The following is a 121896-nucleotide window of genomic DNA, read 5'->3' as shown; positions in this document are numbered from 1 at the left end:
TATGTATTTTCTATCATTACATCACAAAAACAAAGAAATCATAACATGTCTAAGACACTGGAGGTTTAATTTCTTTCAGTCATAGGGTAAGCAAATGTAAGTAAGTAGGTAGAAAATTTGTACTTGTTTGTGCCACAAGAAATTCTGAAAATTAATTTCAGAAATTCTATTACACTATATTTTACAGTAATAGAAAATGTAAGACAAAAGTCCATTTGCAGGATTCTTTCCTTGGTACTACTCTTCTGAACTTTACCTTTAGAGGACTGCAACAACCATGGATTTTTATAAGGAGAAAGATAAACCCTTAATGTTTGAACTGGCACCCAAAGAGAGAGGTTGGTTGTATTGAATCAAGATATCAGTGAGGGAAAAAAAAAAAAAAAAATTATAAAGAACTGTTCCAGCCAGAGAATTACAGGTATATACAGAAAAGAACAAAAATGGACATAAATGTGGGCCAAGCACTGTACTGCCTTGTGTTATTAGGAGAGATCAGGATGTTCTACTCAGAACTTTCCAGCTTATTTATCCATTATTGAAGGATCCATTTTTTCTAGTCTTCAATGTGTTAAGTCTTGTGTGATGACTTCAGAGAATCACTCATATGAGAGATGCTTTTGTCCTGTAATCATCTTAGTGGCCCTTTGCTGTACTTTCTCAAGTAGCTCTGTATATCTGTTGTACAGGGGAGTCCAGAACTGGACCTAGCACTCCAAGTGTGGCCCCACCAGTGCTCAGTAGAGAGGAAGGATCACCTCCCTTGATCTCTTGGCCACATTCCACTTAATGCAGCCCAGGATACCATTAGCCTTCTTGTAGCAAGGGTGCATTGCTGGCTCATATTCAACTTGGTGTCACCTAGGAACCCCAGGTTCTTTTCTGCAGAGCTGCTTTCCAGGTCTCAGCATGTATTTGGGCATGGGGCTGATCCCAGGTGCCAGACTTTGCATTTCTCCTTACTGAACTGCAAGAGGTCCCTTTTAGTCCATTCCTCCAGCCTGTCAAGGTCCCACTGGATGGCAGCACAGCCCTCTGGTGTACCAGCCACTGCTCCCAGAGTTGTCCTTTACTGCTTGCTGAGCATATGCCCTGCCCCATCATCCAGACCATTAATGAAGATGAACAGGAGAGGACCCAGTTTTGATCCCTGGGGCACACCACTAGTTACTAGCCTCCAGGTAGACTTTTTGCCACTTATCAAAATCCTCTGAGATTTGCTGCTCAGTTTTAAATACACCTCACTGCCAATTATTACTGCCTGTCTTAGGACTTTCTGCTAAATAAAGGGTATCTCTAAGCAGAGCTTGTTGTCTTCCTCAATATCTAGCCCAGAGCAATCCAGAGCATACCTTGTGTCCTTTCTATCAGCATCTGCTTGGGTGCAGGGTTGAACACCAGCATAATGCTTTTGATGTCCTACCTTCATCTTTTCCATCTGCTGGGGAATCCCCTTGTACCTGGAGTTCCCAAGAGGGCCTGTGAATCCCAGTTATGAGGTAGTCAGGATTGACAAGGGTGAAAGATGCTGAAAACACTTCCACAAAAGCAACTCTACACACCCTCAAGACAGTTACATATCCCATGGTAGCTACAATAGCTACTCTTCCTCCCAGAGGTTCATGTTATCAGCACTTTACTTCTCTGTAAAAAAGACAAGATAAACCTAAACTTTGATCTTCAGCATCCTTTTCCCTCTCAATATCAGTAACTGTGGTAATGGTGTCATTGACGTACGGTAAATACTTCAGATGTGTACATTAGTGTACTGGTAAGTGCTTAATTTACATCTCAGCTTCTGTTGGCAGGTACAGCACAGCTATGAAAGAATCCATTGCGCTTCATGTCAGCTCCTTCCTGTGCAGCTATTGCTTGGGAATGCTCTTCTAAATTGCATGTGCTGGTTTGGTTTGGGTTCTTCTGGTGGTGGGGAAGGGGCTCCAGGAAGCTGAAAAAGCTCCCACAGCTCCAAACCAGTCAGCCAAGGAGCCATTAGAGAGACACAATGGATGCACCTCTGTGATTAACATATGAAGGAACTGATGTAAGACCTGAGCAGAGCGAGCAGAAAGAGCTGTGCTGCAGAGGTGAAAGCAGTGCCAGGGTGAAGATCCTGAGGGTGCCCAAGCAGAAGTTTCCCTGCAGCCCATGCAGGGACGAAAGGCTGTCCCACTGCACTCATGAAGGAGCACAGTGGAACATTCCCTGAAGGTGCCAGGAGGGGTGCCTTTTAAAATTGAATTAAAGTTTAATTCCACCTAGCAAAGTCTAGTGAAATGACTGCAAAATATCAAAAACAACTCAGATTTTATTGCAAACATTTTAATACTATTGTAGATAAGAAAGACAAACTTGCCAAGCAGAATCAGTTTAACCAGAAAATTGCTTACAAGGACCTGCTCTTGCTCCCACAGATACCAACAGCATTTTACAGGCAAACTTTAAGAAAAAACAAATTTGAACCTTCAAATTGTTAATGTATTTTTACAAAAGTAGGTATCTCAAAAAAAGTAATAAAAGACAAAAATGTAGCTCCAACCTTTGTTTTTTAAAAGTTTTCCTATGGAAGATGTCTCTCTTCAATATGTACATTTATAAAACTAATTGTCCTCTGAAATTAATAATGCCAATATAAAGTAAAACAATGTAGCTGAAGAAACAGTTTATTATTTAGGTCTTGAAGAAAGAGAGAGCTACACAGTCAGAAATACCATACAAAATTGTCACTCCTACTACGTTTAGGAAAATGCAGCCACCCTTAGTCATCAGTTATTGCTGTAAATGTATACAAGGGGCCAGCATTACACCGGATTTTCTATTCTCTTTTGTTGTCTTTTTCAGAATAAAACCATGGCAACATTCTATTAACAATTATTTAAGCAACTCTTGTATATAATTAGTGCCTATATTATGTTTACATCACAATATATTTTGGAATATTTACTTAAGGATATTGCCATATCAGATATCCTGGTTAAATAATTTAAAATTAAAATTATTACTGGAATTTCAAACTATGTCAACTATGTTCAAGTAATTTTGAATGACATCTTTTTATGTTAGTATTTTCTAAGATCAAAAGATAGAAGCAATTTTGACTTAACAGGTGAATCAGTCGCTCTCTTTGTTGAGATAGGAATAAATTAATAAGAGTACAGAGACAAAGAAAAAAACCTGCAGTTAGCATCCCAGTCCTGGCATAGATGAGAAAAATGTATAAAATTACTGATAATATTTGAGCATGGAAACCTACACATCTACATGTAGTAAAACATGAGCTTATGACCTAAAAACCTACCTTTTAGAAGATTTTTTTGGTAATTATATAAAGGGGGAAATTCACTAAACCTTATGCCTAGTGCCACCAGTAATAGAGCCAGTTGCCTTTGGACGAAGTAACAAGAAATACTGTAATTACAGACAATGCATTTCTGTCACAACCATGTCTATGTGATGATGGTGAACTTCAATTATTATATCCCTTTAAATGTGCATATATTAAAAAACTATGGCAAAAGTTATTTAGTGTAATCAGTGTATTTATATTTGTAATTTTTAATTCTACACATATACTCTCAAAGAGATTATTTTACACAGCTGGTAAGAAAACTAAATATTAGTAGCAGATTTACTGATGTTTTTCAGATTAAGGGAAGTTTCTGGTCCTGATCACTTTATAGCCTGTAAGAGACTGACCATGCTGGCCCTGCTCCAGTAAAGAAGCATAAGCACAAGCTTTCTAAACCCTTTGAATTAATTCAATTCCATCACATTTGGCAGATGGCACCTTCCTCACACATTTCTCCTTGTTCTCTGCTAGAACAGGGGAGTACACCACCTACTCGAAAACCACAGGTCTCCCACACAAATCATGATACCAGAGGGACTACATAGATCTACTCACATGCTTTTCTAGATCAAACCACAGTGTACCTCACTGGGTCACGCCCTTAGAAATAAAAACTTCCTTCTACCTTCCTGAAGAGTAAGCCCCTGAACTACCTTGCACCACACTTCAACACCTGATTCCTCCAATAGTTTCTAATATCCTTTTACCAATTTAACAGACACACTTTCATTTGAAAAGACTGTAAAGCAGTAAGTACGGAATGATTGCTGAACTGGCTGCAGTTGGGTACTGTAACTCAGCAATCTATGTATAGACTAACTATAAAGTCCTTTAGAATTGTTCACATGAAAGGTGCAAATAAATTCTGTGTCCTTTTATGTAATCCCCTTGGAGACCCGCAGACCTGGTGAGCCCACACTTGAGAGTATCCTCGTTACAGCAGTTGCGTAATGATACTGATTTCTTACACTGGTGGTTGCTTCTTTCTCCAGTATTTACTGGGGTTAGTGTCTCACAGCATCACAGCCAGCAGGCCTCCTGCTTACCCTCAATTAGCTGTCTTGCTGGATCCAAACGGAGTCATCTGGATGCTTCAAAAAGGGTATAGTGCTACTCTGGGAATAATCACAAAAATGGTCCCTTTAATGTGCAGAACCTAGAGTTGTTTGTTGATTCCTTCTGATTTCCATTTTCTGAAAAGATGAACTGTCAGTGCACTGTGCAGTCTTATTTCTCTTTTTGGTTAATAAGCTCAAAATTTTAGGCACTGAGTACAGCACATCTTCATAGTAGAATGCTGACAGGCTTATCAATTGTCAAAATTTTCCAGGATTTGGATTATACAATTGAAATAGCTCTGATATATGTCTGCATAAGGCATGGTGCAGAACTGTGATGCTTACAATCTGTTCCCAAAAGATGTATGTATAAATAGGAAACATCTTTATTGCTTTTATGTATGAGAAATTGAAGCACCAGTGAGTAAGAACAGTGTGTTAAACCCCAGAATGACTCCATGGATCACACTCTGTTATACTACACAGAACTCCCCTAAGAATAAGCAGTATTCTATATTTCTGAAGAGCATTATGTTATACATTAGGGGCAAATCCTGTTCCCACCAAACTCAAGTATTTTGTCACAAATAGAAGAAGCACCAAACAGCCTCACAGTGTGCTTGATGCAATCCATTACAATTCTGAATTATAAAAATGCGGTATCAAATATTTTGCCTTCTTCATGCTTTTTCTAGTTACGTTACTGTGGTTCACATCACTGCTGTTTTCCTTAACTGTGATTACTACAGTCTAAAAAGGGAAAAAGAAATAACAAAGAAAACAGAACACAATAAATCCTATTACCCAGTTGACTGAATAAATGTAGATTATCACCATGTCCATATCAAACCGCCATCCACGGCTATCATCTTCAAAGTCCATGTAGTCCATCCTGTGAGCAGCATGTGGGAAATGCCTCCTTGTTACAGTAGCTGTGCGTCTTTGAAAACCTGCTGGAATACAGACTTTGAGATAAAAATCTTTATAAAAGCAACTAGATTGAGTTAAAAAAAAAAATAAATAAAGGGGAGAGGGGCAGGGAATAAAACCAAAAAAGTTAAACCTTCTTCCCCCAGGATAAATGGAAACAAGAAATCTCACACCTCATTGCTAGGTTTCCTCACCTTGTTGGACAAGAAGCATTCCATGGACCTGATTTTGAAAGGTTTAATTCTACTTATGTGAATTCTTCAGTAATCAAGACATCTGAATGTGTACACACACAGTTCAACTGCACAAACACATTTGAATTCCTGTTCCTAGTATCTGAATTTTTTTTTTCAAACCACTCTTCTGAATAAATCCTGCTTGTTTTAATATTATGTTTCTAGATGATAAATATCAGGTTGAAATTTAATTTAAAAATATTTGTTTCTATGTTGATAATACACTGAAAATATAAAGGCAAATGCAAACACTTCCTAATGGATGTAAAAATCCTGTGACTCTAAGAGTGGCCTGAGTGTGGGGTTCTGTGAAAACATCCTTCCTCTCCATTCCTCCTCTGATTTTTTTGTGTAGTAAGAGAAGTACTGCATACATAGTGCTTGTATATGTCAAGACACAAAGTTGGAGAAGTGTCTGTGAAGCCGTGTTAGAGAGCAGGTCGTAAGACAGGAAAGAGGCTGGGGGCTGTTCTTGCAAAGGCAGAAGACCTGTCCCATTCTGATGAAGGACAAGAGTGGCATGCAGTCATACTGGTCTGGATTTTCAAGCCTCTCCATCTTTATGACACATTCTTTAATTTTGGAATACAGATTTTTTTGCTGAGCTGTCCAGACTCTTGTCCTCAGCTCTGACATCCTGGCTTTTGGAGTCTCAAGGTGGGTATGAAGTGTCCCCTTCAGCATGGACCCCGGCACACCAGTGTGCCTCAGACTGCACCCCTCAGTACTAATCTGCTACTGTGTTGCCTTCTAGTCCAGTTTCCTTCAGCCTCCTTGAAGTTCCTTAGTCCTCTGGTTTTGCCAACATAAATAGGTGCACGTAATTGGTGCTCACATGCCAGTAATTTTAATTTCTCTGACCTTATTCAAGATAATTGAGAAATATAGTTTTTAAAAGTGTCCTGATACAGGACTTTTCTGGGACTCCAATATTGTTCCTTTTCAGTGGTGGACATTGACTGTTTCTTTGTTGTTGCTGTTTTTCTGAATTAATATTGTTTCCCAGAACCTCCATAGCACAAATGTTTCCATGTCTTCAAAAAAAAAAAAAAAAAAAAGTATTTTCTCTCTTTGCAATCCCTTTTAAGATAGTTCAAGAGCAGTTGACTCCAAATTACAGAGGTAAACCAGTCCTCCTGTATCAGTTTAGTGACTATTTCATTTAGAAATTTGACTAGACTACAGCAATTCTTCCTTTTTTAGAATCACTCATGGTTAGACATCCCAATTTTATTGCTTTTTTTTTTTTTTTTTTTTTAAATAACAATTTGGATCAGTTTGGCATGTACAGGTACTAAGTTTCTAGTTCTGTATACATCAGAATCTCTACATGTATCTTCATGCTAGTCAAGAGAGCAATACTGTTTTATGATGGTTTTCAGTGACTCAAAGTGGGAGAAGATTTGCCCCACAGCTAAATATGCTGTACTGACAGGACAGGGGGGAAAATAAATAAATAAATAGATAGATAGATAGATAGATAGATAGATAGATAGATAGATAGATAGATAGATAAACCCAGGGATTTACTTTTAAAGACTTTAGATTATAATACTGCAATTTTTTATGCAAGTGCATGAGCTAAACATCTGTTTAAGGATGCTGAAGATATGAATCTCCTTGTTCTTTATGTTATGCTTTAGATTATGCTATTTTAAAATTATGTTAAACAGGATATTTGATTACTGAATAATAACCTCAGTAATTCAGTAACAAAATTCTTAAAAATATTAGTTTTCTTTAAATACCTTTCTGCCAAGATGTAATTTGCTTGAAAAACGCTAGTTTAAAAACTTACCTCAATTCCAGACCTGTATTTTTCTTAATTTCTTTTATAATACTTTTTAAACTTTACTGTTAAGTAGAAACCTAGATTTATGTTGCTATGTTCTAGCTTTTAAATTTAGGTTGCAAATGGCATTAAATTTTATCATTAATGTTATATCATTAACTTTGCCTTTTACACATGAATTTTAGCGTATATTAACCTCTCTGGAGGGTTTTAGTCAAGAATGCTGTTAGCACTTTCTTCTTACTTATTTCAATACTTAAAGTAAATATAACAAAAAATGCTACAGGCTGTTTTTGGATTAACAGGGATAATCAGAAAATTATGGAAACATGTAGCTACATTAATTTTGACTTGCTAGTCCTCGTCTTCCAGATGACTTAGACAATATCCTTGATCTGTATGTATGTGCAAATTACCTTAAGCAAACCTGCACTGAGTTCATAAAAGATTAGACTTTGTAATGTAAACATTCCACATTCAAGAACAGCATTTTCAGTGTGGGAAATTGGCTGTTCTCTAATTGCTCTTCTTATAGTAAGCTACAAAAAAATTGCTGGTGCTCTGTGTGTATACAATCAGAAGCTGCTTACTACACGTGTAATCCCTATGGCTTCCCTGAGTGTGAGTAAAGTTACTGAAAGCTGACAGTCATTTATACGGAATAGACGTAAATTCTGTTGCTGAAATAGTCTCTTTTTTACCATCTGTAAAATGATTAAGCTTTCATTGAAAATGTCAATAGTACAACTACTATGTAAACTGAATTATAAGACTTAACAGAGGCTAACAAAGAATAATGACCAAATAAACTTGTGTACAGTACTGAAACCAGGATAAGATTTAAATACCCTGTATGGTCATGCACAAAGGTTACTGCAGACTTCATGATCCATACTGTCACTACTGTCTTTAATAAATTTTGACATGAAAAATACCTTCAGACGCCTGTCTCGCCAGCTAGAGTGGAAACAAACCATTTGCATTTGATTCTAGCCATCTGCAGATAAAAACAGAGCTGCAGTTTGTCAAAAACTGTATAGCAACATGGAGTAGAGGTTTGATTTATGAAACAGAGGAGCTGAGGGAGCTTCAAATAACTTTTCAAGTATTTACTCCTTTTTAAAAAAGAAAACAAATATTATTTGATGAATACAGTCCCTAAATTATTTCTACATAGGCATGTATTTGTTAAAACATGTATTTTACATAATTTTTTGTGAATGCTTGTGATGCTATACTCTAAACAAGAACTTCCACTCAAACCACATGAATATGCATGCACAGTGCCATCTAAGTCTGGCAGACTATCAGTGGAATCTTGTTACTAGACAACAAAAACCTTGTTGTGTGCAAATTACATTTATATAACCACTGAAGTGTGCAAATCAAAAAGGATTTTCACCAGAGCATCAGTGGGCACATCTGTCGCCTGTGTCCTTGCCCAAGTTTTTGCAACCTCCTGTTGAGGTATTAGCAATGCTCAAAATAAGTCTACAAACAATTCAAAATATTATCCTGATTTTATAAATTGACTGACCTCATTTTGCTTTAACTAAAGAATATGAAATGGAAAATTTTACCCTAGAAATGTGCCCAAATGAATAATATGCAAGCTAGAATAACCATTTACGTTATAAGTGCTCATGTAAAATTAAATTACCTAAGAACAAGTGTTCTTAGGTAATCAGATGTACCAAGGTAATTTTGACAGTCCCTTTTTCCTGATTATGAGCTGCAGCAGGCAGAGCTACTGAAAGACTATAAGAGAAAAATAAGTACAGACCGACACGTTCCCATATATGCTCTTGCAGCACCAGCATCTTAGGACCCCAGTGCTTTGGAAGCTGTGCTCAGAACAATGAGTTAAAACGGCACTCAGGATTTCCTTTACTTACATATCTATATGCATATTTTGAACCAGATCTCATATTGCCTCTGCTTTGTATCCCATGGCGGAGTAGTCTCAGAGCAAATAAACCAATTTCCTTTCAGGTGAAACTGAACCAGAAGATGAGCTCCAAGAACTCTGATGTGTTCCAGTAATATGCTTCAACCACTAATGGGCATTCAGCCCTTGGGATTGGGAGGAAGGTGCCCCTGTTTGCTAAAATGCAAATGTGGGCATCAAGCATTCAGAGTTAATTGTTTTGTCCTATCTGATATGGTTGATGTAATTGCTAATGCAAAAATGCTTCTGACAGACAGCCAACAATCTTTTTTGAAATATCTTTTTACATCATAATTTTACAGACTTCTTGTATCTGTCTTCTGTAATGTCCTTTCCAAACAAAAATCTTCTAAATTTGCTTTGTATGGAAAAGCTTCCATATTTCAGATAATCTTTTCTGCATTAGCTTCACTCTGCTTTATCCTTCTTTGAGATGATGTAATCTAAAATTATATGCAAAATCAGAGATGTGGGATCACCACAAACCTAGACAATGACATAATGCTTTCCATTTTGCTAAGATCCTAATAATTCCTGTTTACCTTTTGACTACAGCTGTGCATTGAATATTTTCAGAAAAATAATCTCACTATTACCCAGATCCCTTTTCTTAAGCTGCAATAGGTAATTTACAGTTCATCATAGTGACTATGAACTTATTTTGGAGACTGGGGGCAAAACTGCAGTATTTTAGATGTGCTCTGCCAAGCAGCAGGAGATAAATGCTTCTCTCATCTATTGCTGTTTGTGTATCATGCTCCTGTTCATAAAGCTCAGGATGCTGCTGGCCATCTTTGCTGTCAGAGCACACTGCCATCCCATGCACAGCTTGCTCTCCATCAGGATGCCCAGGTCTTTTCCAGGGAGCAGCTCTTCAGGCTGTCAGTGCCCAAACTGTCTCATTGCCAGGGACTCTTCCTTCCCAGGTGTGGGACTCAGCATTTGCCCTTGTTGAAGTTCACAAGGTTCCGTTCAGAACATTTCTCCAGCCTGACTTGGTCTCTCTGTATGGCAGCCCTGCTGCTGAGTCTATCAAACTGTCCTCCAATTTGTTGTCCTCTGCATACCTGAGTAGAGTGCTTTCTGTTGCCCCCTCGAGATCACTGATCAACAGAACTGTGAGATGTCAAGTTCTTATTTGCTGTTGTCAATGAACTGAATACCTTAGTATCACTCATAAACTTCATCAGCTGTATTAGTATCGCTTTTCCAAATCATGTATGAATATTCTGAACTATACAGACTGCTTTGGGATTCCAGCGATAATCCAATGTAGATTGCTAGATGCTATTTTACATGGTATTTTACATTTTTTTTACCTTGGCCTGTTTTTTTTTTTTTTACATGCCCTGCTGAAAGGGTCTCTATCTGCTGAAGCATCTGCTTTATGGTTCTAGACCATTTCTGCAGCCTTTCTTTGTGTCTCTGAATAGCAGCCCTACCACTGAGTCTAACAACCAGTCTTTCAATTTGTTGTCACCTGCAGACCTGATGACAACTTCGAGAAATGGGCCAAAATTCTCCTTTGAAGAGAATTGTCTGGAGACATTCAAACCCCGCCTGGACACATTCCTCTCTGATGTGCTCTAGGTGACCCTCGTCTGGCAGGGGGGTTGGACTGGATCATCTTTCGAGGTCCTTTCCAACCCCTAAGATTCTGTGCTTCTGTAAAATTTCCCAGCATTCTGTACTTTTTTTTTTTTTTTAAGAAGAATACGGTATTTTTATACTGCTTTCACAAATGAGGTATCACCCTGACCTTCTTGCATAAACACCAGCCTTCCTCCACATGTATATCATGTGCTATCATATTTTGGTTATGCTAATATAATAGCTAAATAGCAAGATTTTGTAGTTACAATGAGCTGAGATCTGCATTTCCAACAGAGAAAGAAGCAGATATTGCTGGAGAAGTTTATGAGAGAATGGCAGTTATCCTATGTGAAAGCCAGCAAGCATGTTCCATTGACTCCCAAAACAAAAAAGATAAAGCTTTAGAAATTAATGACAAAATCCACAAAGTCACATTAAAAGCATGTATAAACATTTTACATTGAGTAATTTGCAAAAATAACATTTTCACTGATTTATTAAATATTAAAACTATTTACCAATTTTATGAGAAAAATTCAATGACTGCTGTGCCCAGTCCTTCTCATAAATTCACAATGAAACTAGAATAAATTGTGTTTTCTATCTTGGGCTATTTATTCCCCTGGAAGTAAATGAATCAAGAAGCAAGAGGACTGTGGGAGGGCAGAATGAGCTTACAAAACATACTCTGTCCAAACATCTGTGATTATTCTGTAATTACCAATATTCTCAAATACAATGGCTAGTTTAATTGCTGGGATGCAGCATTACCAGGAGTAATTAATCTCACATTTCACAATGTAGAAGTCAATTGCCTGTGGAAGCCATGAAGGAATTTTGATAGCCAGTTTGAAAGCAGATTTTTTAAAGTAATCGAGTGAATTATTTGATTGTTTTTTCTTCCTTCCTCTAAACCATAACCATAAGGGTGATGAAATAAAAAGAGTATGCAGATTAAATAAAAACAATCTACAGTTTTTGAAATGCATGTCCTTATTTTTTAGGGTGCAAACTAGCTCAGGGAATAAATAAAACACTGGCTTATTTAACTGCCCTCTCCTTCACCATACCTGTGTTGACTGCAATCCATGTAGCATTGATGAGTGATCCCAAGAAATGAAGCTGCATGGTCTCCCTGTGAGATCATGTCATGGATCTAAATGCACAGTTTGCATATACTCTAGACCATAAAATGACTTCCTTTAAGGGTAAGTTTTCTACATGTAAATTGATTACATGCATATTATAGTTACGGTAATTTTCATATTTTTGTCTTTAAGATGGGGATTTGTAATCACTTTTGTTCACATTTGCATGTAGATATCTTAACAGTGATTTTAACTTGCAGACAACTTCTCTCCTTGTCACGACAGCACAGACAATGAAAACCAGAGAAATCAGTAGCCTTTTGTATAATATTGCTGTAATGGCATCACCTTCCTCTAGTTTTGTTGTTCCCTACAACTCCTCCCTAACTACTCACATTCCTTCAGTCTCTGTTTGTCCAGATGGCTACTGTACAAGTGTTTGAAGCCAGTTTTAGTGGAACAATGTAAGATAACACTAATGCAAATACTTTCTTAATAAAGATTTTATTAATTGCCTCTACTTGTCTTAAGTCAGGGTCAGTCTGACAGCAAAGGTTAGCGGAAATACACAAGATAGGCACCCCAGGACCTCAACATACCCCTCTGTAAGACAAGGCTGCCTTGATCTACACAAAGCATTTAGTTTATTTGCAAATCTAGCTGTCTGGCAACAGGCTTCCCTTAATTACTGCAGAGAAACTAGTGAATGACCAGCCCTGGGGCCATGACATGGTCTTTGAACAAATTCCTATGCAGCTCTAGCTAATTTCTGCTTCAAAAATTCCTACTTCCCATCTGAACAAACAAAAGAAATATTTATTCCTCCAGTAAATCTATACTGAAAATCTGATGCATTCTGGTTAAAAAAGGAAAGCCTTCTGGTGAAGAACTGCATGGTCCCACAACAGCAGTCTTCACTAGTATGACAAAGGAACAAACAACTTAAAAGAAAGAAATAAGGAAGTAAGGAAATTAATGGAAAGCAAAAACTACAATAAGGAAGAACAGAATAGTAGGACTTGAGTAAAATTGCTCAATATGTGGATTATTTTGAGAGACTTCTTATACTCCAGCAATACTCTTTATAGCTAAAATCAATACTGCCCCTTCTATTTTCAATTTCTTGTTTCTCTTCCTAGTAGGTCACAGCATCAGAAGCTTGAAACCCAGTATCATTTAAAAAATTATTTTTAAACAGAGAACAGTGAACTTAAAACTTAGTCGAGCTAATTTTATAGCTGTAAATTTTCATAGCTGATAACATCCTTCTTTTATTGCCTAACTGAAATTACAATAGCAAGAATCTTGAATCAAGAAAGTATATTTTTAATTTTTGTACCCCAATTTTAAAGACAAAGAAATAATAAAAAAAATATCAACAGGTATGATTAAAAGCTTTCATAATATTTCTTTTTTTAAAAAAAAAAAAAAGTAGGAAATTGCACACCCTTTTCTCTAGAGAATGATTATATAAAAGGACGTAGCAGATATAACCTACTGAGGTGGTGGGAATTTCCACTAGTATTAATAGGCATTGAAAAGACTGTATCTTGCAATCCTTGATTGATGTAGAATCATAGAATCACAGAATTGTCCAAGTTGGAAGGGACCTCTAGGGATCATCTAGTCCAACCCCTGTGTTCAGGAAGGATTACCTGAAGCACATATAATCAATAGCTTTTTATTAAGTCACTAAACAGAGGAGATCAGTAAAGAACTAGCACAGATTTCACTGTATGCATTATTGGGGGAATGCTTTCTAGATTAAGCATTAACAAAAAACCCCAACAAACAAAAAGAATTACTCCATTTCTAAATAGTCTTTTTGACTTTCAATTTAATAATCACATCTTAAATAAAAACGTTAGCATAAAAACAGTTGGAGGGAATTTCGTCTTAGCCTAGGAATAACTGTATCTTGGAATAGTCACCAAGGGCTGTAACTCAGAGGTTTCATATATGCCTCTCTCATCGTGATGTACTTATCATCAGGTGCATCTGAAGTCTTTCTCTATATGCAGACAGCCAACAACCTTTTACCCCAGTACCATCACTATCTTGACTACTCTACCCTGTATTGCTAGTCTCAATATATTTCTATCTCAGATTTATGCAAAAACTTTTGAAATCACCCTTTTACACCCAGTGCATTAAATTGTCTCTGTCTGTTTTTTTTTAATTCCTGCTCTTGACTACACCAAAGTCACTGTCAAATTAAGTACACAATTTTCAATTTAAATTATCTTTACTATCTTTATTATTTCTTTTAATCCACACTTCTGATATCAAATTACTTTTGGAGACATGCCTTTTGTTTGTAAACTTTCTGTGACTGTACAGTGTTTATAGAATGCAACTCCAATTTAATGGCATGCAATGGCTACAATTATTACGCTGTTACATTATAAACCTAAGATAACAGGATCCAGTTGAGCATATTTGCTATTTAACTATCCTATTCAAACAGCACAATTTATTTATTTTTAAATCTACTTAAGGAAATAACTATTTGAGATGTTATTTATATTGTGCAACTGCATTTTTTAGAAGTTACCACTACTCAAAACAATGAGTAAATATCTGTGTTTATCTCATGTAAAACAGAAGACATTTTAGAGGAATATTTAAACTAGCTTGTTAACTTTCAAATGCATTAAAGATCTGAATGGTAAAAGACTGGCTTTCATTCCTGAATAGCATTTCCATTTTATTAACCTATCATTGATCAAACAGAGCATACCACATACAGGGCAATGCTTTATGTAATGTTTATGAAGCAAATGGGAATTCCATTAATGTTTTTAATTGGAAAAAAAGTACAGTGCAATATAAGGACAAACTACTCGGGAGCAATTTTCATAGGCTTGAAAGCACAAAAATGCCACAATACTGAGGTTTCTTGTTTTTCATATAAAAACTCAAAACCTACAAATATTTTTGGAGTTTTTTTCTTTAGAAGGTAATTTTACTTTCCTCATGGAATTCTTATATAAAGACTCACATATTGATTACAAAATCTGTTTGGCTCAGGGAATCAGTTCAGGCAAAAAGTAAGGAGAAAGAAAAGATGCTCAATTTTATTCAGTACTTGTGCAGTTTTCAGAAAGTCTGAATTAGTTCAAACTGATAAATATTTTCATAAACTAGGCTTCTCAACAGCTATCTTCCTCTCCTTGCATCCCAATCTATTTTGGAGGCCCCTTTTTAAAAGGTCTAGCATCCCTAATGAGTGGTCTACTGTTCAAAGTTTATAATTTTTATGTCTGGAGTATAAATTGTGGAAGAGGTTTTGTTATATGAAAAACTAGAATAATCAAGTTTGAAAAGAGCTGCTAGATTCTCCGTGACCACTGAACCTATTGGATATGAGCTGGACAAAACAGCCTATGCATTTCTAACAGGGCCGCAAAATTTCTCAACTACACCATACTGTCTTATATAGAAGCAGTTATTCTCACATTTAAAACTGAATCTTTTCAGGACTTTCTAAGCACTGTAGTCATATTCCCTTTTGCTCCAGTCACTCTACTAATGTACCTACATGAATCTTCTTCCCATTCTTAGTATTTTGCCTTCAGCAAATCTAGTAACTTATTAGGCTGTTATCTTTATAATTAAACAAAAATTAATATAAGTAAATAGCCTTTTCCCCCATAATGCTCTTAGTGATAGCAGGGTTTGCACTTGCAAGGGAATGTATCACAGTTTCAGAAGCTTTTTGCTGCCAGTATGCTCAGTCTTCTATGCCTGTGAAGTCCCTGGGAGCCTCTTGAGGCAGAGAACATAAGCAAAGTTAAGAAAACCAAATATGAAACTTCAGATGCTGCCACGCACAATTGAGATGTAAGCCCAAAAAAGCCGTCTATGGAGAAAATATTATACATATGTTTTTTGAACTGACACAAACCCTGCAGTAGCTGTTATTAAAATATAAAGTCAGGAGAGTGAGACATGATAGCAGCATTCGTACTTAAAAAGGCAAGGCAAAGTTTCAGACAGCTCTGTGGTTTGGCTTTCCGATTAAATACATCTAATCATGTTCCCATTTGGTGTGGGAGTTTCAGGCTGCCTTTGGAGACATGTAACAGCAGCATTTTGAAGTACCTTTGTGAAAGAACATGCCCATTTTTCCGGTAGCACAATACTGAAGCTGTATGATCTTCCTTTTATGTTAATTATTTTTGTTTTCTATAAATGTGCTTGGCAGCTTTTCATATTTATGAAAGACATAGTTCATATGACACTATGGAACATATATGAACCAAGTCACTATTGTCACATACAAAAAGTAATGTATTATAAGAAACTAATATCCTCAGCATCAACATCCACACTACATTAGCTGCTGTTAGAGAAAAGAAATACACATCTTTGCTTTTCCTGCCAACAGCTTTCGCTCTGAGTAATACCAAAGTCCTCAAACTTCTCAGGTCTGCTCATTTTTGATAGCTAGGAGCATCTCCTGTTATTTTCAGTATCAAATCATGACCTTGTGTGACACAGTTTTATAAGTGGAAGATCAAATTCGACCCATATAAAGATCTGGGTAGACTCAAGAAAGAAATGTAAAATGTATTTTTTCCACATGCTTCTACAATAAATCTATATTGTTCTTATGAACAGGAACAATATCTGCCAGCAAGACTCTGTATCAGTAAACACAGATGAGTCCTGGTGAAGAATGTCCATTTGACTGGAAAAATGGGTAAACAGTAAATTCCACATTTCAGTGGTCTAACTTGAAATGTTTTAAAGTTAACAATCAGTTAATAACCATGAAAATGTTTAAGCATTAAAGTAGCAACAAGAGAACTCATTTTTATTGATACAATAAGCAGAAAACAAAGATAAACCATCCATTCCCTTTACCCTATTTTGCATATATAGAAGAAGCAGTACAGAATAATATATATTACATTATTCCAACTTCTTAATATTACTTCTTTCATAATAGACTGATACTGATTTTTTTTACTGATTCTTTTTTGGAGAGGTCTTTACCAACCACAGTCAGTATTAGTCAGCTTTCTTCCTAGAGTAATTTTCTTTTTTCCACTATACAGACTTTTTTTTTTTTCAAACAGGAAACTACATACAATTATCCCAATTATGTGCACAAAATTAAAGATCTAAGAATAAACAAAAAGGTAAACACACAAATTGTGTTTTTACAATTTGCAGTTTATCTTTAGATTCAGAGCAATTTGTATGAGTCACCAAGGATAATTTAACTCTGCTCTACTTGATAATAATAAATTTCTGAATTCCAATGGTATGTATCAGCTAGAGAATTATTTTCAAATAGTATATTCAATACTGAGTGAAGCTTAGGAAAAAAATTAAAAACTTACCTTCAAATACTCTGAAGGCTTTCTTGCAGCTTGGCAGAGGCCATTTTGCAGAATTTGATTTTTGAAAATTTTCTTTCAACTTCAAATATTCCATAGGGAAAAAAGATTTGGTAGAGTTGTTCAGTTCTACAGTAATAAATGAGAAGGAATTTAAACATCAGTGCTGTAAAAGTAACCATAATTTGCATAGCTTTTTACTACAAGATAAAAATGCCTTATCTAACCTCGTAATCCTTTTTCTGATGATAACATCTCTTAAATTGCACTGAAGTCACATAAACCCAAGCATTTCCAGAAATATCAAGAACAAGCCTTAAATATGCTGTTTTGATTTTGTTCCTCTGAAAAAAACCCAAAACATTTAGGAAAGTGATGTCAAATTCTAGCAAAATGAAAGACATAACAAGTCAGCCTATTTAAGTTTCAAAACTGTGATGACCTCTGAGAAAAGAAAAATGACATCTATCAAACTGACTGTGGTACTAATTTTCAGTTCATACTGTTGTTTAACACCATCACTCAGTAAAAGTAACTAGAGGAGAAGAGTAAAAACTACTTTTTAGAGATTTTTTAAAAATATAGTGGATTAACAGGAATTAAGAACATATTTGTAGAATTATTAATGACACATTGCAAGAATTGCTTTAATTTATTAATCACAAATCATCACCTTTTCAGGATATGATCTGGAGAAATATCCATGTGTAATGAAAGTAAAAACTGTCTAAATTAACCTATCCATAGCAATACAACAAGAGAAAGCAAATTAAAAGAAACAGTTTCCCACCATAGAAAATAAGTGATCTTCTGATAACAGAGTTGCCAAGGTGGTAGTTAACATGGAAAACTTCAAATCCCCTAATTTTTGCCCTTCAAACTACTATGGTTCCAGACAAATACTAATAATAGCAGCTGCTACCCTAATTCTGTACCCTAAATGAAAGAATTAGCCCTTTACAGATCTTCGCAAACGATTATGTATCATTACTTTGTAATTCACTGTTATTGTACGTAATTTTTTAATAATAAACATTTTATTAAAGAATCAAATATTTTTCTCCAGCAATTTTGAGAAACCTAAGCTTTTTGTGAATAGGGTTCAGAAAGTAGCGGAAAAAAATTACAAATGCCCTTTGGTTGCAGTAGCTTTTTCTATCTAAGAGGAAGGCATTAGCAGATTTGAAGCAAAAAAACCAATGCAGGTCTTTTTCTAAAAATTACCCTGTATTTCACCATGCAAGTGGAATGAGGCTACACAACAAAAGCAGAGTAGAGAAATCTCCAAATCCTTCTGTCTCTTTATGTGGTAAGAGCTTTACTGCATCCATAAAACTCTGTCAGTGGAGAGAAAGAGACCATTTTGTTCTAAACATAAAAGAACAGGCTGTGCACTTTTCACTACCATTTAAAAAATTATTTTAATGTAAAACTTTATACCGTCCTAAAAGTATTTGGATTAGGTGCTATCTGGATTCAGAGAAATAGCCTCTGATGAGACTCTGCTTGCCTCTCACAGCATAAACCGGTAGAGGTTAGATCTAGGCTAGATATTAGTTTTGCCTGGGATAGGGTTAATTTTCTTCATAGTAGCTTGCATATGACTGTGTTTTGGCTTTGTGCTGGAAACAGTGTTGATAATGCAGAGGTGTTTTAGCTATGGCTGAGCAGGCTTACACAGCCCTGAGGCCTTTTCTGCTTCTCACCCCATCAGCCAGCAAGCTGGGGGTGCAGAAGGAGCTGGGAGGGCACACACCCAGGACAGCTGACCCTAACTGACCACAGGGATATTTCCGACCACATGATGTCATGCTCAGCACACAAAGCTGGGGAAGAAGAAGGAAGTGGGGAAAATTGATGTGATGGTGTTTGTCATTCCAAGAAATGGTTACGTGTGGAGCCCTGCTTTCCAGGAGATGGCTGAACACCTGCCTGCCCATGGGAAGTAGTGAATGAATTCCTTGTTTTGCTTTGCTTGTGTGCACAGCTTTTGCTTTACCTATTAAACTGTCTTTACCTCAACACACAAGTTTCCTCACTTTGCCCTTCCGATTCTCTCCCTCATCCTACCAGGGAAAATGAGCAAGTGGCTATGGGGGGGTTAGTTGCTGGCTGCCTTTAACAAAGATGGGAATGCATGGCAGACACCATTAGAACAACCTATCTGGACTGGAACTCACTCTCAAGGCAAGAAGTGGAAAAGGCTCACTTGACCAAGGCAACAGGCCACAGGAAGTACTCTCAAGGGTCACACCCAGCTTCGCAGCTCTGGCTTAAATACTCTTTCTTCACAATTGGTTCCTAAGTGACCTGTTATCCTTCATCTTTTTTGACATGTTACAATTGTTGGAAAATAACTCAGAAATTTAAAACTATGTGATTATTCTGTGTAAGAGGTACTCTGTCTATATATATATATGTACAAGCTAAAAATGTAGTCAGAGAGGCACACGATTAGTCTCACAGCCAGCACTGAGCACTGACACCCTCAAATAACTATGTCTTGAGGAAGGCAATTAATCAAGAGTTTGAACGGGTGTCTCATGTAAATCACCAACTTGGCAGAGAAGACTTCAGGTCTACATGGATAATTGGACCTAAGGAATGGAGGACGTGATAAAGAAGAAGCAAAATGAAGAAGATTGACAGCTAGATCAGTCTTGGGCAGTTGAAGCTGCTGAAGTTGTGATATTGTGTCCTCTAGGTGAACTTAGCTCACTATAATGTCATTATAATAATAAAAATGACATCCCCAGGTCAAAAAGACCCCTGCCTAGGTGAAGACCCCCTGAGCATGCATGATAGGAGAAACAGTGATTTAACCGTATTATAACTAGATGTAAATCACTAACCAATCACTATCAGGAGGATGGACTTGGAAGCTTAATAATTTTATAGTTTTGTGTATAAAAATGTTGTGAAAAATCTCCTTTGGTGTTCTTGATCTGTGGCAAGGCATCAAGCACCCACCTTTGTATAAAGATGCAACAAATAACAATGTCTCCTTCCTAAATGTAGTCTCTGTGTTTCGGGAGCTATCTTAGAACAGGAACATACGCATCCTTCTATTAGAGTTAAGTTCAGTTTGCAACACTGTAGAAGCTAAAAAGTGAACTTCTGAAATACATGTTTAGATGTTTTCTTTTTGAGATATTCTTGTAAACTAAATACAAAAGGAAAGCAGCAGAAAGTATCCAGAAAAAAAATCAGTGGGGGAAATAAGGCATCCCAGCTGCTGCATTAGAGAAATACACAGAGTGGTAGCAACTTTGCTTTGCTTGCTGCAGTGACTATAGCAGCAGTGACTTTAGCATAACTTTTAAAAGGCTTAATAAATCATGCAAGGAAAAAAAAAATTACTCCTCTTTACATTGTTCTGCCACAATCCATCTTCCTTAATGTGTTGATTTTATGAATTTCTCTAAGGATATGATTTATCATAATCAATATTTCTTGGCTGATTTAAAATCTGCTCAATATGCAATGCAGTGGGAAATTTGAAAATATTTTTCATAATATATGTATAATAAACCAAAACAAATTTAGTATACCTCTTTTAAAATATATTGCTAAGTCAAGCATATGTTACTATATACTGAAGAGCAATATCCAAATAGCTGCTGTGAGGCCTGTAAATCCAAAGGAATTTCTCTCACTTCAGCCACACGCATCCTCCTCCTCAAAAAAAAGGCATAGCTTGTTAATTTCACAGAATGGGTTATGTGGGAACGGATGTCTTGAGATTAACTAGTCCAACCCACTCTCCTCAAGCAGGGTGACTACAGCAGGCTGCCCAGAAGCATGTCTGGTTCATTTTTGAGTGTATCTCCACAGATGGAGACACCGTAGCCTCTCTGGGCAACCTGTTTGACCACCCTAAGAGGTAAAGATTGTTCTCCTATGTTCAGATGGAATTTAATGTGTTTCAATTTCTGCCTGCTGCCTCTTGTCCTGTCACTGAGCACCACTGAGAAGAGTCTGTCTACCTCTTTTTTATTCCCATCAAGTATTTTTACACATTGTATATTAATTACTCAAAGACTTCAAATAATCCCAGTAATATTTTACTTAAATAACAGTATTTTAAATGTGTTTAAAAAGTTTTACAAATACATTCTAGCAAGGATCTGTATTCTCTCTTTGTGCTGTCCCAGTAGTATTTTACTGCAGCAAACCTGTTAATACCTTTTTAAAAATTTAAGTAGTCCCAAAACAACTAAATGTAATTCTTTCTTGGTGAAACATATTCCATCTGTACATCAAACCCAAAGAAGCATCAAACACTAAGCAAGTTACATGAGAACAGCTTGAAACCTCCATACACCAGCCAGGCAGGGTGCCAAGAGTGCTCAGGTTGCAGCTTTCCAATCATTTTCTCTGCAACAGTCCTGACATTGTCAGTTCCTATCCCTGGCCACCAGCAGCGCTCCAGTGAACCATCCTGGGAAAATTAGTTTGCCTGAAAAATGCCTCCTTACCATCCAAATGAGTTCTTATTTTCCCCAGTTTCTTGAACTGGTCTGCCATCAAATTATATGAAATTGTGCCTATTCAGAGTCTGTGCACATCCAGAAACAGAAGCTGGGCAGCTCTCCTTCTCTCTCTATATATACATACTCTGATCTTCATTCCCAACCTGTCACCATCACTGCACTCTTCCAGTTTAAAGAGTATTGCTGAAAGATCTCTGGAGCATGCAAAAAAATAAACAAAACACTCCTGAATGGCTGAGTCATTTCCATTACTTTGTGACCTGTCTATGCACCATTGTAAGTGCTGCAAAGAGCCTAGCTCCAGATACTACAGAGAAATTTTATCCATGGGGCTTGAATTTACCTTTTTGAGCTCCAGGCATAAAAGGCTGACTCATGCTGTTACAGGTATTCCATCTACAATGCTATTTATCCTCTTCTCTCCCTGTACACTTTCTGACATCAAACACCACTTACCAACCATGTTTTCCTACTGCTAAAAGTCAGGAACAGTAAACATGAGGGTGAAAGAGGTCAGAAAGGGAGAATTTAAAAACAAGATTAGTTAAGAGGATTCTATAGTTTCACCAAGATTAGTTAAGAGGATTCTATAGTTTCACCAGCCTTTATTTTCAATTGTAGCTAAATTAAAGCTACAAAACAGAGAAAAGGGGTGTGTGTGTGGTGTGTCATTAACTTAGGATTTTAAAAAATGCTTTTCTGGTAAGACATTTTGAGAAAATGTTTAGTTAGAGCTTTTGAAACCAAAGAAATGCAAAATATCATAACCTCACTTTTAAAAAAGAGAACGTTTTAAAGTATGCATCCAGAATAGATTCTTATCACTGAAGAAAGCCTGCATGGAATAGTGGAAGAGTTAAATGCAAAGAAAAACTCACGGTGGATTAACAACATGAAATTTTGCTCTGTGTGCATTTTGGCCCATTGCATATTACTGTTTCTTTTTTTCTTCCTTTTATGAATGCATTTGGTTAGCAGGGTTTTATTACACTTTTAGCTACATATTTATTCAGGGCAGAATTACAAGAAGGAAAGTTAAAGATATTTTTCTGCATTGTAAGAACTTTAATTTTTATACCCGTTTGGAAGAAGACTCTGGCAATTGTAGTGCGACACAGTGGACATGGAGTGCTGGCTGGGTTGTCTTTGGCAAGCATCCTTAAGCAAGGTTCACAAAAGATGTGGTGGCATGGATAGCACATGTAAGGATTAAAATAAACATCCAGGCACACTGCACAAATATAGCTTTCTTTATCTCCTCTGAGCTCACGCTGATCATCTGTGTGCAGGTTATCATTCACAGTCTGCAAGAAGAAAAAGAAAAATAAAGTCTTTTTCATAGCTCAGCTTGTAACTATTTTAGATAAACCAATCAGCACGAAAGCGACTTTAACTAACGCTTAGAGAAGTTGGTACACACTGGTGATATTATCAATTTTTAATATAGATCGCTTTTAATGAGATGATGAAACATACTGATAAGGCAGGAATGTCACAACAATCACTCTGTGGGAAGAGAATAGGAATAATATGAGAAAGTAAAAGAAGGAAATAACAGAACCCAAAAGGCTGAGTAAAACTGTACTATGACCAGATTTCTTCTTTTAAAGCAAATTTTAGCAATTTATTTGTAACTCTGTTACCAAAATACCCGGTACTTTGCCAAGAAAGGCAAAACAAAAGAAAAATCTCTAAAAATAACCTGTGGATTGTCCCACCTTTGAAACGTAATTTGTGAAGGACATGCTTCAGCAAGAATGGTGACTTTGAAACAAGCCACAACTTTATCACTACTGTGCAGAATCTAACTTTAGAGTGGAAGTTCTAGGAACCCTTAACATCTTTGTTAGCTGCTTGCTTGTGCTTGCACTTATGCTCCAAAACTCCCTGCACTTATGTATTTGTAGCGGGACATAGCCAGACTTCCCCCAATGGTATACATGACATATGAGTGTAACAACTTGTATATATTCCCAGGCTCCTGCTTTGCTCTTGTAAAATGACTAAACCTTTCCATGTAATCTGCAGATTTTATACTAATGGCATCAAGGTTTTCTGGCTTAAGGAAATTTTTCTTTGTCATCTCTGTGGGAACCTCACATGGGATATTGACTTTGTTCTTGCTGCTCTCCCTATCCTCTCTGTTTCACAGCTAACAGAACCTAAGACAGGCTTATATCCAAGGGACCCACCAGGAAATAACCAAGACAAAAGAGGGTGTCAGATCCTGCTGAGTGTCAAAACTCTTGCCTCATGCCTCTTGTTCTAAACACCCAATCCTTGCTTAATGATCTCAGTTTGTCTTAATTCTAAGCTTTCTTGTAGTATCAGTGACTTCTTGCAAGCTCTGGTATCTATATTTTATCCCTTCATCCTCTCTGCTCAGCTACTGCTCTGTACCAACCTCTTTGCTAGTCCTGCAATGCTAGTACTGCAAGTTCTTCCAGGCAGCTATTATTGACATTAAGCACATCAGTTGATGCATTTCTACTCAATAAGTACTACTCTGTACTAGAGCAGCTGCTTGATTTGGATCTAATTTGCATATCAACTAGTTGTATGATATACAGGCCACTTTTGACACTCACAGGCCATGGCAGATAACCACAGACTGATACCAGTATACCAAATATTAATGACAATTGTTATTTTGTACCTACTGCAGAGATGGGAGTGTCTAGATCTGTTTCAGAGATTATTCCATGTACAGCTTACTGGTTTGGATTTCTGTTGTCTCATTATAGTCAGTCCTCTTCTACCTGGGGTACTGAATATTGCAAATAATGAATAAGCCTTAAAGTATGAGTCCTGTATGGGTACTGTGCAACATACTTAAAAACACAGAGCAGAAATATTTACTCAGAATTTATCAGTTCTGGATAAGCACTTGTCCTGCCAGTCTGTCTCAGCCTTTGCACTACACTTTGCAGAATACCAGGTGCCAAGAAGGCTTATAAATTCTGGCATGCTGTGACACAAATGCATGGAGACAGTTTGGGTTTAATGCTATGTCCAAATGCAAGCTCTTGTGCAACCCTAAGCATCAATCACTGTGTGGCTATTGTAGCACTTACTTCAGCACTTACTACTTCAGCTTGCTTTTCTTCATGCTAGACTCGAGATGTGCCCAGAAAACTTTACTATGGAGGCACCTAAGCTGTACTAACAGGCAGCCAGGGTAGGTCTGTCTGCGACTATGTTCTAGCTTCTCTAGCATCTACAGAAGTCAGTCCAAGACTGTAACAACTGGGACTACTGGTGCTGGCTCCATGCTGTAGGAGTGAGTGTTAGAACAGCATTTCATTGCAATTAATCAGTAACACTGTTATAACCCAGACTGTCTCAACACTGTTCTGGTGCATAGACAATGTGCACCAGAACAGAAAGGCAAAAAAAAGGTAATTGAGAGCCGAGTACAGCTAGGTAGTTTTAGAATTACGGAAGCCTCATAATACCATTCTCTTAACAAAAAGTGGAAAAGAATTTGGCACAGAAAGTGAGGAAAGTAGTCAGAGCTTAATATATGACAGAGATTACTTCAGCAGAAATTAGGAAGTGTTAATACACTATTGTGACAAAAACAACCATCTCTGACCCAGCCACGTGGACTTGGCAGTGTCAGGATGATGACTGGACTTGATGCTTTTAAACTTCTTTTCCAAATGAAATTATTTTAAGGACAAAAGCATAACTAAAAGCTATGAGAAATACAAAAGATGGTGTGGTAGGGAAGCAAACTTTTGTTGATTGGTTTTGATGAGCACTGATTGGAAAGGAGATACAAAATATGTATTAAAAAGCTGTTTTGTCTCGTTGGCTGAAAGTTAAGCATCTTGCATGGTTGGACTTGATGATCTTAGAGGAGTTTTCCAACCATAATGATTCTATGATTCTATAATTAAGTAAATGAAGGAAATAAGAGGCAAAACTGCACAGGACTCAAAGGCAATGGTTAGTTCTGAGACAGGTTTGTAATCACAGTAGGATGCACAGAAAGGAGTAGCTAAAAGCTGGTTGCAGTTAGAAAGAAGATAAAAATTATTCTAATATGCAAACTAGACTCTAGTTAGAGTAATTTGCTTATTCAGTGAGAGGAAGAGCTGTCTTTTCCTAGAGCTGTATGCTCCTTCTCAAAAGACATATGAAGGCACATGGCATCATTTAGTACTGCAAAACTAAAACCAGAGCAACTTTCTTATGCAAGAAGCTAACACACAATAATTTAAAAAGGCATTATATTTCATTTGTGATTAAGTGGGGCCCATATGTTCTAACTAGAGCCAGAACTTCAGTGTTTGAGAGCTTTGCAAGCATACATCAGACTGTTGTTCTTGTGGAATTATAGTAGAGACAATACTTAGAAAGGCCACATAGACATCAAGGACAGTGATGAATAAAAGGGAGTTAAGGGAGAAAAAGATTGTCAAATACTGACAGAAAAACCCTGAAAGTAAAATTATTACTCCTAAGAAATGAAAGGTAGGAGTCTTCAAATGTATCCATCTTTCCAAGTCACTTGGGAACTGGTAATACTGACTGTATCACCTGATGGTCATCCCTGATATTCTACTGGTTGGATAGCAGAAGGATGTTAACAAAAAAATAAATAAATAGATGAAGAGATCATCAAATTTGGCTTGAAAAGCCTACAAAAAATGTTACCTAACAAGGATATTAAAATAGTTTGGCTGGACTACATGAAAGTATTGTTTCAAACCCACATTCAAAGAGAACATATGCACCAATGAATAACATATTTAATGTAAGATTTACCTGTAATCATGTAAAAGACCTAGAACTAGTAGACACTGACACTAATAAGAAAAGATTCTTGTATGCTACCAGTAAAGGGCGGTTTAGAGTAAAATCTAGGAGTATGATCAGATCAGAGATAAAACTAAGTAAAACACATATACCATTTGCCCCAAGATGCCAAACTATGAAAAAAACTTCACAAAACCCTTCATTTTAAAAATGCAGGAAAAAAACCTAGCAAAAACCTTTACTAGCTAAACCAGCAGAAATTCTTACAAATCAGGGCATAAGTTACACTGGGATCTCTAAGACTTTGAGCAGTCTTTTGGTCAAGTGGTATGATGAAAGCAAAAAGGCATCTTTTCAGGCATCTGGCAAACCTAAGCTTGAAACACACAAATCATAACAGGGCAGAGGTGTCAATGCTTTAAAAAGTTTTACAAATCAGTAATTCAGTCTGAATTCCCTTGACTCTAAATTTCTCCCCATACAACATTTCAGAAAAATTCAAAGGCAAGACAAAGCAGAGCAAAACAGCCTACCCAGCTCTCTGGAGCTACCTACTGCCAGGTCCTCCATTCAGATCCTCACTGTTACATTTGTTTGGGTAAGTTACTCAAGGACAAATTACTGAAGGACATATTCATTCTTCTTCTGCAGAACTTTTGTTTAAAGTAACACTGTGCATTTGGGCTTTTAAAATATTTTCAAATTATTTTATTATTATTTTTATTTTATTTTTTTCTTCATTTAGAAGTAGCTTTAGGCAGTGGAGTTGTTTATTTTGTGTTATTAAGTGTTTTGCATACCACGGCTTGTAAGGCATCTACTGATAGGACACCTTTGCTTTTTGTATATGGAGCTGAAAAGAGACAATAATAAATTAACAAATAAACAATGAAAGTGAAAATCATAATATTCTCAACAGATATTTTCACTCTTACTCAGTTCTCACTTAGTTAGCCTGTTCTATGTTTCAGAGAAAATAAATTACCTATCTTCCTGCTTCTCAGAGAAGCTCCTTAACACTAATTCCCTTTTCTTCCCTATTTGAGTTATCAAAGGTGTTCTGAGGACATATTTATTCATGAAGGCTACTGCTTTTCAAACCTGTAAAGACTTTTTGACCCTCCAAATTTTGTTTCTTCCACACTCAAGCCATTTGCCTAACCAAATATACTTTATTTGATTTGTTTAATCAAATATATGTACACATACCAACTTCCCTCTATCAATCTGCAATTATTTCTATCTTTAGGTAATGATGGCTACAATAGTGTTACTATAATCTTTTCTTAATCCTGAATGATGTCATAGTGAACAATTCAGGCAAGTTAAATTTCTCATCTAGTTAAAGTCTACTGAGTTATTATGCATAGGCCATAGTTGAGAAAATTAAGTATCAAGTTTTTAATGTATACTGTATCCAAACATTACATATACTACAAAGAGAGCCAGGTCAGTAAGTCCTGAGTTTATCATACTCCTGCCTGAGATAATTATCCAGTAAACTACTTTTGTATCTGAGCAACTCATCACAACTTGTTTGGTTAGCTGAATTTATTTTCTCTAATATGCATTAAAATTTCTTGTACTTGCCAACTGACTTTGTACTATTGGCAACCCACTCAGCTGTGAAAAAGTCATGAAGTTCTGCACACTGCTCTTTGGACTTGGTGTTGACTCGGTGACTGCCTTTACACAAATCACTGGTGAGTCTTTGGAGGGTCTGGCTCTGTTATTCACAAGTTAAATGCATGCAGAAAACTGGAGAGTGTACAGAAAGGCTACTAGAGACTAAAACAGTGAGCCAATAGACTGAAGATGAGATGGGAGAGACCAGATGATGGTTATTAGTTAGGAACCCCAGCGTGTGACCTGACACTAGTACGGGTTTCTTTTGTTCAGGTTCAATAAGAAACAGTTTGGAGGAAAGAACAAAGGTGCTGACAAAGCTGTGCATAGTCAACAAATCTCTGAGAAGTGCTCTGAGTTGACTCCACTTCTCAAGACTTAAAAGACATTGTGCTGTGTACCCTGAAATGTAAATAAGTCTTCTCATAAGCTGGCCTGGAAAAGCTAGCTTGAAGACACTGTTGAAGCATAAAGAAAGAGATAGGAAAGGAGACAAATTTTTTTGGGCCCAAAGGGAAACACTTGGGATAACTGGAAGTTAGGAGCTGAGCAGCTGATACGCATGGACCGAGGGCCTTGCTTCAGTGCTTTACAAACACCATCTGGAACAGCTGTACTGGAACTATTCTTTAAGACCAGCAGGCAAGAAATCAAGTGTTCAAGGAATTATGCCTTTCATAGAACCCATATAATGTTGCCCCTTCGATGAGGCCATTCATATCATCAGCAGAGGACAGGCCTCACCAAATATGTAAAATTAAAAATCTGCCAATTCTATGGAGCCTTGTAAGGCCAAAAAATTCTTCAAGCATTGGATGCCAGGACATCTTCATAACCACAGGGTAAATGTGGATATAGAAAATAATTGGAAGAATATAGCTTTTGCTTGCTCAAAAATAATTTCTTCTCTTGCTGCCTACACAGACTGCTTTTAGAGGCTCTCTTGAAGTGCTGAACAGGTTGTTACTGAGACTCTTCTACAGTAACATGCCCTACAATTTAAACATCTCAAACATCTACAGTTTAAAATATATCTTGAAAATACAAGAAGGCACAACAAAAACATGTAAAAGCCTAAAAGGCAAAGGAATTCAATCAACTTGATTTTCAAAAATCTACAATAAAATGTACAGTAAAATGCCACATCTTACAGATGCATTTAACATGTTAAACTGAAAATAAGTCGCAAATCTGAAGTGAGAACAATAACTATTTAAATGAATTCTCAATCTATTAAATTCCTCACCACTTATAGGCTACATATGTGGACTATTTTTTCCAAAATAGCTAATCTCATGACCTGTAAATTAATTGAGTAGGTATAAGACACTGAGTGCAAAGCCTATAGGAGGCTGTTTATCAGTGTATACCTATTACAGCCCAGTCGCAAACAAAAGTTAACTAAGAAACCACACTAGAAATGAAATGGCTGGAGTAATCCAGGACTCTAGAGAACATAAAGCTCATGCTTGTACATCATCCCTTCACAGGAGTCTAAGTAGGTTCAGCCTCAATTTTTCTTCCTTGGAGAAGCAGTTATGCTCAAAAAATATCAAGGCAATCTGAAAATATGTGACTTTCACAGACCTAAAACTGTTACAAAGAAACAGTAAAAAATATTACTTACTCAGAATGACTTTAAAGTTTTACAGGGTATTTTTATTTGATCTAATTCAAGGAACTATGTTCATTTTACACACCTCATTAAATACCAAATTAATTAATGAACACTATTTAGAGCATTTTTTAAACTTCTGGGTGAGATTCACTGAGAGGTCCAGAACTCAAATAACTTCAGTAGCCTGCTAACGACAAACATTATTTATATTAAATTTATGCACAGTTAAATGCATTGTTAGTAAGATTTCTTTTAAGCAAAAGGACAATTTGAGGATATAACTAGAGTACCTTAAGAAAAATAAATTTATAAAATGCCTTGATACATGGCAAGTTAATAAATTTGTCCCACTGAGATACTTTTACTTTAGCAGATCTTCTTTATGCCAGGAGAAAAAGACTTATTTTGTGGAAGGGAAGAAGAAAACTCAGAAAAACAGATAAAGGAGAACAAAAATGATCTAATGTATTTTCTTTTTACTCCAGTACACCCTTCACAAAACTAGAATAATAACTATTTTATTGTATTACTGATTCATACTGTTTTACTCAGGCTGAAACAGGCCATACAGAATTGAATATCCAACGTGCTAGACATTGTACATGGCTGTTACATATCCCCTTTCTTGAAAAGTGTCTTATATATTTCATTTTCTTGCTATGATGGATTTTAAATTATTTAAGCATTTTTTGTTATGCAGTTATGTTAATCTCTGTGTACTTCTATAGAGTAGTTGAGCCCTTAAGCGTCTGGAATATAAACTGGCAGCTCTGTACATTATTACTCTATTGGAAGTTTCTCTTAGAAGAATCCCACTTATTGTTTAAGGAACACCTGTAAACACAGCTTTTAGGAAAATCTTTTTAAGATAATGGCAACCACTTCATTGACTTACCATAAAATATTATTCCTATTAAAATAATTAAGTTAACAGGACAAATTCAGAGAAATGCCACTGGAATAAATAGTACCTAAAATACTGAAAACCCAAGCATCTTAGCGCTTTAATATTTATACCCACTCCTAAAATAGTATATAGGAAATAAGTGTCATGTTACAAGCCTATCTTAATTTTAATTTTGATTTAGCATTGTATACAGCACACACATTATTTATTCAGGTGTTTAAGAGAGTGAAATGAGCATAATAGCTAAGCTTGAAAATGAAGCTTCACACCAAAAATAAATATGCAAAGTAGAGCACCCACACACAAAAATTAGTGTCACCACACCTACAATAAAGCAAATATTAAGAATCATTCAACTTTATTGTAACCTGTATTTCAAACAAAGAGAAGGAAAATTCATTCACAGAGGCCTGCAGAAACTTCCATGAATGTCCTAGAGCCTTCACACAATGCCTAAAAAACAGTGTATCTCCACTTCTGGAACACAGCTTTATAGATTTTAACTTTCCTACCAAAGCCACACTGTTCCTGGGATTTCCCAACTCCAAGTTACAGTTCAGTCTGCTCATATAGCCTATAGCAACTTCACAGATTTATCTGCTAACAGTTACCAAAAGATCAACACAATGAGAGTTACACAGTTTCTGGCTGCTAGATATGGTTATAGAACACCTACTACAGTTTTAGACAAAAAGATAGGTTTGCTGAACTTAAGTCTCACCACAGGCTTTTAAAAAGCTGACTTTAAATACATTTTACACAAATGCCTTAGTAGTATTACACGAGCATGACCCCCCCTTTCAGTTACTAACTGTGGTGACTACAAAATTCAATTTTATTAATACAATAATATCACAGATTTCCAACACAGGCTGAGGGAGAAGTGAGAAAGTTCTTGGTTTTTATCCATCAGGCAAAAAGAGAATTTTGGTAAGAACTACAACTATGACTCCAAAGAGGTATTTAACCAAGATAGGCTATCACCCCAAAATCAAGATACAAACAGAACACCTTAGATTTACAAATCTGCGAGTACCTTCTGTTTTGCCAATTGAGGCATAGTTTGTGACATACTACAGTAAGAGGATTCACCCAGTGAGATTAATTGCTATAAAATAAATTGCTCTAAAATTAGGAACCTAAAACTATATTTAGACAATTAAATTCTTGTCCCAGTTTTCAAAAGTTTCCTTATATGGAGAGAGCAAAAGGGTGATCATCTTTTCCAGAACAATCAGGCCACCTAATTAAAGTGTCTTGGCCGAGTTTCTTGAGCTCAGTTTAATTATTGACTGTATAAATAGACTCCCATCTCCAAACAGTGTTTAAAGTGCAACTTACACTGAAGGAAAAGAAAGATAAGTAAAGGGTTTCAAAGAAAAATATATCTGAGAAACTTAGGGGAAAGGTAATCAGATTTCATCACTGCTGCTTAATTTTTTATACCTATCACTACTGAATAATCCTAACTTAATCAGAATTGAATCTTTGAATTCACTTTTTATGCAGTTATGTGATGACTTGAAAAAACAACATCAATTTTTCCTAAAAATGCTAACAAATCACTGAAATACATAAATACATGCTTTTAGTTGAAAAAATCAGGAAAATTATGGTAGATTTTCCACTCCTACAAACTTATGAGAAAAACAAATCTGTTTGATTTCTTACAAAACTTGTATTGCCTTACTGGAGATTTTGTTTAAGTTGACACGGAAAAGAAAAAGTGATTTAAGGTTAAGAGTCTAGGAGTCAATAACAAGAAGTAAGTTCTTTTTTCTCCATCTCAATAATCGTTACTCTGACTCAGTAAAACTTGCAATTTGTAATCCATCTACAGTAGACATTTTAATGCAAAATTAAAATTAAAACCAACCAAAATACAAAAGCATTTCAGATGTCTTAATGTTGCAGTAGGGGAAAAAAGAGTCCCTTTTACTTCTTTTCACACAACTTTTGGAGATTGACATTAAATTTAAATCAGTACTGCTTAAAAAAAATCCAGGTGGATCTGCAGCAAAATGCATTCAAACTGTTCCATATAGTGCTTATCTGACAAATAATCACAGAATCATAGAATGGTTTGGGTTGGAAGGCACCTTAAAGATGATCTAGTCCCAACCCCCCTGTGTGGGCAGTGACACCTCCCTCTAGACCATATTGCTCCAAGTCCCATCCAGCCTGGCCTTGAACACTTCCAGGGAGGGGGCATCCACAACCTCCCTGGGCAACCTGTTCCAGTGTCTCACCACCCTCACATGAAACAGTTTTTTTTTCCTAATGTGTAGCCTAAATCTATCCTCTTCCAGTTTAAAACCATTACCCTTGTCCTATCACTACACACTCTTGTAAAAAGCCCCTCCCCCCCTTTCCTGCAGACCCCCTTCAGGCACTGGAAGGCAGCTATAATGTCTCCCCAGAGCCTTCTTGAGGCGAGGCTGCACAATCCCAGCTCTCTCAGCCTGTCTTCATAGGAGAGGTGCTGCAGCCCTTTGAGCATGTCTGTGGCCCTTCTCTGGACACAGTTCTCCAGGTGGGGTCTCACAAGAGCAAAGGCTCACCCTTGACCTGCTGGCCACAGATCTTTGATGCAGCCCAGGACACAGTTGGCTTTCTGGGCTGCAAGTGCACATTGGCAGCCCATGTTGAGATTCTTGTCAACCAACACCCCCAAGTCCCTCTCCTCAGTGCTGTTCTCAATCCATTCTCCACCCAGCCTGTATTTGTGCTTGGGATTGCCACTGCCCATGGCCTTGCACTTGGCCTTGTTGAACTTCAGGAGGTTGGCTTGGATCCGCATCTCCAGCCTGTCAAGGTCCCTCTGGATGGCCTCCCTTCCCTCCAGCGTGTCAACCCCACCACACATCCTGGTGTTGTCAGCAAACTTGCTGAGGGTGCACTCAATCCCACTGTTCATGTTGGCGACAAAGATGTTGAAAAGCACCGGTCCACTTGTCACTGGTCTCCATTTGGACTTGGAGCCACTGACCACTACTCTTTGAGTGCGACCAGCCAGCCAATTCCTTATCCACTGAATAGTCCGTACAGGAAATCCATATCCTTTTAATTTAGAAACCGGGATGTCACGTGGGACACTCTCAAATGCTTTGCACAAGGCCAGGTAGATGATGTCAGTTGCTCTTCTCTTGTCCACTGATGCTGTGACCCAATCATAAAATGCCACTAAATTTGTCAGGCATGACAAATCACGACATGCCATCTAATATCTAGATCCTTAACTTGATTAACCAATCTTCCCTCATTTCTTGCTCTTTATGATATTTTATCAGAAAATTTATCAGAAATGTTGTCATAAGCTATGGTTCTGTGATGGCAATCTGTCAGCAATAAGCACCACATTCTTTCCTTGGTATTTAGCTGAGCCATATCCAAAGTAATCCAGACTGTGCAAAAACTTGTTTCCCTCAAGTTTAACCATTGGATACCTCAGTTTGAAAGTGGTGAACATGGATGGCTTCAAAGAGGTCAGCTGTCAGTATACTGATACTTAAAACCTCTTTCCAGATATTTCATTTAAGCTTCTGATATCCAGATTTTCTTTTTTTTCCCCAGATAAACAGAGCAGAAATGATTGCTTATTTTTTATTTCTCAGTGTAAGTGAAAAATCTTTTATGTCCACATGCACATTTCTATAATAAGCAGTAATTTCATATCCATTCTATAAATATTTCCTCTCTTGTTAAGCAAACTACATTCCCTGAACAGGTATTACAGCTTTCAGACTTTATTTCATTCTAGACATGAAGCTTCTGTGTTGTTTAAATATCATATTGCATCCTACTTCATTTTTTTATGAAGATTGTAAGGCCATTTTCAAAATTGGGGTGGCAACATTTATTGTGAGACTTCCTACAAAAGCCCTGAGGGGTCCAAATAATGATCTCTGATGATTTCTAACTTTTCTCTGCTACAGTTTAATAATGAAGATTTTCTTCTAGTGAAGTCTCTCACAAAGCTTCTAAGAAACTGAATATTAAAATCCAATCCCCTAAAAAAAATATATCAGAGAGTTTAAAGCTATTCTTCAGAATGACAGGATGCTAAAATAGAAAAATTGAGCTGGACATCTGCTATTTCACATTTGTCAACCGGGGTTAAAAAACTAGGATGCAACTATTAAAGTTGGTGCAATCTACTAACCGACAGAAAGATTTAAGAATTACTGTGTTGAAGTCTATAACTGATGATAAATAGGATTAGTAGCAAAAAGAAAGCAATCTCATAGTAATCCATAACTGTGTAAGAGAAAGCATAGAGGTAAAAAAAAACCCCCACACCATCTACCTGTGGTCATTGCTTCTCAAACACCATCTTCTTTGTAATAACTTGTTTAAAACATAAACCTTACAAAGTGTCTAGATGATCTTTTGACAAGCCCTGCCAGCTGTCTCTTTCTTTTGTACAGAAACCTTTTCACCTGCTAGAAGTGGGCTAGGCACGATTTGTGGCACCTCTTTAACTGCCATAAAGTTGTTTTATGTATGGTACACACACACTACACTGTGAATTATTATGCTATGAGTTTCTGTTTAAACAACATGTTGCTATGAAACTAGACTTCTGGATTAAAAAAATAAAAAGTACTGGATGCTGGAGGATTTCCTATTACTAAATCTTATTAGCAAAGGAAACAAGCGCTTAACTACATTTTCACAGTAATTTAATTCAAAATTTATCTTATTTTTGTGTAAAGGGAATATAGCCCTGTAGACAACTCAAAAGTGGCAGAAAAGGCTTCACAAAGAATGAGCTGAATGAGATGAAACCTGTCTCCTTCTCAGCATTTTAGGGTCCTCTGATATTGGTGATAAGACAAGGTGACCCTTTCAGTGGATGAGAGAAAGGTGGCAGATCTCATTTACTTGGTTCCTAGTAATGCCTTCAATATTGTTTCTTACAGCATTCTCCTGGAGAAACCGGCTACATAGGGCATAGACCAGTGTATTCTTCATTGTGTAAAAAGCTGCCTGGCTGGCCGGACCCAAAGAGCTATGGTGAATGGATTTAAATCCAGCTTGCAGCCAGTCACTGGTCGTGTTCCCCAGGACTCAGTGTTGTGGCCAGTTCTCTTTAAATATCTGTTTCAGTGATAGGTAAGTTTGCAGATGACACCAAGTTGGTGGGAGTGTTCACCTTCCTGAGGGTAGGAAGGCTGTACAGAGAGACCTGGACAGGCTGCATTAATAGAGAGAAGCCAATTGTATGAGATTTAACAAGGTCAAGTGCTGGGTCCTGCATTTGGGCCACAACAACCCCATGCAATGCTACAGGCTTGGGGAAGAGTGGCTGGAAAGCTGCCCAGAGGAAAAGGACCTGGGGGGTACTGGTTGACACCTGGCTTAAACATGAGCCAGCCATGTCCAGGTGGCCAAGAAGGCCAAAAGCATCCGGGCTTTGATCAGAAACAGTACAGCCAGCAGGACTAGGGAAGTGATGATCCCCCTGTATTTGGCACTGGTGAGGCTGCACCTCAAGTACTGTGTTCAGTTCTGGGCCCTTCACTACAGGAAGGACACTGAGGTGCTGGGGCAAGTCTAGTGAAGGACAACAAAGCTGATGAAGGGTCTAGTGCACAAGTCATATGAGGACTGTCTGAGGGAACCGGGGTTGTTTAGTCTGGAGAGACGAAGGCTGAGGGGAGACATTACTGCTCTCTACAACTACCTGAAAGGAGGTTGTATTGAGGTGGGGGTTGGTCTCTTCTCCCAAGTAACAAGCACCAAGGCAAGAGGAATGCTCTCAAGTTGTGCCATGGAAGTCTAGATTAGATCTTAGAAGAAACTTCTTCCCTCAAAGGGTTATTAAACACTGGAACAGGCTGCCCAGGGTGGTGGTTGAATCATCATCCCTGGAGGTGTTTAAAAGATGAGCAGACGTGGTTCTTAGGGACATGGTTTAGCACTGGCCTTGGCAGAGTTAGGTTAATGGTTGGATTCAATGATCTTCAAGGTCTTTCACAACTAGAAATATTCTGTGATGTTTAGGAGGTAGAATTAGACTTCTCCATGCTCAAAATATCTTGGACAACAACCTTCCAGAGGAAGTCTCACTGCCAGTTACTAAGATGAGATCCATTGCTTTTAACATTGCAGTTTTACTCCTGACAAGATCCACTGCTACAAGCTGATGTGACTGAACATATTTCATCTTCTGTGACTCAAGGAGTACAGGACAAGGGATCTGACTCAAGACAGGCTCCCTTGTATCTGTCTTCAGAAGGTATGGGAGATGCAGAGAAAAGTCAGGGGAAGAGCCATGATGAAGTACTGTTGTTGGCAATACTCAAGAAAAAAAAGATTATTATTTTTGGTGGAAGGATGGAGCTGCATTGGTCTTCTTTTCTAATAAAATTAATCCCCATTCTGATTAACTGTGTAGGACAGTAGAAATACATGTTTCTACATTTTTGAGAAAATGTGCTTAGCAGTAAGTTGTAATTCTGCCACCATGATTCTTTCATTCAGGTGTATTTCGTGTCTTTCTTCTAATATTTACTTTCATTCTGCATACTAACCTGGAATTTATCTTTCCATTATTGGGAAAATATAAAAACAGCAATATATTTGCTTAATGAAGGGATCTGTAGAGAAATTCTGTACATAATGTGCTCTCATTTTTACCCACAAATTATATATTTTGAGAAAATAATGTCTTTGTCAGACGAAAATGTGCTTCAAATTCTGTGAATTGATTACACTGTAACAGAAACTTTATTACAATATTTTAGTGACATAATCTCCAGAAACAGAAGCTATCTCAACACATTCTGTTAAAATTGAAAAATTTCCATTTCTTGGTAACTTTATGTAGTGAATATATTTAATCTATGTTCATCTCCAAAGAGAGTTCCAGCTAACCTTCTTTCTTCCCATCTTGCTTACGTGCATCAATAATTAAATTGGTAAAGCTTCCTTACAAAAAGAACAAAAATACTTTGGTAAGTGGCAGTGATAAAAGATCATCAATGAAAAGGTTTGAAAAACTTCACTGACAAACTCAGTCCTAAAATAGTGAGAAGCTCTATGGCTAATTAAAAGGGCAGAGAAATCTTCATCAGCTTTTGCTGAAGCTATCATTCAGATTGGTTAGGTGAGTGAGTCTTCTTGAAGGTTCTTCACAAGGGTGTTCAGGGGATCCCATTTCATTTACTGACCTTTTCAAGAGTCACAGAAAATTATGGTGAACTAGAACACACAGGAAACCCAGTTTCCTAATTAGGAATAAAGAAAGCAACAAATTGCCAAGCACAGATTTTGTTTCTGGATATCTCAAACTGCTAAAAAAAGGATAAGAAGGAAATGCTCAAACATAATTTTAGCACTTCAAGAAAATACAGCTCATACAAAATAATAATAACTAGAATTTGAAAACAATGTTCATACTTATGGCTGTAAAACTGAGCACACAGAGACAGCTTCACACTGTGGGGTTTTTTTTTGTTACTGAGTTTACTGGAAACATATTGCCTCAGTCAAACAAATTCTAGAGTCAATAAAAAAACTGAACTTGGATGTTAGGATAACCTCTTATAGGAAAAATCCATTTCAAAGCCATGTTACCTATGAACATTTTCATAGTTAAGAAGCAGAAAGAATATCTATTTGGATTCTTCACTAATTCCAAAAGCTTGCTGAGTCCTATCTTTCAAGAGCCAAGAGGATATTAAAGAAATAAGTTAACAGGACAAAATTAATTTATTTTCTTGAAAATCTAAAATACTAATTGCATGAGACTACAGAGAAAAAAATTTAACTCCACCAAACAGCAAGTATAAATTTATAAAATTAAAAAAATATTCTGTAATTATAACAATACATTGTAAAGCCCCAGTACTTTTGGGACTTTGGTAAATAATGGGGTGAAACCACTGTCCCATTAAAGTCACTTGAACAGGTCCAGGATTTTTTTTCTGCAGTATTAGATATAAACACCAAGCAGGCTATAAGATGTTAATTACATCAGCACAGCATGCATTCATTTAGAACTTGTACACAAGAAAATTATGTTTATAAGGGTACAGGCTATAGCTACTAATTTTAAGATATAAACAGATGCACAGAGTTAGCAGTTATTATCTTTCAACAAATGCAATGCTATAATAAAATATTATCTGTGATATTTAGATGCAGGTGAGATTCTTGTTTAAGGGTTAAAATTTAAAAATAGTATTAAGGGAAAAAACCTTAAACATTATAATCTTCTTGTATCTAAAATGGATCTCAAAATTTTGAATTTATCTTAGCACTGGTACACCTTATCTGAAAAGCTTAACTGCACATAAAGCAAAAGTGCTGTATACAGTGATTAAAAGTTTCAAGATACCTGGATCTACGGAAGTGAATACTGCCCTGTACTTCACACATTTGACCCAACTTAGATATATGATAAAATGAACACTTAGATCTGACTACGGTAGCCAACATACAAAACAATTCATCATAATTAGACAAGGCATCCCAAAAATTTCACTGCCATCAGCCTGAAAAAACCTTGCAAGACTGACACTAAAAAGGTATAAAAGACTTTTGAAAATTTATAGATAGATAAACAGAACCGGAATACACAACTCACAATGTTTTCATGTGAAGAACAGTTCAAAATACACATACGGGAAAAACTGAGGATCAAAGAAGGGTTGTTTCAGACTCATTGCTCTAAATGATGCACAATGAACTGCAAACATAAGAAAAGACACTACTTCCCACTTTGCATCTAGTAAATCAGTGAGGGGAAAAGGAGAAACTATCAAAATAATCTTAGACTTCAGCAGAGGACAGATCTCACAGAAGAGCAACCTGCGTAATTCAGGACTCTCAAGTGAAGTCTTGGAAACTTTCTAATATTAGCTACTAATTTTGATTTCCTTAATAGGAAAGCATCCTATGATGTAGTCTAGCAGAATGAAAAAAATCTTTTCAATGAGAAAACACAGCAGGCAAAGACAAAAGACCCAAGCACACAAAGGAAACCAGTGCCATTTAGTTTGATTATGCTGGATTGGTTGTCTCCTGAATGTAGTTTTGTAGCTGATAAACTGTGATAATTTTTAGATGTATTATTTATGTCAGTTCTTCAGGCAAACACAGGGCACATTTGGAGCAACTAAGCTCACTTTTATATTATTCAAAGACCTGCCTATCTTAAAAAGAATAAAACTTGTTAAACTACATACTTTTAATTTTATGGCTTTCACAATGCATTCAATGGGAGGCTAGGGCTTTATTTTGGGTCTTAAAGGACACAAACTAAAGACATCAAGCAGAAGATCAGACAAAGCTTTAGTGAAAGGTGCACAGCAGAAATAATTGAAGAGTGCACATTAGAAATTAAAATCCTCTAGCACTCAGTATTTTGTTACTAAAAAGAAGTTCTCAGCCCTCATTCTGCAGACAAACCTTCAAAAGTAATAAAATTTAACTGGTGGAGACAACCTGAAAGGAAAACTCAGTGATGCGAACTCTGCCCTTCTTAAGCCTGAGTGCAGTCTTAGCTCTGAAGTCCATCACTGTCAACTTCAGTCACTTAACCACAGATCATTTAGTGGATACATGGGGTATGAAACAGCAATGAAACAGACTCAGCTGGGAACTAGAGGTGCTGCTGGGAAGAAAACACAGAGAAAAGCATGGAAGTGTGTAAAAAAAAGCTACAAATGAGATAAGCAAGAAAATAACTTCATAGCAGTCAGTACGTGCCTGTGCTTTGTATTTGTGGTGAGAACAGTGCTGATAACACATTGGTGTTTTGGCTGTTGCTGACCTGGGCTTGCACAGTGTCAATGTGTTCTTTCTCCCTGCCACTGCAAGTAGGGCAGAGGTGGGCTTGAGGGTGGGAGTAGATACAGCCAAGACAGCTGAGCCACACCACAGGATGTCACACTCGGCAATAAATCCTCAGGGCAATCAGGAGGAAGGTAAGATGTTTGTGGTTATGACATTTCTCTGTGTAAGCAACTATGAGTGCTGAGCCCCTGCTTCCCAGGAAGCAAACGGACATCTGCCTGCTGACATGAAGAAGTGAATGAACTCTTCTTTTTGCTTTACTTAAACACACAGTTTTCACTTTCCCTATTAAACTGTCACTGTCTTGATCCACAAGCCTTCTCACTTTTCTTTAACTTCCCCCACACCCTGTGGGACAGAGGAGTGAGGTTGGGTGGGTTTGGCTGCTGATTGGTCAGCCCACCACAGCCCTGAAGGTACTGAGCAGATATTACTAAGTAACTCTTTAATTTTTTTCCAAAGCTATAAACAGCTATTTTTAAATGCCACAAGGGACCACTTAATATTAAAAGCTTAAAAGTCTTATTTAAGATGTTGTAAGAAGTCCAAACTGATATTAAAATGTAACACAATTCAGTTAGATCTTACTCCTACAATTTTTATACAAAAAGTCAGCATAAGCCCACTAAATGATATATCAGATGCATTCAGTATCTCATAAGCCTAATCATCCACCTTTAAAAACAATAAAAAATTGAGAAAACTATTTTTTGCACAGTATTTGCACAGCTGCAGTAGAAAACTACAGAGTTAAACGTTATTTCCATGTTTAGGGAAAGGCAGACTGAAATGATCTACTTTACACTACAAATGTAGATTTCCTAAGTGGTAGAAAGCAGGATGAGTTAACTACTGAGTATGCAGAATGCTTTATTATTTCCAAGTATTTATAAAATAATACGCAGAGTACTTGAAAGTATACATCAACTGACTACTAGTTTGCTAAACAAAAAGGAAGTACATCTAACATCTCAGTTTATATGTGTGCTCCCATTTCAAAATATACAAGCTAAGACTTTATATAATCAATGTAAAATGCCAACACAAAGATGCCAATAGACAACATTCATACAAGCTTTTGAAAATGTCAGACACCATCTAAGAAAGTTAATTGAAAAAAATGTGGTTTAATTTGCAAAATCAAAATATTTCTTCTAAGTTATTATGCGATCTAAGGTCAAAGCATTTGATAATATCCCCCACAACATCCTTGTCTGTATAACTGAGGGACATGGATTTGACAGATGGACCACTCAGTGGATGTAATACGAATATGGATCTATACATGAACTATATAGATTTGTATTAAACTGTATAATGTGGGAAGTGCTTAGAACCACTTCTGAATCCATATATTATTAATTAGGTCAGAATCAGCTTACAGGTAGGGAACAGATTGGGAAATTGCTCTGGGTCGGCAGGTGGGGGGGTAGGGGGAAATTTTCAGCAGAGTGACAGGACCAGGGCCACCAGGCTTCAGGCTTCAGATCAGAGGATGACTCCTTGGACCCTCTTTCAGCAATTACAAAAGTACTCAGTATGTCTAAGAACCTGACCTAGATCTATTCAAACTAGCGGAGGGTGAAAACATGATCTGCAGCAGCTAAAAGATCTTAGAATTATACAAAATAGGACTGAAATCCTCTCTGGATCACTGAGCCTAGTAATCTAAAATTGTGAGCAATATGACAGGAGGTCCACAGACTGCCTTCTTCACAGCCAGAGATCCAAACCCCCTTCCAACATCCTGAAACAAGTTTTAGATTTATACCAAAAGGAAAAAGCAAAAACAACCTACCAAATTAAGAGAAAGGAAATAAATGACACATACAACTGGGAAGGAAACAATGAGGTCTGTATTACTACACACCTGCTTTCACCAGTTCAATCTGTGTGAAAAATTTATTCCTGGTGCCAAACCTAGTCATTAGATTAATCCTGAGAGTGCAAAGATGAATCATCAACACAGAATCTGAGAAATGAATGCCAAAACATTCTGACTACCTCATCTCTAGGTGAGGCAGATCTCCACTGGTTGGTGACTTTCTATGTGCCTAAGCACAGTAAAAAGAAAAAAAACTCAAAACCAACAGTGTAATAAATCTTTCCTACCTCTGCCATGGTAGGAATGAAAGGACCTCAGACATTGCCTTTGCCTTGCTCTTACTTTTCAAGAAAAGAACATTTAAATTTTTGTGTTTACAAGAAAAACATGCAATCTGACAATGTGAATGCCACACTCTTCTAGCTTTGTATTTCAAAAGGAGGATTCTCTGGAAATCTAAAAGGTACACACACTAACCTGAATCAGATGCAGGTGTCTTGTTTATCTCCTTACACTCATTTCAAAACAGGTATCACCATTTAGCTCTTCACTTCTATCAAATGAGATTACAGGTCAAGATCATGAATGTTATTATGGAAAAAAAAACACTTAAGTATTGATCTCACAAAATTATAATGTACACATTATAAGTGCCATAAGGAAATCTAATAGAGTTCATTGTAAGAGAGCCAGAGTCCTCTTTAGAATCCAAAGACTGACATGATTCTTAAAACAGCTATGATCTAACATATTTCAGTTAAAAATTGGAAAAAAATTTACATTACATCAAGATATTCCAGACAAAAATCCAGGGAAAATCTTTAAAGAACGAAATAATCACTACCTCTACTCTCTCAGCTTTCAGCATACCCATTTTAACCTCAGTTTTCAGTATGGTGACACAAATGTATTTTACCAACAGAAACTGCATTTCTAGACAGGTACTGTAAAATGCGAATCCATTTTACCCATCTTGAGAGAGGCTATTTGCCAATTAGTTAAAGCTTCAAACAAAACTACTTATTCCAAAGCAATTTTAACAGCCACCAAACAACTCATTCCTTAAAACTTGGAGCATATTACCTCACCTAGAGCCTCTTAAGTAATTCCAATTTTTATAAAATATTGTTTTCACACAACTGCTCTTCTGTTAAGTATGTATTTTTAGTTGCAGATTATGTTTGTTGTGGTTTTTTTCAAGCATACAAATCCATGGGCCCTGATGGGATGCACCCAAAAGTGCTAAGGGAGGTAGATGGCAGATGTTATTGATAAGCCACTCTTACCCATCTTTGAAAAGTCACGGACAACAGGAGAGGTGCGTGATAACTGAGCCAATGTCATTCCAGTCTACAAAAAGGGCAAGAAAGAGGACCTGGGAAACTACAGACTTGTCAGCCTCCTCCCTGTCCCTGGAAAGGTGACGGAACAGCTCATTCAGGATGTCATGTGGAGGTTATCAGGATTAGCTGACATACATTCACCAAGTGAAAATCATGCTTCACCAATCTGATAGTCCTCTATGATGGCATGAATGGCTGGGTAGATGAGGGAAAAACAGTGGATGTTGTCTACCTTGACTTCAGCAAAGATTCGGACACTGTTTCCTGTAACTTTCCCCTAGGTAAGCTTAGAAAGTGTGGGTTAGATGAGCAGTGAGAGAGGTGGATTGAGAACTGGCTGAATGACATCGCTCAGAGTGTTGTGACCACCAGCACAGAGTCTAGTTGGAGGCCTGTAGCCAGTGGTGTCCCCCAGGGGTCAGCCTGTGTCCAGTCTTGTTCAACATATTCATCAGTAACCTGGATGAAGGGACACAGTGTATCCTCAGAAAGTTTGCTGATGATACCAAACTGGGAGGAGTGACTGACAAACCAAAGGGCTGTGCTGCCATCCAGTGTGACCTGGACAGGCTGGAGAGTTGGGCAGAGAAACCTAATGAGGTTCAGCAAGGGGAAATGTAAGATCCTGCACCTGGACTGGAACAACCCTGTTCATCAGTACAGATTAGGGGATGACCTGATGGTTGCTCTGCGGAGAATCATCTGGGAGTCCTGGCAGACAATGGGATGACTATGAGCCAGCAATGTGTCCTTGTGGCCAAGCAGGTCAATGGAATCCTGGGGTGCATAAAAGAGTGTGGCCAGCAGGTTGAGGGAAGTCATCTTCTCCCTCTACTCTGCCCTGGTGAGGCCTCATCCAGTGCTGCATCCAGTTCTGAGCTCCACAGTATAAGAAAGACAAGGAACTACTGGAGAGAGTCCAGTGGTTGCTGTGAGGATGATTAGGGGACTGGAGCTTCTCTCTTATGATGAAAGGTCAAGAGATCTGGATCTGTTTAGCCTGGAGAATAAACTACTGTGAGGGGACCTCATCAATACTTACAAATATCTAAAGGGCAGGTGTCAGGAGGACACTGACAGGAAAAGGGGTAAAAGGCACAAACTGGAACACAGGAAGTTCCAGCTGAACATGAGGGAAAACTTCTTTACTATGAGGGTGACAGAACACTGAAACAGGCTGCCCAGAGAGGTTTTGGAGTCTCCGTCTCTGGAGAAATTCAAGATTCACCTGGATGCAATTCTGTGACACTTGCTTTAGTAGGGGATTTGGACTAGTGTGACTACATGCTGTACACTAGTACAATTCTACACTGAAATTCACTTGTGTCCCTCCAGAATGTGATGTCCTTTCATCCAATCTGTGGCTAGCAAAAGCAAGCTTATGTACACTAAGTAACATAATTGTGGGCTACAAATAATCTGTGATGGCTACTTTTTATTTATAGAACAGTCTTCCCAAAACAGCACTACTAGAAAAAAAAGTATATGAGATCAATTTTATATCCTTTGAATGGAATGGCTAATACAGCATAATGAAGCTAAGCTAAACACATTCTCCTTATGAAGAGAATCATAGAATGTCAGGTTGGAAGGGATCTCAAGGATCATCTGGTCCAACCTTTCTAGGTACTACTATAGTTTATATGAGATGGCTCAGCACCCTGTCAAGCCGAGACTTAAAACTCCAATGTGGGGGAATCTACCACTTCCCTTGGGAGACTATTCCAATCTTGGATTGTCCCCATGGTGAAAAATTTACCTCTTGTGTCCAATAGGAATCTCCCCAGGAGCAACTTGTGCCCATTACCCCTTGTCTTCTCCATATGACTCCTTGTAAATAGGGAGTCTCCATCTTCTTGGTAGCCACCCTTTAAGCACTGGAACACAGTAATGACATCTCCCTAAAGCCTTCTCTTCTCAAGGCTGAACAAACCCAGTTTTCTCAGCTTCTCCTCATATGGCAGGTCCTCCAGTCCTCTGATCATCCTCCTGGCCCTTCTCTGGACCCTCTCCAGCCTGTCTGCATCCTTTCTGTAGAGCAGGGACCAAAATTGAATGCAATACTCCAGGTGTGGTCTGACCAGCATTGAGTAGAGCAGGACAACAGCTTCTCTATCTCTGCTGGTGATGCCTTGTTGATGCAGCCCAGCATCCTGTTGGCTTTCTTTGCTGCTGCAGCACACTGCTCACTCATGTTGAACTTGTTATTCACCAAGACCCCCAGGTCGCTTTCCACAGGGCTGCTCTCCAGCCAGGTGGATCCCAGTGTGAACTGTGCTCCTGGGTTAGGTGTTCCCGGGTGCAAGACTTTGGACTTCTCTCTGTTGAAATTCCTATGGTCCCTACTAGTCCACTCCTCTGGTCTGTCTAGGCCATCCTGGAGGGTGGCCCTCCCTTCTGGAGTGTCAGCCTCTCCACTCATCTTGGTGTTGTCAGCAAACTTCATCAGGGTGCTCTTGATCCCAACATCCAGGTCACTTGTGAAGATGTTAAACAGCATTGGGCCCAATATTGATCCCTGGGGGACCCCACTTGTGATGAGTTGCCAGTTTGAGGAGGAACTATTTACGGTCACCCTCTGGGTATAGTCTGTCAGCCAGGTCCCCACCCCATGCACAGACCACTCATCAGGGCTACAACGAGTCAGTTTCTGCAGGAGGAGGCGGTGGGGGACCAAGTCAAAAGTCTTGGAATTAGCCTTAATAAATTGACCATTCTTTTACTTTCAATTGTGTAATTGTTGGTGTCCACACAGTTGGCATCATTATAATCTGGCATTACTGCCAGTGCAATATTCTGTGGTAATGTTGCAGCATAGAAGTAAGTTTGCTGTATGCCTTTTGCCAGTTCATCAATGTACTAACTGCATTGAACCATGTTCTCGGAATCTTTTATTCCTAAGAAAAAAAACAGCATGAAAGATACTCTTGTTGCTTGACAAGTGTACAACATGCTACTATGTAATATAATTATTAAGGAGGCAGTGCAATAGCTAGAGCTGTGCTAGTATTCCCAGAACACGATTATCATTTTCAGAGAGAATATTTTTCATTCCCAGAAACTCTGACAAGGCATTAAAATGTTTCTGCGGAGATAAAATTAAAATGTCTCTGACTGAAGTTCTCCAAACCATGGCTGGACATTTTTTCTGTTATCAAATTATAAAAATAGAATAACCTATGTAATTTCAGATTAACTTTAAACATACGGAGAGCAGTTAATTGTAACTATGTTTAAAATGTACTGTCATGCTCACTCAGGGTACATTTAGCACAAAAGTAGCCAAACAAGAGAGTGAAAATAGGTCTTTCCTAGAATCATCTGAGTCAACAAAGTTTGACCTCAAGTCACATCTTCATACTTCAGTTATCCAAGGTTATCAGCACGCAAGTCACCTAGGCACAACCACCAGGCAGGATGCACCTTTTCATTGTTCTTCCATTACTCTTTAAAAAATGTACCCCACAAAATTAGGTATGTTAGTTTCTTAGGAAATACCGGAATCCTTAGACACATTTGTATTATACTATTGCTATTTGTTAGCATGACCTTTTTTTAAACCAAGAATATGCTCAGTGCCTTGTGGAAAGAGGGTTGTACAGAACTAGATGGGCAGGCTGCTCTTAATACCTAAAAAGTGCTTTGTGAAGTACATGTTGTAAATTACTTTTAATTAAAGGAGACAGACTTTAAGGTTAGGAAAAAAAAAACAACTTAAAATAGGTTTAATGAAATATTATTATTAATAATAAACAAATATACACAAATATGTAAATATGGAACCTGTGCTCCTCAAATGCTAATTGCATCCCAACTGGAAAAGTCCCAAACTGGACACAGCAGCAGACAGGGGAGCCCAAGCCCAGGGTTCCAGCCACAATCTGGAAAAACCCTTGAAGGAACCATGCTGGTCCTATTCAGGGAGACAGGGGAAGGCGACCTGTCCCAGTGCACGATGTTCTTCTCCAGCAAGAAAAGTGGGTTCAGGAACACCAGAAGAAGCACAGGGAAAGATGACAAACCCCAACCCAGTCCCCATTTCAGCCAGAGAAGGACTCTTTGAGGAGCCATTTTATACTGGGCACCATGTGCATGAGCACTGTGGCTGGTCCATGTGGATAACCTGATCCAGCTTCTCCTCCCCACAGGCACAGCTGCTCCCCCTGCTGCAACTGCCCCAGCCCCGCAGCAGCCGGGGCACCCTGGGCGGTTTCAGGTCAGCACAGCCACAGGCAACTGTCGTCCTGGTACTCTCAGGCCAGGACAGTTGCAGAAATGGAACACACAACTAGAACTGGGGCCTCAGAATTGCCTGATCATGATTAAACAAATCAGTATTTGTACTAGTATCTCTTACAATTCCCCCCACATAAATGGTGCTGCATGGTTAGTGAAGCTGATAATAAGCAAATAAGAACCAACACAATTTTTTCCACAGTGCTGGTCCCACCTATCCCAACCCCTTTTCCCCGTATTTTCAGATTTAATATATATGAGAATATTTACTTTAAGAGTTCTTAATTTTTTGAATAATGTTCCAGATTCTGCTGCTGAAAAAAGAGTCCTCAAAAGAACCCCTAAACCCAGTAAATTCTATAGCAGTATAAAAATGCTGTAGAGCTAGAATACAAACTCCTTGACTCCACCGCAAAGCAATTTATCAGTGGACATGCTAAGTTAGAATAATTAATGATTTAAGTATAGATTATTCAAAATATTAAATATAGAAGGCTAAAAAAGCTCCAAAACTGATACATAAGTCCATCTTAAAATTTTATAAAGATAAAAAATGGATCAGTTTTTATATTCAAATTAGGAAGTCAGGCTATCAATACACTGTGATTATGCAATAGCCCTCAATTCACAGCAGATCAGTTTAGTATAATGTCTCACACATTTCCACTGGGAATAATTATACTGTTTCAGCCATCATAAGCAACATCTATCAAGTGAAGATGATTTGCTGATAGGAAGCAGTATGGTTTTTTTGCCTTCTTTTCTGCTCTGAATCGGGCTCTGTGGAGACAAGAGAAGTAAACAACTGTGGCTAGAATAGTATGGCAATTCCTTATCACACTGTAACATGAAACCACTGTCTACCTTGCCTACTCACACTATCATTTAAACTAAAAAGATAGTTAGGTACCAGTATATTTTCGCACTGCCCTGTGGTTCTTGGTATTTTGAACAAAGATCTGTGCAAATTCACCAGAAAGTAATTCACAAAACCGTGTTACAATAGCAAATCACTGACATGGTGAGTCATACACCTTCCTTGCTGCTCATGCTTGATAAAAGCAAAACATAATTTCTGAAAAGCTCTGGTTCAGTCACAAATCCAGTGTGCCAGTCCACCACTCTGACAGGCTTAACAGGCCTGTTCTTCAGACAGCCTAAATGAAGTTGCTAGTAGGAACACTGCAGAAGGGCACAAGACTCAGGATATTACAAGTATCGTACTTTTTGCGCTGTCTTGTGCCAAAAACCTAGTTTGTTTATTAAGTTCATAAAAAGGATCATCCTCCAAAGTAGCAGTACCATGAAGTCCTACTAAGCTTCCAGAACAATGTCCCATAGAAGATGTATTTTGCACCAACAGGCTCTAAATCAGGAAAGTAAGCTATTGTCATTGATAAGAAGTTAGCACTTCAGCACAAATGTTTGTTGAAACATTTCAACAAAGCATTGGGTTTTTCTGAATAAATTTGACTCTAAACACAAAATTTCCATAAACACAAGAAAGGTTGACATTATCGTGCTATACTAAACTAAACTTAGAGAACCTATGATAATAGGAAAATGCAGAGATTGATCTTGGATAAACCAGAAGTGGCCACAATTTTCTTTTTACTAACATGTCTGACCTCCTTCTTAGAAGCAGAAACAGACACAGAAGTTAATAAAAGACTTGCTCCATTCTGTGTGTTCCGTATCCTCTTCAACAACCAAATACAAGCGTGAGTTGACAGACTCCACTCTTTGTCTCTGTTTTCTACTACTGAGATATCACTTGTGTGTATGCAAGAAGTAAGAGCCTCTGGAGAGCCTCAGCTACTTCACCCCACTTCCCTTACATGTTTATAGTACAGTTTCAAAACCAAGCACAGTAGAACCACGGGAGAAAATGAAGATCAGATTATTAAAAAACTCATACAAGACTTCAGAAAAGCAACTGCAGTGGTCCAAAGCCTTCGTCCAAAGACAAAACTGCAGCCAAGAGCACAGGAGGAAGATTTGGTTGAAAAACTTTGGACAGATAAGCAGATGCTCTGAATCTCATCTAACCAGACAACTGGTTTTGGTGAGATTCAAAATGCTGAACAAAATCTGTGTTAGAAGCAAGGCAAAAATGTCTCTAAAATTCAGTACTGTTCACACACTTGTATAAAAATAGTCTGAGTGCACTAGTCAATGCTACATTTATACTTAAGCTAAAGAGAACTGGGATACTTACAGGAGAAAAGAAATCCAAATGACAGACATCCACACAAAAGTTAATACCATTCTAAATATGGGTACATTCCATAGATTAACAGATTCAAATCCAGAAAGATTTACATATCTTCTCATACAACCTTGCTATTTTATAGCAAGTGAGACAGAACATTTAACACCCGGAAATATGCAAATAATAAAAAACATATAAATTTGTTCATATTCAAAGCTACATTTTTCTCTTGGCTTTTCCAGAATCCTACTTTTCCAGTGTTGTCATTAAAACAAACCACAGAATATCCTACAAATTTTTATCTGAAAATGGGAGCAGAGATATTCTAAATTAGATCTATTTGGATCTTCTAATTTTACTTTTTAAAAAAGTCCACATAACTGTTTTTTCTTACCCTTTTTTGTTTTGTTTTGTTAGATATTTCTTCATTTTCTGCACAGTTTTGCCAAACCATGAATTTTTTTTTTTTTTTTTTTCATTTATGGAAGAATTAGGGAATCATCTCTCTTCATCAGTTGCTTCTTCTCAGTCTCCCTTAGCTGAGGTAACATTTTAGCTCTCAAGCTGCTAGCTAATTACTTGTAATTTGCTTCAGAATCTGAATTAGCAGTTCACTTTAGCAAAAATTCTAAATCACAATCAAAACTCAAATGGCTTTTAAAAGCTATTAAACAAAATATAAATGAGATAATGCCATTAAAAGTTGGGACAAGCATCAGATTATTTATTTCTTTGAGTAAGTGTTCATAATGTCAAGTATTTATTTGATTCTACATACTTTTACTAATCATATGGGATTTATTAGTAAAGTAATGCAAGTCCTCCTCACTCTACATAGAAGAGAATGAGATATACAAAATATGAAAGTAAGATAATTTTTTTCAGCTTCAAGCTACAAAAGAATGAGATTTCATTAACCTTCTGTCATGCTGCTGTCTTTCTTTTATAAAGGCTATGGGGAGGAAGCCTTACTTAATGCAGATGAACATTTCTTTCTGACTGATGGCATTTTAAAAAATGTGAGATCATTACTGAATCAGAATGTTCCTCTTCTTTATGTTCACTATGTCCAGATGTGTTATTGTTCATACTTCAGTGTTCAGTCAAACCTCCTAATGCTCAAATTAATTGTAATTACAAACTTGATTGCAAATCAGTAATAATGGGAACTGACTGGTTCCTAGCATCTTCACAGAAAACAGGTAAAAATTAAAAAGTCCCACCCATTATGTCCCCCACAGTTCTAAATTGTATTAAAAGTGAAATATGTTTTTGACTAAGTCATCTATAGAGGAAACCTTAGCCTTCTGATACGTAAAAATTCCAATTTAGGTGTTGATATAAAACATTAGGGAAACACACCATATCAGAAAAAGCACTGTAACAAATAAAATATTGGCATAGCTAGCTTTAAAAAACATATGTTGTCACAGCTTTAGAGCCATAATGATGTTAGATAATAATACAGGAAAGTTTTCTTAACTTACTGGTATAAGCCTGTACTTTAAATGTGAAAAAGATGTTCATATGCCAAATAGATGGCAAACTTTTTCAGGTGTATCAGTGGATGCTATCTTTCCTGAAATACAATTATGAAACACACACATCTCTTCAGTATTTTGTGTTACTACATGTAATAATTGATTTAATTAATTTGTGACTTTAATTTTTCCATTTCCGACTAGAATCACTGAGTGCCTGTCAAGTTCAGAAACAGCAAATTTGTATGAAATCTACTCTGTTCTATGCTATTGTGTGATATCTTTTTTATGCATACAGTAACCACTTCTTCTCAATGACTGCTTGTAGTTTTACTAAAAATAGATTAAGAAATTAAGGAAAAAAAAAAATCAGATAGGATTACTTTCTCCCAAATGCAGACATGAAAAAAAAATGCTTAGAAGCTAGTAACCAGGATATTTAAAGAAGGAACATGGATGAGAAACAGAAATACATTGATCACTACAAAGAATAATGGAATAGCCCTTAAAAAAACAAACCAAACCAAAAAACAGGTGGGGAGCTTTAATTCTTCCAGATGTTACAAATTTCTTTTTTTCCTGAAAAAAAAAATCAAAAAAAAATCTGAAGAACCAAGCCCTGCACTCTATTTAAGTCTCTATGCAAGTCGCATTTAATTTCCCTCAGTTTATATATATTGAGAGGGTATAGTACTAAGAAAACCAACTAGAAATATAAAGCCTACTCAAATTCTTAGTCACTAAGTCAGTAACAATTTGCAAAAGTGAAGGACTACAGGCCTGGACCACAAAATTCTTTAAAATTTAATATAAGGAAAGAATGCATTATTATAAGTTTCATCTTGAACTCTCTCCTTGTTAGGTATTCAGTGTGGTCCTTCTGGTAATACACAGTAAATCTCAGAAATATGGAAGTACTCTTAGATTCTTGTTCACACCATTATTGAACTTTGTTTTTTATATGCTATGAGTCACTTTAAATAACTGTAATTTAGTCTGCTCTTCACTCTATTGGTGTAATAACAATCCACGCTGGAATTATGGGATGCACTGAACTGCACACCATTGCAACCTACCTCTCTGAATGGGTCATTGTCTTTCTTAGCTGAGGGACAGCAAGTCTCATAAATTGCTAAGATCTGAGTTTTCTGTGGACTTCTAGAAAAAAAAAGAGTAATATTTTCTGATACTTAAGAGTTTATGCAAGATAAAAGCACACAGTATTTCTATAGCTCTAGGCTGCTCAACATTTTCTTCGAATAGCAATCAGTATAACCTTGGAACAGCAGCAATGATCCCTATATTATTTATTAAAAAAAAACAACAAACCTCAAGTTTTTTTGGCAGACAGCCAATGATACAATATGTAACTTCACTGGGCTTGATTTCTTCCCTATATTGTTCTTCTCCAGCAACATACAATGTCTGCAAGGATGGATCAGGATCTTATCTCTGCATGGCACACTATCCCAGCTGTTGATCCTTAGGGTTGTAGCACTACCAGTACAACACTACTATTTCAGGTAGAGGTGGCTGCATTTGGAGACTTCGAGTGTCTCTCTTCAGAAAAACTACACATTACCAAGAATGCTGGAAAAGCACAAACATGTCAGTGAAAGCCATTACCAGTGGTTTTGGCACTATGCCCTAATCACCAAAGGTGGACCGACACGCACGCAGAGCAGAGAGCGGCAGCGGCACCGGCAGCGGTGGCAGCTGTTCCTTTAAATTGCTGAGGATTTGAGAGGGAGCCGGGCTTCCTGGAGACGGTAAAGCCGGGGCAGAGCCAGGAGACCCGAGTCTGAGCGGGAATCCTGAGAGAAAAGGGAGGCTGACGTGGCAGAAGGCGTGGCTGTGAACGGCGGCAGGTTTAAAAAGCGGCCATTTGGCAGCCTCCTCTGAGCACGCGGCAGCGCAGAGCAGAGAGCGGCAGCAGCTTCCAGAGGGGAAGGGGTCCCTTCCAACCCCTAAGATTCTATGATAAGGAGATCCCCTCTTTTTTTTTTTTTTTTTTTAAATTTTTAGAATCACAGGATCTTAGGGGTTGGAAGGGACCTCAAAAGATCCTCTAGTCCAATCCCCCTGCCAGAGCAGCATCACCTAGAGCACATCACACAGGAACGTGTCCAGGTGGGCTTTGAAAGTCTCCAGCAAAGGAGACTTCACAACCTCTCTGGGCAGCCTGTTCCACTGCTCTGTCACTCTCACAGTAAAGAAGTTTTTCCTGATGTTTACGTGGAACCTCCTGCATTCCAGTTTGCACCCACTGCCCCTTGTCCTATCACTGGACATCACTGAAACATCTTTACAAGATGAGCACTGAACACACAACAGCTCATAAACTTTTGCTATGCTGAGACTATTCTACAGTATCTGTATATTCTGGAAGTACCTTACAGACAAGCAGCTTACTCATATATATTCCATTTAAATGAAGGAATATATAAACAACACAGCCAGCTGTTCTGGCCTCCAATAAAGCTATCTGATGACAGTGTAGCTAACTATATTCTAGTCTATATATAGTAGCTTCATGATAATTTAAAATAATAATTAAAATATATATAAATAGACTGAGACTATCCTGGTAATGTTGTATTTATCCAGTAGATTCCTGATTAATTTTCCCTCCTTTCCAGTGTATGAGTGAAGTGTTAAGTAGTTTACAATACAATTCAGGACAGGAGACAAGTAAGAGTTTCTTCCTGACAAATCCCTGGCATATGTACAAAGCTGTTTATCCCATTGTTTATTGCTAACAATAAATTGTGTAAAAGACATATCTAACAGTAGAAGAGGTGTGGCAGCCTGCAGCTCTGATATGAGCCAGAGCTCAAGTCAGAGCACAACCGCCTTCCGAGTGGCAAGCTTTTGTTGAGTTGGGTTCATCCCTGGATTGGGACCAGCTTCCTTCCACCAGGTATTTAATCAATTGGAAGCTCTCACGGATGTGCATGCGTTGATACACACACAGAGATACCGATAATTTTAAAACACTTAAATGTTCACTAAGATTATGGGGGTAAAACAGAGGAGAGTGGGGATACTGGATGCACTAGGATAAAACAAGGAGGATTGTGTGTATGTACGTAAATATTTTTACACAGTATGTAATGATACACGGCTATGTTATAATGCAAAACAGCGGAACACGAAATGGCAGGAGGAAGAGGAACTATGACAGCCAGTGACACCGAGCCCGACACTTATCCCGTTTGGGTAGAGTGTGTGTGAGTGTGTGTGAGTGTGTGTGATTATTTTGGCTCGAAGAAAGGGACGGGACAGCTGCAGGTGCGGTGTGACTGCAAGCACAGTGCTTTGGGCAGCTTACTAGTCCCTCAGACTAGCGTCTGGGTCACCGTCCGCCTGGGCTCACAGGGAGCAGCGACATTCCACTCTTTTATATTCAGCTCTTTTATCTTCTCTGAGCAGGGCACTGGTGACCGAAACCACCGTCCACTATTGCCCTAGCAAATCAGTGGTTTCAACCTCTCCCTTGCTCTAGCAGTGAAGACAGCTGACCTTCCCTCCAACAGAAAACAGGCAGACGAACAGCTCTCGCTCTTTGGCTGTTCTGGCAGTCCCTGCTTTATGGTTCAGAGAGGAGCAAACTGCAACCTTGTTATTGGTCCCTTTTGGATGGTTGCTATCATTGGCTCATTTCAGCCCATCATCAGTATCCTTTAAGTGTTTATTATCCAATCACTTCTCTTTATCCCACCACCATTATAACAATGTTGCAAAAGAGTCCATTGCTGTCAGGGTTCTGTACAGCAGGCTCTCCAACATCGTCCTTGTATGTGTCCTTGAGCTCTGCTTGGAGCCATTCTGTCTCCATATATTAGTCAGTTTTGGTTGAGAGACATATCTCTATCATAAGGGGTAGGACTCTCACAAGAGGTCAGTTCAGACAGTGTAAACACAAATAACAGCATGAAAAGATGGAAGCTAAAAGTAATTAAAAGTGTTGGGGTTTAAAGGCTTGCAATAGGATCTTCAGATGCACCTCAGAAACCAATAGCTTTCATGTGCTATTTCCCTCAGATACAAAACTTACATGTTTTAAAAAAGACTAAAAAAGCACTGATTATGTGTAAGTTATAAAATGAAGCAAAAAGACCAACAATATTTTTTCTGATGGATCAGGATAATTTCCAAGAAGATGTTTTGAAGCTCACTACAAATTCTATGTAAAGTGATTGTGAAGAGAAATGAAATAAAACTGGAGGAGCCACAAGTGGTAATCCTGTCCAAGATATTTTAGAAAATTATTAGAAGCTTCAGACTTCAGCAAACAATGCAAACACATAAGAAGATATACACAAACGGGATCCTGTAACAGAAGTACATCATCTTATCTATAAAAAACAAGAATAATTACTAATACTGGCAATTGCTAGACTTAAGTAGTTTTTATCATACCCTAACAATATAACAGAAACTTAAAAATCCCCCATGAACACAAACATGCAGGCACACACACAGAGAAAACGCGAGTAGGCCCCTCACAAGCACTAAGAGCTTTCCCTGGCAGAGCAGCCAGAGGAAGTTGGGTCCCTCTGCTGCCAGCAGGCCGGCTCAGCCCCGAACTGGCACCGCAGGGCCTGCATCAGGGTAGGCGTCAGGGCAAGTGCAGCTCAAGAGCTCAGGAACTGCTCCTATTTACAATCCACAGTTTATATACTTCAACTTAAAAGGAGGGTGCGTTCCACCACAACACAATATTCGTAGACACATTTTGACTTACTGCAAGACAGAAAAAATGTTTGACAGATAAAGTTATCACATTAAAAAATAAACCTAGAGAAGCAGTCAATGCATTTACAAAGAAATTCCAAAGTCTCAACAGGTCTGTGCTCTCCAGAAAACCTTTAATTAGAGTAAAAATGAAATGCACAGTACCTTTAACAGAGAGAGCTCAGAAGAGATTCACCTCACATCAGGGTTCTGCTGCATTGAAGTACTTCTTGAAAGAGCACTTAAATGAAAAACTTACCATTGTCATTTGTCAAATCTCTTTCACTCCATCATTCAGAGGTTTATACTTTTTTCTCTTTGTTAAGTTTTACTATCTGATTCCAGAATGATACATTATGCTGGAAACCATAGTTACAGAGTACCACAGATCAGCTTCCTACTGTAAGTACCACTGTAACAAAATGCACATTTTTAAAAGGAGGAGTGTCAGGATACTGAAAAAAAAAGAAATAGCAAATACTACTTGCAAGAAATGTGAGGATACCTCAGCAAAGGCAGAGATATGTAGAACTGGCACACGAGAGAGGAGCAGACACAAAAAGGAATGCATGGCAGAGGAGCATTGCCTTTTACAACATCAGATTGCACATGATTTTCTACATCCACATTTTCTTGGGAAGACACTGCAGCAATGGGAAATACCCCTGCACTAGTCAATGAACTATTGGTCCTGTATATCCTATTGCATTAAATGCAAACCAATGAAAACAATTTAATATCTCACCTAAGCATAGTGTGTTCAAATAAACTTAGTATTTCCCTGTAAGGCATAAATATTCAATTAGACTTCACTACTACAAAATGTAAAGCAATCACATGACAAAATTAAATCTGTTAAGTAAGGTTTCATGAGCTTTTAGGGTCACTACTCTCCATTTATGGAATATTCTAAGATTATCACAGTGAGATACCTATCCTAAAGCAGTAATGATTTCTTACTATAGATAGTACTCTGATGAGAATTACTATGTTTTCTTGTGGCTGGACACACAGTATTTTGCAGCACATAAATTTTCTTAGTCTTTCTACTGAATTTCAGAGCAAACAAAAACTGTGTTATTCATTTTAAGACATATTCCTGGTCTTTCTCCCCTTCTCCTCAATAAAAATTGCATTAGCATCTTTAAGTCTGTTCTGCTTCAGATGGTTTGAAGAAGGAAACCCTGGTTGTATAATTGATAAGAACACATAACACTTACGCTAGATTTGTAGACAAAGTATTTACCTACTAATGATCAACATTGTAAATAGAAACAATCTTTACTCAAATAAAAAAATATTTGCTTTATAATAAATGCAAACACCTTTTCAATTGTTGGTTTTTTTTTTTTTTGTTTGTTTGTTTTTTTGTTAAGCTATAAAGTTAACTTAAAATGCCATTAGCTAGAAGTTAGGAAGTCCTGAAATGACAGGGTTTCTCATTTAGAAGATTGGAATGTTTAGTTTTTCTTTAGTCATACTGATTACATTTTACTGTATCTTTCCACTCAAATGTAGTATTGTATCACAAATCAACAAGAAGACAAACAGAAACTAGTAATATATACCAACCAATGTTTGATTTTACATAGAAAAAATGACTGGTTTGTATTAGAAAAACTACAGGTAGGAAGAGGTCATAAACCTTTGTTTGCAGGACACCTAACTCCAGTTAAACCAGTATTATGAGACAGCATCAAAAAGAGTTCAGAAAGTCAAACTTCACAAGAAAGTAAACAAAATTAATTTTAAACACCTACTTGCTTCTGCAACCACTGTTCTCGCCTTCTTTGTTTTCTCCTCAAGCTTTTCAACTTGTTTCTTTCTCTCTTACTCAGCTTTTTGTTGAAAGAAATATTCAAAGGCTGCACAAGCTCAACAGGTGTGATGTGTTGTTCCTCTTCTACAGCAGGTGAAGAAAGGTTAATTACAAAAGGTGACCCATCAGCAATGGCACTCCCAGAAGATTGTCCAGTAGCTTCAAAATCACACTCACTTTCTGTTTCTCTATGTAGTAACGTGGTAAAAGAAGTAACTTGAAACTTTTTTTGTAGTTTGTCAGCACTGGAACTGTATAGGTCCTGAAAAGAACTACCATCTTTCCTCTTGGGCTTTAATTGCAAGCCACTTTGAGTGTCAACAGGACTTTGATTTTGGCAATGGTAGATTTCCATACTGCAAGTTTCATATGATGCAGGTGACAAACCAGATTTCTCCTTGATACTTAAATCCAAACTACATGATCTTCTGTGAAAAGCTTTTAAAAGGTATGCATCATTCATGAGAGAGGAAGTAGAAAGATTTCTGTTTTGATTTAATGACCTTAAGGGAAGTCTTTTAGTTTTCATTTCAAATCTGTGAGCTCTTGCTTCCAGACATAGTGCTTCTGCTAACCTTCCAGGACCATCATTATACCTGGCCATGTATGAAAGCCCTTGATTTTTCATTTCCAAAGCTGCATTTACCACTTTTTGGCAGGTATCCTTGCTAAAACTGGGTTGTATTTTGAGGAGAGAGAATTGTTTTCCTGATGATTTTGCCAATTTAAGAGAGAAAGCTGGCTGATAGTCAGTCCGACTTTTGCAGAAATGTATATTTACAAACTGTCCACAGGAACATTTTGTGTTGCAAACAAAGTTAAAGCCCCCTAAACGGACCTCACAGAATGGACAATGCAGTTTTCCAATTGTCCACTGTGCCTATTGACAAGAAAAGAAAAAAATATTACCCAACACATTCATTGTAAATAAATTATAAGGACATAATTATTAGATTTAATCTACTTAAATAACAGGGGACTTTTTGTTTTGCAAATACAATAAAAGAGACTTCATAGCATAAAGAAAATGCTCCATAAATAAAATTCTGGTCAAAACTCTACTCACTGCAGAGATAACTCATTCTAAGAAATCTAGAAAACACATTTCAAAATATAGGGGCTTTGCAATATGTTTAAAATTTGTCCATAGATAGAAAAATGCTGCAATAGTAATGAAAACATTAGATCCTTTAAAGTAGCTAAATCAATTTACAAGGTTCATCTGGGATTGGCAGGCACAGTTTCTCAGCTGAGTCTTCTAAGTGCTGATACGTTTCTTGCATACTAAGTACAGTGGAAGGAGATTTCTTACAAAGAGAATACATCTTTTTACTTTGCTTACTCCCAAAAAGCTTGAAGTAGTACTTGTATTTTGGTGTATATTGTATTACAACATAATCTGTGTGCAGATACCATGACAAATCCTTAATACTCTAAGGAGACAGTTATTTTCATAATTTGTAATTCTATGAATTTCATTTCAATCCTAAGGGAACTTTTTCAGAAGAAAATAAGTATCAAAGATCTATAATCCCCTACATATTTGCACAATTATTGTTTTCAGTAAATATATTCATCTGTCAGCAGAAATATTTTTAAGGATTAAAGCTATGCAAGTATCTTTAGGAAAAAAGTCCAGATGAAGAACATTATCAACTCCAGTCACATATTACTCACCAGTGTGCCTGAAGTGGGGTTGAGGCATGAATATAGAAGCTGCCCAACATTTCTAGTTAAAGCATTGCTTTCAGTTGCAAATGTCTTTCAAGGTAGTTTGGGAAGATGATTCCATGACTGATGCATGTCTGATTGAAAGCTTCAGCAGTTTCAGTTAAAACCAATTTTGCAGTTTCAGAAAAAAACCTCATGCAAAAAAAAAGGTTATTTATCATATGCAATGCTAGAAAAACTGCTGGCAACACTTTGAGAAACTTTGTGGTTTTTTCCTGCTTTGTGGGTTGAAACCTCAAAATTTTACAAAGTATCAGAGATGTGCCTTTCATTGCACCTACAGAATTTGTTTAAATCTGGACATGTTTTTAACTTAGAGAAAAAAAATTCCAGTTTACATATGCTCAAAAGCTTCCAGATCTCTGAAAATTCTTTGAATGTGCTCAGTATCTCTCAGTTTTATGAGGCTGACAAATGTGTGCATATGCCATTCCCAAAGAATTAAGCTGGTTCAGAGATTTACTGTAAGACTCCCACGCTCCATTTCCCAGATACCATGGGCTAGGCACTAAAATTCAGGGAAAAGTACTTTTGAGTGCCTTTAGTGAGTCTTTCTGGCACTCAGGCACTTTGGAATAGTAACCTGAATCTCCAAATGGAGAGGAGGAATGATTCATGAAGGCTAGGGAAGAAGGCTAGGAGCTGGCAAAAATGGGAATGCAAGAGACAGCATGGAAGAAAAAAGACATCTCTATGTCCTGTGTGCACAGAGACAGGGAGATGAGGTGCAGCACAAGAGAGTCCAGTACTTACTTAGCATTAGTTTGGCAATGGACTGTAGAAGAAGCATTGACTCAGTAAAAGAAGTAACAGTCTATTAGTGGAGGAGGTGGTAGGGGGAAAATCAGCAAGATCTGAGAAGTTGCTGAGGGTACGCAGATTTAATGACGGACTGCATGAAGAGGAAAAACTGGGAAGGCATAGCCAAAGAAGCTAAAACAAGTGATAAGTGATGGGGAAAAGAAAATGCAGGTCCGTAAAGGTCACTAGCAGCACTAGCTAGATATTTATAATTATTGAAACTTATCTCTGCACTAATGTGTGCAAGAAATTCCATGAGATTGGTTAAGAACAGGGACAGATGGCAAAAAAGAACTGGCTGGGAAGCAGTGGGTTTTTACAGCCTGCAAATAGACTTTCTGCTTATATAAAATGATTTAGCCTTTGATTAAGGAGTCGTACAAGAGAAACTAACACATGATCACAAAATTATTCAGAGTCCAGGAGGATGTGCGGATAAGTCGAAATTGTTTACAAAGCCCACTCATTTACCCATAAACTCGAAGTATTGAAGCATTATGGAACTATAAGAAAGAATTAATTTTAAAAAGACTTTAATTAAATGTTGAAAAAAATATAGAGCCAAAACAATTAAGGAAGATTAATTTAATGTTCTTAATTTTTAAATGCTTAGTTTTACAGTCATAATATCTTTTTTTGTTATGTATCATTTTCATCATGGATTTGCTTGGATCAGAAGTTACTTGCAATATAGTGACACTTTGACACTGAATTCTAAGCAGAAAGAAACGCAGATAGAATTCACTTCTCAAAATCAAGGGCTCATCAGAGAAAAACTGTAGGGCAAAATAAAAGCACTGTTTCTGCTTACTCTATCTGTGCAGCAATATTAACTCCTAGACCTAACCTAACTTAAAGAAGATACTCAACTGAAGCAATCAGTACAAAAGGAAAGTTATGAGATGGTTTGTAATTTCAAATGGGCAGTTCAAAGTCAGAAGCAGTGGCTCTGGTTTGTTATCAGACCTTTCAATTTGCAGGAAGGTACCTACTTCCTATTCATATGACAAATAAGCCTATGAAACACAAAAGACAACACATTGTATATTAACAGATCTCTTAACAAACCCGTAATCAGTTTTATGGATAAATATCCTTCTTATTCTGTCAACCTAAATGTTAGCACTGTAAGATATGATGATCAAGACAAATCAAAGTGTAAATAATTAATATAATTTTAAGCATTGACAAAATACACAGAGGTGCCTATGACAGTTATTTGGACAAACATAAATAAATTCAACTACAAATAGGCAGGAACAGAATTTATTACTTGCAGGTTTTGTGCATATGTTAAAAAAACCCCACATGTAAGAGAGAAAAAAACCTCTGTAAATGGTAATGTCATCATTTAGAAGGTCTGCAGTATATATGGACCTTAGCAGAAAAGTGCTATTGAAATTGGTTATTTCACATTTTGAATTATAAAGATGAAAACAACAAAAAAAAAACAACAAAAAAAGATCTACCTTTTCAATCACACATTTCACCCACTCTGGAATGGCTTCTAAGTTCACATGCCATATGTTGCAAGACACTTGTGCAACAGCTGAAGGTTGCGATGTCTGGTAAGAAAAATGAATTATTGTATTGATATCCAACATTCATGTCAGGTTATTTTTGTTTGAATATAGCCAGAAGTCAGCTTCCCAAATTCAGTAAGTATTTTAATAAAAAAATATAAAACTCAAAGCTGTTGATGCATTCTCTAATCTAAAAACTAGGTAGATGCTGTCAATAATTCCCTATTTCTGAATCTAAGGACACTGGACAGACTTCACTGTGGAGATGGGAGGTGTTAAGAGGTGGTTTTGTTTTGTTTGCAAGAACAGGAAGTATGCAATTGCTGAACTTCCAAGCATATTTGGAACTTGATTTGAGAAGCATTATCAGCTGGCACAACGTTCCAGTAAAGACAGGAAAACTTAAGCTGTAGTCTATATGAAGACTGTGGTCAATATTACAGAGCTATGCCACAAATAGTTTCAAATTAATTTTCTAATGCTTGTTAGAAGAACTATCAGAGAAACCAGGGACTCACAGCAACTTTGAACTTTTACTGCAGTGATGTGACCAGGTGAAGAGCGAACAAATGCTGTAGCACTTCACTGATACAAAAGCAGAAAAAATTACCTAACTACCTTTAGTAGACAAGTGATACAAGTGTAATTTTAATATGGTTTAGAATGTCAGTAGTCATTAAGGTGCCTAAAAAATATAAGAAAAACTCTGATAGGTGTTGAAGTCTTAAAATCAGTTGTTAAAATTTATGAATATGGAAAATCACTGACTCATGTTACGAAACTCATGAGAATAAAAGTTTCATTATGTTGAGAATCAAAAGTGCAGCCACATCCAGAAAACAGAAGCTTTTAGAAATTCTCCAAGTAATGACAGCAGACATACAGATTAGATCTGTTTCCCATGTCTATGCTATTGTCTTCCTCCTACCTGTGGAGGGTACTTCAACTTGGATATAATTCTGATTTAACATTAATTAACTAATTAATGAATTAATTTTGATATTACAATCTTTGCCTCCCAATGTCTTGGGAAGTAGCATTAAATGAGGCTTTTTTAATCTGCTACCTACATAATTAGAGCTGCTCAGTCCTCTGCACAGTGATGGTGCACCTCCACTAGCAATTAAATGCTCTACCATAGGCCATCGGCAAAGATACCTCCCTTCTTTTCACTACATTTTTTCTATGAAAGCAGTTGAAATTTCCCATCACACCCCCAAATAATGCGTGAAGTCATGCATAAAATAAAAACTCTGCAAGCATAAAGCATGAATAATAGTCTAGAATGTCAAGCTCTGTAAGAGGAGTGATTAAAATGGGGTTTATTAATAATACTAATGACATCATAATCTTAAGAAATAGTAACTTTGTTTCTGCCTCTATTGGTTACACCCATCTTCAATGCCAAAACCCCATGTTGTTGCACTTCTATTGCATTAATTAAAAAGGAACAACACCTTGCCTCCTATTTACTTTTTCACTTTGATTCAAGATCATAGAATGTACTCACAGGCTTCTTGTCTTATTATTATTAAATTATTACTGTAAAAAAAAAAAAAAAAAAAGTGGTATTTTAGCCTGGTAGGGCATGCTCCCTCTCAGGGCAGTTTAATCTTCTGAACTATTTTTGGGCACAGACTGTCTCTCGCTTTTTCAAAATGAAGAGCAGAAGTTTAGGATGTAGGAATATCTGACACACAGTTAACTACCACACTGGAAATAGGTATCACTATTTAAAACATGCCTGAGAAACAAACAGGTCTCTGTTAAGAGATATTAAAACAAAAAATGACTGCATTACAACTGCCAAAAACCCCAATATACCCTATATAAGGTCACAGTCAAATGTATCATGAATACCATCCTTCATGTCTCAGAACATAAAGGTGATAACTGCCTACTTGGCTCCACTAGCATCAGTGCTCACGTTGATGACTACATAATTGTCCATATCTTAGTATTCATTTCCACAGGAGATTAATTAATAAATGAGGGCAAGTCTAATACTTCTCCTTTTTTAAAAACCAATAGCACTAGAAAAAGTTACAAACTCCCTTCAGATGCTATACTTACTTCAGACAGTTCTTTTTCATGACATTTTGAAAGGCAAACAGAATTTGCTATATATTTTCTACATCTCCAGCAACGTAGAACATCAGCCTCTTGGTTACTCATTTCAACTGGTGATTCTTCAGCTCTTTATATCTATCAGTAAAGACCATAAAACATAAAATTAAATAATCTATTGAAACAACACATGCTTTCCTCTTGTGACCCAGAAGTCCATCAGTAATCTCTTGACTATAGAGGAGATAATTGCATTAATTACATTCTCTGATCTTGTAGAATGTGCCATCTAAACATCCTAAATTGCGAAGTGCTACAGTTTTTTTTATTTCCAGGTTTCATACAGTACTAGAAAGCAACAACAAAACAAATTTTTAAAACAAATCAACTTTCTTAATGTTTAGAAAAAAGACAGAACTCCCATATTTTCCCAAAATATGGCCACAGAAATGGAATAATAGAATTATAGAATGGTTTGGGTTGGAAAGGACCTTAAAGATCATCTAGTTCCAAACTTCTTGCATGGGCAGGGACACCTCCCACTAGACCAAGATTTTCAAAGCCCCATCCAACCTGGCCTTGAACACTTCCAGGGAGGAGGCATCCACAACTTCCCTGGGAAAACTGTGCCAGTGTCTTACCACCCTCACAGCAAAGAATTTCTTCCTCATGTCTAACCTAAATCTCCCTCCTTCCAGTTTTAAGCCATTACCCTTGTCCTGTCACTACACACACTCATAAAAATTTCCTTCCCACCTTTCCTGTAGGCCCCCTTCAGGTACTGGAAGGCTGCCACAAGGTCTCTCCAGAGCCTTCACCTCTCCAGACTCAACAACCCCAACTTTCTCAGCCTGTCTCCATAAGACAGGTGCTCCAGCCTGCTCAGCATCTTCATGGCTGTCCTCTGGACTTCCTCCAACAGCTCCATGTTCTTCTTGTGTTGAGGGCTCCAGAACTGGACACAGTAGTCCAGGTAGGGTATCATGAGAGTGGAGTAGACACAGCCCCAGATACTGTTGGCTTTCTGGGCTGCAAGCTCACATTGCCAGCTCATGTTGAGCTGCTGAGGGTGCACTCAATTCCACTGTCCATGTTGCCGTCAAAGATGTTAAACAGTACCAGTCCCAGTAATGACCCTTGCGGAATGCCACTTGTCATTGGTCTCCATTTGAACATGGAGCTCTTGACCACTACTCTTTGAGTATGACCAGCCAGCCAATTCCTTATGCATTCTTCAAATCCACATCTTTCCGATTTAGAGACCAAGATGTTGTGTGGGACATTGCCAAACACTTCGCACAAGTCAAGTAAGTCATTATTATCTTACACATTAAATATGCACACATAAATGTGATGACACATAATAAAAATGAATGCTGACAAAACCACAGAGGAAAAGGACTGTTTTCTCAGTGTGCCTCTGGAGGCTTAGTCCCTTGAATTATTTTGTGCAGGACAATCAGAACTACTGATATAAGAGAGCTTTTCACAGACCTGAATTGACCTTGTAAAATAAAGACCTAAATTAAGACAACTGGAAGGATAAGCAAATATTTTTCTCTCTGCACTACTGTGTTCTGATGTCTATCTGGTCTCCTCAAATCTATTCCCAAAGCCTCTCCTGTTTGCCATGTTTTTTCCAAAGGTCCTGCTTCTGTTTTTACCCCCTTGTGGTAGCTACATGAAAAAAAAAACACCACCACAATATTTTACATCTACTCACTCAAGCACTATGCTTCCTCATGGTGCCAAAGTGTGCAGTGCTTGCTGACAGGGAAGGTGAGGCATAAAACTTAGAGGCAGTATTAAAAAAACTCTATTCTTTCACAGTCCAAACATCTGATTTTGCAGTTATTTCCACAATTCAATTTTTGTTTGGTTTTCTCTTACTAAAGAAACTCTGACACCCTCAATGCATCCTCAATACATGCTGTCTGAATAGCAGTATGGCCTATCAAGCCATACAGACTTTTGCCTTGCCCCCATATCTACCCTCCCCTTTTCTTCCTTGTTTTCTGAATTAATCAAAGCCTATGAAACAAAGGTACAGAAATTACTCATTATTTTTCATTTCTGAGGTCTTTTTTTTCAGCAGATTTCCTTTTTCTACATATGTAGAGTCTGAAATACAGTTTGACAAGGAAGAATGGAAATACAGTGTGCATACCTTAGACTCCTAGCTTAACTGTACATGCAGCTTTTAATAACCAGAGCCATGATAAGCTTAGAAAGTTAAATTAAGGCAAAATTTAAATATTCTATTGCAATGTCACAAAAAATTATGTTTTTAAGATTCCATGAACATATCTTAATGTACATTTAGATGGCCAAGCAAAAGTGGAGGAGACACTTAGAGAATGCAAAATTTACATGGAAACCTGTCCTGTTCATGACAAAAAATGTGATTGTTCAAACGCCTTGATTTAAGCAGGTTCTCTGTTCGCTTTTTATTAACCTCACTATGTCTGTGCTGCTACTTTCTGTACTAGATATATTTCTAAAGAGGAACGCATAAAAACGCTGAACTGTGCTATGAATAACTTTAGAAAAAAAAACCCAAACAAAAAGAACTAGATAAAAAGTAAATGCAGGCTCTGAAAGATTTTTACAAGCAGTGTGTATCACGTCACTGGGATAAATGCATCGTTAAGACTTCACAGGGTACTGAAAGAATGATGACTAGTATGAATTTGTTCGTATCACTCAAACAACTTAGAGCTGTTTTAATGAATGTATTCTTCACAACTTCATGACGTGCTTCTGGAATGAGTTTAATTTCACAACAGCTCAGTGAGAACCTCAGATCTAAGACCAACCAGGAAGGACTGAAAGACAATTTAAATAAGACTTTATCAGATCTGCTTTTCCGTTACAGCCATATCCTCATCTCCTAAAATGCTTTCTTGAAACCTATACCAGCACACCTTACATGCTGTATCAGTGTATTCAGATAGTATATATTTAAGTATCTGTATACATTCCATTCCCCTTATGCTAGTTTTTATAGAAAAAATGCTGTTCTGCTATCTGTTGAACAGCTGCTTCATTAGAGGCTGATAATGCTTACTGGAGCAGGGTATAAAACAATTTATAATAGATGTTTATCTATTGGCCTATGATAAAGGGCTGATGGATACATGTATTTGCTATATTTAAAATATAAGGTCCAGGCAATGCAAAGAAAGGCTGTCTCAGGATCACTGCCATTTGAAGTGATGTAAACACCCCCCTCACCTGAACAATATCTAGCAAGAAAGCAAGCAAGCAATGTTTTACTGCAAAAATAAGAGCCATTTTCTAATTGTTTATACACTTTAAAAGTGTCTTCTTAGTTCTGCATATATCTTTCAATTAAAAATGCTTATTAATAAGATAAATTAATATATATGTAATAACTCGCACAGCACAGATTGTATTTTGTGTAACCAAGAACATTAATAGCGAAGTGCATGGAAAAAAAAACACCTCAAAAGGGAAATACTTTTGAAGACTATATTACAGTAGGCTGAAGTGTTCTTCTGGACTAGCAAAATTTAAAAAGGAAAAATAGGTCTATTAAAATTCTGCATATACATGCCTTTTGCAGTTCTTAGAGAGGAAGGAAGAAACACTACAAATGCACACTAACACATTGCAGAGGGTCTATATTTATCATACTAGAAGATAGCAAATAAGATGTTTCTTATTTCTCACATAAGCATTAATTTTTATTTTTATTTGCTCATCACTTCAACTAGAACTCAAAAGCATAAAAATACAGGGTTTTGACATGTATTTACAGTTAAATGCCATTTAACCATTCTGTTCTGGATATATTTTAGCAAAATTTTATGTGTCTGGCTTTGCATTTAAAACTATTAAAGACATTTTATTTTCACTTGGCCTTGTCTATCAGCAAAAAATGTAAACATAAAGATAAAAGATTCCAATTTGTCACTTGGAAACTAGATAGTGTCACTCTCACTGCGCCTTTTCAGCTTGGCACTGGGCCATGTCTGTTCTGACTGTACTGCTTTCAGATCTGTTACTTTGTGTGAGCTCATGTTTGCCTCCAAAATAGCATGTAGACATACCCGGGCTAAAAATGTAACGCTCCTCCATGGCTCTTGTTATATGTGCTTCAGACGTTTTTATATGATTCAGTCTCAGAGAAGCCAGGAGCTGAGAGTCCTAAGACTTCCTTCCCAAGTCAGAGTCCCCAGTTCCCTTTCTTGAAAACCATTTGTCTAACCTTCTCTTATGGACCTTTAATGGAGATTTCACAGTCTTCCCAAACTATTTAAATACCTTCTTCAATTTTATTTTTTTTTCTGATTTTTTTGGCATTTCCCTTATTCACTGTGTATCCAGAGAACAAAATGGCTCCTTTTTTTCCAGTACATTTTACAATTTCTAACACTTACTGTATATTACTTTCCCTTAAAACTTTTATTTGGGCTAAAAAAAATCCAGTTTTATCCCCCTTTCCTCACAGATCATGCTTACTTGATCTCCTATTTGTGAAATTTTTGTGAACTTCTATTTTGTGAACTCTTTCAAATTGGTCAGCTATTCTTGCACAGCCGTGTTCAAATCTGGATGCAGAACTCAAAATGAAGCTTCACCAGGGCTGAGCAAACTAGACAGATAATACAAATTTTCAAAGCAAAAAAAGAATGGAGAATGCCTTGTGAAGGTAGAAACTAAAACAAAATCCACTAGATCTATTTGAAAATGTTGTTCTTATATTTATAAGCACAGGAAACACTGGAAGCTTAAAGAACAACTCCCCAGCAGCAAACAATTTGAAAGTAATGAGCTCTTTAAGATTTTAATGCTCATGAATATGTTAAGGGAAGTGGAAAAAGGAATTGTATTTTTTCCCCTGTTCCCACTCTATCTGGAAAATCTATGAGCACCACCAAAGAAAGCGAGTGGAACTGTTCACATGAAAATGTCAAGGATCAAGCAGCAGACTTAGCAGACAAAGAAATGGTATAGAGTTGATCAGCTTCCTGTTTATTCATCACTCCCTGAATGGGACATTTCCCCTTCTGGCATCCCATCATAGTAGGAAGTCTCCTTTGATATTTATATGTAAGTTTTTTATACAATTTGAGTTGTATAATGTATTAAGCTTTGGCCATTTCTTCTTCAGAAAGATTGCTAGAAAACCTGAAGTAAAACACCAAGAAAAAAATTCTCAAACATTCAAAGCAAAGAACTAAACCCCTTATATTTCCGTTGAAAACCTGGTCTAGAGTTTCTTTTGAACTAGCTTGCCCCTCATCCCCAAATGCATGAAAATAAGAAAATTAGCACAGCAAGACAAATGGTTCTCAATGCCTTTTTCTCAAAAGTCATTCTGGATCCCTTCAAAACACTGCAGCGATGAAGACTACAATAATAATTAGGTTGCAGCAAGAAATTAGGACAGAGAAATTTGAGCATTAGTTACCAGGAGTCTTGAAAAAAATATTGAATAAGTGGCAGTTTTGAAGGAGGATGACAGACAGAAGCTAGATGAGCTGTCCTAGCCAACAAGTGTCCATACCAGAAGTTCCTGTTCCCAGACAAAGAAACAACCATGGAAGGCATTCAGAAACACATCACAACTTGCTGCCAGCTTCTGATCTTCAAAGTATATCTGCTTAGAGAGACACTTTAAATAATGTACTTAACCAGTGTTTCTCAATAAAGCAGTACTTAGATGGGAAGGGAGTAAAGGAAGTTTAAAGAACTGCCTCCAGACAACTAGAGAAAGCATAGCAGCCAAAGCAGCAAGATGGGTGGAAGAGCTGTTGCCATCTGCTCCTGTGCCAGCTCCTGCTCCATTGTGAACTGTCCTACCAGTTCAGCTTCCATATCATGGTCCACTGGTTGATGAGAGCCAGAGTGGCCAGTGTGTGATTCTCCTTGTAGTAAGAGTAGCCTATGTACTTAAAAAGCAGTTGACATAAAAAGGAATGGTACTTGCAAAGTATTAACTGCGTAACTTGCTAAAAAATCCTACTTCGTGCTGCCGAAGTCAACAGGTTTACCAGGTATAACGAGAACAGGGAGTGTTTAAATCACTGCCAGGGCACAGACCTTATACGTCAAAGGACAACCACGGATCAGCGCATCGTCTCCTCCTTGCATGATTCCGACCAGTTTCACGCCCTTGCACGTACAAACACCAGCTGCTGAACCAAACGAAGGGCTTCGCGAGCAGGCACGCCGCGCTGCGCCCCAGCTGGCAGCAGCTGCCGGCCGCAGGTCAGCGGGCAGCGCGGCCCAGCAGCCGCCCGCGGCCGCGCTCCGGTGCCCGGCAGCTCCCGCGCCTGCCCGGGCCCCGCCGGGTGCTCGGGCACCGACGGCCCCACGGGCAGGGCTCGGGCTGGGCGGGCGGGCCCGGCAGCCGCCCCCGAGCAGCGCGGGGAGGGCTGGGCTGGCAGACCCGCTCTGAGCCCCGCGCCGCCGGGCTGGGGCGCGCCCCGGGCGCCGAGCGCCGCGGGGGGAACGCGGACAAGTCGGGCTGTCGCCCCGCGCTGGGCTCGCCCCGGGACGGGCAGCCCCGCCGCCCCCCTGCTCCAGGCAGCTGTCCCGCCCCTCCGCGCTCAGCCCGCGGCCCCAGCGCCCCGCTCCGGGCAGCCCGGAGCCCGGCTCAGCCCACGGCCGCGCCCCCTCGGCCGCGCTCCGCTTACCGGGCCGCGCCGTGCGGGGCCGGGGGCGGCAGCCGCCCTGCTCCAGCCAACGGGAAGAGACGGGAGACAAACGGCAGCGGAAAGCGCTCCGCTAGCGCTGCCCGGCCCGGCCGGGCCCGGCCCGCCGCCCCAGGGGAGGCCGGCCCTCCCCGGCGGCCGCTGCGCCCCTCGCCCGGCGCCGCGGGAGGGAGGTCGGGCCCGGCGCCGGCTGCGCGGCCGGGCCGGCTGTGGCCAGGGCAGAGAGAGGGCAGCGGCCGCGCCGTGCCCAGCCCCGAGGGTGGCACGTCTCCCGTCTCCTGACTGGCAGAGACGGAGCCGGGGTGGGGTCAGCCCCGCCGGCAAGCGGTGACCAGGGTGCAGGGGCGCGGTAGTGAATGAACGGGGAGCGGAATTTCAACTTGTCAGTAAAAAATGAAGACAGAACCCCCTGTTGCTCCGGGCCCGAGGAACGAAGCTAGACCCAGAGAGCTGACACGCCAAGAGCGGGGCCAGGGACCTCGGGGGGACCAACAAGTGCCGGCAAGAACACCGGGCAGGGTGTCGTCAGTAGTCTCTGTTTTAGCAGTCAGCGAGAACCAAGGGGGAGCTTTAAGTAAAATATAAAGGGGAAAAGAAAAGGGAAGGGAAGGGAAGGGAAGGGAAGGCATAACCTTGTGAGCCCTTGGAGGGAATTGCTGCACATCATGCAGGGCCGCATGGGAGCCGCGGTGGGCGTGTGGTTTTGAAGACTGTTGGCGACTTAGTGCAGCGCAGCGCCAGGGAGGGGCTGGGGCATGTCCAGAGGGCAGCACAGCTGAGGAAGGGTCTGCAGATCCAGGAGTGGCTGAGGGAACAGGGCTTGTTCAGCCTGGGAAACAGGAGGCTGAGGGGAGACCTCACAGCTCTCTTCCACTACCTGAAAGGAGGCTGTAGTGAGGGGGTTGGTTTGGTCCTTCTCCCGACTAATAAACAATAGAACAAGAGGAAATGGCCTCCAGTTGTTTGAGTGGAGGTTTAGATTGGATATTAGGAAAAAAATCTTTACTGAAAAGGTTGCCAGGCACTGGAATGGGCTGCCTGGGGAAGTGGTGGAGTCACCATCCCAGGAGGTATTGAACAGCCCTGTAGATGTGGTGCTTAGGGACATGGTTCAGTGGTGGACTGTGCAGGGTGCTAGGTTGAGAGCTGGACTTGATGATCTTTTGATGGTCATCTATACCTCAGCAGTGAATAAAAGCTGGTAAACTAAATGCGCTGTCTTTCCACACCGGTAGTGTTTTGGCTTTTTGTGGTGATACTAATGTGATCAGGAGCTAACGTGCATTTGTAGCTGACCATCTGTTAATAACGCTCTGCTTCGAATGCGGGAAGGGACCACAGGTATCAGAGCAGTATGAATGGAGGATTGCTGAGATAAAATAGCGAGGCTGCCCACTTTTTTGGCATGTGGAGGTGGTTTGAAACAATGAAACCACCATGTCACTGTTTCTGCTACATTTATATCCAATTTCTGTGATTTTTCTTGCATTTCAAAGCACGTTCCCTGTAGATTTTGTTATCAGATAGATGCAGGACTCACCTGAAGATTTGGGCTCTCATGGGTGCAGAGGAGCACTAGCACCATTTTTTGTTTAGTACACACATTTACCTGATAATTTTTTTTAATGATTGTTTACTCTTCACTAACCTGTTACTGTTCTAAGACTACCTTGTAACAGTAGAAATATATAGTTTGGGTGATTGTTTGTTTGGGGTTTTTTGTTGTTGTTTTGGTTTTTTTGTATGTGCTTGTTTGTTTGTTTTCCTTGGGAGAGAATATAGGTTTATTCAGTTTCTGCTATCTAGAGTGTTACTCGTGAGAGTTTTCAAAGAATAATGTGATAAAAATATCTTAAAAAACAACATTAATTCAGAAAGCCTTATGTTTTTCAGTAATAAAAGCTAGCCAAATTACTTTATACTTGTTAGAAAATGGTTATAAAAATATTAGATGTGATAGTGTTTTTAAAAAAGAATCGAACAAATTACTCTGTGCTGTGACTTTTTTTTTTTTTTTTTTTTCCTCCCCCATTTTCCCACTCTATGGTTAGAAAAGCTGTTGTTTTTATTTTTGAGGAGCGGATTGTTAGGGTCTTTTTAGTGACTATTATATTTGGTGAGATGTGCTAACTGCTACTTTTTCTTACTTAATGTGGACCCAGTAAAGAAGACCTACATAAAGAAGTTCACAAGTGGCATGTTCACAACAATTAAGTACTGTTTTTGTTTGCCATAATTGTACAGTAATTTTATTTAAAAGAGACTGTTATTGTGAAATAATTTCTAGTGTGGTACAGGATGCTCGAATTTAAACTGAAAGAACTATTTGCAAAAAACCACTATTTATCCGTTTTAAAAAGTTGCAGGTTATAAGGCATTTTCTAGCAAACTTAATTGGTAAAGGTGTATAGAAGCAGGTGAAGTGAGATGAATGGAGAAAATGAAATACAGGTTAAAATTACTAGCTGTTAATTTAACGTGTGGCCTTCTGACATTAAAAATACTCAAATGATTAGGGGAGATAGCTTTTACTCCTTTAAAATTTTGTAATCTCATTTGCTTCTGCTTAAGTAAGATGTAGAGTTAGGCTATTTTTTAATTTAATGGAATCCCATGTTTGAGAAGAACAAGCAGTGAAGATGGCACTGGGGGAAAGAAATGAAGGGCACTGAATGGCTCATGTCACAGCAATGGCAAACAGAATGAGGAAAAATAAGACTTTGCTACTGCCTATAGGGTTATATTTTGAGAATTTTGTTCAGCATATTTGGTTTTATTACGCAAGTGGAACGTGCCATTCAGCTATGTGGTTAGCTGTATTAACTGTCTTACAGAGTGTCACAGGTCGAGAACAGGGCAGCTGGCCTGTGCAAGGTTAAGAGTGTATAAAGGGATCACTGAGGAAGTTAATGGGTATTGCTTGTGCTGTGGCTTTGGGATACAGGATAGCCTTGTACAGAAGTTAACTCCAAGGCAGAATATAGATTAAGTGCTCCTGGAGCCTATGGCGAGCAGCCCAAGGATCAGTGCAAAACAGACACAGTAAATCAGAAACCAGAGGGTATTTTTTTACATGGTGTTTTGAGGTAAGGGTGGTATAGCAAGAAGACTATATTGAAGACTGCATTCAGTGCATCAGTGAACACTGAAACACGCTGCAATGGTTTAGTGATTTGTGCATAGACATATACTGTGTCATGGCACAAGGATAGTATAACCAGTTCATAGGTGCTCCATGAACAGTTTATCAAGTGGTGAAGCGTTCCAATAGCTGCAGCAGGGATGCATAATTTTCTCTGCCAGTAGTGTTTATGAAGCTGGAAAAAATACTTTGCTGCCTAGGAAAATGGAAGACCAGACTTTCAGTCCTGTAGAGTTCCTTTACCAAAATAGGTCTTCTCCAACTGAAGAAATTACGTTTTCTCCAGATATTCAGTCATGCACTAGACTGTGCTAGGCTTCAGCTACCCAATTTCATAATCCCTGGTCCTTTGACCCATTAGACTGTCCCCATCAGCCTGGGTAGTCTCTCAGACTTGCATAGCTATTATTTGATCATTTGTGCTGGAGGAAAGTATCTTAGAAAATGACCAGGAGAAATGAATGAGGAAAAGGAAACTGTTGGGTGGAATGCTTGGGACTTTATACTGAGCACAAGAGAAAGTTTATTGCTGCCACTACCTTTTTTTTACCTTTTTTTTTTCCTTTGTTTTTCTTTGTTTTTTCTAAGTAAACAACCCACTGGATAGGGTTTTGTACTATTTTCTATTTACTTTGGGTAAATAATAAGGACATTACAGTTATATTCATCATTGAAAGCTTTATTCGGGGCTTTTGATTAAATTGATTCAGCTTAGATTAAGTGGGAAGACAAACAAAAGTGTGTCTTCAAGTAAAGTGCTTAACTTTAAGAGTGAACTCAGATGAACTAAAGAAATTGCAAGTGCCAAATCAGCTAGTCTGAACTGCTCAGGAATTTGAATGGAGTGTGTATCTGAAATTTAACTATAGTTATTTAAAATACCAAGAATGTCTATCCAGGCAAGGACAAAACTTTCAGAGATATTGCTAGACCTAAATGGATAGTTACTTAAAGAAAGGTTTTAGAAATACATGAACACCTACATATAAATAAGAGGAATAGAAAAGAGCAGAATGAAAAAATACTGATCAGCTCTTCTTAGAATGAAGAACAGGAATAAAAACTGTTTAAATAGAAGCTGAATTAGAACTTGCAAAGAGTATTAAGAAAGAGCATCATAACCTTGGCTATTAGAGAAGTGTAAAGCAAATGAGAGCTGAATAACGTGCAAGGTTATGTACTCAGAGTCTACTGACAAGATTTGCTGCTATCAGCTCAGGCCTTATCAAATGGAAGCTGTGAAAAGAAGTATTGGAGTATTATAATTGTTTACAGCATGCCTGTTCATTGGTAGATAATCATAGAATCATTGAATGGTTTGGGTTCGAAGGGACCTTATCATGTACTTAGATGACTTAGATCATCTAGTTCCAACTCCCTGCATGGGCTGGGACGCCTCCCACTAGACCGCATTGCTCCAAGCCCCATCCAACCTGCCCTTGAACGCTTCCAGGGCGGGGGCTTCCACAGCTTCCCTGGGCAACCTGTTCCAAAGTCTCTTTCTTCCATTTCTTCTTACTGTCTGTCTACCCTAAGCTAGTGTAGTAGTGTGGTAGTGTGATGTAGCTCTGAAAAGGCAAATTGTGACCTGGACTGAGTGTATTTCTAGTTCATACAGAAGAATACAAATGTTTGGGTATTTTTTTTAATTTTAAATAATACAGATAGTTGTAATAATCTATTTTTCAAGACAGAAAATGGGACTAGAGTAGGCGCAAAGAAGTCACACTAAGATGATAAAAATGGGTAGAGGCTGCATTACGGGAAGACACAGGCTTTGCTTGCTTAGTTCAGCAAAAGAAATGCTGAGAAAAGCTTTTAGTAATAGGTCATCAGTGAGGAAATAAAAGATAATGACAGCCCTATATAGCCTAGCACTTGTGCATAAAAAAAGTAGGGATGAATTGGCTATTAAGAAATTTAGGGTAGAAATTGAAAAGTTGTAGTTGTTTTGCAAGGGAGGTTACTGGAAGAGCTTCCTAAGTATTAGGGAAAACCACCAACTAACTTGAACATTAAGTACCGCTGTATGATATGAAGCTTACATCAATTGGTGGTGGGACTTGAAGACCTTGAAAGTTCTTTCGAGTCCTCTTTTACTATACTTCCACCTGTATAGTTTTATTTGGAGGGTTTTTTGGTTGATTTGTTTGATTTTTTGAGTTGGTTGTGGTGTTTGGATTTGTTTTTTGTTGTTTGTTTAATTATATTATACTTTTTGGGGAAAAGAGATTATCCTTGTTAATCTGCTACCTCTGTGGCTTAGTCCCAATTTTCCTGTCCCATGGGTGTCACTGCCTTGTCAGTGCTTAACATACATACAAAAATAATATTCCCTAAGAAATGTGAAAATACATTTTATACCCTTCAGAAGGGATATAAATAAGTTTGTTTGTTTTTTTTTTTAATGCTGCTGTCATTCAAATAGTCTGAACAGCTCTTCACAGTAGTTTCTATTTGATGAAGTTTTATCTTTCTCCAGCATCATCTACTGTTCTACCATTGCAAATATTTTTTATTCCAGTGTTACATAGTTTGTGAGAACAGCCTAAAATTAATTCTCTTTCTCAATTTTTTTTCTTAATTTTTTTCAGTAGAAATTGGTAGAATATAGGGAAAGTATCTTTCACTCATTAGTGCTAATGCCTGCATGTAACAGGGTAGTTCTCAGACTGAGATAAAAATAAATTAATTATCCCATTAAACTGAAAGTTGTTTTTAGTGTTTAGGATCATTAAATCAGTTTTTCTTTTAGGTAATGTTTTTCTTCTATACAAATGTATGTATGCATGGTGTATTTAATGTTATGTTTAATAAATATTAAATAGAGAGGAAGTAGAGGGAGTAGGAGGCTACTCTGACTGCAGAGGAAAAGCATGTATGTTTTTTCATTTTAGAAGACACTCTCGGTTAAGATATCATATACCTTGAGAGTGGATCACAATATTAATTTTATAAGACCTGTTTAAGTGGACATGTACTGCAAACACAGTATTTTTTTCATAAATAGTAGTTTACACATTTTGCAGTTGTATTACTTTTAAAAAATATATTAATGGCATTCTGAACTCTTTTTTTAGTCTGTTAAATTGCTGGAATTTATCAGCTTAAAAACTTGATACATAATAAATCATCGGGCATAAATTGATCTCTAAATTACTTCAGAGTTAGAGTGTTTACATACGTGTTTGAGTTTAAGTTGCAAGATTAAATTGTTCAGTTATAAAACCCATAACAGTGTTACACTCAGAGGATGATATCCTCATTTAGATATAAATTTCAATTGAGGACAGAAATAAGTTTGAGTAATATCTAACTTTACTTTTTTTTTTTTTGAAAATTATGTTTATTATTTATATAGCACAGTTTCTGTGTTGAGAATTATGGTCTGACAAATGCTGCATTGTGTTCGGTATTTGCTGTTTGATCACGTAACAAAAGCAAAACAGAGGACTTTGAAGCTTACTTTTTTAACATGATACTGTGTTCAGATACTCTTTTGTTGTAGTCAAAAGTACCTCCTACACTCATGCGTGATTACATGTAGTATTTTTAGTATTACTGAGATCTGATGCCTATGAATTCTCCTGCCAGTTCTCTCAGAGATCCAAAATTGTAGTCATATACTCTATATTGTGTAATATAATAATATGCTATAGTAAACAATGTTACCACTTTTGTTATTTATCTGTTACTAGATTCTGTATAAATTGAGCGTAATCCTTGAGTGTAAACTTTGGTTTATCCCAACTAAAGTACCCATTAAGGTGATCATTTCAATAGCCAAAAGTAAGTAGTGATGGGCTGAAAGGAAACTCCTTGCTATACGGTGGTGATTCAGGGCAGCTCTGTGCCTTGTGGAGTCAGTGAAGACTGAGATTCCTTGAAGGGTAATGATCTGTTCCACACTGAGCAGGATGCTGCCAGAGCTAGTGAATTAGAACCCCTGTAATCATGACACTGAGCTGTCCTTAGGTAGAAGCACTGATACTACAAATGAACAGAGCAGTTGCTGTTACTGCCATTGACATAATGTGGCCACAGCCCCACTTCAAGCTTAAGCCACAGCAGACTTAAGGACAAAGCTGTGTGCCAACATTTTCTGAGCAAAACACTAGGCTTAAACATTTAGAAAATTTTGTAGATCATAATGTGGACATTGTAAGCTGCAGGCACTTTAAAGAGCTTCTGGGCCATAGAAAGCTGGTGTTCTGAGTCTTTTTTTATGGATTTCATACAAGGCTTGATTGAGATACCCACAAATATGTCTTCAGTGCCACTTACAATGTTCACATATTTATAATACTGGCAGATATGACATGGCCTTTTGGAGCAGCAGCTGGAGGCCAGGTTCCATACTTGAAGGCATCTCAAATGACTCTAGGAGCTAATTTACTGGAGTTCTACTACTCTGTTGAAGCATATCTGAGATGCTCAAAAAGTAGCTGTTCTTATTTGCCCAAGTATTTAAATTTTTAAGGTTGATAGGTAGGAAAAGAGAGTGAGAGAAAGACTTTTGGGGCATCAGTTTCCTGTAGAGAACAACTGCAAATCTCTGAATCTGAGATTTGTGCTTCTGGCATATCCAGGGCATTTTCTGTGAAACTGTGCCTTTGCTTTTGAGCTTCCTAACATGAATTCTTAGGCAGCAAAGATTACTGATGGCATCTTCCTACCTGTCAGCTAAGTGATCTCTAGACAAACATCAGCTTACAATCAAAGAAGTTCAAGCCATAGAAGCCTACTAGACAAGACTGCTCAGAGCCCTGTCAATGTCTCCAGGGATGGGGCCCTCACCAGCTCATTACAGAGATCAACCACCCTCATATGAAAGAACTTTTTCCTAATGTCCAACCTAAATCTACCCTTCTCTAGCTTGAAACCATTACCCCTTGTGCTATCGTTACATGCCCTATTGAAGAGGTCTTCCCCAGCCTTCTTATAGGCCCCTTTCAGGTACTGGAAGATCACTATAAGGTCCTCCCAGAGTCTTCTCCAGGCTCAACAACCCCAACTCCCTCAACCTGTCTTCATAGGATATGTGTTCCAACCCTCTGATCATTTTCATTGCCTTCCTCTGGGCACATTTTCACTTGTGTTGGGGCACCAGAACTGGACACAGTACTCCAGGTGAGGTGTCACCACAGCAGAGCAGAGGGACAGAATGACCTCCCTCCATCTGCTAGCCACGCTTATTTTGATGCACCCCAGGATGCTGTTATCCTTCTGGGCTGCAATAGCACATTGGTGGCTCATGTCCAGCTTTTGATCCACAGGTACTCCCAGGTCTTTGTCCACAGGGTTGTTTAGCATGTATTTCCCCCAGCCTGTATTCATATTTCTGGTTGTCCTGGCCCAGGTGCAGGACCCTGTACTTGGCCTCATTGAACCCTGTGGGGCTCACCTGGGCCCACTTCTCCAGCTTGTCCAGGTCCTTCTGGATGGCATCCTGTCCGTCTGGCATATTGATGACACCATCCAGCTTGGTTTCATTGGCAAACTTGCTGAGGGTGCTCTCAATACCACTGTCAGTATCATTAATAAAGGTATTAAACATCACTGGTCCCAGTACGAACCCTTGTGGGACACCACTTGTCATCCTGTTCCATCTGAACATCAAGGCATTGACCACTACCCTCTGGATGTGACCATACAGTCAGTTCCTTATCCACAGAACAGTAGACCCAACAAACATCTCTTCAACTTAGAGAGAAGGATCTACTGGGGGACTGTTACAAAGGCCTTGCGGAAGTCCAGATAGATGACATCCCTTGTCCACTGATGTAGTCACTCCATGGTAGAAAGGCACTAGGTTGGTCAGGCAGGATTTTCCCCTATTAAATCCATGCTGACTGTCCTGAATCGCCTCTCTGTCCTCCATGTGCCTTGGCATATCTTGTGGAGGATCTGTTCCATGGCCTTCCCAGGTACAGAGGTGAGGCTGACAGGTCAGTAGTTCCTAAGGCATATTTTTTCCTTTCTTCCAGTCACTAGGGACTTCTTTTGTCTATTTACCAAGTATCTTCTTTTTCTATTAAATATCTCCCTCTCATAATTTTCTGAGCTCAACAGAAACACACAGACAATATCTCTTGCTCACTATAAAAATACATATGAAATATTGCCTTATGTACAGCAAAAGTACTGGCTGTGCTTCCAGACAGTGGGACACCGAACAGATAGGAAAAGATAAAACCGTAGATTAGATCCATCTGGTAAAAGCTGGGGTGAGGCTGTAAACTGTAAAAGCAAGAGCCTGGAATTCCCAGTAGAGGGAGTAATTTCCACAGGCACTACTCTCCTGTTACGGATGCCCTGTCTTCAGCCCGCCGGAGCCAGCATCGCAGTGCCAGCAGAGCCTCAAGCACACAGCTTCTGAGATGAGTAATAAAGCGAAATGGTTAAAGCACAATATGCAAACTACCTAAACAGAAAGTACTTTCTAGAAATGGCTGCGATTCTTGTTTAGCTAGTAAAAAGTCTGAGGAATTTAAAAGTGTGGGACATTACTGAGGAAATAATTTTAATTAATGGTGATGATATTTATCTTTGCTATTGCTACAGTCAAGTATGGATGAAGTGACATTAAGTTTTGAATAGGGAAATTAATTTAATTACTGGAACATACACTTTTTCATATCAATTCATTAAAGTGTAAACTGAAATGATAAATCTTCTTACTGAAATGTTTATTGGTTAACAAAAAACACTGTCTATGGAAATTATGTAAACGAATTATGAAAACAAACAAATCATATAAGCTGACCTATATAATGAGTAATTAACTGACTGGTAAGTAACAAGGTAAAAATCTCTGGATGCTTTTGTAGAATGTTTGTTCTTAATGACTGTAAAGATTTTCCTGAAGTACCCTCCTGAGAATGAATGGGAAAGGTAGGTTGACTTCTTCATAAGCTGTCAGCATTTTGCAAGCAGTCATTACTAAAGTTGTTTTCGTTTTTTGTTTGTTTGTTTGGTGTATTTTTTAAATTATTATTATTTTTTTTACTGAAACGGAGAAGGGTGAATAAAGATGAGATACAGACAAACTGGACTGACCTGAATAATAGCCTAGCAATTAAACTGACCCAAAATATCTTGCAATTATGTTTGGTATCCTCCCTTCCTTCCATAATTTACTGAAATTAATTTTCAGTTCCATTAAAAATAGGGCTGCTGGGGAACAGAATTCTTGTGCCTGTACATTAGAAATAAAATTAATGAGCTTGGTTATTATGAGATGAAGAATACTCAAACTGGTTGTGGAGAGGTGAGGATTCAACAAAAAGTCACTATTATGAACAATACCATTCAGTGTGACTTGTTAATGATTCAAAGAACACTTCAATGTATGGATTGGCAATGTTCTAAAATGCCATTTTAGGTCTAAGCACAAGAATGCAATTATAGAATAGTGTGTAGTTTTCAGAAAGCATACTGTAACAAAGTTTATGAACAAGCAATATTAAATCATGACCTGAAACATATCCAGTGGAGTTCTGGGTAAGTAATCCAGTCTGTAATATGTACAAATTGGTTGAAACTTGTGTTTCAAGAAAGAAGGCTGGCTGTTGTTGATACTGGATCATGCCATATGCAAGGTAAAGAATTTTCTCAATATATCAAGACTGTATTATAAACTATGCACAGAAATTACTCATTTAATACATTGAACTACTTACAGAATTCAATACAAACAAGATGGAGCTCCTCAGCAAATCCATCTGAAAATGGATTTGCTTAATTACATAGTATTTGTTTGTTCAGCATCTGCTGCTGTAGAACACAGCATGGCTTTGGTCTTTAGAAATGACTTTAACATATCTAGTAGTAACATTCAAAGGCAAGATATACAAACATCTTGGTCACCATAATTAATTACAAAATATTATAGTAATTTCACAGTAGCCTCAGCTGAGGAAGAGAAGCTTGTTGTGCTTGGTACTATATTCAGATAGAATGCTTGTCCTAAAAATCCCATGTCAAGCTGAGAACCATCAATGAGCAAAATCCTACAGGTTGTGTCATCTGATAAAATAGAAATATTTAATCAAGTGGTCAATACCTGTGACTCTTATTTTAACAATCTGTTGCAGTCTGAAAATAAGGCTCAGAATTAACAGTTTTATAAAATCAGCCAAATTTGTATTCTTCTCCAAAAGGGAGGTGATCCTAGGTAATGTTTTTTGTTTTGTTTTGTTTTGTTGTTGTTGTGTGTGAGTGTTTTGTTTTGTTTTGTTTTTTTTCTTGACTAGAATACCTGTAATTCAGATCTTAACAGAAAATTAAAATTTCAGAAGATAAAAGAGATTGGGTTTGTTAGCAGAAAAAAACATTAAAACTAAAATGTTAAGGGATAGGAAAGATGAGATGTACTGGCACACTTATAAGAACACAAATATTAACATAAAGATTTTAAAGTTTTCTACATTATGTCATGGAGTCTGGTCAACATGTAACATCCACAAGAGCAAACTTAAATATAGGCAGGGAGATGATTGCTGGGTGACCACTAGCTATTTTTGGCTGTACCTGCTGTGATTGCTTATATAGGATTAAGGAAGCAGATTCTCATGAATTGTTTGTGTAGATATGTGGCTTGAAAGACATAATATGATATTAAATACATGATGTTCATAAGTGTTTTGCTAGCAAGTGTAATTTGTAATCTTGTCTAGATTTGAGGCAGTTTCTTCTATTTTTGGGGAATGGATTTTTAAGGAGGTTACTAGCTCTTCTTTGAACAAGGCTGAGACAGAGACTTTATTCAGACATGTTGCTGTACTTACTGATTTAATCTTCATCCACAGCAATATTTTAATCAATGATAGGAATTTTCAGTGTTTTCTGGGCATCGAAAAACATCTTGTACATGTACCACACCATGATTAATTAACTTTTAAGGTAATTATCTAATTATATATATTTTTTATATTTTTTTTTTATATGAGATGTATCAATGACACTTTAATCATGTTTGTAAACTCCCATCATTGTTTCAGCATCAAAGTGTCTCCAAAATACAGGGTCACCTATTATAATTTGTATTCCAGAGGTATTTTTCTGTGGAAAATAATGCATGGTGGAAGAGACCACTAATACAAATTGACTAAAAAATGTACATTTAAGTTTTTTGTGTTTTTGAACAATTAAAATGACTGTCACATTGTTTTTTCTCTGATTTTTCTAGGAATTAATAACTTATCATTTGGTATATGCTTTTGGAAGCTTCAAAAGAGATGGGAATCTACTGAAAGAATGAGGAAACATAATATTTATAATTAGGTCTTCCAAGATCTAATTATACTACTAGGAAAAAAAAAAAAAGATATTTTCCTTTGGCACAGGTGTTATTTCTCCATTACTCTCCTCCCCAAAGAGCATTCCTTGCTCTGGCACTTATTACTCTTTCTTATTCTGTAACATAGTGACATCTTCAGGGAAAGAAGAAATGAAGAAAGAGACAGACAATAAGAGGATAAGGGGTCAGAGGAAGAATAATAATACTGCAGCTTGAAATGAAAAGACACAGAGGAGGCACGTGTCTAGCAGTTCACCCAAGAAGGCTTCCAGAAGTTGCTAGCTGCCTCATGGATTTGAGTGTGTAGTTCAATGCTAGTACAAATCTAGTTAATGCTAACTTGGCATTAATGTTTGTAAAAGGCCTTTAACCCCTCCTTTGGATAATTCAAATCCCAGGATACAGCATGTAAAAAACTAGATAATTAAATAAATTTGATTATTTCTTTCATAAAATTTTAGCTTTCTATCTGGTACCATCTTTACGTTAAGGATGACTGTACTGCTTGTTGCTCTTTTGGAACCTGACTTGGATACAGTACACTGAGCCCTAATCCTTCTTGCATTCAAATAGAGCTGTATCAGTAATCAAAACAGAAGGATGGTAGAATAGAAACAGCACATATGGTAATAAATCCCATGAAAAGAACACAGACTGTACCATAAATCTACCATCTGCTCTAAGATTTACAGGCTCCCTTTTTGCTTACTAGATGACAAACAGATAGATTATGCACCCTGTTAGCTCACACTGGAAGGGATTTTTCCACTGTCTAGTAATAAAATTAGCTGGGCTGAAATTTGCCTCATACTTAGGCATGCTTTTCTGAACTTCCTTGAAGTATGGAGGAAGTCTAAGGTGTTAGTTCTAGAAAACAATCTCCCTTTCCCTCAGACAGAGGTGTTACTCAAAAGTCATTATAGCAGCTAGTGGTTTCTCAAAGCATGGTGAAAGGGAGAGGTGAAAGTTTCTACTAATAAGCCAAATCAGATGTAAACCCACATTGACAATTTAGAAAGGCAGCAAGAATGTGAGCACAGCACTGTCTTTCTTTAGCAAATACTTCACCTTGCCAAGGCTATTTTTTGCAACTAGGGTGTCTGCACGGTGGGTCCCTTTTATTCCAGGTGTTATCCAGCAACCTAAATTAGTTGCTTCTACATTAAGATTTACCTTTGTGCAAAAAGATGTCAGTTCAGTCCTTTGTACTTTCCAAAACTGCAGTTAAGTGTCTTTACTTGTGAGCTGTAATTCCATGCAGCAGAATGAGACTGTAAGAATACTATTTTCCACCTCTTTGGAAGTGGCAGCAGGTTCTCTGCTTTTCACAAAAACCTGCTCCATGCCCATGTATTTGCTGCGATGACTATTGGAAACATGGGAAAGAATCTCCATTTCTGTAGAAGGAATCTGAATCAGTATCTCCAAAGCTTAACTCTTCAGTTTCTACCCTCTGCTGCCTGGGGGACAGGAGTCCCCAGTGGTGGCAAGTACAATGGTAAATGCTGCCTTGGGTTCTGGAATTGGCAATTGTGTTTTTGGTGAGACATAACACCTTCAGGCCTTAATCCTTTGTTGTCCCTCTGAAATGTCTTTTCAGATTATTTTTCACCACCTGCTCCAGCACCTTGATGTCTTTCTTGTAGTGAGGTGCCCAAAACTGAACACAGTACTTGAGGTGGGTCCTCACCAGTGCTTAGTACAGGGGGAGGATCACTTCCTTAGATGTGCTTGCAACACTATTTCTAGTACAAGACAGGATGCTGCTGGCCTTCTTGGCCACCTGGACACACTGCTGGCTCATATCCAGGTGCTTAACAATCAGCATCCTGAGGTCCCTTTCCATTGGGCAGCTTTCCAGCCACTCTTCCCCTAGCCTGTAGCTTTGCATGGGGTTGTTGTGACCTCAGTGCAGGACCCAGCACTTGGCCCTGTTGAAGCTCATACAGTTGCCTCAGCCCATAGATCTAGTCTGCCCAAGAGAGGACACTCTTTGGAATAACAATAATTACAGTCTTGACTTATAACTATCTGTCTTACCTAACAACTCTTCTGAAGGTCAGATTTACTAATGAAGTCACAGATAAAAAGAAATACCTTCTCTCCAGTTTGCTTACAGTCCCAGTGTGATGGCATTGAAGTGCCTTTTCTGATATTCTATTTAAAAGATTCCCTGTGAGGACAAGAGTTCTATTTTCTGAACATTCCACCAATGTTGATAATTTCTTACAAAGTAACTGTGAAGAACACAGGAAAGTATTGTAGAGTGAAACAAATAATTTGAAGAATAATCTGTAGGTGATACAACTGGCAAAAATGGCATCCACCCAAGATGAAAAATGGTGTGAGAGAGACTATCAGCAATCAGTTGAATTAATGCTTCTCTGTATCAATCCCAGCCTATTTTTTTAACAGGAAAAGCAAGAGGTAGTTGCTTCATCGGTAAACACATTCAGGTTTCTCTTCTTCGTTCTCATCTGATGGAGTTTTGCTGCTATTTCTGCTTCCACAGACTTCACCTTGTCTGATGGTAAAGAGCTGTGGATAATAAAGTGGGCAGCTCTTTTGAACTTTAAACATAATTAATCTCTCCTAGCTGAGTTGAAGACTTTGATTCCACATGTTTTCTTAACCTGTTTTAATATCAAGTTATTGTAAATATAATAAGCATAATTATACAATTGATATTTATGATTCAATGCATGAAAAGTCTATTACAATAGTGAATTCATTGTCACACAATCACAGAATGACTGATGTTGTAAGGGATCTGTGGAAGTCACCTTGTCTAACCCCACCGCTCAGGCAGGGTCACTTAGAGCAGGTTGCCCCAGATCATGTCCAGACAGCTGGGAAATAAGCAGCAGGAGCTGCAAACGTGCACAACAAATGTGCAGAGCTATGATGTTACTGGCATCACTGAGATGTGGTGGGACGACTCCTATGCCTGAAGTGTGAGAATGGATGAGTATAAGCTCTTCAGGAGGGACAGGCAGAGGAGAAGAGGAGGGAGTATCATCCTCTACATCAACAACCAGCTGAGGTCCATGGAGCTCCATCTGGTGATGGATGGGGAAGCTGATAGAGACCTTAAGGTTCAGGGTTAAAAGAAAGACATGGGCAGGTGATACCACAGTGGGAGTCTGCTATAGGCCATCTGACCAGGATGACTGAAATGAAAACTAAAGCCTAGATGGAGTTAAACCTAGTCAGGGACATCAAGAGTAGTAAGAAGGGTTTCTACAGTTACATCAGTGGTAAGAGGCAGAACAGAGAAAATGTGGCCCTCTCCAGAAGGAAACAGGAGACCTCATCATGCAGGATATGGAGAAGGCTGAGGTACTGAGCAACTTTTTGCCCCAGTCTTCGCTGGTAGGGGCTCTGGCCACGTTGTCCAAGTCACAGAAGAAAAAGGCAGAGACTCGGAAGATTCCCCCCCACTGTAGGAGAAGAGCAGGTTTGTGACCATCTAAAAAACCTAAAGTGCTCTTGTCCATGGCACCTGACAAGATCCATCCACAGCTCCTAAGAGAGCTGGCAGATGAAGTTGCAAAGCTGTTTTCGATCATATTTGAAAAGTCATGGCAGTCTGTTGCAGTTCCCACTGACTGGAAAAGGGGAAACACAGCACCCATTTTCAAAAAGGAAGGAAAAAAGACCTAAGGAACTACCTCTGTGCCTGGCAAGATCATGGAGCAGATCCTCCTGGTGGCTTTGCTAAGGCACACGGAAAACATGGAGGTGGTGATTGGTGGCAAACAACATGGCTTCACCAAGGGCAAATCAAGCTTAACTCTGCCTGAGAGGATTTAGTTAGAGTTGTATTGTTTTAGTTATTGCATGACAGTGATATATTGTTTTAAGTGTTTTTCTCTAGGGTAATGTAGTAGCATCCAGGAACCTCAGGAAGACCTTGCAGCAGGAGGGCACAAACCCTGATAAACCCTATACTATCTCCACCACCCTGAGAAACTGCCATAAGGGATGAAGATCTGCAGCCTGGACTTGACAAACTATTGTATAAAGACAGTTGTAATGTGGTGAATGAGCATGGCAGGAGATGGTATGGAATAAGGGGTGGAGTATTACGGCTTGAGTGGACCTGGCTAATGTGTTGGTACTGATAGGAGGAACTAGATCCTGAAGGACCCAAGAGGGGCAGAACAGAAAGGGGTCAGTATCTTTCCCACTTTTCTGCCATAATCTAGCAAAGCCAGGAGGACTGAAAACCCAGCCCCTTTTCCTTGTGTCCTTCTTCCTTGCTGCTGCTGTGCTCAGAGGCTCCTGCTTTCCCCTGAGCTTGTTACTGTAAAATCCAGTTGAAGGGACCTTTCCGACTCATTTTGGAGTTTTAGAAAGCAGGAATTCTTCATTACAGTGCTGAATGCATGAGGAATAGCTTCCAAAGCCATGCATGAATCCCATTGACAATGTTTAGTTTATATAGAACTTCTTATCACAGTTTTCAGGAAGAAGCAGAAGATTTCTCAGAACAGGTTACAACATTTACGTTTTCACTATTCGTGTGCAGTAGATGGCTAAAACTCTTCCAGGAGGAATTTGACAGTCTCTGGTGCCCCTTTGTGGTTGTTACAGGGACGTTTTTCTGGTGACCTTTAGCTGAACTCGCGTACTTTGCTCCCAATTACAGGCGTAATTCAAGGAAGAGACCAAATTTCGCAGCTGGGCATCACAAGTTTTAACATTATCCCTGTCCCCCAAACTGGGCAGACTAAAAATCATGGGATAATAGAATATCTACACCCTACAGTGATAATTATCTTTTAATTATTATTATTATTTTTAATAGTTTGTTTGGGTTTTTCAATTTTTCTGAAAGCAAGAATTATTACATCTCAAATTGATAAAAATCAGAGTAGTTGTTCTGCTTTGCAACTCACCTGAACTAAGGTTTTATCAGTGAAACAGTGGAAAGTCAAAACTATAGACAGAAAAATTAAAGAACAATCATAATAGTTATTGTTAGTATATGGTTTGGAATTGAATATTACTTGTAGAAAAAAATGCCATATATTGCCAATGTAAATAAAATATCCGTATCAAACTCATGTGAAACCATTAGTATCTGCATTTATGCAATTCAAGAGTGATATCAAAATATCCTTTTCATATTGTTCAGACTGAAATAAAGTTATTATGGTAAAATAATAAAATCATTAAGGAAAATTGTCAGTTAATAGTTTACGAGACAAAGATAAAAATCTTAAATATGCTGGTTAAATAAGGACTAATACATTTTTCTAGCCACAAAGAAGTCCACAAAGACATACATTTGCTTAGGTATATTTCTTATTTGTTTTTTTTGTAATTTAGGGGCTGAAAGTAGCTGCACAAATAAATTTATGGGTCCATCTTGAATATTCTGGTTTTTCTACCATACTAGCAGTATGAATAATGTCTCCCATAAAATCTATTTTCATGCCTGATACTGAAGGATTATTTTTTGCAGGATATTGCAAAAAAACCCACTTGCACTGTGGAGGAAACAAGAGCTGTTAATTGGGATTGCTCCCTTAAATGACATGTTCTGGAAAAAAAACCTCCACAGGCAAGATAGTTTCTTAATGTGTATGTATGGGAGAATACCTCCATAATTGATATTACCACCATTACAGAGAGACTATGACTAAAAATTAGTCAGAAGAACACCGTCCTTGGGGAACAGCTCCTGGCAGAGCCACACCATAGCAGAAATAGCAGAACATCTGGGCAGCTGTGCTGCACTGTGCGTTGCTTTTAGCAACCACCTCTCTAGCCTGGGGATCACCAGCCCATGCTCTGCTTTGCAGAGCACACACTCTCAGGCTCCTGCACAAATGGACTCAGGAAGCTTGCAACTGAGTTGGAAATAATGAGATAACCACTGAGTCTGCCCACACACTTTATGGTAAATTGGACTTCTCCCACACACCTTCAATTTGAGAGAAAAAGAAAGAAACAAGCAAACCAAACCAAAACACAACCCTGCTAATTAATAGCATACAGTTCTTTGTGAACATCCTTGCACTAAGCTGGTCACTGTCTGGGTTGCAGCTACGTATTGGTGCTACAGGCAAATACCAATATAAGCAAATCTCTCTGGGCGCATCCAGAAGGATTAGTACATTTGTTCAAATCATCATAAGTATTCACACCCCTGATTCTGGACTGAAACCTGACCAGGACAGAACCCAAACTTAAAAAAATCCCACACTTCTTGAGAAGAATGGCTTATGTTGGCAAGCCCTATTCAGTGCCAACATTATAAACCCAGATATTCATGGATAATATAAAAAGTAATAAAAAGTAATATCACAGGATTTTCATTTTAACTGACATAATCCATTGAAGTTGGCAGCAGCAAGAACGCTGAGCAGCTTCTAAAGGAGAAGTAATACTGGGTGCCTTTCAGTCTTATTACCAAAAATTATTCTTAAACTTTATTGATTATTGCCCCTTACATATGGACAATTTTTTTAAAGGAGAGGGGAAGTTTCTTAGTCATGCAGAATATTTTAATTCCAAAGTTTTCTAAACAGAAGTGGCATTGACATTACTGTGATTATTACGGACAAGCTTCTGATTTTTAATATTTGTAACCTGACATTTATTTATTCTCAGATAAAAATAATAATTAAAAAAATCCTTCTTAGAATAAAAATATGTAACTTCCTTCTATTTCCTGATTCTGAAAATTACTAGGTGCCAAGCTGTGAACATAAGGAAATGGAAGACCATTGAGGGTGACCTTAAGAACCACACAGGTGATAGAGTGGTTTAGGCAATTTCATTGCAGCTGCTTGGTGCTAGAAAAAAGAGAAATGGGGTTTCTATTACTAAATGGAATTAATTCCCTTTCTGTCCTGTCACAAATTGTCAAACTTAATGAGAAGAAAGATGTGGTGCATACATGTGTATAAAGGGTAATATGAACACACATATTTTAAATGGAGAAATTTGGCATATTTCTACAGGAGGATTCTTTCACTGTATCAGATATTGTGTAATTCTAAATAAGGCACTTTAAAATTAGCATACATAGCAACGTAATGCAACTTCTGTATCTTCAAAATAATTTGCTACTATTTGCAAAAGGCTACATGCTTTTCAGGTGCACAGATGCAGCCCAGTGACTGTGCTTCAGAATAATATTTAAGCCACATTTAACTTTAAAATTGTGGCCACCCGAAGGAACAAGGCAACTGCTTTTAGTTAGAACTAGATTTAAATGTCTTGGTATAAAGGGTTTAAAATAATCATTTAATAATAAAATGACTTGCACTTTTAACTGCCTTTGCAATTACATTAAAATCAGTGTGGCTCAGTTTGATTCAGGGGACAGCAATGTCTGTCTTTTACTCCTTTATGCAATATATGAATAAATGTACTGTTGGTAAAAAGTGCTCAGATTTCATCTGATAATAACTGTAAAATATTCATAAATATAATTTAATGTGGAGTTATAACAATGCAAAACTGAAGAAACTGATCTCACAAAAGTTTCATTTTACCCCAGCCTTTAGTGTAGATTTCTGCTAGTTAGACTATTCTGAGGATGCAGGAGATGACTGGAATAATCCAGGGCCCTACACCTGCATATTCCATAGAGCTCTGTTAAACCAGCAGATACCCTGAGGGGCAGTACCAGCTTACAGGCAGGATGAGCTCCCCTGTGACCTACAACCCTTTCTGGCACAAGTCACAAATTACATTTTTCAACCCTATCAGGAAAAAATTGTATCTAAATGTTCCAGAAAGTAACATAGTAGTATTTAGACACTTAGTAATAGGAAGACTTCTGCAACTACAGACATTAAACATGTCATACTCTTCTAAAGTCCTTGTCGGCAAGTTAAATGTGACAGATTTCTTCTGTATAAAACTGTATGGGGAAAAAAAAAAAAAGGAAGAAAAAGGATACTGGGAATCATCGAGCAACCTGACTACATCTAATGTTATAGTAGAAAAAGTGCATTACAGTAATAAAAAATATCTTACTGATAGGAAACCTGAAATTACAAGCTCTGAACCAGAGGCAACAGAGAAGTCTGACCATCTAGAAAGAAGTTTTTCATATTCTTCATGGGGTAGACCAACATAGCTTATTAGCAGTCTGTGCTCAGAAACCCTGCAGCCTCAGGTCTTATATCCCTGTATTCTGGCCATGTTCTCTCCTCCAATAGACCCTACTCACCGAAGTACCAGCTCTTGAGATTCACTGAAAGTATCTGAAAGTGAGGACTTTTTTTCTGAGCTGTTCTGCAATCACAGACTCCACAGGAGGTTGTGTCCCTGTATCTAACCTCTTTACTCGCTACCCAAATCCTCCACAAGATTAATTAGATTGATGCTGTACTGAAACAGATTTATTTATTTTTTCTTATTTACTCTGAAATTGCCTCAGAAGTGCCAAAGCTACATCAAACCTTATCATGGGATGTGCTCCATAGCCTCCTTTAGGGCTCCTTGAGGTTGATCTGGCCTCAACCTACACACCCAACGTTCCTTCCACTGGAAGTGAACACAGAACAGATATGGCAGAGGGCTGTTCAAATGCACCAGGCTGCTAGCTGTGTTCAAAGTCAGCATATCAGAACTCCAATTTAAAAATAGCCAAAGAATTTTTGCAAATTACTTATCCCTCAGATATTTTGGTCTAGTACCTTTCCCTTGGTTATATGCTTAGAGCATTACTCTGTCCCATTTATTCAGGTCATACTAATTTCTGATGCTTGTATAGCAATCCTGAATTTGAGAGACAGTATAGAAAATCTGGTAAAGTTTTAAGTCCTGGAAATTAAAACAGAAACAAAATATTTGCATCCAGTGATAATAGGAAATCTGGATTTCACTTCTGCAGAGAAAGATTATTCCATCTTTTGAATTATGCAGGAGTCCATTGCTGTTTGTGCCCACACTCCACTGGATCATTTTCTTTCAAGCAAAGCAGGCTTAACTATCTAAAGAAATACAAATTAAGTTAGAGTGTGTATACTGTTGAGTATTAGTCATCTGTGGCTAGACATTTTGGAGACATCACGCAAACAAACGCAGTTACATGGCTCTGAGAAAAGGAAGACAACCCCCCAGTAAAGCCAGTTCATGTCACTAATAACTGCTAACATTAACAGAACTAAAAAGAAGTCCTGAACTAAAATGTTGTGCCAAAAAAGGAGCCAGCAGAGAAGAAGCCTGGTTGAGCAGGGAACTATTACAAGAATTCAGATATAAAAAAAGAGTGTATCAACTTTGGAAAAATGGGCAGGTTAATCAGGAAGCATTTAAGGATCTGGTAAGGGCATATACAAAGAGAATTAGAGATGCAAAAGCTCAGCTAGAACTTAATCTGGCCATCTCTGTAAAGAATAATAAAAAATGCTTTCATAAATACATTAATAACAAAAGGAGGGTCAGGAAAATCTTTATGTCTTATTGAATAAGGGAGGGAACAGAGGACAAGGAAAAGGCTGAGGTGCTTAACATCTTTTTAGCCTCAGTCTTTAACAAAAAAAAGACTAGCTACCCTTAGGACAACTGGGCTCCTGGTTGGCAAACAGGGATGGGGAGCAGAAAGCCCCTCCTGCAATTGAGGAGGAAGTAGTTAGGGACCTGGTATGCCACTTAGATCCCAACGAGTCCATGGGTCTAGAAGGGACTCATCCTAGGGTGCTGAGGGAGCTGGCAGAAAAACTGGCCAAGCTGCTCTCCATCATTTATCACAAGTCCTGGCTGGCTGGGGAGGTCCCAGATGACTGGAGTTTGGCCAATGTGATGCCCATCCACAGGAAGGGCCAGAAGGAGCACCGAGGGAACTACAGGCCTGTCAGCCTGACCTCAGTTACTGACAAGATTATGGAACAGATCATCCTGAGTGCCATCAAGCAGCATGTACAAGACAACCAGGGGGTCAGGTCCAGCCAACATGGGTTTAGGAAAGGAAGGTCCTGCCTGACCAGTCTCATCTCCTATGACTGGGTGACCTGCCCAGTGGATGAGGGGAAGGCTGTGGATGTGGTCTACCTCGACTTCAGCAAGGCCTCTGACACAGTCTCCCACAGCATCCTCCTGGAGAAGCTGGCAGCCCATGGCTTAGACAGGTGCACCCTTTGCTGGGTTAAAAACTGGTTGGCTGACCAGGCCCAGGGAGTGATGGTGAATGGAGCTGCATCCAGCTGGTGTCTGGTGACCAGCGGTGTCCCCCAGGGATCAGTGCTGGGCCCAGTCCTGTTCAACACCTTTATTAATGACCTGGATGTGGGGACTGAGTCCACCCTTAGTAAGTTCGTGAATGACACCAAGCTGGGGGAGTGTCAATCTGCTGGAGGGCAGGAAGAAGCTGCAGAGGGTCCTGGACAGGCTGGGTTGATGGGCCGAGGCCAATGGCATGAAATTCCACAAGACCAAGTGCAGGGTCCTGCACGTTGGCCACAATAACCCCAGGCAGCACTACAGGATGGGGGAAGAGTGGCTGGAGAGCTCCATGGTGGAGAATGACTTGGGGTTCAGCAGTGTGCCCAGGTGGCCTGGAAGGCCAATGGCATCCTGGCTTGTATCAGGAATAGTGTGGCCAGCAGGAGCAGGGATGTGATTCTCCCCCTGTGCACAGCACTGGTGAGGTCTCACCTCCAGTACTGTGTGCAGTTCTGGGCCCCTCACTTCAAGAAGGATATTGAGGTGCTGGAGCAGGTCCAGAGGAGAGCAACAAGTTGGTGAAAGGACTAGAGGGAAAGTCTTATAAGGACAGGTTGAGGGAGCTGGGGCTGTTTAGCCTGGAGAAGAGGAGACTCAGGGTGGACCTTATCACTCTCTTCAACTACCTGAAGGGAGGTTGTAGTCAGGTGGGGGCTGGGCTCTTTTTCCAGGCAACTAGCAACAAGACAAGAGCGCCTGGCCTGAAGCTGCTCCAGGGGAGGCTTTAGGTTGGATATTAGGAAGCACTTCCTCAGGGAGAAGGTGTTTAGACACTGGAATGGACTTCCCAAGGAAGTGGTGGAGGCACCATCCCTGGATGTGTTCAAGAAAAGGCTGGATGTGGCACTTAGTGCCATGGTCTAGCTGGTGTGGTGGTGTTAGGTCTTAGGCTGGACCTGATGATCTTAAAGGTCTTTTCCAGCCTTGATGATTCTGTGATTCTAAAAAAAAAAAAAAGAAAACAGGATCTATTAAGGGTAAAGTATTTGTTATTAGAGTGAATGTACTTAGGAAACCAAAGATGCCCCACTATTAATTTTTAAGGGTGGCTGCTGTTTGATCTTTCTTTTCTCATATACTTACGAAACTGGAATTCTCCTTTTAACTGAATATGCCAGCTGAGATCCTCACCTGGTGCAACATCAGAAGAAGCAATCAGTTACATTTAAATGTTACTTCTTATCAATAATAGGAATTGTATCTACTTACATTATGATTATAAAGCAGTAGCACAGAGACTGCCTGGCATGCAGTTGTGTGTATAGAAACAAAAACACCGGCAGCTGTTGTCAGTGGGAAAGTTATTTTTAGACATTTCTCAGTGTTATCTATGGAGGGGCCTCTAGTGGAAAACAAGCACCATATCTTTTGAGCCCACCAAATTGGATAGAACTAATATTTTTGCCTGACCTGCTCATCTGGAAGTTCTCTAAGCAGATCACTGCTTTTTAGAAAAAATGATTTCAAAAGACCAGTGAAAAAGAAGCACCAGATGATGAGCAGAAGTTGGCATTAGGCTCTTGTAAAGGTTCAAAAACAAAACCAGGGGTTTGAGCAGTTAACCCTCCCCCCCTTTGGCTTTACTTGGTACCTGTCAAACCTCCCCCACCACGGGTAGTACACACTCTCGCTCAAAAGGGGAAAGAGGACACTAAGTGAAGGGTTTATATGTGCTGATACTTTATACACAGAACAGGGCCACACAAGTGCCCAGCCAAGCCCAGCCCAGCCGCGCTGGGAGGAGTGCTGAGCCAGAACCAGGAGGAGCCGGGTGGAGCTGGCTGAGCCAGGGACCACAGCCCCGAGGGAGCCGACCGAGCTAGGAACCACCACGCCGAGGAAGCTGGGTGTGGAGCCGCGGAGCGCCCGAGCCCCGAGTGCTGCCTCACTGCTGCTGCCCACCTGGTGCGTCTTCTGCCCACCTGCAGTGCCTGCTGCCCTCCAGCTCAGGAGCCATCACTGCTGCTACCTTCTGCTACCTTCGATGCTTCAGGAGTGTAAGAACCCCATCTGCAAATCTTCCCTGCTTTCCCACCTCTCCATAGAATTCACTCCCCATTCTCACACGCACAACGCTGACCCCAATGGAGGGGAGCTGCTACGTGCTCTAAATCACCTCCCTTTATCGTAACAATCCTCTTTCTATACTTTGCACCCTGTCAGTGGCTTGTATTATGGTTATATATTTGTGCACCTCTGTTTTTGTTCATAAAGTATCAGCCTCATATATCATTAGTGTTTAATTAAAGCTGTGTAGTTTAGTTTTCAATCCAGCCAAGTCTCTCTCTTTTTCTCTCTCTCTTTCCCTACCTGGGTGGGAGGGGATGGGGATCGAGAGCGTTGTTGTCGGACCTGAGTCAAACGCTGACAAAGAGGCAGACTCAAAATGCTCAGCCTGCACCCCTGCCATCCAAGAACCAGAATGTCATGCTGAGATCATTGCTGGATCCAAGAGTGGTGACAGCTTTTCTAGCCCCTCTTCCTTTATCTCTCTCCCTCCCTCTCCCTCTTTTTCTTTCTCTCTCTCTCCCTCTCCCTCTCTGTTTCTAACCTTATTCATGGCACATAAGTGTAACATAATTTCTAATTTTGTTAAGTTTTTCCAGTTGTAACCTGTTGTAATGAGAGGACCATTTTTGCTAAGTTCTGCTATTTGTAATCCATTGCTCTTGAGAGTGATGTTGTTGTGAGTTTCCTTTTGAGAATCTTTATAATCTTAGTCAATTTTAAGTAATGTTTTGTATAAGCCTCCTGGGTAATGGTCTTACTCTTAGAATACCACACAGAGAATTCCAGAGGTTAATCCTGCCAAAATGGGTTGCTAAAGAGATTAATTAACAGAGGAATCACAGAATCACCAAGGCTGGAAAAGACCTTTAAGATCATCAAGTCCAGCCTATGACCTAAAAATACCACAGCAGCTTGACCATGGCACTAAGTGCCACATCAGCCTTTCCTTGAACACATCCAGGGACGGTGCCTCCACCACTTCTTTGGGAAGTCCATTCCAGTGTTTAATCACCTTCTCCCTGAGGAAGTGCTTCCTAATATCCAACCTAAGCCTCCCCTGGAGCAGCCTCAGGCCAGGCGCTCTTGTCTTGTTGCTAGTTGCCTGGAAAAAGAGCCCAGCCCCCACCTGACTACAACCTACCTTCAGGTAGTTGAAACAAGTGATAAGGTCCCCCTGAGTCTCCTCTTCTCCAGGCTAAATAGCCCCAGCTCCCTCAACCTGTCCTTATAAGACTTTCCCTCTAGTCCTTTCACCAGCCTTGTTGCTCTCCTCTGGACCTCCTCCAGCACCTCAATATCCTTCTTGAAGTGAGGGGCCCAGAACTGCACACAGTACTGGAGGTGAGGCCTCACCAGTGCTGGGTACAGGGGGACAATCACATCCCCACTCCTACTGGCCACACTATTCCTGATACAAGCCAGGATGCCATTGGCCTTCCAGGCCACCTGGGCACACTGCTGGCTCATGTTCAACTGGCTGTCAATCACTACTCCCAGGAAGCTTGGATCTGAATCTCCTTGTTTGACCCCTACCTCTGGGAAATTCTACCTGTGCCCACTCACTAGGATGTAATGCCATACCCACTTTGTGGGACATGATATTTAGTTTGGGCCCCCAACTCTGGGGAGCCATACGTACTTTGTAGAATGTGACAGTGCTGTATCCAACTTGTGGGACGTGACAAAGGTGCTCTAAGGTCTCCGTGGAGCCTTCTCTGTGCTGAACAACTCCAGTTGTCTCATAGGAGAGGTGCTCCAGCCCTCAGATCATCTTTGTGGCCTCCTTTGGAACTCATTCCAGGAGCTCCATATCCTTCTCGTGTTGGAGATCACGGATTTTTTTTTTTTTAGGAAATTTGAATTTCCTAAAGAAAACCTCATCACAGTTAATTCATCTGCCTTATAGTTCATGTCACATGCATTTATGCTGTCTTGGCTTAGAGCTTTGGGGTTTCGCAATACTTTCTCATCTGCCAAAAGTTGCTACAATATGAGGTGTCTGAAGTAATGAAATGGACAATTGCTCACATACCTCCTGGAAAAGGGACTGAAAATCTGAAGAACTGAATCCTGTTTAGGGTGCTGTTCCAGTATTTTGCATGCGAAAATCCTGTGGCAATGCTCCAATGGAACAGTTTGAATGAGTGCAGGTTTGACCTCTAGTCATCCAGCCACAGAACTTCTCAGATGTTCACGGGTGATGCGTGATGCAGCTCCCAGAACAGTGTCTGCAACTAAGCACCTTTTAACATTCTTTATTTGGGTGAGTGTGGCACAGGTTCCAAAGCTGTGGTACGAACAATCCTAAGGTAACATAATTCTCTCTGTATGTGAAAAAAGAGTATCTTTGTTCTTGGGTATCGTTGTTCCAAACCTGCTGTAGATGTTGACCAATGAGTTGTGGAAATGGTCAGGCAGGATTTTACAATCATGGTGTGTTTTGTTGGAAAGTCAATGTACTTTCACTGACAGTTCTGTGCTATGCCCTGGGCTGATCTGCTGTCTCTCTCCTTTTCCTCATAGAACCAACAAGACCTACAGCTCCACTGCTGATGTAGCAGTTCTTGTACAGTACATACAAATTAAAATCCCCCATGGGAACTGGAGAAATTCAGCTGCCTAGCTAGTGTTCCTGTTGCTAGGGTGGGCTGCAACTAAGCCAAAGCCTGTTGCAGACAAGTGCTGGGCAAGGCAGACAAACTGCCCAGAGGAGAGCAGCACTAATGGTGACATTCTTCTTTTTCCTGTGATTAAGCCTAGAGACATATTACTGAGATCAAGTAGGATCAATCCTGAGAGTAAGAAAGTAAAAATGTGTTACATTTATCTGAAATTACTACAGGTTCTTTAAAAAATGAACAAACAAAATCCATATCCATAACATTTTTCCTTGGGAACAAACACAGGCAGCATGGAAACAGCACTAGGAGTCAGCACTCCCTTTCATACCCAGATGCTGGGTGTGGAGTAGAGCCTTTTGACATGTGATAGTACTCCAGGATGTTCTGTTACCTGCAATGAACAAGGCACTTCAACTATCCCTTGCTAGCTTTTACATATATATATAAATACTTCTTTCTCTCACATTTTACCCGTACTTGGAACAAGCAGGAAAATAATTCTTCTCTGGAACTGTTCCTTGGTGAATTAAAGTTAAGTATTACAGCACATTTAGGGGGTTTTTTTGTTTGTTTGTTCTCTGTAACTAATATCTTCTGAAAACATAGCATGAGCATTAATAATGACACCTGGGTGAGCAGAATGTGTCAGCATCCAGAAGAGACATAAGATCCTCTCCAGGAAGACGATTCACTTGCTGTGTCATCCCGACAAAAAGAAAGGTAAATTTTTCCCACGTAGTTAAAATCACAGTTCGTCTGGAAACAAACAAGGTTTGTATTTCAAAGCTAGTTACACATTTTAAATAACCTACCAAGTGTATTTTATATATGTACTTACTTAATATATACTTGCATATGTATTATGTATCTAAAAAAACCACAAATTGTGCAAATTGTATGCAATAGTCCACTCTAACTTGAAGTGTATAGCAACAGGCAAGGAAAGTTCCAGTCTTTGTTATGAGGAAGATGATTGATTTGCAATTGCTGACTTAAAAATCTTTTGAGTAGAAACTAGACAGACAAAAAAGCATACACATAGCACAACAGTGATACCCAGAGATGGAACAAAGAAATGCACCCAGTTATTTCATATAATTTATAACATATTTTTCTTAGACAATGAATATTTTCAGTATCAAAAGTAATCCTTTAATTAATTCCTGTAAACTTCATACACTGTATTAACATAACATTATTTAGAGTTATCTGCAAACACAGAAATCCATGATTTTAAAAGCCTGATGCTGAAAAGTAAAATTAACCTACAGTTTCCAGCTTGTATACTGCTTAGGTGATCCTTATCTGCCTTTTAATTACATTGACAAAACGTAATGGCCAATTTCAGTCCTTCAATTTGTGGAAATGTTGCACTACCTTTCCTTAGAAACCTCGGTATTCATTGCTTATTTATCTCTTACTACTGAAAATGTAGTTGTTCTGCCACTAATTATGGGTAGGCCAATAAAATTATAAATATCCATTTTCCTTCTAGTTATGAGTTAGGATAATGTAGGGGAAAAGCCTCCAACTATACAACAGGGGTGGAACATTTGCTGTGTTTTGCAGCAGACTCTGTACAGACATAGAAAGCTAGTTTGTGATTTAAATGTAAGATGAGAAACAAGAAGTGGTTGTGATAAATTAAAAGATGGAGAAGGTGGTAACAAAGAGCTGACTGCATTCAGCATGCTATTTAATACCAAAAACCAAACACTGATAAAACAGGGTAACTACCTAGCTCTGAGAATACCAAATGCAGCCAGCTGGGAGCCAGGTACAGAAACAGGGTTATTTCAAGCTCATACCTCCAGCTTGTGGATTGTTTTGCTGAGTACTTCCTTCTGCTTCAGGCTCAATCCTGCCCATCAGTTTAAAAGGGAAAGCCCATCAGGGAATGCTTGCCAGTAGAAAGAGGTGAAAGGCAACTTCCTTCTGAGTAGAACACAATAGCCAGCAGCTGGAAGCAAGATCACCACGGAAACTTGCTAAACAAACATCTATCAACTAGACACCTAGAAACAGGTGGCCAGGAGCCACCTACAGAGTTTTCCACAATGGTTATTTGCACTGTCTTAACCTTCATGCTAGTTTTGCTTTGGTATGATCTATACACAGCATTTGCTTGTGTATCTATAACAGAATTTCTGTGTACAGGCAATAGATCTGCATATTGGGATTAAGCATTCAACCACTCCTCTGCTAAGTAAGCCCTGGATGATGGGGCAGAGTGTACCCCCAGCAAGTTTGCTGGTGACACAAAACTGGCAGAAGGGGCTGGTACTGCCAGAGACTTGTGCTTTCATCCAGAGGGACCTTGACAGGCTGGAGAAGTGGGCTGACAGGAACTCTATACAGTTCAACAAGGGACAGTTCTGCACAGCGGAAGAAACCCTCCCTGGCACAAATACCTGCTCGAGGCGAGTCACTTGGAAAGCAGCTTTGCAGAAAAGGACCTAGGGGTCCTGATGGACACCTAAGTGCTCATGAGCCAGCTCTGTGTCCTTGCATCAAAGAAGGAATATGGTACACTGGGCTGCCATAGACAAAGTATTGCCAGCAGGTCAGAGGTGATATCTGCACTCTACACACACCCTCTATTCTGTACCACATATATTATACGTAGGCTCTACGCTCTACTAACTGTCAAATTAAGAATTCTCCCCCAGAGTTAGGTTACCTTGAGGTACATACTGAACTTCACCATCCTCCATCATCACACACCTAGTATGTCCAGGTCCCTGAGCAAAAGCAACCCCCCAGGCACGTTTACCTTTACCTGAAGCAGGATAAACCCAAACACTTCTCACAAACCACAGGGACTTTATCCCCATCTGCAGTCTGTAGAAGGTCTGACTGAGCAGGACCAGCCCAGCTGATGGATCCCCTGGTGTTAACTAACCAGGTGGCCTTTGCAAAATTTTTGTCCCAGTTTTAAAAGTTCCACGTCCCATTGCTTTCAGGGTAGCTTTTAACAGACCACTGTACCTTTCAGCCTTTCCTGAGGCTTGTGCATGATATGTGATATGGTATATCCACTCAATACCATGTTCCTTGGCTCAGTCGTAAGACTGTTTATGAAATGAGTCCCACTCTCTAACTCAGTTCTCTCTGGAGTACCATGTCTCCACAAGATTTACTTCTCAAGGCCCAGGATGGTATTCCAGGCTGTGGCATGAGGTGCAGGATATGTTTCCAACCATCCTGTACTTGTTTCTACCATTGTAAGTACCCTGGCAAGTCTGAGGCAGTGTGATGTAGTAAAAAATATACTTCATCTATTTTAAGTGTTGTTTAACTTTGTCATCTTGAGTCAGTAAGTTACCTGTGCAAAACAGACTCACACAAAGAGTTCAACTAACTCAATTATCTCTGCCACAAGGGTGCTTCTATAGTTTGCTGAGCAGTAGAAAAATTTCCGAAAAACCTGAAAATGCTCATCTTCAGAGGCTTGGGAGCCCAGTAAACATGATTTTAATTTGGCTTTAGAAACGCAATCTTATGTAGGATTCTGGGCGGTAGTGCACAGAAGTAGAATATTTTCCAATCAATAATGTTGTCCTTGATATTTTGCAGTCCAGTTCTTAAAGATTACATGGTTGTGTTTCAAGTTCATAGTTAAAATTGAGATTTCCCCATGCTAGTATCACAGGCTACACTCATAAGCTATATAAATCACTGCTTGTCTTGACACTAGCAGATTGCCAATTAGGTTCTGTGCAAGTCATCTAAAACACCTGTTGCAAACTATTTTATCATGGTAATGTTCTTTGATAGAACAGGATCACAGGGTATTTTTATGATGGTTCTCTTCTCTGTATACATCTGCCTCCAGATAAAATTTTAATTTTTTGTTTTTCATATACATTAATTAATATATTTAAAATAGCATTTTAAAAATCTAGCATATATTTATTATATTTGGAATGTACTAGGGAGTAAATTTAAACTCTTATGCCAATAATTTGATTCATCCAGGATTTATTTTGTCAAAATTTAGTGTGTTAGATTATAATTTGCCTTTGAAAAGTTACAGATTTCAGAAGTGTTAGCCAGTGCCCTAATAAAGAAGCACAACCACTGACTGTTGTGCTCTGGAGGTGGTTGTTTCATGGTTGCTTTAATCTGACTCAAATGTCCTTTTTCTACCTGAAATCACTTGTTCCTAGTCCCTTTCTTGTGCAGATCTTAGTGTTGAGGTGAGTGAGTTGGGACTGGGAAGTGATCCAGCTGGAAACAGCAAAATTAAAAAAATAATTTTCAGCTGGATTAGTCTTCTGTTCTGATTCATCAAGTCACCCAACAAATGTTCATGTGGGCCATGAATGTGCTGATGAGGGTTTTGCGAATGGTGTAAATAATCTTCAGTAACAACCTCCATTACTGTTAGGATTAACATAATATGAAACCAACATTCTAAATGGACCTAGAAATGGCCCTAGCTGCCAGCGACAGACATCGGGTTCCACTGTAAATTTTTTAGAAGTTATCCTAGTTATGTCTTACCTTATAATATTTTCAAGATTGTTCAATAGATCTAAAAAGATAAGAAAATCCATCTGCATTGTATCCATTCATAGCAAAATTTTCACATGGTGATAACAACTGCATTGCAGTTGTTGAGCTCAAAAGATACTCAGGAATGAAAACAAGGGTATGAGAATAAGCAGTAAGAAATACTAAAAATGCTGCACATGGCTACACATAATTTTTAAATACTTCCTTTTTCATAGACAGAGACAGATTTAAAGTGAAGCAGTGCTAAACAATATTTATTTTTCTGTTTTTTAGTTTTCCTGGTGAACAGTTGCTAATAGTAATTCGAAGTTTGCCTTTTAAATAGCTTAAGAAAAAAATCCAGTTAGAATTTCTACATCATCATATCTGAAGGGTTGTTCAGTTTTGCATAACCTTTAGTGTAACAGATAAAAGAAGGAATTATTTGCATTTCATAATGAACTTCAGATTTTGATAATATTTTTCAATTATTTTCTACAGCAACTTTTTTTTTTTGAAGGGGGAAAAAAGTATGTCAAAATCTGTCAGTGTCAGAAAGGTAATAATTCCCTTTCTTCCTTAGGCAGGAAAATATGAAGTACAGAAAATAAAGTTTTAAAATTTTACACACTCATTCAAAGGTTGCTGATGGAATTTCTACTGAGTATCTGTATTTTCTCAGTATTCTACTGAGTATCAGCTACTGCATTACCCTCAGGATCATGCTTTACTATTAGGCAATTTTGGATGGTTACATAAATGAGAATGTACACCTTTCTTGTCATTCTGATAAAAATATGCTTTAATCAGGCACAATATAATTATAACTTAATCTTGCTCCCTGCTACTTAAGTCTAAACCTGGTTTTATGCAGGTGTAACTAGTTGTCACAGTTTAACTCAGGATTGTCCATTAAATGAATGGCAATAATACTCTGTATCTCCTCTCCCTGCCATGTAGATTGGGAAAGGAGAGAGAGAATAAGCAGAGAGACTTTCTGGATTGAAAACTAAACTAGACAGCTTTAATTAAATACTAATGATTAAAGAAAATACGCATAATCATATACAAGTATATGCAGGAATGTGCAAAGCCCCCATCACCTCCCCCCACCCCCAGCAACTCCCACTGTACTCCCCGAGCTGCAGACAGTCTGCAAAAGTTACGGACCACTCCCAGAGACAGCAGCAAAGCAGACAGGAGCTGAGGGCAGAGATACAGGCGTCAGGAAGGCACGGATCAAAGGAGATGGAGAGACCAAGTCCATCTTGGGCACCAGCCATGGAGGAAAGAGGTCTTTGCTTCTGTGATCCCTGAATTTATACCAAGTATGGTGTGTAGAATACTCCGTTTGGCCTATTTAGTCACCTGTTCAGTCCACTCCCCCCTGCAGGAGGGTTGTAGATAAAACTCTTCTGCTGCTTCAGTGTCTGAAGCAGCAGGTTCAACACGCAGAGCGAAGTGTCCTTGGTGTCTCAGAACTATAAACATTGAAGTGTTAACAGCCCACTAGCTGGAAAACTTGCTGTTATTTTGAGCAAGTGTTCTGCTTAAAAGAGAGTTTACTAAAGAAAAAAAAAAAATCAGTTGAAAGAAAAGTGGCTTAATCCTGGCTTAAACCAGGACATTAGTGCAATTGGATCAGATCCTATGCTCAGAGGCAGTGTCTGCACATTTGCTACACTAAGAAGATCTGGGTGGGAACTGAGTTGTTGATTTTAAGATTTCATTAGAAAATTTGCCATCTTTTGTTTCTCTTCAGAAAAAGAGACTACCTTGTATTTTAAATTAATTGACCAAATTATGTGTTTTTTTGTGTGTGTTTGTTTGTGATGCTACATTCAAGAGCTGTATGGTGAAATCACCAAATGCTATGTTTAGCACTTTAAAATAATTACATTGGATTTGGTGTTTCATTGATGTTCCAGACTTTCTTGGCATTTTGGGACCTGCTTAACAAGAAGCAGGACCAGCCCAAGGCTTTAGTACATGATTCATGTAGCATGAGACATGCCACCAGAGTCTGCAAGTCATGTGAGCATTATATAATGTGACAAAAGTGAATTTCTCCATAAAAGAAGATTTTCTCTTTGTGTTCCTACTTCAGCTTGCCCTCCCTGTTCTCTGCTTTTTCCAACACTGGGTCTGGATTGTTTCTATTATTTTTTTACAAAATTATGGACTATAACACAGAAGATTCAGCCTTGCTGGATAAGTTTGATCTAGGTGTCCAATGTAAACACCATGTACTAATTTGCAAAGGAATCACTGCCATAGTGAGTGCAAAAGCTTCTAGAAATGTTGTATCTGTTTTTCCTGATTTATCCCCTCCCACCTTTCCTTGAAGATGAAATTATAAAAAATGGCATCCTGGTGCTGCTCTTCATTTACAGTATTTTTTTATATCTCTCTGTATGTTTTCTGTAAAAAAATTTTCCAGATTCTGTTTCTTCGCAAGCTAGATTTTCCCTTCGTGGATATCACTTCTGTTATGTTTTCCTTTAAAACTGTGAAGTATCTTGAGCACTAGACTGTCAGTGGGACTCCTGTGGATGAAAAAGTGAAAAGGAAATATTTAAGATAGAACAGAAATATAAACATTTGTGAACGTTTGGCCAAGGAAAATATATTAGTTCTGTTATCCTCACACTATTATGTGATTTTTTACTGAAGTATACTTGACCCTTGAGTTTCAACATCTTCATCTAGCTATTGAGAAAAGGGTATTCTTAATACTCCTCAATCTGCTTGCTAGTCCTAAAGTGAGAACCCAGTTTCTAGGACATATGAATCCAGAGGTATAAAAAAATAATAAAATCTTGCAATAATAGTCTTTTATTATTTCCAGGGGTTATGGAAGACAGCAATCTTTCTGGCAGCATTTGTTATTTATTCAACTGTTAACTTGTTCAGAAGTAACATTTATGGGAAAAATATTAACAGAACTTAATGGAAAAAATTATTGTGCCATGAATTGTAGTTATTTAAAGGTGATTGGATTTTGAAGATAACAGAGCTGAGATAAAGGATTCTGACAGACACACTGGGAAAAAGTTTCCATACTTGTAGTAGCAAAGCACAAGGAAATCAAAAGAAAGATCTGTTTTCAAAGGACAACCCAGTCTTGTTCCATAATTCTATCATTCTCTGTCAGTGAACAGCATAGGAGACATCAAGTGTGACAAAACAGAGGTGAAGAAAAACATAAACATATATCAGCCATGAGTTTCAATCAAATAAAGGAAAAAATACAGAATCGTGTTTCTGTTAATGCATATGAGAATTCTGCAATGATGGTAAAATTTACTCAGCTGTTGTCTAAAGAGAATAACATTTAGTACTTTGGATACAAATGGAAGTGTTAAAATATACAACATTTTCATTGCTAGGAAAATAAGCAAGTCCTACATTGAACAGAAAGTACTTACGTTTTCATGGCTGCGAACTGCGTACAGAGAAAATGCAACTGTTAAGTCAAAGAATAATAAAATGGTTTGGGTTGGAAGGGACCTTAAAACTCACCTAGTTCCAATCCCCATACATGGGCAGGGACACCTCCCACTAGACCACATTGCTCAAAGCCCCATCTAACCTGGCCTTGAACACTTACAGGGAGGGGACATCCACAGCTTCCCTGGGCAACCTGGGCCAGGATCTCACCACTGTCATAGTGAAGAATATCGTTCAGATATCTAACCTAAATATCCCCTCTTCCAGTTTGAAACTATTACCCCTTGTCCTATCACTACATGTCCTTGTAAAAAGCCCCTCCCCAGCTTTCCTGCAGGCTCCTTTCAGGCACTGGAAGGCTGCTATAAGGTCTCCTCGGAGCCTTCTCTTCTCCAGTTTGAACACCCCCCAACTATCTCAGCCTGTCTTCATAGAAGAGGTGGTGCAGCCCTCTGAGCATTGTCATGGCCCTCCTCTGGACTTGCTCCAACACCTGCATGTCCTTGTGCTGGGATCCCCAGAACCGGATACAGTATCTCCTCAGGCCCCATGGACTTGTGCATCTTTGGGTTCCTTAGATAGTCTCAAACCTAATCTAACCCTACTGAGGGTGGTTCCTCACTCTCCTAGTCCATGCTTTTGCCTTCTGTGACTTGGAGAGTGTATATTGAGCATTTTCTGCGTAGGACTGAGGCAGAAAGAATCATCCAATCATAGAATGTCTTGCGTTGGAAGGGACGTCTGAAGGTCATCTAGTCCAACACCTCTACAAGAATCAGAGACATCTCACACTACAACAGATTGCTCAGAGTCCCATCAAGCCTGACCTTGAATGTCTCCAGGGATGACCTTGAATGTCTCCTCCGCCACCTCTCTAGGCAACCCTCATATTAAATAACTTTTTCCTACTGTCCAACCTAAATCTGCCCTTCTCTAGCTTGAAACCATTACTCCTTGTCTTATCATTACAAACCCTAGTGAACAGCTCTTCCCCAGCTATCTTATAGGCCCCTGTCAGGTACTGGAAGGTCACTATAAGGTCTTCCCAGAGTCTTTTCTTGTTCAGACTGAACAACCCCAGCAACTTTGTCCTGCCATCATAAGAGAGGTGCTCTAGCTCTCTCATAATGTCTTCTGGACATGCTTGAACAGGTCCACATCCTTCTTGTGTATAGGGTTCCACAGCTGGATGCAGTACTGAAGGTGGGGTCTTACCAGAGTAGAGTACAGGAACAGAATCATCTTGCTTGCTCTGCTGACCACACTTCTTTTGATGCATCCGAGGATGCAGTTGGCCTTCTGGGCTGTGTCATGGTCCAAACCCAGTTTTGGGTCAAAGCCACCTTATCTCAGGGCACAATCGCCCTGCTTGTTTATCAGAATTTTCAGACACCAATTATATATTCAGCATAGCCTTTTAATTATTTCAGTGGGTGCGTGCCTGGCTGGGAACCAGCTTGTTTCCACTGGATATATAACCGATTGATCAGCTCTTCTCGGAAGCACATACACATGATAAGGGACGTAGCTTATAAATAGGGAACTATAGCTTAAGGCGTGACCACAAGAAAGATATGGAAAGTGTGTGTGGTAATAGAACGCTTCCTCGCAGTAGGTAATAGTCCTATCAGCAAATAACCAGCTAGTTTGTGGTTAGGCATGCTACCAGAAGCCAAGGCTCAGGCACTGCAAAGAAGTCAAAAGGACAACATGGAGGAAGACATGGAGCCTTCAGCCTCACGACCTTCAGAGACCACCGGGAAGCAGCACAGTGCATGTGCTGCGGGGAGGAGACAATGTAAACCAGTTCTAGGAAGTGATCAGCATGAGTCCTGCAATAGTAATGAATATGTATAGGTGTATTGCATCAGCTAATGAATATGTAACACTTGAGTATATTTAAGAATGCAAGAAACTTCAGCAATTTGCACACGGCTTTGAGGAGTGCCTCCCGTGATGCCCAACGTTGAATAAGCAGGCTCTACAAGAGAAAGCAGGAACAAGCTCCTCTTTCCAGCCACAGAAGGCTCCCTCTTATCTGGTCTCCTGTTCCTCTTCTATCTTCTTTTACTTCTCTCTCTTCTGCACCAGCAGCAGTGGACAACAGGCGGCAATGACCCTTCATGGCCCTTGACGACTGGTCCGCTCAGCTCCCAGCCCCAAGGTGCAGTTCCTGCAAGGGCTGGTCCTGGCTGCAAACACAGCAAGGTAGGTCTGGCTGTCCCTGGCCTTGCTTGGGTAACCCCACCCGCAGGCCCCTCCCCACAGTGCTGCTGCCGTTTCTACGTTTTTTCTTTTCTTCTCTTTTCTATTCTTTTTTTTCTTTTCTTGTTTTCTTTTCTTCTTCTCTTTTCTTTCTTCTTCTCTTCTCTTCTCTTCTCTTCTCTTCTCTTCTCTTCTCTTCTCTTCTCTTCTCTTCTCTTCTCTTCTCTTCTCTTCTCTTCTCTTCTCTTCTCTTCTCTTCTCTTCTCTTCTCTTCTCTTCTCTTCTCTTCTCTTCTCTTCTCTTCTCTTCTCTTCTCTTCTCTTCTCTTCTCTTCTCTTCTCTTCTCTTCTCTTCTCTTCTCTTTTCTCTTTCAGGCTTTGGGAAAATACTTCCTGTATGTATTTCACTGAGATCTCTGCTCTTCATGCCCTCTGGTGGCATAAAAACGTACTTTTTAACACTTGCTGCTGTTACAGAATTTACATGGTTCGGTGTCAAACACTGAGAGGAATGTCTCTTGACTCAAGGAAAAGCAGACCCTGAGGTTCTTATAGGAAGAGCAAATGAAATGCCCTACCATGCAGGCATTCACCTATTTTCAAATCACAGATGTTACTGAAAGTTTTGTTCCTAGGAGACTATGCCACAAATATGTGTGTGTAAGTCATTATGGATAAGGAAACAGACAAGTATGTTTGGGCTTTCAAAGTTAGTTACCTTTCTTGAGTTATAATTGTATAAATTTGACCATATGACTGTCGTAAACGTGAAAATCAAGGACACAGGGAGAATCCATAGCTGCCTGGTGGTAGAAAGGGGAAAGAGGGCAAGCATGTTACCAAAAAAGAAGTAATTTATTTGGAACTTACTTGATTAAAAATGGAATTACATCTGTGTTGACAGGGCCATGCCACATGTGTCTGCTCCTCAGAACAGATGTTAAGGAAAAGACACACAAGATGGCATCTTTGGGAACTGCTTAACCTACCTATAATCCCCAAATCCACTCCTGGGTACTGGAAGGAAAAAATAGCTGTCCAACAGGAGTGGGTATGACCTGTAAGATTCATACTCAGACTGTCTCATAAAGGTGTGTTGGAGCTAGCAGATTCCTTCTGAATTTACACCTGGCAGATGTTAAAGACCAGCAGAATTATTCCTCCCACAGGCAAAAGCTACTGCCAGCTCCCAGTACTGCATTTTGGATTATCTAGGGCACATGGGAATAGGCCTTGGGAAAACGCTAATAACACAAGTGGAGTCCTGTGAATGAGTTAGTCCTGCCAAACATTTGTGCCCTACACTCCTGAAGGAACTACTGTCCACCTGTGGCATCAGCATGGTCTTTGGGATCTTGCCTACAGAAACAGAATGGCTGCTCTGTTCTGAAGGACAACACACTACATGTGGTATAAATATACTGAGAAGGAAAAAGGAGCAATGTAAGAGTTTTCTTCTCTGCTAGTAGTGGAACTGATTTCTAGTAAGCTTGAGGATCATTAATGGAATTAAAGGGGGTTTTTTTATGTGTATGTCTATGAGTTTACTATGTCTCTGGCTGTAGAAATTCTATTATAGTTTTAATAAGCTGTACCTTTCTTATACTTTCTGGTGCTCTGTTGAGTCAGAAAAATATGGAGAAAATTAAGACAAATCTTTGGTATTGTAACTAATAGTTTTATTTTCCTTACATTTTGATCTTGAGTAATTATTTCTTTTTTTAGCAATTTCATGCAGGTATGGATGGTTCTGGTAGAAAGTGACTAGTCACTGAACATGATTTCCATTGCAGAGACTATTGCACAATGGCTGAATAAATCTGTTTTAAAGAATACACAGTCCCCAATATGTGATGCATAGCATGCAGCTGTGAATTATTTTTGTAATTGGTAAATATTGCTAGGAGATTTCTAAAAGATTAGATGCCTCTAAAAGATATTACTGAAAACTGAAGTGTTGCATAGGAGGGATGATGGACAGCCTTTAGTGAGTCAAATTGAGAACTCTGAGTGTTGTTTTTCTGTTCATGTTTAAGAAATGGTGAAACGGAATCTTCTTCTTTATTGTCATATTTTCTGTGAAGATTAGGTCCATAAAAGAGTAATTCTCTACTACTCTGCATAATGTGGTATCAAAGCAGAAGGAACATAAAATACTATCATCTGATACTGGCAGCATTTTAGCATTTGCTATGTATTACTGTAAAATAAGGGATTTTATAGGAAATAAAGGAGGAAATAATCCACAAGAAGAAAAGCACGTTCTGTATGGTACTGGCTTATGTGTATCAGGTGGTTAAGATTATATGTTTAACTCTGAAATATTTGAGCACAAATTCATACATTCTTTCCTGTTACACTGGGCATGTATGATCTATATAGCATAAAAATAAAACATAAAGGTATAAAAGCTTGCATTAATCTTTTTAGCATTAGCAGTATCCACAAGTCCTTAGAGAAAGATAGACGTTATTTTAAGCTTTCATCAGTGGCCAGTCTTGGAGGTGAGGTTAAACTTGATTGCTGCTAACATTCAAACTAGTCTTGTAGAAGACATATATATATATATGGTTTTATATTTTTATATTTATATAATATACATATAGATTGTTTTAGAAAATCTACTGCTAACCAATGTCCTAATTTAGTGACTCCATATAGTTTGTCCTGAGCAGGCTACCACAGCTGACTTTACTTTGAGCACTGTAAAACAGGTGTTAGAGCAATACCAGAAAGCTTACTGCCGTAACCTGGCTGCCTAGCCCCTTGATAGCACTGCCACCTCTGAAGCAAGCTGACCTGATCACTCATGAAACAGATCAGCTTTTTCTCAGGCTGCCAAATTAAGCTTCACTTCATACAAATGCAAGCAGGTGGACATGAGAAATGTTGCCTGAGAGCATCTTACCTATCAATCATGAGACAGGTCACTCACCTAATTTCTAGCATAATGCATAAGTAACTCACAGACTACAGATCTATGATCTTTTGGATAGAATCACTAGTGACTGCTTGAGATAGGGGATACTAGAGTTTCTTCTGTTACTCATTTTGGTTTTGTCCAATACGCAGTCCTGAATGAATCTGATACTATTCTGAGCATGTGGCTGGTGTCTTATATAGGAGGAGCCAATAGGTAATTAGAAAAAAAACCCAGCAAGAAGTGTTTGCTTGTATGTTTTATCAAAGAACTCATGGGAATAACCATACTATCGAAGAAAATGAAAATTCCTTAGGGAACAAAAATTACTAAATTGCAAGTAAATACTTTAAAAATTTGCTTATTTATTAGTCATAACCATGCATGCAGAGGTAAGAGTAGAAAGGCAGGTGAAAAAAGCCTCCATTACTTTGGAAATTGGAAGTACTTTAATATAGAACAGAATTCAGCTATTCTTATGTTCCTGAAAGGAGACCTGAATGAATGCAGAAAACTGTTCAGTGAGTTCTTAGAGCAATCCTTTCAAGGAATTTTTGAGAGAAAGTTTTTTGTGAGGGAAATGTTATTGAAATCAGAAGAGTAAATTAACGTGCCATGAAGAAAAAAACAGGGTTACACAAAACCCCAGAGAAATATGGCTGCATCTACAGTTCTTTAATGGATAAGCAAGCACAGGTATATATTAAAAACACTAAACTTCAAGAAACAGACATCCTTCTGTGAGAAAAATGAATGGCTAGGCCTGTTCTCTAAAGGGGAGTGGTGCTTAAATAATCATGAGTGCAGAAAAGGATGAAACATTCTTTCAAAGAGGAATTTATTACAACTTGTTAATGAACTTTTCTTTACAAGGGTAAACACACCATGTAGCCCCAAGGAAAAAAATTGATTTGTATATGCTGTATGACAGCAAGTTGCAAGGATTAGTGAAACTCAGTATGGTTTGTTGAAGAAATAATGAGCAACCTTAGAATCAGTGGAGATAATAACTTTGAATCTGGAAAGGATAAGGCAAATAAGGCACATACCTTGAAAAGGAGCAGGGAAGGCCTTGTAGAGTTATAGGTGTGTAAACCTAATGTCAGTATTAGTTAAAGTGCTAGGACAATCAATTTTCTGAGCATCAGTGGGATAACATTGCTGATTAAAGTACTCAATGTAGGATTATCAAGATAGAGGAAACCTAATGCAATTCCCTCTTCTGGAAGGAGAACCGGTGTAGTAAATGAGGGAGAAGCAGGCTATATGGTATACTGGCTTCAGTAGGAGTTTTGTCACTGTCCCACATGACATTCTCATTTGCAAACCATGGAAATATGGTCCAGATGAAGCAAAGTAGTTATCCAGTGGGGAAACACAATGCAATTCTCTATGGTGTTCTCTCAAACTGGGAGGTCATTTCAGGATTACTGCAGAAATCTGTCTAAGGCATGCTTCTGTTCAAGAATTTCATTAATGGCCTGGATGGTGAAAAAAAGAATATATTGAGAAAATCTGAACAAACTGCTGGCTTATAGAGAGTTCTAAATACTTTGGCAGAAAGATGAGAGGACTGTAATTCAGACTGTTCTAACGATAATAAAGAGTTCAAAATGAAAAGAGCATTCCTTTTGTGAATCACATTCATAAAACATGTTCCCTTTATTTAAATATATTCTGTGTTTAAAGGTTAGCTTTCTCTTTAAATTCATAGCAGGAGTGTATAGACACTAGGGGAAAATACATTAATAAACATTCACTGATCTTCTCAGAATTGAGTGACCCTGGAATTCAGTGCACCAAAACCCACAAAATAACACAAAGCAGGTACCTGTATTCTGAGGAATACATGAGCAAGGTTTTCATAATTTGTTGATCAATTGATGTGATTAGAAGCTATTTTTACTTAACCCAGAGAAACAAACGAGGCCTGATAGGTGAAATTAACTGTGGTGAACACTGAGGAACAAGCAGTCAAGCATGATTACATATATGATATGTAGGGAAAATTCTCAGAATTGGGTACTCTGAAGAGAGATACTGATGAAACATAATGGGAGGTAAATGCAACTGATAGAGTCGATTATTACAGAATTACGGTGAAAGAAACCTCAAATTTAAAGGAATGGCTAATGCCATATTGTTCACAACAGACCACATTGTTAACGTAAGAGGGAAGACACAGAAACAAATCATCAGGCTGTCTAAACTGGCAACACCAGTTTGTACATATGGAAAATAATTTCATCACAGCAATGCAAGATATTCCTGATTTATCTGTTTTTCCTTTGTGGTTTTTCTCTGTAGGAAAGGAGTCCTGAAACTGACCGCTTGTTTTCCCCACCTGTGTTTTGTATTGCAGGCTGTTGACTCCTTTTTTGCTCCTCCAGTGGAGCTGCATTAATTCTTTGGAAGTCCATCAGTGGAGACTTAGGCACATCTGACCATCTGCTCTTTGCTGTGAGATGGCAGAGTAGTCTGCAGTGGTGTTTAATGAAGTGTGACTCCAGAGATTTTCATTATAATAAAAGAGGATGGGAAATCCCTTTAATATTTCTAATTGAGGGTGGGGTTTTTTTGTTGTTGTTTTCTGGGCTGGAGTTACAAGATTCTAGTGGAACATGATGTACTTTCCTGATTAATCAGTAGAGCTCTTGTTCCCACCTTCCTGTGAAAGCTGTGAAAAGAATGATTTGAGGCCAGGAAAGCTGTGTAGAAACCTTCCTTCAACCACTGCACAAGCCTCCTCTTTTAAATATAATGTGAAAAATATTTAGCAGACAAAGATTATAGAATTCATTGCCACGGGATACAAATAATCTGTTACTTAAATTACTGCCAAAAGAGGATAAAAGAGTGGAGAAGAACATTGTCCTGCTTACACAACCCCTAGCACAAAGAGAAGTTCCAGTTTCTTACACCCAATATGTACTTTAGCAGGCAAAGGAGTGGATACTGGAAGTGTATGCTTGTGTTTATAGGAGAAGAGGTAATTCTTGACTTGACCATCACCATGCAGTCCTAAACACTCTTTAATGGGTGCTTTTTTCCAGCTTTTGCTGTAAATTCACAACTGATATCAGTGTCAGAAAAAAAGTGAGATAATTGTACCACTGATACCTCTTTAATGGCTGTCATTTTAAGCTACCTCACTCTACAGTAAGGCCATAGTTTCACAGTCATCAGTACCAAATTAACATATTATTGAATCTCTCATTTATAAGAAATTGACCCAAATCAAGCATGCCATTTATGGCTATATTTATGTTGCTTTAGCTGAAGCACACTGTGAAATACATGACTAGTTTTTGCCAAAAGCATACAGGAGGTCAGATGATGCTTGCCTTACAGTACAAAGCCAGCCCACCAAAACGTGTGAAAACATCTCAAGCTGTAAGGGATTTGTGCTGGATCAGTGCTTTTGTGTCATCTGAGGGTAAAGCCAGAGTCAGCATCTCACGGAACCATGGACTGATGGCACAAGGATAGTCACTTTCCTAAGGATATCCCAGCTGGTACACATAAATTCTCTTTGCTTTGCTTGTAGATGCCTGTTGTTGTTTCTACATTGCAGTTTGTTATCACCTCACTTTTGGCAGTGCCAGAATGCATGAGCTGTGCTGCATCCTGGGCCGTGGAAGTTTCCCCATAATACTGTTACTTGTTTATTATTTTTTTTTCCACTGGTGATCTCAGTGATTCAGTTTTCAGTGAGATTCCACTAAGCTATGCAAAACCAGCTTTTAGGGTAACTTTATAATTTAGGTAAATATGCATAGAACAACACCCACAATAAAACTAAGGTCTTCAGGACAAAACAAAAAAGGTTTCATCTGAGAGGAGAGGGCAAAACCAAATATGCCAGCTATAAAACACCACAGAAAGAAAGTAGACAGGGGCAGTGAAGCATACTGCTGAGCTTGGCTGCAGCCAAGTCCTTGGCTTTGCCCTGAGCCTGCCAGTTCTTCAGTTTTCTCAAATGTTCAGCACTGGCCCCTAAAGCCTCTGCTTTGCAGTGGAATCAGCATAGCTGAATTATTGAACATTATAGATGTGTATGATAAATAAACATATATCATATCTAGCCAATGTGAAAAACATTTACAAATTATGATAGCATCACAGACTGAAAAAAGCTTTACTAAGGTTGAAAATATAATAGGACTCAATTATCCTTGGGGAAAAAAAAAAGTTATTTTTAAATGTTTTTATTTTCAAAACAAGTGAATACTTAATGTTCAAAAAACGAATCAGGGGAAGCAGCTGAGTACTTATGAATAGATGTAGAAATACCTGCAAAATTGATGGTGAATATGACTCTTAGATGAAGAGATATAGTGAAAAAATGTACTACTAACTTTTAAGGAGTTTTGCCAATCTGGGATAAATTATTACTCTGAAAGTTACTACAATCCTTTCATTTTTTCTTTGAAATACCTTACTGTTAAAAGCTCTCTTCCTCTCTGACTGCAAAGAAAAAAAAATTAGGAAGTGTAATTGCTGTAAATTAGAACTGGAAGCTGGGATGAGTCTAATTCAAGCTGGATATTAAGCATGGGCTAAAACAAAAGTTTAAAATATCAGAACAAACTACCACAGTTTGATTTTTTTTTTTTTTGGGGGGGGGGTGTTTGTTTGTTTTTGCTTTTTTGTTTCTTTGTTTTGTTGTTTTTTAACTGAATGTCTTCTAATCTAAAATAGATAATAAATTATTTGGATAAGTATAGGGATAACTGGCAGAAATAAAAGGGCCTATGATATGTGGAAGACCAAGCTCTCTCCCATGGGACGGACCCTGTGGGGAAGCAGGGAAGGACTGTAAGGAATCCTTCTTCCTGAGGAGGAAGGAGCAGCAGGAACCACCAGCCTGTGAACTGACTCTAAACCCCATCCCCTGTCCCCCTGTGCCGCTGCGGGGAAGGAGGGAGAGAAACCAGGAACAAAGTGATTTGGGCCCAGGAAGAAGGGAGGGGTGGGGTAACATATGCAAGCCCTGCTCTGTGTGTTGTCTGTGTCCTGTGTGTGTTTGATTAGTGTGAAATTAAATTATTTTTCCCCAAGTTGAGTCTGTTTTGCCTAGGACCTTAACCAGTGAAAAACCCTCCTTGTCCTTTGTCTCGACCCATGAGCTTTGTCCTCATCCCAGAGTGTGTATGTGGGAGTTGAGTGAGAGGCCATGGGGCTGTTCCTTTGTTGTTGTGTTGGGCCCAAACCATGACATATGGGTATTGCTAATTTCAGCAATATTCCATTTCAGCGATCCTATGCCAAAGGCTTGTAACTTCCGTCTAGTTGGGTGCCAAAGTCAAAATGAACTGAAAAAAATCTGGGTGTGGAAGCAAAGTAGATCAACAAAATGTAGAATTATATAGAATTTTTATCTATTTAGATAAAGGAGCAATCCTTCCTCTTCTACAGCTAGGATAATTTATGACAGATGATTCTTGAAGTGTGCAGTTGTTCAGATTTGCATATACATGTGTGCATGTGAAATCAGACATCAGATCAGAGGCACAACAGTACATCTGAATTCTGCAATTACATCTACCACTACAGTTTATGGCTTTACCAGAATATCTTCCCATGTACTGCACGGGCTCTTCCTGGGGTGCCTCAGCTCTGGTCACTTGCTATTTCCAATCTATTCCTTCTCTGAGACCATTACTAAAAAGGCATATTACATCCTCTGGGTCCTAAGAGTTTGTTAGAATAGCTGTGGGCCTTTCCACACATTTTGCTTCAGTGGCCAAGAGCGTTCCCATTTTATTGAGTAGAACAGACGGTGTGAGCTGCCTGCCTCTGTCTTTGTGTCACTGCAGTACTGGGTGCTGTCAATGGCTGATGCTCCTCAAACTCTTTAAATTATTAATAGAAAATAATAACTGAAGCAGTAATTAAATATATTAAAATATCTACTTTCTTTTAGGAAACATTTGCAAATATACTTGGTGTTACCCTAATTTTCCCCCTGATATCCATGAAATTCCCAGCTCATAAATATGAAGCATCTACATAAATATGTTTTACTTTATATCAAGTGTGACTCTACATCACAAACTAACAAATAGTTGATATGTGTAGCTAAAAATTGATGAGACATATTTCTGCCCAAATTCTGGTCATTTATCAAAGCCAGTCTGGCTTGCTGAGGGAAGAAGATCCTGGAAAGTAAAGAAACATGAGTTTGCCGTCCCTTGGTCCCTCCACATAGCAGGACCCTACAGTGTTTGACCCTTATGCCTACGGGAATGAGAAAAGCAGTAAGAATGAGCAGAGATCCTGGAAGAGAGATTGTGAAACTACTATGTTTTTTGTTTTTTCCTTGTAAGCTCAAATACTTACATATATACCCTATGACCATTATAACCTCGATAGAGTAATTCCATCATTTCTCTTTTAAGAAAGGATTAATCTTCAACTATCACTTTATTTGAGGATGAGTTATATTAATTCCAGCCAATAATTTTTGTTGTACTTCTTTACTTCTCTATGTACATATAAGATAAAACCTTGAGCATGGTATTAAAAGTTAAGCTGCCAATAATTTAGTGACAAATTTCTCCCCAAGTTCATTCTGTTATGCTACTAAGACTTATTTGCATAAGAGATTCATATTGCAATAACAGAATCACAGAATGGCTTGGGTTGGAAGAGACCTTAAAGATTATCTAGTCCAACACCCCTGCCTTGGGCAAGGACACCTCCCACTAGATCAGGTTGCTCAAAGCCCAATCTGGCACTTCCAGTGATGGGGCCTCCACAGCTTCACTGTCACAATGAAGAATTCCCTCTTAATGTCTGATCTAAATGTCCCCTCTTCCAGTTTTATTACTTTGTGGGGTTTTATTTCAGCATTTCCACCCTGTATGTATTAGGAATATTTGGCAGGTTCCTAGCTAAACTAAGACTTTTAGCAGCTGGACTCAGCCATGACAGACTTATTTCATTCAACTGCTGATGATTTTTTTCTTGTACAATAAGAAAACTGTTCTTGTTCTTTCTATTGTCTTTGCACAATTAACTTCCTGAAGTCTGTAATCAATTGGTTAGATTCCTCTATAAATACTAACTAAGCTATATTCCCCTCTTCTCATATTCATTACATCCAAATGTATTCGTTACTTCATCACCACAAAAATCCGACCCAGGTCCCAAATAAGCAAAAAGTCTCTGGAGAATTAGATAGAAACTGAGCTAATTTGATTTTTAGAGATATTGCAATGTGTTTCCCAGTTACTTGGTTAAAACTGAAGCAGTGTGTGAAATTTTGTATATTAATTTCAACTCCTTTCAGTATTTTCAGGTGCATGTGAGAGTATTGGCAGCATTTCTAGCATTTGTTTTCACCTCACTGCAGCCCAGACAGCAGCTGAGATCTGTTTTATTCTTAGAATTGCCATCCTGAACTTGAGTGATGACTAAAAGCCAGCAAGGTCTACAGGAAGCTTATAAAATGCTATTGGCTGGACTCAAAATTGAGTGGTTTCATCCTCAAACTGTTGAGGATTATGTATTAGATACACTCAGTCTTCTTGCATTTTACCTATTATCTGATTCCTAATCACAGGTGGAAGAATGAAAACTTTAGAGATACTTGTCTGGAAGAACACCACATGCTGGCTCTGCTTATACACATATATTTAAAGGGTATTATTGTGTGCCGTAGTAATTCCCTCTTGGGTCCATATCACCATTTAAGGAGTTGATGAGTTGACCTGAGACAGAAACACCACTAAAGAATAAGTAAAATGAGTAAAGAATACTGACCTGTGTCCTGAAGCATGCATGCAGCTATGTGATTTCATTCAGCAGCACAGAAGAGTACAAATGCCTGCTAGTTTCTACCGTTTTTTTTTCCAGTCTTTTGTCTAATCTGGAGTTATCTCTAAGCACACAAATAGTGCCACTGAGGTATCTGAAATCGCTAGAGGACTTGCCTTGCTATTGTAATTTTTGGCTTTAAAATCTTTACAAAAAGACTTGGCAAAAGCAGAACACATACCAGTCCACTTTAATCTAGGTTATCCCTTTTTGATGAGAACTGATACAGCTTTACTGTTTTCCATAGCTATTAATTGACTTCTGAATGGAATTCTTAACATCTGGATTGTCGTTTTGCAGCTGAGTTATATTCAAAAATTAATCAGGCTGGCAGTGTCTGATTGCCAGCTAAAAGAAATATAAGCACATTTTAATTTAATTTCAAAAGACTGAGTTTTTTCTTCCAGCTTGTTACCTAACACATTCCACCAACCCAATCCCCTTCCAGCAAATAAAATGTATTTTATCTTTCTAAAGACATAGACTGATCTTACAGTGTTCGTGTCTGGCTCTGATTAGGACAGCTGCTCACATTTTTATTTGGTGCAGAATTTTCACCTAGTTAAAGTGGATGGGGGAGCCAGGATTTTATTCACAAGTTTCATACTCTTATCTATGAGATTTCTTTTCATGCTTCTAAGTCCTTTTTTATGTCCTTCCTCTGACTTTTCCAGATAATATTTTGTGTCAAATGTTCAAAACAGTAGCATCTACATTCTCATATGCAATTGTATGTTACCAATTCTTTGTCATATGAGGTGTTTGCACAAAAAAACCCCTCAAATTTGTGGTCCTGCTCAACAAATAAGATGTTTAGTCTTAGCTATAGAAACTATCATGGCAGAACTGGCAGGGCTTGATACATTATTGTTGTACATTTTGAACTGCTAAATGCCTTCCGCCAGTTAAATCATCAAAGCAGAAAACCATTGTCATTGATAGAGACTTGTAAATTACATGGGGATGGTCTTCACTTAGGAAAAGAAACAGCAGCAACAGAAACTTAAGTCTCGGAGAGTAGTCTTCAAAGTGGGGTGTGTGCACCCTAGGGGATGCACAGGACAATCCTTTGGGGTGTGCGAAGAAAATATTTTTGGTACCATCAAGAAATAAAATAATAATGTAAAATGTCTTTATTTCATCTTCATATTATTCTTTTAAAATTTCTACTTCTGTGTGCATTTTATAATATGCATAATATACTAGTACAGTAATATACATATATACTAAATAAATAAATAAATAAATGGACATCAGGGGTAAGCAATCAAAAAGATTTGTGGTGACTGCTCTAAAATAGAATCCTAGATGGATGGCAGAGTAGTATGTAGATGATCATATAGCTGGTGTTGCTTTTGCTTATTTCAATTTTAAACCACTGTGGTTTTAATAGAATTATTTTTTATTAGTTCCAGTGCCAGGTCATTGTCCTGCCATTTTTTAATTGGGAAAAGTGGGGAATTAATGCAAATGGAAAGTCGATCTTAACTGCTGAATCATGTACAAAAATATCTTAAGATCTCTGCAGCATGCTGTGAGCTTGATTTTCGTTGCCTTGTTGTAATCTATGAGAAGTGCATTGAATTATAGTGGGCTAAAGCTGCTGCATGGGAAGAGGCAAACACCTAGTCGCTGTTAGGCCCTTCAAGACTGAAAGCCTCTAGAGATTTGACAGAGACTGTGATCCTAGGAATTAATTTTTAGGACAGAGTTTTTATGACAAGCTATAGGCTGCAGCTTGATGTTTTTGAAAAATACATTTTCAGGTACAGTGCACAGATAAAGAGATATGATCACATACCTGCACTGAAGGAGTATTAGCCATTTGGTCAAATTAAGGAGCCTGTTGTGAAAGAAGAATCTCTAGCCTGCAGATATCCAAAGCTTCTGGTCTGTTGCACAGCTCAGGGTTTAACAGCCTAAAATAATGAATGTGAAAACAAGAGCTCAATCTTTGCAACCAGGCTGTTACTGTGAAAAATTCAGAGAGAGATGTTGAATTACCGAATGCAAAACCAAATCTGAGGCTGCCAGGAAGGAAGTACCTGTGTAGCCTTGATTATTCTAGTTTGTTGAGAAAACTCCCTTCTGGTGCAAAAATGCAAATTGTTTACTAATCCACAGCCTGAAAAGAGATCTCCAGTCTCAGTTCAGCAACTAACAGTCTAGCCTTGAAAGATATTATACTGCTTGATAGCCAAATAAACTGCCATGAAGATGTGGGAAATCTATGACTGTTGAGAAAACAGTCACTAACCATAGCTAGTATGCATAGCATTTATCTGTGTCAACTACTTATTTTTTTAGCTTGGAAAATCTTACATCTCTACCTGCTTTGCTGTTAGGCTAAAACCTGTTAAGGTCAAAATATAATTTCCATTACAGTCTAATTCCAGCTTTCAGTAATCTCTCCCAGACACCAAGACTAGAGAATGTGACACTGAAGGAAAAATACGCCAAGAATAATTTTGTTTCAGGGCAGATGTATGAATTCAAGACTAATATCTATGGGAAGGTCAGTAATATTCAGGTGAAACTACTTTTCCTCAGAAAAGGCCTGAAACTGATAAATATCTTATAATAATTGACACCTGGATCATTAGGATATACCCCTAAGGTCTTGAACATGTAGATTGAAGTCCTCCAAACTGATTGAACTTAGGTCTTCTCTGAAGACATCCTGGCTGTGAGGCTATTGACTGAGCTGAAGTAAGGCACTTTTCATGT

General features: G+C 38.6%; 1 protein-coding gene across 5 annotated transcripts; it reads right to left on the bottom strand.

The window, feature by feature from the left end:
- Nucleotides 1–2300: 2300 nt before the first annotated feature.
- On the bottom strand, nucleotides 2301–71066 carry RNF180 (ring finger protein 180). Of its 5 annotated transcripts, XM_051643415.1 has the most exons (8): nucleotides 70399–70500; nucleotides 64336–64467; nucleotides 62209–62304; nucleotides 58385–59087; nucleotides 58149–58291; nucleotides 22914–23139; nucleotides 17346–17471; nucleotides 2301–5360 (listed from the first exon to the last, which is right to left on the bottom strand). In XM_051643415.1, the coding sequence occupies exons 2-8, from the start codon at nucleotides 64435–64437 to the stop codon at nucleotides 5158–5160; spliced, it is 1599 nt and encodes a 532-aa protein (XP_051499375.1). In that variant the 5' UTR covers nucleotides 64438–64467; nucleotides 70399–70500; the 3' UTR covers nucleotides 2301–5157. The 5 variants fall into 5 exon arrangements, with proteins under 5 accessions (XP_051499375.1, XP_051499373.1, XP_051499372.1 ...); XM_051643413.1 differs by lacking the exon at nucleotides 70399–70500 and adding an exon at nucleotides 70995–71066 and having other exon boundaries at nucleotides 58149–59087; XM_051643412.1 differs by having other exon boundaries at nucleotides 58149–59087.
- Nucleotides 71067–121896: the final 50830 nt, after the last annotated feature.

The sequence above is a fragment of the Apus apus genome, chromosome Z (genome assembly GCF_020740795.1).
Source record: "Apus apus isolate bApuApu2 chromosome Z, bApuApu2.pri.cur, whole genome shotgun sequence".
Lineage (NCBI taxonomy): Eukaryota > Metazoa > Chordata > Aves > Apodiformes > Apodidae > Apus > Apus apus.
Note: the sequence above shows the minus strand (reverse complement) of the source record. Positions and strands in the feature narration are given on the sequence as shown.

What these genes read in the sequence shown, in the direction of transcription:
- RNF180 (XM_051643413.1), bottom strand. Translation starts at nt 64,437, where the DNA reads ATGAGTAACCAAGAGGCTGATGTTCTACGTTGCTGGAGATGTAGAAAA. An exon ending in CAGAGTCTTCTTCCAAACGG is followed by an intron (nt 17,472 to 22,913) that starts GTATAAAAATTA and finishes TTATTACTGTAG; the next exon opens with AACTGAACAACTCTACCAAA. An exon ending in AGCCTTCAGAGTATTTGAAG is followed by an intron (nt 5,361 to 17,345) that starts GTAAGTTTTTAA and finishes TCTGTATTCCAG; the next exon opens with CAGGTTTTCAAAGACGCACA.